The sequence below is a fragment of the Notolepis coatsorum genome, assembly GCF_963971535.1.
Source record: "Notolepis coatsorum genome assembly, chromosome: 3".
Lineage (NCBI taxonomy): Eukaryota > Metazoa > Chordata > Actinopteri > Aulopiformes > Paralepididae > Notolepis > Notolepis coatsorum.
Genome location: NC_140167.1, coordinates 160,007,638 through 160,151,816, shown reverse-complemented (window position 1 = coordinate 160,151,816; position 144,179 = coordinate 160,007,638). Strand labels below are relative to the sequence as shown.

Below are 144,179 nucleotides of genomic sequence, written 5' to 3'. Positions count from 1 at the left end.
CACAGATGAAGCCCTATTGCATTTACAGAAGAACCTTGTTTCAAGTCCAATTTAAAACTTTTTAAGACCTTGAATTTGAATATAATTAGATACCTATTTCACGGCTGTACTGCCTTCAGGAATAATAAGAATAAAGCCTTGTATTGTTGGTGAGTCTTGCTGTTGTTAAGCAAACTTACATTGAGAGCTGGTCAGACTGCATTGAAAAACTGATATTTAAATTGGGTGATTTGCTAACTCAAAAACATTCATCATCACAGACGCTCATGTATATGTCAGTTAAGTATAGTTTGCCAGCAGTAGAGACCCGTGGGCAACAGCACCTACTGTCAGAGCTGAGAGACCGCTGATAGGCTTCACTACAAGATGAGCCTCTTGACAATCTACTACCGTGAGCAATTTATTTGATAGTTATAAGGATAGTTATTTGCTAATGGACTAGATATGTTAATAAGATAGGTTGCTGCACTTGTGTTGTGAGAGTCTGTGTGTGTTTGTCTGTGCTTTGATCCCATCAAGATAATGTTAGATATATCGGATTTGCGGGTCAGAATCACCACTCTATAACACATTTTGCCACTTTACTGGTAGATCATAAGAGCTGGCTGTTCAATGAGAGGTAAACTCCCACAGTAAGCGTAACGTTTACTTACATTGGTCCTCATTCTCGAACGGACCTACATAAAAGTTACCAAGGAATTCCTTCGTAACTCGATTTACGTACATATTCTGCATTCTCGAACGGCTTCGTATTGTAATATATAATAAACACGACAATATTTGTATCATTAACTCATTCAGCGTCATCGCTTAATGAGCCAGGAGGCGCTAGAACGATTTGCGAGTGCTTAAAATATATCTTTTCTATTATAGCTATGGGTCTTAATACACCCGTCGATTGTCAGTGAGTTGCTTCCAGTCAACATGCACGAAACAGATTGTTTTTTCATCCGTACATTTCCGTTTTATACCGTTTTGAATATGTTGTGGAATATATTATCATGTCATTATAGACAGCTTCACTGTGACCAGCTATGTAATGTGTGTGTATGTCTCTTTAAGAGACTCCAAGATATCAACATCTCCCCAGCCATAGCAAGGTTATTGTATATATTATGATTTATATAAAACGGCTCATTGTTTTGTCCTTTAATATTTCCCATTACAGATGGCGACGAGAGATGTTTATGGGATTTTTTAACTAGCGGGCCATTCTGTTGGTGGGTGGGTTAGTTCGTCTCCCCCTTCTCTCCCCTGGACCTGTGGCAGTTTCACGGATGCCGAGTCACGACGGGCGGGGGTGAGGGAGATGAGGTGGCGTTCCCATAGCAGATGGCAACGAGAGATTTTTTTATTTTATTTTTTAACCTATGATGTAACACTTTCAACTGTTGAACAGTAATTCAGAAAATTTGTATTGCACTGTAAACACTATGAATGTGATTTGAATGAAAGGAATGTGATAACGGGCAACATTTTTTAAAGCGTGGCTGAGAAAGAAAAAAAGAAAAAAAAGAGAATGGATTGTGAGATATACAGATTTCTGTTTTCCAGCTGGCACTCACATCTCTCTCCTTTGTCACTTCTCTCCCACGTACACCTATGTACCCCTCTCTTTTGTAGTTTCTCAGGGGGGGGTCCTCCATCTCTGTGCCAAACCAATGCCCGCCGGCCCTACTAACCACTGCCCCAGTGAGAGGAAGCTGTGCCCGGCTGACCCCAGCTAACTCCACTGCTCCAGAGAAGCATATGCCTACCAGCCTGCTCTACTCTGCAGCTGGACACGACCTACGCAGCTATGAGCTACAGCTAGGACCATCAGACAATGCCCAACAGCTGACCACAGCTGGCCTACTGCTCGAACTAGGAGGCAGAGAGCTGTCCAGCTTGCTCCACTGTTACTACCAGCTAAACAGCTGGCCCGTCACTGGCCGAAGATAAAGAACTAAGAGACAGTTCAATCCTAACTGCGATTCACCAGCAGGCTTTTAACCGAACCTCATTCATCGGAGGAAAAGACAGTTAGCCTGTTTCAGTTGTGAAACGAACCAGGGACAATGCGAAAAAAGACAGAGGGAACCATCGGAATGTATCAGTCCGGGGGTGTTGGATGGCGGAGAGGGGAGGGCCTACCTGAGATTCTACAAATGAGGCAAGTTTGAAACACACGCTACAGATGTGCATTTCATTGTTTGTGTGAGATTATGTTTTTCATTATTTGTAAAGTGTTTTTTCATTATTTTCAGAGCTTTGGCTCTCAAAGTCAAGTGTTTCCTGTTTTGTTTTTTGTTTTATCTGCTCTACGCTTAGCAGCCCTGCAGCCAGGGCCGTAGCCAGGGTTTAGAAATTAGGGAGGTCCATTTATTTTTTTGGCCCAGACCGGCCCACTATAATCGGTCGGACACCACCCACCAGTACACCATCCTTACGGTCCCCTTAAATATGCGTACCTACTCTACTATTCCCCCCCCCCCAACCCATTACAAAGCTGGGTAGTAAGTGCCATGGACAAGTGGACCAGTGTACTCACTCGCTCTTGGCTGAATCTTGTTTTGGGTGGTGATGTAAAAACACCTGCATCATAGCAGGCTCAGGATGGGCAACGTAGTCTATAGCCTGTTCATCCCTGTCTCTCTCCTCCACAACCTGGCTTGACTAGACATAAGGAGATATATGATTACAATTACAGTTTTTCTCAATTGCTTTGGTGCATTTCTCTGATCAGAATTAAAGTTCTCATAACTGTTAGTGCATTTCTCAAAACAATTAGTACAAACTGCAAAACCTAGGTGATAACCTGCAGAAGCGTGTCACTTGCTCAAAATGGATAATGCATTCCTCAAAAGCAAGTATTCATGTCAATGAAAGTGTCACTGTCATCAAAATGAAAAGTCCTGACACCATTGTTTATGAACAAGATAGTCAAATGGCTTTGCCATGTTTTCGTTATGACAGTTCACTCTGTAAGTGTTTTCCAATGCAAAAAAAGTCAGATCTTGGTGACACTTTCTGAAAATGCTCAAGACAGCACTATACACTATTTGCACAGCCATTTGAAATCTACAGTTACACATTGCTGTATTTAGTGAGGTAAATGAGTACAAGACACGTATGTTTCACATTTTTACTGCATATGCTCTTTGCAATTTTAATTTGTTCACAGCATTGTGCAAAAGAAAAATACAAACTAATTTACAACAAACATAAGAAACACCCTTTGGCCTTTGGGTAGAGCTGTGCACAACTGTAAACAATATTGCAGTACATATTGGAACTGAATTGGAACATACAACATACACAGTACTGTAAATCATTCATTCACATCCAGACGTTCCTGTCTGTCTGGCTATTGGATTCAGGAATGGGGAGTAGGGAGGGAGATATTCCACCAGCATCCTTTCATGTGTTGCAAACCACTGTGTGACCAGAATTGCGTGGTGAAAACGCACATTATCCCATACAACAACGTACTTGGTCAGATGGTCGCCATTTAGACCCCTCTCATTCTCAGGGATTATGTCCCTGTAAAGAGTGTCTAAAAAAGTCAGCAGATGTTGTGTGTTGTATGGACCAATGCGGGGCATATGGGTGAGGATGCCGTTTTCTGAGATGGCTGCACACATTGTAATATTCCCTCCTCGTTGGCCTGGGACATCAGTGGTTGCTCTCTGTCCAATGCGATTCCTTCCACGCCTTCTACCTTTTGCCAGATTGAAACCCGCCTCATCAACATATATGAATGTGTGCAGCGATTCCCTGGCATCCAGCTCCATTCAGGGGAAAAATTATAAAGAAATGTATAAAATTTGCTTGACAGATTTTGACAACTAGTTCAACATATTTGTATGTAATGACTCAAGCAATGAAATGAGGACTATTCGTTTTATAGGGAATGACTATTCAGCAGTCATAAGTATAGTTCATTTTGACTGACATGACCTAAGCAAATGATAATGTTATAAAACAGCAGAGAATTGTATGAAAGCAATTGATGCATGTCCAAAAGCATTTGCAATTTGTTCGGAGGAATGAGAAACTGCTACTATGATGTGCACAAATTACAAAATGTTGTGGAGGTTGAACTAATATTTATGAGAACTTTAATTCTGATCAGAGAAATGCACCAAAGCAATTGAGAAAAACTGTAACTGGTACATTCAGGTCCAGAATTGTTGGAATCCCCTGACAAAGATGTGCAAAAAGCTGTACAATTTAAACAATACCATACTGGTAATGAGAAAATAGTTGTTTATTCAATGAATGCATGGAGCAGTTCCATCTTATTTCATTTGATACTAACTACTCAGTTCATACAGATTTCAAGTATTCAAATATCAATGATGAATATTGCATAAGGTTTACACAGTTAATAGATCACCTTCTTGTTTTATATTCATCTTATATGGCAATTAAATCAATGGTGTGTTTGTTTGGGGAGTTTGACCTATGTGCCTACCACGTGAAGGTGCATGATCAATGGACAGCACAAAAACAATTTGTGTAGGTGGAGACTAGAGCTACCACAGATAGTAATAAGTTATTAAGAGTAAGTAATCCACACCATATATATCCTAATAGTTACCTTATTACCATACTTGGCTGAAAACAAACTTTGCTGCCTGTTGTGAATGTGTTTTTCCCTGTATGCTAATACATAAGTAGGCATACATTTTTGCAGTTGAGGAAAAATTTGCAGTTGAGTAGGCTATAATGTGCTGTGTTTTTATGTCTTCCATCGAGGACCACCTTGGAAATAAGTGTTAATGCTTGTTAATTAATGCTTTTAGGTGATATCCTCAGGAATACAAATTGGTCAAGATCATTTGTTTTTATGGTGTGTTTTTAATTTCCAAATAAATCTAATCAAATAAAAAAAGCAGTTTTTGCAGTTGAGCTACTGGTGTTGTATATTATACAGCCTTTTCATGCATCTTTATCAAGGGAACCCTTATCCTAATGATTTAAAAAATAATATTATGATGATACGATATGGACCTAGTAGTTGGGTCATCTGTGGCACTTCGTTTCTCAATGGATTTTTTAAAAAGGCGGGGGAAATTTGTGAGAGACCAAAATCCAAAATGGCTGCCGTGGAAATTAACTTTTTAATGGTTTGACCTACAATGATGCACAATACATGGTACCAGCCCCCTCTCAGTCATGTACCAGCCCCTCTCAGTCATGTACCAGCCAGCCCCTCTCAGTCATGTACCAGCCCTCTCTCAGTCATGTATACCAGCCCCCTCTGTCATCTACCAGCCCCCTCTCAGTCATGTACCACAGCCCCATCTGAGTCATGTACCAGCCCCCTCTCAGTCATGTACCAGCCCCCTCTCAGTCATGTACCAGCCTCCTCTCAGTCATGTATACCAGCCCCATCTCAGTCATGTACCATAGCCCCATCTCAGTCATGTACCACAGCCCCCTCTCAGTCATGTATACCAGCCCCCCTCTCAGTCATGTATACCAGCCCCCTCTCAGTCATGTACCAGCCTTCTCTCAGTATGTACCAGCCCCCTCTCAGTCATGTACCAGCCAGCCCCCTCTCAGTCATGTACCACAGCCCCCTCTCAGTCATATACCACAGCCCCCTCTCAGTCATGTACCACAGCCCCCTCTCAGTCATGTACCAGCCCCTCTGTCATGTACCAGCCCCCTCTCAGTCATGTACCAGCCCCCTCTCAGTCATGTACCAGCCTCCTCTCAGTCATGTACCACAGCCCCATCTCAGTCATGTACCATAGCCCCATCTCAGTCATGTACCACAGCCCCCTCTCAGTCATGTATACCAGCCCCCCTCTCAGTCATGTACCAGCCCTCTCTCAGTCATGTACCAGCCCCCTCTCAGTCATGTACCAGCCAGCCCCCTCTCAGTCATGTACCACAGCCCCCTCTCAGTCATATACCACAGCCCCCTCTCAGTCATGTACCACAGCCCCCTCTCAGTCATGTACCAGCCCCTCTGTCATGTACCAGCCCCCTCTCAGTCATGTACCACAGCCCCATCTCAGTCATGTACCAGCCCCCCTCTCAGTCATATACCTGCACGACTGACGGGGGGGTGCTTAGTAAGAGATGTGATTGGGCCAGCCCAGTGTCAGTCAGTACCAATGGGCCGATGTCTCAGCCTAGTAGTGGGCCAGTCGTTGACCCAAAAAAAAAAAAAAAAAAAAATTATAAAAAAAAAATTATATAATTTTTTTTTTTTTTAATAGTTACAAATAGTTACCGAGGTCCGGACCTCGTGGACCTCATAGCTGGCTACGGCCATGCCTGCAGCTCAAACAAAATTTGGTTCAACCAGGAAACGTCCATGTACTATTGAGATGTGATTCCTGATATATGGTTTAATTGTTAAGCAAACCTTCAAAACCTTTTTAAAGGTGCAGTGGGTGATTTTTATTATCTTTTTCTCTTCTCACCCTGAAGTTTGTTTTGGGAACGCTGCATTCCAAACAATTCCAAACACTCATAGCAGAGAAAGTGTTTTCAGGGTTGTTTTGTTTTTGCCTTTGCATGGAGGAATTGTTATTGTCTCTGCAAGATACTCTCCTTGGTTTTTGTTGTGATTCTTTTCAGCCTGGTGATGGAGAAATCTATATTCTGCATCTCGACCACCCGAAGCCTGGACACTGTGTTCCCGACCACGTTTATGTGTGGACTAATGTCTCCCTCTAGGGGTTGGTTGATGTAATAAAGTTATTATTGTTTTTTTTCTTCCTCTGATCAATAAAGTTATGTTTTTTGCCGTTTGATGTTAGAGACAGTAGTCTACCCGTATTCTGCATGTTGAATTATAAGTTAAAGTCTTGTTTTTGGTATTTTTTAGGGTTAATAGCGTTAATGGTATGGTATGGAATGATAATATTTTTAGTTGTCATTATATTCTTTTTGATCCACTTTTTCTCCCATTTTCTATTTTTCTCCCATCCCAATTTCGTATCATCCAATTCAACCCTCCCCTGTCTCGAACGCTGTTTCTTGCCTCCCACAAGCCGGCTGCAATGTGGACTAAGTCATACATAGCACGAGTCCCCTCCGATACTGCGCGGCGCGATCTTTCAGCGTCAGGGGTCTGCGCTTTGGAGGGGCGCCGCCCCCATCGCTTCCTGATTCTACTGCGCAGGCGCACCAACCGACCTGTAGGAGTCGCTGTCCACAACGCCCGATCCCCACCCATCAGTTTCCCACCCCCTAATACTGCCAATGTGTATTAGTACCGACGACCAGCTAAACTGAAAGCAATGTGGAGCGCTGGGCTCGAACAGGCGAACCCAGCGTCTCCAGTATTCGTGGTGAGCGCCTTGCCCACTGCACCACGTAGCCGCTTTAGTTGTCATTATGAAGTGATAATGATTTGTGATTAATTATCAATGAGGGGAGTTGTCGTGGAATATATTATCATGTCATTATAGACACTGTGACCAGCTATGTAATGTGTGTGTGTCTCTTTAAGAGACTCCAAGATACCAACATCTCCCCAGCCATAGCAAGGTTATTGTTGCTTCCCGTGACTGGGAACCATTTTTATTTACTTTCGTCATCATATCTGATGTATGGTGTTACGTCTTGAAACTGTGTATTTAATGTACGTCTGACCAGAGCTCTTGGTCACTTTATGGCCAGATGCTACTGTGTGAACATGATGTATCTGTCTGTAAACTGTCCTTTCATTGTGGCCACGGTGAAATAAACGTTTCTATTATTAATAATGACTCAGAATGATTTATATAAAACGGCTCATCGTTTTGTCCTTTAATATTTCCCATTACAAATATGAGTATAGTTTTGGTGGTTCTTAGTAATCCCAGGAAAAGACGCGATAATAGCCCTTTAGTGGAATACACTAAACACGTCGTAATTTTTCGCCTGATTATCGAATCTTCCTGAAATCAACGCTAGATTATCATTATTATCCTTCCTCGTGCATACATGAAATGGCCCTCGTAGCGCGGCGCTCCCCCCGCCACCTCCTGCACTCAACGGTAAACAGCCACACACACACACACACAACTCGATCATGGTAGAAAGAAATATCAGATCAACGCAAGATTTTATATATAGAGTCCTTACCTGGTCTCTGATGTAATGCAAAAGAAATAATCCAATTATCTGATCGCCATTCCAAATACTGCTCGTGGAAGTCCATCCCACATTGCATATGAAGGGGGGGGGGGGGGGGGCAGCATCGCAGATGTAACGCAGGGCTGTACGCTATGCTTTTTCACTAGGGGCACACTTGCCCCTAAATGAGAAATTTAGGGGCAAAGAATATTTTTTAGGGGCAAATTTTTAAATAACTATTTTACCATTATAGTAGGGCTGGGCGATATGGCCTCTAAATGATATCGCGATATTTTGACATTTCCTCTAAAGCACTTAAAAATGCTTGATTGAACCCTTTGATGCATACAGTCACGCCAATATGATGATTATAATAAGTCCCTGCAACATATGTTTGCATTATTAAACCATGAAGATGCTTTAAAAAATAATTTAATGAAAATGTACTAAGAGTAGTCTACTGACACACTAATAAAAAAAATTATTTACATCTAAGACAATTTATATAAAAACTCTTGGGTGCCTTTTACACAGTACTGTGTTTTCTATCCACTTTAGCCAAACACACACACACACACACACACACACATATATACACACACTACTGTGAGAAAATAATAATCACACAGACTTAATGATTTTAGAATATTTCAGATAATGAAATTAAATGTTTATATCATCAACTATCCAGTTAGTATTTATACTGTGTGTAACATTTGGCTACTTTAAATCGTAGAGAGAGAGAGAGAGAGAGAGAGAGAGAGAGAGAGAGAGAGAGAGAGAGAGAGAGAGAGAGAGAGAGAGAGAGAGAGAGAGAGAGAGAGAGAGAGAGAGAGAGAGAGAGAGAGAGAGAGAGAGAGAGAGAGAGAGAGAGACCCCCTTCGGGTTTTGATCGTCTAAGCTGCCGTAGGTGATGACGTCACACTCGAATGTAAACAGGAAGAAATGGAGACACACGGAGATGGGAATTGAATGATATACAGAAACGAATAACCAATAAATATGAAGTTATGTTTAAACTTCTGTTGTCAAGCGTTGTAAATATAACCCACCCCCTTTCCTCACGAATGGAACTAGTCTTGTGGAGTCCGCTTTGACCGTTTTCCAGGGTTAGCAGAGATCGCTAGTTAGCTTAGCATAATCCTAATGGAGACCTTGGTTAGAAGCTACCGTTAGCTCATTGCTCGTGTCAATTAAATTGCATGTTATTAAAGGTCCGCGCTGGTCTGTCTAATGAAATTACAACCGCAACATTATATTGCACTGTACAGCCCTGGTTGTAGGCTAATGTTTTACTACAATTTGTATGGATTAATTTAGGAGTGAAATGCGAATGAAGGGTTGAAATCACCACTCGCAAGCTTGCCCCCAGATATTATTTTAAACTCGCACGGACCAAATTAGGGGGCAATTTGCGATCATTGCAGTGTACAGGCCTGTAACGTTGTAAATGCTAGACCTGCCGGAGTATTTAAACTAGGACTGACCTTCGAAGCTTTTTTTGGCAATCGAAGCTTCGGGGCCGAGCTTCTATTTTAATTCGAAGCTTCAAAAACAAAATAATAATAATAATAATAATAATAATAATAATAATAATAATAATAATAATAATAATAATAATAATAATAATAATAATAATAATAATAATAATAATAATAATAATAATAATAATAATAATAATAATAATAATAATAATAATACTAATAATAATTATAATTATAATTATAATATTTTTTTTTTTTGATCTTATCTTATGTTGTGGGACTTGTACAGCACTTTGGTAAACGTTGTTGTTTTTAAATGTGCTCTATAAATAAAGTGGATTGGATTAATTAATTAAGTAGCCCCTTTCGTGACTGACGCAGCCAACAAGGTTTCACTCGGCTGCGCTGCCTGGGTGCAGTGGGGCTGCTCTCACAGCCAACGACATGACATTACATAATTATGTTGCAACCTTCGTCTATCAAGCAAACAATTATATTATATTTAATTTATAATTTATAATTTATAATTATATCAGACAATGCACCTAAAAAAGCAGATGATTACAATTAAATTAGCCAACTTGGTAACACATTAGTCATAGCGGCATAGGCATAGCCTTATTAATGTTTTGTGTGGCGTCGCCGTCGTGTACAACGATACTTACGTTTTTTAGGTGATTTGACAAAGTTGCTGTAGAGTTGTGATATGCCATTTTCTTCTGGCATATCTGGCACTCTGCTTTTTGGGCATTGTCTTTGCATATTTTAAAGTGTAACCACACGTCTGATGACTTCTTTGTCTACATGTCTGCTGCACATGTCCTTGTTGTTTTCAACACAGATAATCTCCACATGCTTGTTGTAGAGAGGTGGAGTCGAGGCGCCACTTACTTTCGTTTCATTGGAATGGAGGCGCAAGATTTTGGAGGCAAAAAAAAATTATAAATTCTTTTTTTTAACTTTGATTTTTTTTTTATGTTCGAAGCTTGTGCCATCGAACGAAGCTTCGAAGCTTCGAAGTATTTAAGACAGCCCTAATTTAAACCCCACCCGCACGGCTCAGATTGGCCCAGAAAATAAACGACACCATTTCTAATAGAGTGCAATACCGGCTGGAAGGCATAGGCGGCGGTATTTGCCATTTTGCAAGCTCAGACCCATTCCCAATGATAACATCAGGCTGGATGGATGAAAAATTAATGGATATAGCTAATAAAAGAAATAACTATTAAAACGCGACTACACTCGTGATTGGCGCTGAGCGGTTGGCGAGTTAACCCGACTTTACTCGTGACTGGTGCTGAATGAGTTAACAATTACATTTAGCATTTATAGTCCTTACTCAATAAGGCATTATGAGCATTACACACACACTGCAAACTAAATAAATAAGAACTAAACCGATCGCCGTGGATATAGCTACTGTATAGTGGAATATACTGTATTAATATGCCATATACTGTCTTCTTCTCTATGATATTATTTATTGTTGGTTTGATCTATGCCTATTGTTAGAACTAAATAAATTAGTGGAGAAACGGCTTAGTGAGGCAGCCTCAGCGCACGAGCACACACACACACACACACACACACACACACACACACACACACACACACACACACACACTGTAAAATGAATCATTCCAGCAAAGTAGGCTTCTATTATTCTAATTACTTGTTTTATTAGGTATTATAGTAGTAAGTCCTACTGTAGAACATGACATATTAGCATAGGGCTGGGCAATATATCGAGTATACTCGATGTATCGTGGCTTGTTCTACGTGAGATGTAGTAAATTGCTATATCGTGAACATTGAGTATTAGCTGTCAGTTAGCCGCCGCGGCTAAAAACAAACTTATCAACACGGACGACTTGCTTTAGCGCAGCGTTTTCCTCTCATTTCATTATAGACACAGACCAATGCGGACCTTCAATGATGAGCAATTGTCATTTCATTAGACACAGACCAGCTCAGACCTTCAATTGAATTGAATTGAGCAACTGGCTAACGTTAGCCGCTGTTAGCTTCTCAGCTAACGCTAAACTATCTAACTAACGTGACTCCGCAATACCATTTCCATTAGTGAGGAAATGGGGGGGGGGGGGGGGTATATTGATGAGGCTTGACAACAGGTCCAAAGATAACTTCACATTTATTGGCAATTCGTTTCTTTATATCGCTTCCTCCAGCTTCCAACTGTATTGACAAAATGCAATCCTGGTGTGGTTAGCTATGGAGCATCAGAACACTCAATCTCTCTCTCTCTCTCTCTCTCTCTCTCTCTCTCTCTCTCTCTCTCTCTCTCTCTCTCTCTCTCTCTCTGGGGAAGGATTCCAGCTGAGTACCTGGGCACCGCATAGCTGTTCCTCCATCCATCCACCTCTATCTATTCTTCCCTACCTCCTTGTCAATAAAGAAATATAAACAAATAAACCCGTTCTGTCCTCTGAGCTTTTAAAATCGACAAACTGGTTTAGGCAACTTAGATTACAAGTCTGTTTTGGGAAAGTTATGTGAACACAGAAGAGCTCGTGATAACGGCTACTTTTGTGTTATATTGTTAAGATTATTGTGTGAGCAAATAAAAATAAAAATACATTTTTCACTTGATACATTGTATGATGGATTGTATGACGGTAGAGATCTGCATGGAAAAACAAAGAAACGTGATTGTCAGTTGTGTATACAGAGCTCCAGATTCCAGCATTGAAGCATTCAAGGACTGCATAGAGGTGTTATTTGCCCACACTGTAAAAAGTAACCAGCATTTCACAACATTTAACAGTATTATCTTACAGTAACATATTGTAATTAAGGCCTCCTGTAATATCCCAACAAATACATGTAAAAAAGACAGTATCTTTTGATTTCACATTATATTATTCTTATTTCACAATAAAATACCGCAATCAAAATCCTCTGTAATATCACATCAGATGTTGTAATCTCACAATAGCATACCAACATATCACATTATATTATTCTTATTTCACAATAAGATACCGCAATCAAAATCCTCTGTAATATCACATCAGATGTTGTAATATCACAGTAGCATATGAATATTTCACATAATTTATTTATTATTTCACAATAAAATATTGCAATCAAAATCCTCTGTAATATCACATCAGATGTTGTAATCTCACAGTAGCATATCAACATATCACATTATATTATTCTTATTTCACAATAAGATATTGCAATTTTATACAAAACAAGATGAAAGTGTTTCTCTGTAATATCACATCAGATGTTGTAATCTCACAATAGCATATCAATTTATCACATTATATTATTCTTATTTCACAATCAAATATTGTAATTTTATACAAAACAAGACGAAAGTCTTTCTCTGTAATATCACATCAGATGTTGTAATCTCACAATAGCATATCAACATATCACATTATATTATTCTTATTTCACAATAAGATACCGCAATCAAAATCCTCTGTAATATCACATCAGATGTTGTAATCTCACAGTAGCATATGAATATTTCACATAATTTATTTATTATTTCACAATAAAATATTGCAATCAAAATCCTCTGTAATATCACATCAGATGTTGTAATCTCACAGTAGCATATCAACATATCACATTATATTATTCTTATTTCACAATAAGATATTGTAATTTCATACAAAACAAGACGAAAGTGTTTCTCTGTAATATCACATCAGATGTTGTAATCTCACAATAGCATATCAATTTATCACATTATATTATTCTTATTTCACAATAAAATATTGTAATTTTATACAAAACAAGATGAAAGTCTTTCTCTGTAATATCACATCAGATGTTGTAATCTCACAATAGCATATCAATTTATCACATTATATTATTCTTATTTCACAATAAAATATTGTAATTTTATACAAAACAAGATGAAAGTGTTTCTCTGTAATATCACATCAGATGTTGTAATCTCACAATAGCATATCAATTTATCACATTATATTATTCTTATTTCACAATCAAATATTGTAATTTTATACAAAACAAGACAAAAGTCTTTCTCTGTAATATCACATCAGATGTTGTAATCTCACAATAGCATATCAACATATCACATTATATTATTCTTATTTCACAATAAGATACCGCAATCAAAATCCTCTGTAATATCACATCAGATGTTGTAATCTCACAGTAGCATATGAATATTTCACATAATTTATTTATTATTTCACAATAAAATATTGCAATCAAAATCCTCTGTAATATCACATCAGATGTTGTAATCTCACAGTAGCATATCAACATATCACATTATATTATTCTTATTTCACAATAAGATATTGTAATTTTATACAAAACAAGACGAAAGTGTTTCTCTGTAATATCACATCAGATGTTGTAATCTCACAATAGCATATCAATTTATCACATTATATTATTCTTATTTCACAATAAAATATTGTAATTTTATACAAAACAAGATGAAAGTCTTTCTCTGTAATATCACATCAGATGTTGTAATCTCACAATAGCTCAACATATCACATTATATTATTCTTATTTCACAATAAGATACCGCAATCAAAATCCTCTGTAATATCACATCAGATGTTGTAATCTCACAGTAGCATATGAATATTTCACATAATTTATTTATTATTTCACAATAAAATATTGCAATCAAAATCCTCTGTAATATCACATCAGATGTTGTAATCTCACAGTAGCATATCAACATATCACATTATATTATTCTTATTTCACAATAGAATATTGTAATTTTATACAAAACAAGACAAAAGTCTTTCTCTGTAATATCACATCAGATGTTGTAATCTCACAATAGCATATCAACATATCACATTATATTATTCTTATTTCACAATAAGATACCGCAATCAAAATCCTCTGTAATATCACATCAGATGTTGTAATCTCACAGTAGCATATGAATATTTCACATAATTTATTTATTATTTCACAATAAAATATTGCAATCAAAATCCTCTGTAATATCACATCACATTTTTTTATCTCACAGTAGCATATGAATATTTCACATAATTTATTTATTATTTCACAATAATATATTGTAATTTTATTAAAAAAAACAAGACAAAAGTCTTTCTCTGTCATATCACATCAGATGTTGTAATCTCACAATAGCATATCAACATATCACATTATATTATTCTTATTTCACAATAAGGTGTTATAAGTGGTTGCTAGGGTGTTTCTAGGTGGTTGCTGTTATGGGTGGTTGCTAGGGTGTTTCTAGGTGGTTGCTAGGGTGTTATAAGTGGTTGCTAGGGTGTTTCTAGGTGGTTGCTAGGGTGTTTCTAGGTGGTTGCTAGGGTGTTATGGGTGGTTGCTAGGGTGTTTCTAGGTGGTTGCTAGGGTGTTATAAGTGGTTGCTAGGGTGTTTCTAGGTGGTTGCTAGGGTGTTATAAGTGGTTGCTAGGGTGTTTCTAGGTGGTTGCTATGGTGTTATAAGTGGTTGCTAGGGTGTTTCTAGGTGGTTGCTAGGGTGTTATAAGTGGTTGCTAGGGTGTTTCTAGGTGGTTGCTAGGGTGTTATATATGGTTGCTAGGTTGTTTCTAGGTGGTTGCTAGGGTGTTATAAGTGGTTGCTAGGGTGTTTCTATGGTTGCTAGGGTGTTATAAGTGGTTGCTAGGGTGTTTCTAGGTGGTTGCTAGGGTGTTATGGGTGGTTGCTAGGGTGTTTCTAGGTGGTTGCTAGGATGTTATAAGTGGTTGCTAGGGTGTTTCTAGGTGGTTGCTAGGGTGTTTCTAGGTGGTTGCTAGGGTGTTATGGGTGGTTGCTAGGGTGTTTCTAGGTGGTTGCTAGGGTGTTATAAGTGGTTGCTAGGGTGTTTCTAGGTGGTTGCTAGGGTGTTATAAGTGGTTGCTAGGGTGTTTCTAGGTGGTTGCTATGGTGTTATAAGTGGTTGCTAGGGTGTTTCTAGGTGGTTGCTAGGGTGTTATAAGTGGTTGCTAGGGTGTTTCTAGGTGGTTGCTAGGGTGTTATATATGGTTGCTAGGTTGTTTCTAGGTGGTTGCTAGGGTGTTATAAGTGGTTGCTAGGGTGTTTCTAGGTGGTTGCTAGGGTGTTATATGTGGTTGCTAGGGTGTTTCTAGGTGGTTGCTAGGGTGTTATAAGTGGTTGCTAGGGTGTTTCTAGGTGGTTGCTAGGGTGTTATATGTGGTTGCTAGGGTGTTTCTAGGTGGTTGCTAGGGTGAAAAGCATGGTGAAGAGGTCGTGACCCGGGTGGGCGGGGTCTGCCATGATCTTCCTCGCCCTCCTCAAGGCCCTGGAGGAATGTAGGGACTTGAGGGAGGGAAGGGGGCAGCCGATCACACTCTCCGCTGATCGTATCACCCGCTGCAGCCTTGTCCCTGACCGTGGCTGCAGGGAACCAGGTGATGATGGAGAGGGTGAGGATGGACTGGATGATGGCAGTGTAGAACTGGACCATCATAGTCCTCTGCAGCCTAAACTTCCCTAACAGGGGAGCCTATATCATTGGGACAGGTCTCTGCTCATCAGCAAGGAAAGGTACTGCTTTGGGGAGAAAGTATATCATCTATCACTACTGCCACCAGGTGTGGGAGGGTGCGGGTAGTATTAGGAGAAGTGTGGGTGTGTGGGGAATTACTGCGAGTCGCCCTGGAGGGCAAGAAGGACCAGCTCACTACCCCTAGGTTAGTAAATCCTATAGGCCCCATCCACCACTCTGCTAAAGCTCCACTCTACTCCTGCACTAAAGTCAGGGATTCAGTTGGACTCAGATCTGCATGCTGCGTTCCCCCTACCTGGTGAACGTTCATAGGGATAATCCACCCTGCTACACAAACATCTCAAAACAAACTGGTCAGACTACATGCTTGACCTTACTCCTAGAACCCACCTCACCCCTGCCCACTTTGACAACCTAGGATGGCTTAGAGACGACAGAGTACATCAACATGCAATGGGCCTGGTACCCAGATTCGGCTCAATCAGGGACTAAACATGTTTCGCAATTATGCCAGATCAATGTGGAACGCCCTACCCAAAGCTGTAAAGGAATGTGAATCACTACCCACTTTCAAAACCACTCTCAAAGAACACCTATACGGGAGACTGCAATTCGAAACTGGCCCCTGTAAATGTCCTAACCCAACCCCCTCCAATGTACAGTAAATTACCAAACATGGTTTTGTCAATATTCCAATGTGCTTGTATACAGTTGTACAGTGTCCACCCACCCCTCCTATACCCAACCTACCCAACCCCCCCACCCCACCCACCCAACCATCTCCAATGTACAGCCCCCCCCCACCCCACCCCACCTAATGTACGGTTTCATAAATGTATAGATGTAGCAGTACTGTCTGTATGTCATGTATGTGTGTGTGTGTGTGTGTGTAAATGAATGAACCGAAATATGTAGTTTGCTGATAGATACACAAAATGGGTTTATTTATGTTGATTTAATTTGGTTGTGTTGATGTTTCCATTTTTGCAAAATGCATATTCTGTTTGTTTTACACAATAAGTCTATTGGTGTGTTGTGTGTGTGTAAGGGCAGGTGTAGAAGATTTTTTCTTCTTCCTGTTCCTTTCGGCCATGGTATTTGGTGAATTATATGTACTGTTGGACTGTGGTAATTCCATGTACGAATAAATAAATGATGATGACGATGTATGTCCTGATGAATTGAAAGGTTATGGGGGACCCTGATGTAAACAAGACGAAAGTCTTTCTCTGGTCTGCATCCCCTTAACAATTGTGTGTATTGAGCTGTACTGTATTGTACCCATTCTGCAATCTGTTAATAAAGTTTTCAATCAATCAATCAATCAATCAATCAATCAATCAATCAGTACCCGTTCTGCACCTGCGTATTGGGGGCCACTATATAATGCATGATTAGGAGACATGTTGAGACTTGTCTAGGCTGCCTGCACACACACCAGCTTCCTGGGCGGGCGCCTCCCAGAATGCACTACACCTGTACCTTGCCTCCCAGAATACCTGCACCTTCCTCCATTGTTGTATCAGCGTGTGCTGTATCTCTGCATCGTTAATCGACAATAAAACGTGAGTATATAGTGCATGATAAAGTCGATGGTGGATATTATTCTGTATCTATGATTTCGATTGCAAACGCCAGCGGAGTAGTGCTGTGTTCGTTTTTTACATGGTTATGCGTTTTTACACGTTATGTGTGCCTGCTGCTAATGTTAGCTGTTAGCTATGTCTGACCTCTGTTGGGTAATGCAACGTTGCTTACCAAACAACGGGACCACTGTGTTTTTTTTTTATATTGCTCCTGGCTGTTCAAACTAATTTTACCGTGTGAAAGAGGGGAAAGTTGGTTCATTTCCACAAACTACCAGTGAAAAAGTGTTGTTCTGAACTGGAGCTATAGTATAGCCAGCCATTTAGCTACCTGGCTACCTATATAGCTTCAGTTCAGCTAACTAGCTACATGCAGCATTTAGCCAGTGATGGGCAAGCTACTTGGAAAATGTAGTAAGCTACACTAGTTACTCTCGATTAAATATAGCTCAACTACAATGGAAGCTATCCCCAGATAAATGTAGCAAGCTACACTACAAAAATAGCACACTACTTTTTTTTTTTTTTTTTTTACTTTACTTTATGATCAGGTTTCCACCAAACAAATACAGTAGGCAGGCAAAAGAAAGTTCAGTTTGTTTATGAAACAAGCCCTCGGTCTGGCTTTTTGTGTCATCATTTTAACATGAACTTGTATTATGTACAAAATGTTAATAAAGTATGAGGAAATAACTGTGGAAACGTAATAAATAAAAGGCCAAATCAATCAAATAAACACTAAAATATATACTCTCTCTATTGGAATGGAGACTTTTCAGCACAGGATAAACTGCCCACTTTATCAACCAAAACTTCTTCAATATCAGAATTTTAACTAATAATAACTGTCTTACTGAATTTTACTATTATGCTACCATGTCTATACTACCACCAACTATGCTGTCTATACTACAGTATGTACTCGGAGTATAACACTCAAGCTCGACACTGCTAGACAAACAATACTAATTTATAGACTATTTGTTTCCTGTGCAGTACACCTGAGATTAATCACCTCATGCAGTACTGTTTGACATGAATTTATGCGTCGTTCCCTGTGTTTTTTTTCTTTCCTCTTGCCTCCCTCCCTTGTCCTAGGGCCTGCCTACTGATTGCCTATGCCTGAATCTTTCCGGCCGACAAGGCGTACAGGACAGTAATCTGCACTGACGTCTCCCCAGATCCATGCACGGATTGCTTCTTGGTTGTATAGGTAGGCCTATATGCAACACAGATCGTAGTTTATAGACTATATTTGTTTCCTGTGCAGTACACCTGAGATTAATCACCTCATGCAGTACTGTTTGACATGAATTTATGCGTCGTTCCCTGTGTTTTTTTTCTGTCCTAGGGCCTGCCTACTGATTGCCTATGCCTGAATCTTTCCGGCCGACAAGGCGTACAGGACAGTAATCTGCACTGACGTCTCCCCAGATCCATGCACGGATTGCTTCTTGGTTGTATAGGTAGGCCTATATGCAACACAGATCATAGTTTATAGACTATATTTGTTTCCTGTGCAGTACACCTGAGATTAATCACCTCATGCAGTACTGTTTGACATGAATTTATGCGTCGTTCCCTGTGTTTTTTTTCTGTCCTAGGGCCTGCCTACTGATTGCCTATGCCTGAATCTTTCCGGCCGACAAGGCGTACAGGACAGTAATCTGCACTGACGTCTCCCCAGATCCATGCACGGATTGCTTCTTGGTTGTATAGGTAGGCCTATATGCAACACAGATCGTAGTTTATAGACTATATTTGTTTCCTGTGCAGTACACCTGAGATTAATCACCTCATGCAGTACTGTTTGACATGAATTTATGCGTCGTTCCCTGTGTTTTTTTTCTGTCCTAGGGCCTGCCTACTGATTGCCTATGCCTGAATCTTTCCGGCCGACAAGGCGTACAGGACAGTAATCTGCACTGACGTCTCCCCAGATCCATGCACGGATTGCTTCTTGGTTGTATAGGTAGGCCTATATGCAACACAGATCATAGTTTATAGACTATATTTGTTTCCTGTGCAGTACACCTGAGATTAATCACCTCATGCAGTACTGTTTGACATGAATTTATGCGTTGTTCCCTGTGTTTTTTTTCTGTCCTAGGGCCTGCCTACTGATTGCCTATGCCTGAATCTTTCCGGCCGACAAGGCGTACAAGACAGTAATCTGCACTGACGTCTCCCCAGATCCATGCACGGATTGCTTCTTGGTTGTATAGGTAGGCCTATATGCAACACAGATCGTAGTTTATAGACTATATTTGTTTCCTGTGCAGTACACCTGAGATTAATCACCTCATGCAGTACTGTTTGACATGAATTTATGCGTCGTTCCCTGTGTTTTTTTTCTGTCCTAGGGCCTGCCTACTGATTGCCTATGCCTGAATCTTTCCGGCCGACAAGGCGTACAGGACAGTAATCTGCACTGACGTCTCCCCAGATCCATGCACGGATTGCTTCTTGGTTGTATAGGTAGGCCTATATGCAACACAGATCGTAGTTTATAGACTATATTTGTTTCCTGTGCAGTACACCTGAGATTAATCACCTCATGCAGTACTGTTTGACATGAATTTATGCGTCGTTCCCTGTGTTTTTTTTCTTTCCTCTTGCCTCCCTCCCTTGTCCTAGGGCCTGCCAACTGATTGCCTGCCTGAATCGTTCCGGCCGACAAGGCGTACAGGACAGTAATCTGCACTGACGTCTCCCCAGATCCATGCACGGATTGCTTCTTGGTTGTATAGGTAGGCCTATATGCAACACAGATCGTAGTTTATAGACTATTTGTTTCCTGTGCAGTACACCTGAGATTAGCCTATAGTATACGTTCATAATCTGCATGCAAACTGTAATCTCTCCTTTCTCTGGTTTCCTTTTTTCTAGGTCATCAGAGAGGTCTTTAACATACAGTATCCTGTTCAGTGGCATCTTGTTCAGTGAGGCAGCCAGGCTAACCAGTGTTCAGTGTGAGGCAGTTGTAATGATTGGGTAGGTAACTATAGCACGCACAACAATGTTCCACTGTAAATATATTCGATGTCAGCATGTGTCTGAGAGTGTGCATACCTTTGTCCAGCATGCGCAGCTCCACAGTAACGGCCCCAATTATCTTTATCAGTGCGGGATACCTGACTGCTCACAGAGGTTCAGAAAACATGCAGCACTGAGATCTCATATATATAGGCTGCATAGGTGCTACCTGCAAGCTGGTCAGCCGCCTAGACCTCCTAGATCAGCTCTACCACCTGACACATCCTTGAAATGTGTGCTTGAGGCTTGTGCATTTAAGTGTGACACTTTAGCCTCTCTTATCAAGCATTTGAAGACACACATAAAGGGAGGAATGGAATCGCCATGTCCATTTAGAGGTTGTGATTGCAGGTTCACAAACGTAATGACTTTTGCTTCACATATTTCCAGGAAACACAAGGATTCAGTTTTAGATGACTTGGTACTAGACAAGTCTACAGAGTCATTGCCAGAACCCAGTCAGACGTATTCAGAAGCTGCTGGTGAACATGATGAACCAGAAGTGCCATTAGCTGTGGACGAAACCCTTTTTTTACATAACCTTACACTTTTCTATTTGAAATTGCAATCTAAGCTACTCTTACCGGCAAGCACCATACAAACCATTATTGAGGACTTTCAAATTGCTCATGAACTTGGCCTGTCTCATACACTTAACGTTCTGAGTGAGAAATTGAAGAAACTTGGAATCCCTCAGGCCACTATAAGCAGCATGGTTGATGAAGTGAACAGAGATGATCTACTCACACTTTTTAACAAGGGAAGACTCAGTACAGATACAAATAGGAAGTCTGCTTTTAAAGAGTGTTTCAACCATGTTCATCCCGTGCCTTTGCTCTTGGGCAATGATGAAAATGACAAAGAATGCTTTGCTCAGTATGTACCTATACATGAGACATTGGTGACACTGTTCAAAAACGAGTCTCTACGAGAACAGTATAACATGACACGTTTGCAGCAATCTACTGATGCTGTCTATCAGGATGTCAAGGATGGAGAAGGATTTCAAAGTAATCCAATGTTGAAAGCTGACCCTTCCTCACTTGGTTTGATACTGTACCAAGATGCCTTCGAGGTTGTTAATCCACTGGGCTCAGGGAAGAAAAAGCACAAGGTCTTAGCTGTTTACCTAACCCTGACTGACATCTTGCCTCACAATAGATCTTCTATAGATCAAATGCAACTTGTTCTCTTATGTAGGGAGCAGGACTTTAAGTATTTTGGGCTAAAAAAGGTTTTTGCACATCTGATTGAGGACCTCAAAATCCTGGAGGAGAGAGGTGTAGTCATATCTGATGGCACTGTACTAAAGGGCTCTTTGGTTGCCATTGCAGGAGACAACTTAGGATCCCATTCTATTGGGGGATTTTTAGAAAACTTCAGTCGATCTAAATATTTTTGTCGCTACTGTCAGGTACAGAGAGAGGATTTTGTGAAGAATCCAGTGTTGTGTGGTGCCACAAGAACGGTCCAATCATACACAAGTAATTTGCAAGACCTGGAAACTAGTACCACAGACTCTGTATGCGGTATCAAGTTTGACTCTCCTTTCAACCAGCTTTCTCATTTCCATGTTTGCCAGCCTGGCCTCCCACCATGTCTAGGCCATGATTTATTTGAGGGAGTCATGGCTTATGACCTTCCTTTATATATTCGCCATTTAGTCCAGGAGAATCATTTTACTTACCTGCAGTTAAATCGGTGCAAAAACAAGTTCCGATATGAAGGGAACGATGGTAGGGACAAACCAGCAGACCTCTCTCCCAGCAGTGACAAACTAAGTGGGCATGCAGTTCAAAACTGGTGTTTCCTTAGATTACTCCCTCTCTTGGTGGGTGGCAGGATTAAAGATCCCTGTGACAATGAGGTGTGGCAGCTCATTTTGCAGCTGAGAGAGATGGTTGAGCTTATCTGTGCACCAGTCATTACAGAAGGCCAGGTAGCATATCTGAAAGTCATCACAGAGGAGTACATATGCAACAGGAAAAGGCTCTTCCCCAATGCCCCCCTGAGGCCAAAGCATCACTATATTGGCCATTATCCAGATCTAATCATCCACTTTGGCCCACTTATTCGCCTGTGGACTCTGCGGTTTGAAAGCAAACACACTTTTTTCAAACAGTGTGCCAGAAAATTGCACAATTTCAAAAATCTGTGCAAAACACTAGCAGAGAGACACCAACTCCTCCAGGCCTACCTGAGTGCGGGAAACTTGTTTCCTCCTGTTATACAGGTAGAGAAGGGGACTGCCTTTTATTTGGATGATTACAACAACAAGATCAGGGCATCTGTAGCCAGTTGTCAATTTGAGTCTCAGTCTGCAGTGGCTTGTAACAATGTTACAGTCAAAGGCACAGACTACAGAAAGGGGATGTTCATCTTGTTTGGGAACAGTGATGAAGGACTTCACATGGGGAAGATTATGCTGGTCATTGTTGCCCAAAACTCTGTCCACTTTGTCTCAGAGAAACACATTTGTGTGAAGTTGATTGACATGGGTGTGTACTGTGACTTAGGAGTGGCCCAAGAGGATTACGTGTGCATTAAGCACAAAGATTTACTGGACTACTATCCTCTTCCAGCATACAACGTGCACGATCAGATGCTTATTGCGCTCCACCATTCTTTTCCAGGAGCAGTTTAAACAGGAAAGGGAGGATATGACAGACGTGAGGACAGACGTAAGTGGAGCAGGATATCAAATAACCTTAAGATAGTTGATTTTGTATTGTTGATTGTATAGCGAGCACATGTTGGCAGTTAACCGCATATAGTGCACTGCAAACAGACAAGTAGGGAATATGCACAAACTGATTCATGATTGACCCTAATCAATGAGACTAGGTAATGGAAGATATAAAGGAAGCAGTTTGGTCATATTTACCGGGCCTCCCTGATGACTTACTGACCACCCTACTTGAGGATCTTGGAGTGGAGAGTGTCGAAGATCTGGCCTTAATGGAGAGGGTGGATCTGGTCCGACACCTCAAACCAATCCAGTGTCGAAAGCTGATGGATGGTCTTAAGAAAGGTAAATTCATATTTAGACTTGCGTGACACTTGGAACTATGCCCTTGGAACATTGGCATAACTGTTTTTGTCCCTTCTAGGGTTAGTAACCCTTAATATGGAGGTGCTCCCTCCCCATCCAATTGCTTCAAGTTCCCCAACACATCCAATTGCTTCAAGTTCCCCAACAACGAGCTCTGTGAACACTCTGTCCTCTCCGAACACCTCTATGCAATCTCTGTTGTGCAGCCCCCCAAGCACTCCAAACTCTTCACAGCCTGGCAGCGCATGGCATGTAGACTTTTGTGTCAACTGGAACCGGATGTCAACAGCCATTCAACGTGCAGTGGAAAAAGAACAGAGACCAAAGCCAGATGAGAGAAGGGCCTTTGTGAACGCTTTGGTGGATCAGATGATGGAGCACGAGCACAACCCAACCAGAACCACGTGCCTCAGTATCGTCCGAACAATTGTCAGGAGCCATCCTGACACCTTTGCTGACATTAGCAGGCGAGGTGAAATGGTTGGAGACGGATGCCACTCTCTTCTCCAACAAGTAAAAACAAGAGTGGAGTATAAAAGCAGGAACAACACTCTGGCTAGACGCCGCAGAGGCAGAGAGGAAAGACGGCCCACTGGCGTGGCAGGAGAGTCCAGGCTGACGAGAGGTCCTGTTGACCAATACGGGTAGGGGTGGCAAAACAAACGGCGCCAGTGTCCTCTCCATTCACGCTCGCAGCAATTAGGGGTTAAAGTGGCACTGCCAATGCTCGACTAACTTAGGTTATTTGGATTGAATGTTTAAATTATGTGTAGATTTTTTTTTAATATAATTTCTAGGGCTGTCCCTGACTAAGGATTTGGATAGTCGACTATGATTGGCCAAAATGTGCAGTTAGTCGACAAAAATAAAATAAAAAGTAGAATATATATATATATTTATATATATATTTTTTTTATCATTCCATTTGGGCTGTGGGGGGTGCTTAATGTCTGAAGGCTTCTTGTCCTCTGCAAAAGCATGCAATTGGTCCACTGATGGATACATCTTGATATTTGTCTAGTCTAGTGTGTTCATTAGATGGGTGAAATCCTCTTTCAGTGCTTCTGTGCCTGTTTTCGTAGGCAGTTAGCCTCTGGTATGCGTGCCATTAGCGTTAGAGGCCTTTTTTCTTTTGGAAAGAATGATAAAAAAATATATATATTATAATTTTTCTTTTTTTATGTATTCTACTAAGAGGTTGCCTATGATTCCTTCCTATCCCTAGGTGTGTGAGGTGGGGCCCAGCAAGCTTACCGGACGGGGAGACAGAGGAAACCATGGCGGCTTTGAAAAGGGATCTGCGGAACATCTACTCAGGCATGCAATCTACTTTACTTTTGGTGAATTGACACCATGAATAAATATCCCACATTAAGCAAAAAGGCCACTTTAATATTCAGAATGAGTAATACAATTAAAGGTTTGCCACTCAATTTCCCAGATGTGGCAACATCAAATCTAATTGTTGTTACTTGGTTTGTATGTCTGTACACAGAGGAAGGGATGGGTGGGACAGCGAGAGCAGAACTTCTGATGGAGAGGACCTACGTCATCCTGCGGCGTTACTTGAATAAAATGCCTCCACCAACGATGGTGGCGGTCAAAGAAGAATGGCCTTTTCTCTTCTCTCAGACGGGGCTTTTCTCCCACTTTGGCCTCCTGACAGACACCGATGTCCTTCAAAAGATCAAAGATGCCCTGTGTCATCGAGGACGGACCATCCTGCAGTTCTGCCAGAAACTGGACAACCCGAAGATCAGGGATGTTCTGGCCAGATATCATCCAGAGGTTTCGGAGATCAGTGCCTGCATCGTCCTGCTCCTTATGGTGTACTTCAAGGAGCCTACGGAGAAACTACTGCTCGAAGTTGATGTACGTTTATTTAAATATTAAAATATTTGAAATGCGAGTGATTACATTAGGGGCGACTGAAGCTCAGTTGGTAGAGATGGTCGTTCATCGACCGTAGGGTTGGTGGTTCGAATCCTGGCTCTGACTGTCCGCATGTCGGAAGTGTCCTTGAGCAAGTCACTTAACCCCCAAGTTGCTCCAAATGGGCCGAGCTGATGTGTGGTGAGCTGTAGTGCGTGGATTAGCTTATCTTCATCCTTTCATAATGTTAAATCTGCTATTGTGTGTTACTTTGTTGCAGACCTGTGCCACTGTTGCTGATGTGAATACTGCAGCACTCCCAAGCACCCCCTGTTTGATAATTCAAGGTAATAATGTTCAGGGATGAGCTTGTGTTCCTTTGCATCGAGGGGGAAAATCTGACCGAAGGCAGTTTGTGATACGGCACACATATGACGCTTATAAATAATATCCTGAGCTGGCATGTCTCATGTTCAACTTTGTCAGTGCTGTAAAGTTGAAACCTTTTTAAATCTTAGACAAACAAAACACTTTGCTTTCATGAAATATTGTAAGCCGTCATTTGAGGCTTTATAAAAGCAGCACAATGAACACAAATCTGTCAGTGCGACCTCATCTTAAATAAGAGACAGCATTGCTTGTTGTAAGAGAGGCAGAGTTGATTTGGCAAAAATATATATATATATATGCATTTTTCTTTTTCTTTTTAATAATCAAATTTTATTTTCATATTCAAATCCCATGCCCATCGAACGAAGCTTTGAAGTATTTAAGACAGCCTTAGTTCTGTGTCATGTCCTTGCAGGAATGTATACCTATCCACAACAACGCATGACGGGGTATCTGTTCATTTCAGGTGACGCAATGCAGCCTTCTGGATGGATGCTATCCATCAAGGGAGAAGTTGTGATGATTATTTTTGCATGGGGTAGCTGCTTTATTCACCAGCTACTATGTCTTCAACCTGGAGTATCCTTCCGTTGGATCATCCACACTTGAGTTCATCCAAAGGTATTTTAACACTCTGAACACATGATCAATGTCATCAGTAAGACTTATCATGCAAAGACTATCTGGCTATTAAGTCCATGCCTTTCTACAGAGGCCATAAAGTAGATTAAATGCTTTGAGTATGAAGCCTGGAACCAACTATGTGAATTGGGACCACACCATCACTTGATGTTGCTGCTATCTTGTTAAGAAATTGACATAATGGTTTAATTCACATTATAGTATGGCTTCAAAATTCGGATGAGTAAACATTATGTTAGAGGTACCATGAAAAAACACAGGTGAGCACCTTGATAAATGCTGAGTCTATTTAAAACTGAAACGTATCTTTGCTTATTAACAGGTTCTTCTTGGGCATCAACCCGGAGAAAGGCTCCAGGGCAAAGAAGCGAAGCGCCATCAACCCTCAAGTGACCACCCTTTTTCGTAAGCTCATAGACTTTGAATGGTCTGCATCTGCATAGACAATCGTCCTTCTCCTGTCGTCCCCTGACGTGAACACCCTTCTTCGTAAGTAAGCTCATAAACTTTGGTCTGCAAAGACAATTGTCCTTCTCCTGTCGTCCCCTGACGTGAACACCCTTCTTCGGAAGCTCATAGACTTTGAATGGTTTGCAAAGACAATTGTCCTTCTCCTGTCGTCCCCTGACGTGAACACCCTTCTTCGGAAGCTCATAGACTTTGAATGGTCTGCATCTGTATAGACAATCGTCCTTCTCCTGTCGTCCCCTGACGTGAACACCCTTCTTCGGAAGCTCATAGACTTTGAATGGTTTGCAAAGACAATTGTCATGCTCCTGTCGTCCCTGCGCCTCTTTTGTTATTTTGAGTGCCTCTTTTGTTCTTTTGAGTGAGTGCATAAAGTGTATTCATTAGTTCCATTTTCGGGTAAGACCTGGAAGTACTAGTTTCATGGCGACAGTGGCTCGGGAGGTAGAGCAGTCGTCTGGCAATCCGGAGATTCCCGCTCCTCCCCGGGCAGCGTGTCGATGTGTCCTTGAGCAAGACACTTAACCCCTACATGCTCCCGTCGGTGTGTGAATGGGTAAAATGTGCACAAATTGTAAAAAAAAGAAAAAAAACAGCCATTTACCATTTTACTTACGAATATTATTACTTTGTCTTAGTTTTGCCGTTTTGAGCAGTGTTGACCAGCAGTTTATAAAATAATATTTAAAATGTTTATTAGCAACGCCGAGCTTTCAAACCATTGCGTTTCTCTGTACGAAACTCTCGTGCAACTGTGTACCTTTGAATTTTCTCTGTGATACTTGTACAACGAGCGTTTCGCAGAGGACCAGTTCTTCAGAGTTAATATGGGATTTTCCTATGGGTCAAATGTGCACAAATTGTAAAAAAGAAAACAGCATTTACCATTTCAAGAATAAGAATATAATTCTTTGTAATATAATTCTTTGTAATAATTCTGTCTTTTGACAATAAAATCCCATAATTAACTCTGAAGAACTGGCGAAACGCTCGTCATACAAGGTGCATCAGTCAGCTAAAGCCGTTTTGAGCAGTGTTGACCAGAAGTTTATAAAATAATATTTAAAATGTTTATTAGCAATGCCGAGCTTTCAAACCATTGCGTTTCTCTGTCTGAAACCCTCATGCAACTGTGAGTACCTTTGAATTTTCTCTGCGATACTTGTACAACGAGCGGGATTTTCCTATGGGTAAAATGTGCACAAATTGTAAAAAAGAAAACAGCCATTTACCATTTCAAGAATAAGAATATAATTCTTTGTAATAATTCTGTCTTTTGACAATAAAATCCCATAATTAACTCTGAAGAACTGGCGAAACGCTCGTCGTACAAGGTGCATCAGTCAGCTAAAGCCGTTTTGAGCAGTGTTGACCAGAAGTTTATAAAATAATATTTAAAATGTTTATTAGCAATGCCGAGCTTTCAAACCATTGCGTTTCTCTGTCTGAAACCCTCATGCAACTGTGAGTACCTTTGAATTTTCTCTGCGATACTTGTACAACGAGCGGGATTTTCCTATGGGTAAAATGTGCACAAATTGTAAAAAAGAAAACAGCCATTTACCATTTCAAGAATAAGAATATAATTCTTTGTAATAATTCTGTCTTTTGACAATAAAATCCCATAATTAACTCTGAAGAACTGGCGAAACGCTCGTCGTACAAGGTGCATCAGTCAGCTAAAGCCGTTTTGAGCAGTGTTGACCAGAAGTTTATAAAATAATATTTAAAATGTTTATTAGCAATGCCGAGCTTTCAAACCATTGCGTTTCTCTGTCTGAAACCCTCATGCAACTGTGAGTACCTTTGAATTTTCTCTGCGATACTTGTACAACGAGCGGGATTTTCCTATGGGTAAAATGTGCACAAATTGTAAAAAAGAAAACAGCCATTTACCATTTCAAGAATAAGAATATAATTCTTTGTAATAATTCTGTCTTTTGACAATAAAATCCCATAATTAACTCTGAAGAACTGGCGAAATGCTCGTCGTACAAGGTGCATCAGTCAGCTAAAGCCGTTTTGAGCAGTGTTGACCAGAAGTTTATAAAATAATATTTAAAATGTTTATTAGCAATGCCGAGCTTTCAAACCATTGCGTTTCTCTGTCCGAAACCCTCATGCAACTGTGAGTACCTTTGAATTTTCTCTGCAATACTTGTACAACAAGCGTTTTGCAGAGGACCAGTTCTTCACAGTTAATATGGGATTTTCCTATGGGTAAAATGTGCACAAATATGTAAAAAAAGAAGAAAAAAAAGCAGCCATTTACCATTTTACTTACGAATATGATTACTTTGTCTTAGTTTTGCCGTTTTGAGCAGTGTTGACCAGCAGTTTATAAAATAATATTTAAAATGTTTATTAGCAACGCCGAGCTTTCAAACCATTGCATTTCTCTGTTCGAAACTCTCGTGCAACTGTGAGTACCTTTGAATTTTCTCTGCGATACTTGTACAACGAGCGTTTCGCAGAGGACCAGTTCTTCAGAGTTAATATGGGATTTTCCTATGGGTAAAATGTGCACAAATTGTATATAAAAGAAGAAAGAAAACAGCCATTTAACATTTCAAGAATAAGAATATAATTCTTTGTAATATAATTCTGTCTTTTGACAATAAAATCCCATAATTAACTCTGAAGAACTGGCGAAACGCTCGATGTGCAAGGCGCATCAGTCAGCTAAAGCCGTTTTGAGCAGTGTTGACCAACAGTTTATAAAATAATATTTAAAATGTTTATTAGCAACGCCGAGCTTTCAAACCATTGCGTTTCTCTGTCCGAAACTCTTGTGCAACTGAGTACCTTTGAATTTTCTCTGCGATCCTTGTACAACGAGCAGGATTTTCCTATGGGTAAAATGTGCACAAATTGTAAAAAAGAAAACAGCCATTTACCATTTCAAGAATAAGAATATAATTCTTTGTATATAATTACTTGTAATAATTCTGTCTTTTGACAATAAATGCCGGCTTACCTCGTGTAATTATTTGTAATAATTCTGTCTTTTGACAATAAATGCTGGCTTACCTCATGTAATTATTTGTAATAATTCTGTCTTTTGACAATAAATGCCGGCTTACCTCGTGTAATTATTTGTAATAATTCTATGTCTTTTGACAATAAATGCTGGCTTACCTCATTTGTGCGTTTGGACTGTTGTTTTTAATGTACAATAGCCTACGTGCATTTTTGAAGTCCAGCGCAGTATACTTCCTGGCAGAAGCTCACACTTTGGTTTTCTGTCATGATTAATCACGTCATCCAATAGTATTTGACAGGAAACTATTGTATGAGCTTCCTCCAGAAGTATACTGGAGCTGGGGACTATACAGTTATGCATACCATTGTAAATTGACTGTTATTTTGCCAAATTATATAATATAATAATTATTATTATTCAATTATTTTGTTGGCAAGTCTGAAAAGTAATGCAAAAGACTTGCCAACAAAATAATTGAAAAATAATAATTATTATATTATATAATTTGGCAAAATAACAGTCAATTTACAATGATAGACATGCATAACTCTATAGTCCCCAGCTCCAGTATACTTCTGGAGGAAGCTCATACAATAGTTTCATGTCAAGATACAATAGGATGACGTGATTAAACACAACAGGAAACCAAAGTGTGACCTTCAGGAAGTGTACTGGAGCTGGACTACAAAAATACATGTAGGCTATTGTAAATACACAATACATTGTTGTAATATATATACAACAAAATAATGTGATATTACAGTAATTTCTTACAATTTGATGTTGTGAAGTCACAATACATTGTTGTAATATATATACAACAAAATAATGTGATATTACAGTAATTTCTTACAATTTGATGTTGTGAAGTCACAATACATTGTTGTAATATATATACAACAAAATAATGTGATATTACAGTAATTTCTTACAATTTGATGTTGTGAAGTCACAATACATTGTTGTAATATATATACAACAAAATAATGTGATATTACAGTAATTTCTTACAATTTGATGTTGTGAAGTCACAATACATTGTTGTAATATATATACAACAGAATAATGTGATATCACAGTAATTTCTTACTGTTAGAAGTTGTGAAATTACAACAATGTATTGTACTACCATTACTGTGACATTACAACACATTGCTGTGAAGCCATTCACAGTAAATTATTGTGAATCTTACTGTAAAAGTCATGCAAAATATTGCCAGTAATTTATTGTAATATCACAGTAATTTCTTACAGTATGAAGTTGTGAAATTACAACAATGTATTGTACTACCATTACTGTGAAATTACAACACATTGCTGTGAAGCCATTCACAGTAAATTATTGTGAATCTTACTGTAAAAGTCATGCAAAATATTGCCAGTAATTTATTGTAATATCACAGTAATTTCTTACAGTATGAAGTTGTGAAATTACAACAATGTATTGTACTACCATTACTGTGAAAGTACAACACATTGCTGTGAAGCCATTCACAGTAAATTATTGTGAATCTTACTGTAAAAGTCATGCAAAATATTGCCAGTAATTTATTGTAACTTTAGGGTGAACATTTTTACAGTGCAGACTCAGAAGGTTACTTTCATCTGTGGGAATAAATCCCTGTACATTCTATATTGCTCACTAATACTACCATATCTGAACTACTGTGTGGAGATTTGGGTTAACACTACACTATGCACACTACAAAAAAGAGCAATTAGGAATCAATAAAGTAGGATATCTGGAACACACTGTTTTTAAGATCACATGCCATGAAACTCAGGGACCTGGCTGAATTTAAGACTGCACAAATCATGTTTAAAGCACGAAACAATTCACTCCCGGGTAACATCCAAAAAATGTGTGATAGAGACGGGGGGTTACAAATTAGAGGAGAGTCTAACTTCAAGAAACAGGCTGTTCATTCAACAATGAAGAGTATATGTATTTCAGTTTGTGGAGTGAATCTGTGGAATGGTTTGAGTGTGGAATTAAAACAAAGCACAAATAAAAATTACTTAAAAAAAAAACATAAAAGGATTATATCTCAAAGGTATATGGATGAGGATTGAGGAGGCGTTGTGTTGATCGCTTGATCCCTGGCGTCCCTGTCCAGGGCCCCGTTCCCCGTACCTGGATAACTGAGTTAGCCGGATAACTTTCGGTTAAGTCTGACTTAAGCCGGACTTTCCGGTTCCCCGTACCTGGATTGTCCAAATCACCATGACAACAGATCCAAAAGTTTGAGCCTGGTCGAAAGCAGAGTTTAAGTTCAAGTTAGCCGGATGAAGCACAGCCACGCCCCCGCAAAGAAAGTGACAGCTCGTTTCCTGAAATTATTCCCACAGTCTACGATCTGCATTATACCATTCTGAATTACGTTTTTGTGCTCCATTCTTCCAGAGGGGGCTTTTGAAATGTAAAATAGACCCAAAATGCTGATACTAAATTCACTTTGTCCTAAATAATGCACGTTATATATACCGTGGCGCTCGCTCGGTGCGATGTACACATTATGTGGTTATTTTAATTGTAACTGGGATTAAGATGTCTGATGAGATGCGCTGTTTGACGGATTTGAGAAATTGAATGAGCCATTGACGTCACATTAATGAATGAGGATAAAGAGAGAAAACTTCATTCAAAATAAAGAATATTCTAAACACGGGTCTCTCGTTCATTAATGTATAAACAATGAATTTATCCCATCTGGCACAGTGGCGCAGCGGTAGTGCTCAATCCTGGCAACCCAGCGACCGGTGTTCGAATCCCCGTCTTTCCAATATAATTTTTTGGAATATAATATTAATGATTATACGCCAAAGTAGCCTAGTTGTAAGTTAAAATATTATAAATCTACATGCATTGAGGATGTCATTCTTTATATAGCTCTCAACGTGCACCAAATTGAATTATTCCTACATCGCAAAAAGAACGAAAAGACTGGGTTTCGAACCCCGGTCGTCTGCGTGAAAGTCAAAAGAAGAACCCGTTAGACCACAGTGGAGATAAGTAAAAGATCGACCATACATCAATCAATGGGAAGAGAGCCGTATCGTTATTCTGTATAACAGTTCAACTAATTATTTTCGCTAGCAAGATCTCATTTGATTATTCAATCCAGCAGGCAAGTTTAAAGAAATATAATCTGATTGATTGAGGTAATGAGGGACTTAAAATTAGCCTATAGATAACGCATTTAACTTGTCGGCGAGGGGATTGAGCCGTACTGCAATATGTTAATAAAGTTCTAAATCAATTAATCAATCAATGCCGCTAGAGAATCAGGATCTCTGCCATCGATACGTGCTGGCTTTTCAACTGGAGCGGCCGCGCGCACTTATCCTGGGTCTCAAGTCTGGCTTGAGTTAACGAGACTGAATCCACCTTCGAGGAACAGGAAAATCCCGACTTCAAACATCGGGTTAACTGAATCTGGATAATGACATCTTGATCGACTTAGTTGAACCAGGTACGGGGAACAGGGCCCAGTGGCTAGTGCTCGGCAGGATTATCATTAGTATTATTACTGGTGACTGATTTTATTTTCATAGTTTGGGTTGTATGAAAATTTGCTAATATGAGTTGCATAAGATAATAGTGTCATCCTACTCCTTTTTGAACATTACTGTTTGCTTGTTTTTTTTTTATCTGTTTATTACTTCATTGTTTTATTTAATAATTTTTTTTATTTATTTCATTTGTTTTAAATTTATGTTCGAAATAAATAAACGCATTCATTCATTCAAGATATTGTGTGAGCAAAAAAGAAAAGAAAAATACATGTTATGAAGTATAGTTAATTTACTCATATATACATCCTCTGGCCTGTTTGTAGAACTTCCCTGTGTTGTTGACAAAGCTAAACCCTATTGATATGAAGTATAATGGGAACATGAGAGGATGCCATAATTTGCTGCTATGTTCATCACAGTCAGTTCACAGTTCATCACTGTACCCGCAAAAAGCTAAAACAAAAGGCCGGCTGTCACAAAACAGTCACATCTAGAGACCTCAAAACGTCAGGTTATTCTATAACCCTAGTTATATGAGTATAGCGAGCGATCTGCTCTATTGGAACTATCCCTTTATCCAATCTAATAATGAATAATTTTCTCCACATGCACACACCCATCCGCCTGACCACACCCACATCCGCTCCTCTACATAAGCGGGGTCGTGGCCACACCATCAGCTCCTTCCCAAGTCTTTCACCACCGAAGACGAAGACCACAGGGTCCTCAGTGAGTCAGAGCAGCGCGCTCGCTATACTCATATAACTAGGGTTATAGAATAACCTGACGTTATATTATCGTATAGCTTACGTTCTGCTCTATTGGAACACAGGAGCAGAGCAGAAGCTCGACAGATGTACCCGCTGAGGCCCCCCACAACCATCAGAACCGGGGAGGACCCGAGCCCCCTGGACCCCCCTAGAGGGGGATGGGAGGGAATCGGATCCGACTGTGCGAAGAGGGTTTAGCACCTCAAACGCACAGACTTACCGTCACACAGAATGACCCGCGACCACTCAGGCGCGCATCCCACATGCCACCAGGGAACGGACAGGAAGCAAAACACCCCAGTCACAGCCCCCAACATCACGGGGTCAAAGGTCAAGAACCCAAACCTGTGGCAAGGCCGTAGCAGCAGAGCGTGGAGGAGGACCCAGCCCCAGGAACAGCCTGAGGGCCAGGACCCCCCAAAAAAGGGGGCCTGGTGAGGCCAATGATGCCGTAGCATCGGGACCCCAGACGGTCACTGGTGACACCACCCCCCACATCGCCAGCGTAACGGACACGGCCCAATCCAAGAGTAGGCCCTTCCCCCCTACGGCACGCCGCCCTGAAGCACACCACAAAAGGCTACATCCCCACAACACTGTGGGGCCAGTGGGCGCACCGGGGAGACAACCCCCAAAGAGGTTGATCCCTCAATCCAGGCAACAGGCCCCAAGACTCCAAGAGCATAACTCAACCTGTGCCCGGAGCACTGCGGACTAGACAGGCGCCTAAGGGGTCTACTGTGAGAACAGCACCCCGGCGGATGGGGCGTTCAGTATGCTGTGCACCATGTCGCAACCTCCACAAACCCGACCCCTCCAGTGAGGTCGAGGTTCAAGAGAAGGCTGACACGATTACTGACACGACAGTAATCCAATGGCTGGTATTGATAATATACTACTAACTACTGCACGCTCGGAGCTAACCGGAGCTAATACTAAAGCTAATATAATGACTTCCTTTCTGGGGGTTTTCAAAATAAAAGAGCGACGTCTATAGCAGCGGAATACGTTTATTTTGTACATTATCTAACGTTACCATGAACCTAAACTAACTTTAGGTCAGTTGTAACGTTAGTTTAGGTTTGTGTTAACGTTAGATGTATTTGGTGACTGTAGGGCACTGTAGGGAACGTCAGGCTGTAAAACCCCCCCACTTCCAGTGATGAAGCTAAGCTACGCTAACGGAGCGACTGTTCCCTAAGCTAAATGCACGCACAGAGACAAAAAAGGTATGTATCTTCTTGTCTAACTCCAGGGAAGATGTTAAATAAGCTAATTTCCCAAAATGTTGGAGTTTTCCTTTTGTGTTAACGTTAGATGTATTTGGTGACTGTAGGGCACTGTAGGGAACGTCAGGCTGTAAAAACCCCCCACTTCCAGTGATGAAGCTAAGCTACGCTAACGGAGCGACTGTTCCCTAAGCTAAATGCACGCACAGAGACAAAAAAGGTATGTATCTTCTTGTCTAACGCCAGGGAAGATGTTAAATAAGCTAATTTTCCAAAATGTTGGAGTTTTCCTTTAACAGTTGCACGCCAGCCACAGACGATAAACTCGTTTGTGTAAAAAACGGGTTTTTATACAAGGCTTTAGGCTCATGTGCAAACTCGCCACCCTATTTTTATACCTTTACCAAGTAAAGAAAAAAACAACAGACGTTAAAGAGAGGGTCCAAAGACCTCGGTACAAGCTACATATGTGATTACTTCTGTAGGCTAACACTTACAAATGTGGTATAGAGAGATCTTCGGTGTGCTACCCCATGAAAGACACTGTGCAATGCATAGAGGCAACAACGCTTCCTTTCAGGATGTGTGGGCACCACTATTCGACTATTTTCCTGCTGAAATTTCTCAGATCCTTCTAAAGGCCCAGTGCCCCATTGTATGGACAGACCTAGGATAGGAAAAAATAAATATATGTATGTCTACATGTGAATGGGCTCGAGGCAAGTGCAATACTGTACAGTGCCTGTCTTGGTTTGCTTTCCTTTTAGCTTGTTTTTGTTTTGTTTTTGCTTGCTTATGGTGTGGATGATGGCATAGAGATGAACTGGAGGACCCCCCCCCCCCCCCCTTGTCCCAATGTGTGTTTTTGTAATGTAAGTAACTGTATGTGAAAAATCTATAAAAAAAATAAAAATAAAAAAAGAACTAAAAAGAACTAAATTAGTTCATTTTTGAAACCATGAACTTTAGTTCAACATTTTGAATTATGAACTATGAACTGAACTAGTTCATTTAAAAAATTGTGAACTGTGAACTGAACTAGTTCATGTAGAAAGTGAACTTTCCCAACACTGCCTACATAGGCGGAGTTTGAACTTGACGCCAGGGGGTGCGACTGCTTGGCGAACGATACCCGCGCGCAGGTATTCCGCGATTTTTTTTACCTTTATTTTATTATTTTAGCGTTTTTACAATGCCCTAACCCCTAATTTTTTATTTTATTTAGGTAGTACAGCAGCACACACACACACTCACACACACAGCACTACGGGGATCATTTTTAACTGACCTTCGGAGTTGGTGGATATTTTCAATGTTTTAGCTAATTTTGATTTAAATTGTATAATTCCCATTTTAAAATGTTTTACCATGGTATGTTTGGTATCCTTTTTTTCAGCACAGCCTCACATATATGACCTGACAGTTAGTTTTCATATTGTATAATACTGTATATACTGTATACTGCATAATGTACAACACAAAACACAAAATCAGATTGAGAAAATGTGTTATTTTTACTATGAACCAATGCAAACATATTCAATCAAGCATATAAAACTGTGGAAATGCACACTAGGTAGCATATTTACATAAACAAAAGAGAACAGAACAGAATTCAATTTACAAATCATTATTTTCTCCATACACAGGTAATAAACACAGACGAAAATTTGATTCTCAATCACCAGCATGCTTTTTTTTTTTACAAAAAGTCAGTAAAAGTAAGTTTTTTACAAAAAAAAGTTAAAAAATAAAGTTTTACAGTAAAAAAGTACAAAATAAGTAAAGTGGGATATTCAATATACATATATACAGTACACATATGACTAGAGTGCAGTCATATAGAGTGCAGGATGCCTGAGGTGTATCCAAAAGAAATATATACACTACACTCATGTGTACGTACGTACGTGTGTGTGTGTGTGTGTGTGTGTGTGTGTGTGTGTGTGTGTGTGTGTGTGTGTGTGTGTGTGTGAGAGACACTGCTCAATTGTGCCACACAGTAAAACAGTTTCTGTCTATGAACAGAGTTATAACTAAACAAAAGCACTAATAATAATAATAATAATAATAATAATAATAATAATAATAATAATAATAATAATAATAATAATAATAATAATAATAATAATAATAATAATAATAATAATAATAATAATAATAATAATAATAAGTCTCTCACCTGTCTTGGTTAGCCCTCCTTCCATGTCTCGCCTGCACTGAACTGGTTGAAGACAGGTAATCTGCTCCTTGCTCCTCACTGTAGAAAATAAAAAGCACATTATTTTCAACATTCAACAAGGAATCTCTTATCTTATACAGCACAGCACAGCACATATACACATATTTACAATCCAAAGAGTGTTCTTTGCAAACCCAACAAGTACAGTAAGAGTGTGACTGCAATAAATCTCCAAAATAAGTGCATTTACCTTGTGTTGTTGTCATCTACAAAAGATGAAGATTCTTCTACTTCTACTGCTACTACTACTTCTACTGCTACTACTACTACTACTACTACTACTACTACTACTACTACTACTACTACTACTACTACTACTACTACTACTACTACTACTACTACTACTACTACTACTACTACTACTACTACTACTACTACTACTACTACTTTATAAGTCGAACTACTAAAGCTAAAGTTTTGCTGGCTGGAAAAACGTGTGTTCTGCAGAAATGATTTTGTAAACAACGGATCGCTCACTTACATTCTTCTTCTACTGTTCTTTTCTGGCAGTCAACTTCCGCCTCCTTCAGCACTGGCTCTCACTTTTTTCGGCTTGATTCTAGCACAACAAATGGCCAAGATATTGATAAAAATGTAACGCCTGTCAAATTAAATCTGGCACATTTTACGCATGCGTAAAGGTTTATTTAGCATCGAATTGAAGCATCGAATTGAAATGATCCTGGTTCAGTTATTTATTGTTTTATCAACACCAAATAAAAAGTAGCGTGTAGTTTCAAGGTCACGTCATAATGCTACGTCGAAAAAACCCCGGAAATAGACTACATTTCCCAGGCAGATCACGTCAAACAACGACGTCATTCTATCGCGCCGGCGATATCAGAGTCGTCTAAGAGTTTCATTGACAAAGTGACAAAGATAAAGAAGGAAATACTAAAATAAAAAGACCACAACAAGTATATTGCTGCTCCACTAGACCACTTTACTGTACCAAACATGACATACAAAAATAACAAAATACTGTGCAACACTTTAAGTCTCTGCCAAGCGCACAGCCGCGCACACGTATGCATACAGTAGGTTGTCAAAGGCTGTACAAACAAAAGTTCACATTTTCTAATAACAGCATTATTAGACATGCCAATCCAACGAAAGATGTGCTGGTCGCGCTGGAGAAAAGAAAAGAAAAAGATGTTGCGTTTGTCTTTTAGTGTTATTTGTTATTCTAAGATGCTAATTCATCTGTATCTGGATAACCAATGAACGGATTCTGTCGGGGCAGGTAGCGTTATTTCGGGGAAATTGATATCTATAGTCTGGTATATTTTTCGTCCATGAAAAATGGAGGCTCTAATTATTATTATTCATAGAGACTCTCGAGCAATAATTATTATTACAGCCTCCATTTTTCGTGGACGAAAAATATACCAGACTATAGATATCAATTTTCCCGAAATAACGCTACCTGCCTCGACAAAATCCGTGCATTGGTTATCCAGATACATTAATTATCATCTCAGAATAAGTGGCTTTGTACAAGCGTTACATTACTATCTCGCGGGGCATTCTGCTGCTGCGAATGGTGGTGCTTGGCCCGCGTTAACCCTTTCACTGCCACACTACAGAAGGTTCGCCTTATAATATGACATGATTACTACTATAAAATGAATGTATTGTAAAACAAAACATAATAGAATTCAGATTTGTTTCTCACAATTATTATAATTTTATTAAAATAAAAATAATCTTGATTTTTTTTTCTTTTTTCTTTTTTTTTAAACGCAATTTCACCCCCGGCCACCAGGGGGTGCAATGCACCCCCTGCACCCCCATAAACTCCGCCCATGACTGCCTAGTAGGTTCCATCCTAGAGGCAAATCTTTCCTGTTACAAAATGGCAGTGTTCGAATTATGAGGGGGCCAATGGGGGCTCAGCCCCCATAGCTATAGTCTGAGCCCCCATAGTCGAGACCCCCTGTGGGGGTCTCTCAAAAAAATTATATAATATTTCTTTTTATTTTTTTTTGTACGAATTATTATTTATGTTACCTAAATAAATTGTTAATAGATCATATTTTTATTTTCAGTTTTTAAAAGAACAGAGTAATTAATGTTGTGGAATAGGCTACATTTCACCTCCAAGCCGCTATGCGTCGCCCATGAGCGTCGCCCATGAGTTTAACGCTACTCCAACCTAGTGAAGAAGAAGCAGACAATTTGTCCCTCGGAAATAGAGTAAATGTATGTATGTAACACAACAACTATACATATATAAATAAACAATAAACCTCAAATGTGCAGACAGACGGAACCGAAGAGAGAACGAGTGAAGAGGAAAAACTCAGCTGCAGGGAGCGGGCGTGATGGGTCTTCTGGATTCTGGACTGACATGAGACACTTTAGAGCTGTAGGAGGAAAAACTGAGGAAGTTGTTGTTACTGTTGTTTACTTGATGTAATGTTGCTGCTTATTTGGTAACATGCTGCTGGTATTTTGATCATTGTATAGTTTTTGCATTTTGACAGATTTGTGGGAGAAAGTGTTAAGAAAAACGTAATAATTGCCACTTGAGATGATGCAATCTATAGCTTGATGTAATGGCTTCTGATAATGCAGAGCTCTAATTGCAGATGTTGTTATTACTCTTGTGGTCTGAGATAGAAAAGGCATCAACCCCTGGCTGCCTGTGTGACACTTTAAGTCAGTGGTCACCAACCCGTCGATCTTGATCGACTGGTCGATCTTTGAGACTGTCCCTGTAGATCTTTCCATGAAAAAAAAAAATAATAATAATAATCTTACCCTGAGAGTCCACATTAAAGGTTCTACTTTTGTTTTGATGTGAAAAGTGATTCTGCACTTAGCACTGACTGAGAAAGTACACATGCAGTTCTACTTTTGTTTTGATGTGAAAATTATGCTGCACTTAGCACTGACTGCACTTAGCACTGACTGCACTTAGCACTGACTGAGAAAGTACACATTACAGTTCTACTTTTGTTTTGATGTGAAAAGTGATGCTGCACTTAGCACTGACTGAGAAAGTACACATTACAGTTCTACTTTATAAAATGCTAATTGTAAATATGTTTGTCAATGTTAATAATATGAGAAAGTCCACATTACAGTTCTACTTTTGTTCTGATGTGAAAAGTGATGCTGCACTTAGCACTGACTGCACTTAGCACTGACTGAGAAAGTACACATTACAGTTCTACTTTATAAAATGCTAATTGTAAATATGTTTGTCAATGTTAATAATATGAGAAAGTCCACATTACAGTTCTACTTTTGTTTTGATGTGAAAAGTGATGCTGCATAAGATGACTGCACTTAGCACTGACTGAGAAAGTCCACATTACAGTTCTACTTTTGTTTTGATGTGAAAAGTGATGCTGCATAAGATGACTGCACTTAGCACTGACTGAGAAAGTACATAATAGTTCTACTTTGACGTTTTAATGTTGGACCAAAGCATTGCATGTAATTAGAATACAGGCAAATAAAAGTAATTTAGTTTAAAGTACAATCTTGGCTGTCTTTTTCTCTCAACGCTTCAATAGGTAGATCTTGCCTTCACCAAAAAAAAAGTGATCTTGGGCTTAAAAAGGTTGGTGACCACTGCTTTAAGTCATCATGATGTGGCGGCTGTAGCTCAGGAGGTAGAGCTATAGTCGTCACTACTCACTTTGGATAAAAGAGGTCAGTGGCTCGAATCCCGGCTCTTCCGGTCTGCATGTCGGCGACGTGCTGCAGTAGTTACTTTTCTTCTCGTTGTTCTAAGAAGATGCTGCTACTTCTAATTTATTTTTCATTCAGTTCTCTTGATTACCTGTGCACATTTGTTTATAACATTATTTATTTTGATTTATACAAGTATTTATTTTATGTTCATTTTATTATCAGATGATAATGTTACTTACTGATTCCTGATAAATGCTGCTGTTGTGCCATACAACTATTTATTTTCCATTCGATTATTTTGTTAGTTTTTGATTTATAAGTGCAGAGACAAATACATGTTAATTCAAATTCATAAATTTGGTCTCATTTTTCAAATTAAATTGTTGTATTTTATAAGGTGCAAAATGCAAATAAGTAAATATGGCATTATATATCAGAGGTGAGTAAGAAAATGAACAAATATTGATTGTTAAGAATGAGACTGAATAATGACATCACACAATATCCTAATGAGATATTCCTCTAAATATGACTTCGAAAACAGCCACAATTTCAGGAAAAAAATTGTAAAAAAAAGAAAAAAAATTCAGGTGGCCCCCATAGCTCTCAGATGATAATTCGAACCCTGCAAAATGGCATCCAATGTAATCAAAAAAGTCAACCAACAAACTCGATTCTTGTACCGGATCTCCTCTCTGGTAAACAAGAATACCCTGAAGACTCTGGCAGGAGCACTCATTCAAGGGTACTACGACTATGCTTGCACCTCATAGTACCAAAGCACCTCAAAGGCGCTAAAATCTAAATTACAAACATCACAAAACAAACTGGTCAGAGTACTGCTTGACCTTACTCCTAGAACCCACCTCACCCCTGCCCACTTTGACAACCTAGGATGGCTTAGAGTAGACGACAGAGTACAGCAACTTGCAATGGGCCTGGTCTACAAGATACACTACATGACTAAGGTACCCATGTACATGTCAAAATACTTCCCAAAGGTCAGTGAATACCACGACCACAACACCAGAGGGAGCTCCACAAATCATGTTAAACCCAGATTCGTCTCAAACAAGGGACTAAACGCGTTTAGCAATTATGCCACATCAATGTGGAATGCCCTACCCACAGCTGTAAAGGAATGTGAATCACTACCCACTCTCAAAACCACTCTCAAAGAGCTCCTACTGGGAGACTGCCATTCGAAACTGGCCCCTGTATGTCCTAACCCAACCCCCTCCAATGTACAGTAAATGTCCTAACCCAACCCCCTCCAAATGTACAGTTACCCCCCCCCCCACCCCGCCTACCCAACCCCCCCCCCCCACCCACCCAACCACCTCCAATTTACAGTCCCCCCCCCCACCCCACCTACCCAACCTACCCCCCCACCCAACCTCCTCCAATGTACAGTTTATTCGTCAAATGTATATATCTCTTTTTTAGACTATTTTATGTATCACAAACAGTACTGTATTTGTAAATCTGGTATGTCATAAATGTCTAGATGTAGCAGTACTGTCTATCTGTATGTCATGTATGTCATATATGTTATGATGAATTGCAAATGAGGGACCCTGATGTAAACAAGACAAACGTTTTTCTCTGGTCTGCATCCCCTTAACAATTGTGTGTATTGAGCTGTACTGTATTGTACCCATTCTGCAATATGTTAATACAATTTTCAATCAATCAATCAATCAATCAATCAATCAATCAATCAATCAATCAGTCCAGTCGCAATACTCCAATTCAGCCATTGGGTGGGTGGCGCTGCTGAGCGGCCCTCACGGCGCATGCGCGGAGCTCATGCAGACCCCACAGCGCGGCCCTGTGATCGTTGCTCTCCGGCTGTGCAGGTAGATACTATTGGTCATTTCTGGAGTCTTGTCGTTCTGGTAAACAAAGGTACATTAGGTTCATGTAGACATCTCCGTTTTGTTACAGTAAAATCTGCTTTTATTCATCTACTGACCGCACATCTGATCTGTTTGGCGTTTCTGCCACTTTTCCATACAGACTGGGCCTTGGCCAGAGGTAGCTGGACCAGCTAGCTGCTATGCTAATGCTAAATCTACACTATGCTAATACCACGTTATGAGTGACGTTAGGTCAGAAACTGGTGCGACTCTATGTATAGAGAGAGAGAAATGTGCTTTTATTCAGCTCGTTACTAATAATGACCGAACATCTCAACTGTTGAGCATTTCAGCCACTGTTTCGGTTTACTTGAGAGGCTATGCTATGCTTATAGACCGCACATGATATGTTGGGCGTTTCTGCCACTTTTCCATACCGACTGGGCCTTGATTGATTGAAAATGTTATTAACAGAGTGCAGAATGGGTACAATACAGTACAGCTGTACAACACAGATTCGGCTCAAACAAGGTACTAAACACGTTTCGCAACTATGCCACAACAATGTGGAATGCCCTACCCACAGCCGTAAAAAATGTAAATCCCTACCCACCTTCAAAACCGCTCTCAAAGAGCACATGGAAGGCTGCAATTCGAAACTGGCCCCGGTAAATGTCCAAACGACCCCCCCCACCCCACTCAACCCCCTCCAATGTACAGTTTCTTCCCCCTCAAATGTATATATTCTCTTTTAGAAACTCTGTCTCTTAAACAGACAGTACTGTATATTTGTATATCTTGTATGTCATAAATGTCTGGATGTAACAGTACTGTATATCTATGTATATGTCGTGACTCGTGTATGTCATAAATGTTATGATGAATTGAAAATGGGCGACCCTGATGTAAACAAGACGAAAGTCTTTCTCTGGTCTGCATCCCCTTAACAATTGTGTGTATTGAGCCGTACTGTATTGTACCCATTCTGCAATCTGTTAATAAAGTTTTCAATCAATCAATCAATCAAGCTCAACAATTGTTAAGGGGATGCAGACCAGAGAAAGATTTTCGTCTTGTTTACATCAGGGTCCCCCATTTTCAATTCATCATAACATACACGACATACAGGTAGACAGTATACTGTTACATCTAGACATTTATGACATACCAGATCTACAAATATACAGTACTGTTTGTGATACAAAAAGAGTCTAAACAAGAGAGTATACATTTGAGGTGGAAGAAACTGTACATTGGAGGAGGTTGGGTATGTCAAGTCAAGAGTTTTATTTGTCACGGCATACAAGTATACAATGAAATGCGGGGGGTCTTGCCCGCAACGATTGTGCATAATACAATAGTAATATATAATAATATAATAAGAATCCAATAGAACGACATTGTGCAATAATACAAGTAAGGCATAACAAAAAATATTGCTGGTTTCCTGTTGGTTGTCAGTTTGGCCATGGGTAGGTAGGGAATTTATTTTATTTTATTATTTTATTTTATTCTTTCCCACGGCAACTGGATACTAAGGGAATTTTTTTTCTAGTATTAAAGTTCTGACATTCATGTACGTATTTAAAGCGCAGAACAATTGAAATGTCAGTTTATTTTTTTATATAAAAATGTCAGACTGTCATTCACACCTTTTGTGCCAATATTCTGATCATTCAATGGAGAGATTGAAAGATCTAGAAATTGCCACTGCCCATCAAATCAAAGAAGAAATATTTATGTATGTTATTAAAACAAGTCAGATCTAGGAATAGGATGAAATCCACAACCAGATATACCACACATCCGACTCCCAGCAAAAAGCTTTTATTATAGTAAATACCACACATGTACTAAAGGTTAAAATACAAAGACACTGTACTACAAAAGTACAATGTACAAAGGTAGTACAAAAAATGCCACCCCTAAATATACTCACTAAATATCCCGACGTCAGAGAGCTGTTCTCATTCTTGACATGGACTGCACTTTTTTACTATTTAATTAAACTTGATTGTAAAAAATATTATCTCAAATTCATACTATTACAGAAACAGTGCTTGCATGAAAATGAAACGTACTGTAATAATGTTGTGTGTGTCACTGTTAGCTGGGGGTGTGTTTCCGCCCGGGAGAGATGGGGGGTGGCACCGGAAGTTAGTTTGTTGTTGTGGAATACACGTGTAAAAGCAGCTGTGGTGTGATGACGAGTGAGGTATTCACCTGTATGTAACCGATATCAATGGAATTAAACAACCCCAAAGAAGCATAAACCCTGCCTCATTCTTCCTAACAATTAGTATGACAGAACGATACAGTACATACTAGGGATGCCCCGATCGATCGGCCACCGATCGTTATCGGCCGATAATCAGTATAAATATGCGATCGGGGAATTCCGATAATGAGTCATATTCGCCGATCGCGGAAACTGATCAAGTGGATATCTCACTCGCTTGTCTCAGACGCACAGGACCTGCAAACTGCTCCTCCTTCCTAGCCCCGCCCGCCCCCGTGTAGAGTTTGTAAACAAAGAGGTGCGGCTCCTCTGCTCGAGTCTGTAGTGCATTCGACCTGCGCTAACGTTAGCTACCTAGCTATCGTTACTGTTTAAACAAAATTACCCAGTCAACTATTCACGTTTAGTAGGCATTGTCTAACGGTATTTAGCCGGCTAGCTACCGATAGCTCCTGATATCAACAAATGATCCAGAAAATCTAGTAGTCCATGTTCATACCTCCGGTAGCTTGCGTTAGCTTGCGTTAGCTGACGTTAGTTTACTGTTCAAAACGAAATGTCCCATTGAACTAAAGTTCTGTCTTAACGTCATCTAGCCGGCTAGCAGTAGCTACAGATAGCTCTTGATATCAATGTCTTATAACATTGATTTAATGCGTATTCGAGCTGAGGGCTTGCTGAATGTGAAATGACCAAAGCATAACGTTACCAATAGGGTCCCGCTGCAGCGCCGGAGAATCCTTTTTGGAGCTGGGCTACTAGAGTACACACAGACAGTGGAGCTGTTTGCAGATAGCGAGCATTTTGACTTGTTGCGTGGTGGCGATGTCTCGCAGATAATACAAGTACAAGTCTAATTATATAATATATATATTTTATTAAAAAAAAAAGAAAAAAATTTTTTATATAAAATCATTTTTAATTTCTTTTTAATCAAAAACGATCGGTATCGGATCGGTATCGGCCGATATGGCTCACGACGATCGGTGATCGGTATCGGTGGCAAAAAACGTGATCGGGGCATCCCTAGTACATACAGACAGAGACTCGTTCCATTTTAGTAAAATAGTTAACTCACCGTCACCAATTCTGAGCCTTGGTTTGTGCTCGCCTGGACAGAAAACCCCACCGCCTGGTTTGGAGGTATCTTGATAATGGCATTCCTCAACTCGTCTTTTTTATTTTGTTCAGTTCTCAGCGGAGGCAAATGTATACGTTGCTGTGCACGAAACAGCAAGTCGAAGGCAGACTGGCTTGTGGAGGGTACAGGTTCTGGCGCTGGAGCCTTGCACTTCAGTGCTAAGTACTTGAATTGAAATAAGCTTAACACGGCGCCGGCATGCGACCCAAGCTGGGTGGTGGTTGCATAGACAATACATCGTTGGCAATGTCTGTCTATTTGTCCGCTCTATCCACTTTGCCAGCTGCTGATATAAAGCGACATGTGCACTGTTTTACTTCTAGGAGCACGTCTTCAAATGTTTTTGCACCCAGTCTGACTATTTCAGGAGGCACACCGCACAAACAAACAATGGTTACGGTGCACACATCCATGTTGACACTGTAGCTTGCGGCCATTTGCTGGAGTCTGGCGCTCTCTACTGGAACAAAGGGCGCTCTACAAAATGCGTATTCTTTTCCGCAAATAGAAACTCCCATAAAATAAATTGGGTCGCACATAAATCTGCAGGGTCGGTCGGCAACCGGAAACAAACCATTATTTTTGTTAGGCCTAATCAAAGTAGGGCATATCGTGTACATGAATTATTTACAGAACATGGTAGGACATGCTAGGTCCTGTGGTAGTGCAATACACTGTTAGCTACGGATGAGGCACTGGGTCTTTATGTACACTGCTATACAATGCTATATTATACAATCTCACGTTATACTATACTATTCTTAAAGTGACCTTTCCTTTTGTAAAGTGACCATAAGTGTGAGCGTGTGCAGCATGAGTGTGTGTGTGCTCATGTTAAAGTGGCTGCTAGTGTGTGAGCGTGTACAGTGTAGGGCTGTCTTAAATACTTCGAAGCTTCGAAGCTTCGTTCGATGGCACAAGCTTCGAACATTTAAAAAAAAATCGAAGTTTAAAAAAAAATATATATATATATTTTTTTTTCAAAAAAATGTGTTAAATTTTTTTTTTTTTTACTTCGATTTGTGTGTGTGTGTGTGTGTGTGTGTGTGTGTGTGTGTGTTAACTACCCATCCCAGTTAGGACAGCCGAATCCCGTCCAATCTTTCGCCGTCGACTAAAAAGACTCACTTCTTCAACCATTATCTGAAATGATAAAAAAAAATTAAAAATCTAACCGTGACTAACCTTACTGTCATGCACTTGTCCTAATAAACTAACCTACACTGTAACACGCAACACTTTGATGAACATTGTTACTCAGCTGATAGAGTTGTACCCTTCTTGCTGTCTTGTCGTACAGAACTTGTAAGTCGCTTTGGATAAAAGCGTCAGCTAAATGACTAAATGTAAGTGTGTGTGTGTGTGTGTGTGTGTGTGTGTGTGTGTGCGTGCGTGCGCGCGCCTTGTAGAATTCCACACATAGAAAGAAAGATACTGGGATGAATAAACAAAATAGGAAATAAAATGTAGAAATGCATGCAATACATAAATAAATATGAATCTCCATATATGAAATATAACATTTAGATAAGGTGCTACTGAGATGTTTTGGTGAGTTCTTTGTTTCTTTGTGGAAGTTGCCCTTCTTAAAAATGCATGAACATTCACTGATAATTGGTCTGTAGTGGAGTCTACAAGGTCTACATTGCCGGACCATGTAGAATCCGGACCTTGTAGATAGTGATGCACCGATGTGAAAATTATGGCCGATACCGATAACCGATATTAATATTGCTGTTCTGGCCGATACCGATATTTACCGATGTCGATATCTCTGTATAGAAAACACTTTTTTATGATAATCAAATAAAGAGCTATTTTCCAAAACGCATATTTTTTTTTACTTTTGTAACTTATTTTCAGAAATGACTGATATTTTGAAACTATTTAAGGCCAAAACATGTAAAAAGAAGAAAGAAAAAAAAAAAAAAAATTTGTTTTTTTTTAATATCGGTCCTATCTTGATATCGGACCGATACCGATGTGTAAAAAAACGGCCATATCGGCCGATATTATATCGGCGGCCGATATATCGTGCATCACTACTTGTAGACTGACATAATTCTGTGCATAGTTTAGTCTACACAGGCCATATTTCAAATAATCAAAATCTTACTTCATTCATCTTAAACATTCTTGATTTGGGGGATTGGTAGTTCCCATGAAATCTGAAGTTGTTCAAACGACAACAGCGATCCACCTTGAATTAAATCACACAGCCGAGTGAAACCTTGTTGGATGCGTCACAGTCACGAAAGGGGCTACTTAATTAATTAATCCAACCCACTTTATTTATAGAGCACATTTAAAAACAACAAAGTTTACGAAAGTGCTGTACAAGTCCCACAACATAAGATAAAAAAAAAACTAAAAAAGAAAAATCGAAGCTTCGAATTAAAATCTAAGCTCGACCCCGAAGCTTCGATTGCCAAAAAAAGCTTCGAAGGTCAGCCCTAGTACAGTGTGTGTGTTGTGTGTGTGCTCATGTGTGCTTGTGTGTGGAGAGTTCAGTGTTCAAGGCTCTGATGGCCTGGGGGAAGAAGCTGAGCCGAAGTCTCTCTGTCCTAGTTGCTGGTGTTCGCAGGTGTTTGCCTGACCGCAGCAGCTTGAACAGGCTGTTGTTGGGGTTGTGAGGGTCTTTCATTATTCTGCAGGCTCTGGATTTGCACCTCTTGTTGTATAGGACCTGCAGGGGTGGTAGTGCAATACCCGTGGTACGCTCGGCTGAGCGCACCACTCTCTGTAGGGCCTTCTTGTCCTGTGCCGTGCTGTTACCATACCAGGCAGTGATGTTCCAGTCAAGATGCTCTCTACAGCTCCGGAGTAGAAGGACTGTAGTATCTTCCCAGATACTCTGAACTTCCTTAACTGTCTCAGGTGGTAGAGGCGCTGCTTCGCCTTTAAAAAAAAAAAAAAAAAAAAGTTGGGAGCACCAGCAAAAATTTAGGAGCACCCACCAAAATGTAACGAGCACCAACAATATATGTAACATATATATTTTTAAACGACAATACAACAGCACTGTAATGCAGTAAAACAGTGAAAGTAGCCTTAAACTATAGTATTGTGGTGACCTATATTAAGAGACATTCACCAAGGTGGGCTTGTGCCTTTAAGAGTGTGGGTTGTACTGGTTAGGGAAAAGGTTAAATGCAACTTCCGGTTCCGGGTGACGGTTGTAAATGCTATGTGTTAGGGGTGGACGGTATGGTCTAAAATGTATATCACGGTATAATTTGAAGCATAGACGGTAACGGTATATATCACGGTATCAGTGTTTCTGTTAGAATAATTTTTTTTGCCTGATAGGCAGGCTATATAAAGAATGACATCCTCAAGGCATGTAGATTTATAATATTTTAACTTAAAACTAGGCTACTTTTGCGTATAAAGTCATTATATTCCAAATAAAATAAGTCCCGAGTCGAGACTCCTGCTCCCATTGCAAACAGCGGGGCTGGATTTTGCTAGAAGCATATGTAGCTGCAGAGCCGCAGAGCGAATTGAATTGAATAAGAATTGAGACAAAGGTGCCACTCATCCTCAGCTTTAAGAATTGACAATTGTGTCAACAAATTGACACATGTGTCAACAAATTGACACATGTGTCAACAAATTGACACACAAAATGCTTAGAGACGATGGGGGTCAGAACGGCGCAAGGGTGGGGGGGCGCTGTTTGACGGGCCTGTGACCAGACCTGAAAGAGCCACTGGCTCTGCGGCTCTGCAGCTGCATGCTATTCGCAAATCCACTGCTGCACGCCTTCCTCCCGGCTCCCGCTGCTGCCGTCGTTATCATAACACTACACACATATCGTAATGTTTACAGCAAACTGTAGTTGATCACCAGGTATGTTTTATTAACGTAGAATAATTCATATAAGAAAAACGATAGGGAAATATCTTACCTTTCTCCACTGGTTAAAAATGCCAGGAACTGAAATTGAAACTTGCTGTGCGCCGCAGTGATATGTGTTTATTATGAAATGACAATTGCGTGTTGACACGCCCACTGCGCGAAGCCTCCTAAATAACTTTTTCCAGTTTGCACATATCTATTATCTATGACTAATTCTATCTATTTTTAGGGGCAAATGCGATTGAAATAGTCGCGCTGTGGTTACATGACGTCATTGCTATTTTAGAGCTGCTCTACCGGTTAAACGGTATAGTCAAAATCCATACCGTAGAGCAAATTAATACCGTTTATACCGTTTATACCGTCCACCCCTACTATGTGTAAGGATAAGTAAAGTACTCAACTCGACCTACGTCTCTGGCTCACTACTTACTTATCGCCACATTGGTGACCCTGTGAAGAACATTTGTTAACGTTAACAACATTAGCATTATGTCTCAAGGCAACGGCGTCACGCAACCGCAAGCACCCGAGCCGAATGCTAACGACGCTAATATGTTACAAGCGAACATTTACGCTGCGACCGTCAAGTTGCCTGACTTTTGGCAGCATAATCCCCGGCCGTGGTTTCAACACATCAAAGCCCAATTCCAGCTGAGAGAAATAACGCAGGACATAACCAAATATAATAATGCAGGACCTCTTTAGGGGGGTCTTTATTCGGCATGCAACGAACTGGACATGCAATTGGAGCGGCACACACACACCGGGATACACACACACACACACACATGCATTGTCTTTCCTCAGTCGCCGATGCGATTGAGTCTCTGCGCTTGACCCATCCCGTCGTCCTTCCCCCCATCGGCAGCCGGGAGCAGATAGGGCGTCAACGTGAGCCGCGCCCCGGGGACCAATCCAAGTGCTCCTGTCCGTCTTCGTCAAGGACACCACAGCGTTAGCGATCTGTTGTTGTGCATGTTTTTCCATTGGGTTTATCTTATCGGGGGGGAAACCCTTGCGAGCACGGGGAGAACATGCAAACTCCACACAGAAAGGCCTGGGAGATACCCCACCTGGGTACCTGGCATCATGGAAACCTGGTCCCCAAGCGGGAATCGAACCCTGGACCTTCTTGCTGTGAGGCGACAGTGTTAACCACTACACCACCGTGCTGCATACTTCCATGTGGTGGCGGCGTTGGATGCTTCGACGACGGCACGGGCGATGATGCTGTTGGAGGATCTGCCGGCAGCTGACAAGTACAATGCGCTAAAGACATTCCTTCTGAAGCTGTATGAACTGTCAGAGTACCTCAACGGCCTCGTCGACGGCAAACCATCAGAGTTGATGGAGAAGACGCTGGCTGTGCTGGGATCAGCTGATCCCAACCTTTCTGTTCACGCACATTTTCCTACGGCAGCTTCCAGTGCCTGTGCGCATGGCACTGGCCAGTTCCCTCCTCTCCTCCACCAAAGACTATCGCGGCCTGGCTGCAGAAGCAGACAGGGTTTTCCTGGCCAACAGGCAGCAGCAGTTTGTCCATGCACTGCTGCCCCACCAGGGCACCTCAGCCCCACCACTGGATGCTTATACAGACACCGCGGCTGCGGTGACAGCCCGACGCCAACCCAACGACGGGCTCTGTTATTACCATGCCAGGTTTGGGGACAGGGCCAAGCAATGTCGCAAGCCATGCAGTTTCACGGGGCAGGGAAACGCCAGGGCCGGCGCTCATTAGTGGCTGTGGGTGCCGGCCATGACTGCAAGCTGTTGTTCATCACTGACTCCTTGTCTGGCCGGCGGCTGCTGGTGGACTCGGGCACACAACGCAGCATCCTGCCGGCACAGGGCGTGGACACCATGGACGGCAGACACGGGCCCCAGATGGACGCAGCGAACGGTACGCCCATACGTACTTATGGCACCAGGTATGTGGAGGTGTGTTTTGGGGGGCGCCGTTTCGGCTGGGGTTTTGTGATGGCTGCGGTGTCCACGCCGACTTCCTCTGTGCCTTCAGTCTGTTGGTAGATGTTAAAAACTGTCGCTTGATCGATGCCCTCTCTTTTTCCTCTTACCCCTGCACACTTGGGGCGGTTGGGGGGGGCGGAGCTCTCTGCCTGTTGAACACACTTGCCACCGGGGACCCGTATGAACGCCTGCTCGCCGGGTTCCCTGACCTCACCACACCCACGTTCTCATCTGCAGTGGCCAAACACGGGGTGGAACACCATATTACCACTGAAGGCCCTCCAGTCTATGCCCGGGCTCGGCGTCTCGACTCAGCCAAGCTGGCAATCGCCAGGGGGGAGTTTTCCACCATGGAGCGACTTGGCATTGTGCGCCGCTCGAACAGCCCGTGGGCTTCTCCATTACATATGGTTACAAAAGCTGGCGGGGGTTGGCGCCCCTGCGGCGATTTCCGTCGCCTTAATAACGCCACAACCCCCGACCGGTACCCTGTCCCGCACATACAGGACTTCTCTACCAACCTGGCGGGGGCTGTCATCTTCTCCACGGTGGACCTGGTGCGCGGGTACCACCAGGTGCCGGTCCATCCACGGGACGTGCCCAAAACAGCTGTCATTACTCCCTTTGGACTTTTTGAGTTCCTAAGAATGCCTTTCGGACTCATGGGGGCGGCGCAGACGTTTCAGCGGCTGATGGACTCTGTGCTCCAGAACATGCCGTTTTTGTTTGTGTATTTGGATGACATTCTTGTAGCCAGTGCGTCCATAGAGGAGCACATGACACACCTCCAGCAGCTGTTTGAGCGGCTCAGTAAACACGGCCTCATCGTCAACCCGACCAAGTGCCAGTTCGGGCAGTCCATCACCTTCCTCGGACACCACGTCGCTCCACAGGGAGCCACCCCACTCCCCGCCAGGGTGGAGGCCGTTGCCACTTTTCCTTGCCCCCGCACCGTACGGTCTCTACAGGAGTTCCTGGGCATGGTGAACTTTTACAACCGGTTCTTTCCCCATGCTGCCCACCTCATGCGCCCCTTGTACGAGGCCCTGCGGGGCAAGGTGCCCAAGGACGTGTTAGACAGGTCCTCTGGGATAAACAGCGCCTTTGGGGCTGCCAAGACCGCGCTAGCCAACGCTGCTCTGCTGGCGCACCCCTCTCCCACTGCCCCGGTCGCCCTCACAACAGACGCCTCTGACTATGCAGTGGGGGCAGTGTGCGAGCAGTGGGTGGGCGGGGCCTGGCAGCCACTGGCCTTTTTTAGCAAACAGCTCCGTGACAACGAGCATAAGTACAGTACTTTCGACAGGGAACTGCTGGGTCTGTTCCTCGCCACTAGGCACTTTAGATTCCTGTTGGAAGGCCGCCAGTTCACTGCCTTTGTGGACCACAAGCCGCTAACGTTCTCCATGGCCAAGACCTCGGAGCCATGGTCGGGACGTCAGCAGCGGCAGCTATCGGCGATCTCCGAGTTAACCACAGACATTCAGCACGTGGCGGGCAAGGACAACTTTGTCGCCGACTGCCTCTCTAGGGCGGTCATCGGGTCCGTCCACTTGGGACTCGATTATGCCACCATGGCATAAGACCAAGACCAAGCCACAGACTCAGACATTCAGGCCGGGCCCTACTGCACTGCAGCTGGAGGATGTGGTGTTCGACACAGCTAATGCCACTCTCCTCTGCGACATCTCCACTGGCCAACCACGCCCTATGGTGCCTACGGCCTGGCGGCGCCGGGTTTTTAACATGATCCACGGCCTTTCCCACCCAGGTATGAAGGCCTCGGCTAAGCTGGTGGGGGTCAAGTTTGTGTGGCCTGGCCTCCGGAAGGATGTTAGGACCTGGGCTGGCTCATGTGTGGCGTGCCAGCGCGCCAAGGTGCACCGCCATACCAAAGCCCCTTTGGCACCGTTTATAGTGCCGGAGAGGTGGTTCGATCACGTGAATGTGGACCTGGTGGGCCCCCTGCCCCCCTCCCGCCGATATACTCACCTCCTCACCATGGTGGACAGGACCACCAGGTGGCCGGAGGCTGTTCCACTGTCCTCCACTATGGCAGCGGAGGTGGCCCGGGCTTTCATCGGCTGCTGGGTGGCCCGTTTTGGCACACCGGGGGACATCACAAGCGACAGGGGCCCCCAGTTCACTTCGGAGCTCTGGACTGCAGTTGCAGAGCACCTGGGGGTGAAGATCCACCGCACTACGGCATACAACCCGCAGGGCAACAGGCTTTGCGAGCGGTTCCATAGGGACATGAAGGCCGCTCTTCGGGCTGCCCTTACAGATGGCAACTGGGTTGACCGCCTCCCGTGGGTTTTGCTTGGTCTTCGTTCTGCCCCCAAAGAGGACCTCCAGGCCTCGTCCGCCGAGCTGGTGTACGGCCAGCCGCTGCGCCCTGGGGAGTTTCTTCCGGAGACCACAGCTTCCTGGTCCGTCGCCTCCCATCAAACAGTGTCCCGGGATCTTGCCGATGCCCTTATTCCCATTCCAACATCCCGCCACTGCCTTCCCCAGTCCTACAGGGGCGGCTTTGGCTCAGGGGTAGAGCGGGTCATCCAATGATCGAAGGGTTGGTGGTTCGAATCCCGCTCAAGCCCATGTCCATCCCATTGCCGTTGTGTCCTTGGGCAAGACACTTAACCTACTTGCCTCGTATGAATGTGTATGCATGTGAATGAATGTTGGTGGTGGTCGGAGGGGCCGTAGGCGATGATTATTCGCCACGCTTCCGTGAGTCTGCCTCAGGGCAGCTCTGGCTGCAATTGTAGCTTACCACCACCGGTATGACTGTGTATGAACGAATAATGGACTCTGTGAAGCGCTCTGGGTGTCATGAAGAGCGCTATATAAATCCAAGTCATTATTATTATTATTATTACATCCCCAGGAACCTGCCATTGGCCAAATATGTGTTCATCCGGCACGACAGCCATCGGACCCCGCTGCAGCCCCCTTATGACGGGCCTTTCCGTGTCCTGGATGCAGGCACTAAAAACTTTGTTGTGGACATGGGGGGCAGGCCGGAGCGGGTCACTATAGACCGTCTTAAGCCTGCCCACTTGGACAAGGACGAACCAGTTCAGTTGGCCCTACCCCCGCGGCGGGGGCCCCCCCCGGTTTCGGCTCAGACCCCTGCCCCGTCCTCTGTTCTGGCCTTGGCCCCTTCCGTGGCCCGGCCGCTGGTCCCACTTCTCTCCCTTAATCCCCCTCTGGTTAAGTGCAGTCGGTTCGGCCGCTTGATCCGTCCCCCTCCACGTTGACTATTTCATGCTGTAATCTGTTCACTGATGGACTGATCACTGGCTATTAATTAGTTGCAGTTTTTGTTTTGGTGAATTCTGGGGGGGCCTGTGTGGTGACCTATATTAAGAGACATTCACCAAGGTGGGCTTGTGCCTTTAAGAGTGTGGGTTGTACTGGTTAGGGAAAAGGTTAAATGCCACTTCCCATTCCGGGTGACGGTTGTTGTTATTGTAAATGCTATGTGTAAGGATAAGTAAAGTACTCAACTCGACCTACGTCTCTGGCTCACTACTTTCTTATCGCCACAGTTTGGTGTAGACCTAGTAGTGTAGCCTATAGTGTAGACTAGGGCTGCAACTAATGATTATTTTGGTAGTCGACTAATCTGTCGATTATTTTTTCGATTAGTCGACTAATCGAAAAAAATATTTATTAAAAAAAAAAAGTATATATTTTTTATATATATATTTTTTTTTGCACTACCTACAGTATCTTTGTGAAAGTGGCTTCTCAGCTCTGGTCCAGCTGAAGACGGAGCAGAGGAACAGATTGGACATTGAGCATGACCTCAGAGTTGCTTTGTCTACCATCACCCCAGACTTTGAGACTCTTGTCAGGACCAAACAACAACATCATAACATGATGATCCCATAGCAAATTAAAATAATGACTCATGATTTGAATTTGGATCTTAAGCCACTTTAAATGAAAATGTATTTGAAGAACAATACAGCAATCACTCATAACAAGATAAATAAATTAAATAATACAAATTAAAGTGGAAGTGCAGGGCTGTACGCTAAGCTTTTTCACTAGGGGCACACTTGCCCCTAAATGAGAAATTTAGGGGCAAAAAAAATTTTTTAGGGGCAAATTTTTAAATAACAATTTTACCATTATTTATATCGATTGTTTTTGATTTAAAAAAAAATAATAATAATAATTTTATATAATTTTTTTTAATAAAATATATATATTATATAATCATACTTGTAGTTGTATTATCTGCGAGACATCGCCACCATGCAACAAGTCAAAATGCTCGCTATATGCAACCAGCTCCACTGTCTGTGTGTACTAGAGTTAGGGCTGGGCGATATGGCCTAAATATGATATCACGATATTTTCTGACCTTTCGGCGATACACGATACACATCACAATGTTTTTCTTTTTTACCCCAAACAATTCATTATGAGGCTTACCAAGACAGTATTTGAGTTTGCAAGCTAACATTAAAGACAAAATAAAATACCCATGCATTTAGCATTTTTATATTAGATTTAGATTATTAGATTATATATTGCATATGAGATATTATATGATTTAGATATGAAATATGATTAATTGAAAATGGGGGACCCTGATGTAAACAAGACTAAAGTCTTTCTCTGGTCTGCATCCCCTTAACAATTGTATGTATTGAGCTGTACTGTACCCATTCTGCAATATGTTAAAGTTTTAAATCAATCAATCAATAAATAGCATTTTAGCATTTTTATGAAACTACTGTATATATGTATGTCTCTAAATGTTTTGATGAATTGAAAATGGAGGACCCTTATGTAAAAAAGCCGAAAGTCTTTTTCTGGTCTTCATCCTCCTGTACTGTATTATACCCATTCTGCAACCTTTTAATACAGTTTTCATTCATTCATTCTGACGGAAACATAATCATTTTGATTGACAGTCGAGTCTGCCAATGACGTCACACCGCTTGCACCCGCCCTGCTGTTCTTAGCACCAATCGGCAAGCGTTATTAATTTTTGACTTCCTGAATGTCCCGTGTGCTGAAGTGAACACTGAACATCAACAGAGCTACTAACGTTAGCTCCCCGCGGCCGTCGAGTAGGAGACCAGTGCTTCACAGGATGACTAAATGAGGCATAATGATTTTACTACAACGAATGTTATAATAAAAGCCTTTCCATACATCTGTCTGATTGAAAACTTTATTAACAGACCGCGGAATGGGCATATCTCAGCACAGGCTGAGATATGAACGAGTAACGTGTGGACAGATTGACGCGACACAATCCTCTTGGGCAAAACATCACGATATCCACGATACGTTGAAAAAGTGTATCGTTAATGAACTGTACCCGATATTTATATAATATCGTCATATCGCCCAGCCCTAACTAGAGTAGCCTCCAGCATGCATACAAATCAGACAGTCAGCCAGTCTATCAGAGTGCTCAATCGATTTTCCCCACTCTCATACCTGAGTGCTCAGCTCGCGTGAGTGGCGTCATCACACGGCTTGGATAATTTAGGAGTGAAATGCGAATGCAAGGCTTGAAATCCCTACTCGCAAGCCCGCCCCCAAATATTATTTACCAATCGCAACGGCCAATTAAAGGGGCAATTTGCGACGAGCTCGTCGCACTGTACAGCCCTGAAGTGTACTTTAAATTACTAAAAAAATAATAATAAAAAAGAAAAATAACTAGCAGCATCTGCCCCCAGCACCGCGGCTGATGGGGCTGTAACTTGGTCCAGGACCAGGAGGGTGACATGGAACAGCTGTAAGGGGTAGGGATGGGAATCGAAAACCGGTTCCGGTTGGGAACCGGTTCCTAATTGGCCGATGCCTGGAACCGTGTGGCTCCCGTGACTTTCGATTCCCTTATCGCTGCCAGGTTTTTCCTAGTTGCGTAATAATGTTAGCGTTAGCATGTAGCCATGGCAGACTCTATTTGATTCATTAAGGGCTCGAAATTGCGTGGGTTTTGGTAATATGCTCCCGCTGTTTGGCTACTTCTATGTGCAGTGAAAACTACTTGAATGCTTTAGAACATAGTCATTGATTTAGTTTAGGGTGAGCTAAAATTTGCCGCGGAGCTATCGCTAGCTAACGTGAGCTAACGCTATTTAATCAAGCTCACAAAGAGAGATAAACAGCTGACAGCGGATAGTACAGGTACAAATACAATAAAACAGCGGGTGGGGACTGTTGTGTAAACCTTGTACTCTTTAGTTCACATATAATAAGAGCCGGATTGTTTATTTACTAAGTCTCTACTCTGAGTCCGTCAGACAGGAAGTACCATGGTGCAACATACAAATGTGTCCGTGTAGCAACACAAGCCAATACCTACAGGACAGGGGCCCGGGGAGGGAGCTCTGTGTGTCTGCGTGTGTGTGTGTGTGTGTGTGAGACAGAAGTCAGAGGAATAACGACTGTTATTCAATAGATTAAATTAGTTTAAGAATAAAAAAATAAATACATTTTAAGAGAATCTCAAATACATTATTTTATTTAAGTGTAGGCTATAGTTAATGTTTTATTTTTTACAGTTTTTGTATTTTTCTGACATGGTAAATGGCTGCTTTTTTATATAGCGCTTTTATCCAAAGCGCTTTACAATTTGTTCCTTACATTTTACCCAATCACTCACACATTCACACAACGACGGCGCAGGCAACCATGCAAGGTGCCAACCTGCTCATCGGGAGCAGTTAGGGGTTAAGTGTCTTGCTCAAGGACACATCGACACGCTGCCCGGGAGGAGCGGGAATCGAACCGGGAACCTCCGGATTGCCAGACGACTGCTCTACCTCCCGAGCCACTGTCGCCCCTGACATGGGGGCTCAACAATAAATGACAATCAGAAATGTCAAGTTGCATGTTGTTATTCTAACCAGCTTAGTTCTGTTGCATTTCCAATTTATTTATTTAAATTATAAATTGATCAGGTATCGATAAGAGAATCGATAAAGAATCGAATCGATAAGCAGAATTGATAATGGAATCGTATCGATAAAATCCTATCAATTCCCATCCCTAGTAAGGGGAGAGGGGGATGAGTCAGATCAGACAGACTTCTAGGTCTTTTGTTTGCTGTGTGTGAGAGGAGTCCATGTGTGTATGTGTGTGTGTATTACTCTGATCGCTGTGTGAGTGAGAGGAGTGTGTGTACTGTGTAATACTAATTTGTGTGTGTGTCTTACTCTGATCGCTGTGTGAGTGAGAGGTGTGTACTGTGTAATTTGTGTATGTGTGTGTGTCTTACTCTGATCGCTGTGTGTGAGTGAGAGGAGTGTGAATGTGTGTGTGTCTTACTCTGATTGCTGTGTGTGAGAGAGAGGAGTGTGAATGTGTGTGTGTCTTACTCTGATCGCTGTGTGTGAGTGAGAGGAGTGTGTATGTGTGTGTGTCTTACTCTGATCGCTGTGTGTGAGTGAGAGGAGTGTGTATGTGTGTGTCTTACTCTGATCGCTGTGTGTGAGTGAGAGGAGTGCGTGTGTAATGTATTGTGTGTCTAGTCTGATCATCATCTCCTGCAGGGGAACAATGTTTTCAATGTCCAACATTTGCTATGGGATCATCATGTTATGATGTTGTCTGGAACCCTGAGAAGCCACTCTCACAAAGATAGGTAGTGCACAAAAAAAAAAAAAAAAAAAAAATTAAATAACGTTTTTTTTTTATTTTTATTTTTTTTAAGTGACTAATCGACGCAACAATTTCTCGTCAACGATTTTTTATAATCGATGTCGTCGATTATGTCGACTAATTGTTGCAGCCCTAGTGGCCAAGTTCAGCTCCAACTCCATAGTGAAGTTTGCAGACGACACAGTGGTGGTGGGGCTGATCTCGGACAACGACGAGAAGGCCTACCGGGAGGAGGTTGAGGTACTTGAACGCTGGTGCCAGGACAACAGCCTGCTCCTGAACATTGGTAAAACCAAGGAGCTGATCGTGGATTATAGGAGAGGACAGCAGGAGACACACACACCACTGAGGATAAACGGGGCTACCGTGGACAGGGTGAGCAGCTTTAAGTACCTGGGGGTCCACATCTCAGAGGATCTGACATGGACAACACACATAGACTCAGTCGTAAAAAAAGGCGAAGCAGCGCCTCTACCACCTGAGACAGTTAAGGAAGTTCAGAGTATCTGGGAATCAGCGTTTCCGTTAGCCGGTAATTACCGGTATTTGACCGGCAAAATCTGTTGAAGTCCGACATATTTAATCTCTCCGGTCATAGTGTCCGGTGAAAATAGTTCCCTCTGGGCACAGTTTGATTATTTGAATTGTATTTGGATGGGCTGGAGTTGGGTGGCCTATGCGATGAACGAAACAATCATTGCGTTTGTTGTCGTTGCTTCGCTCAGCGAGAGCTTGCTGCTGGATTTGCGGAAGGCATGCAGCTGCAGACCCACAGAACCCACCAGCTTTGCTGGCACAGTGCGGTCCCCAGACCTGGAAAGCTGCTCTGCGGGTCTGCAGCTGGATGCTTCTTGCAAACTAACTGCGGCCGGCTCGCGCTGATAACAGCTTTCATTGTTGGACCGGCTGCTTGGTGGAGCAACGATGAAACGAATGTAATGAATCGTTCGTCGCATAGGCTATTTAATTTTGGCCTGTTTTGGTACGGTTCGGGTGGTCAAGTTGTGCTTGGAGGGAGTTGTTTTCACCGGACATTATGACCAGCACCAAGTCGTTGGGAGGTGGAGATATACATCACGCAAACCCGGCCACGATAATGTTGCCGTCTCTCTCTGCAAAATTTCTCAGTTCTTCGCTTGATATAATTAATACAAATGTCCAATATAACGGAATTCGTTAGCTCATAAAAATGTGATTATAACAGACTGCTGTTTAGTGTCGGACCGACTGCCCACATACGCGGTCTATTTTATTTCAAGTCAGCAGCAGCACGGAGTATCGAGGGACTTATTTTATTTGGAATATATTAATGACTGTATACGCAAAAGTAGCCTAGTTTTAAATAATAATATTATAAATCTACATGCCTTGAGGATGACATTCTTTATATAGTCTGCCTATAAATTGTTTTAAAGCTCAATAAACTATGACCGGAATTAATCTCATTTGTCCGGTAGATTGAAATCTTGCAGGTCACGGAGACCGGCAACAATTTTTTCTAACGGAAACCCTGCTGGGAATATACTCCAGTCCTTCTACTCCGGAGCTGCCTGGTATGGAAACAGCACGGCACAGGACAAGAAGGCCCTACAGAGAGTGGTGCGCTCAGCCGAGCGTACCACGGGTATTGCACTATAAGAATAATGCGAGCCTGCAGAATAATGAAAGACCCTCACCACCCCAACAACAGCCTGTTCCAGCTGCTGAGGTCAGGCAGACGCCTGCGAACCCCAGCTACTAGGACAGAGAGACTTCGGCTCAGCTTCTTCCCCCAGGCCATCAGAGCCTTGAACACTGAACTCTCCACACACAAGCACACATGAGCACACACACGACACGCACGCTGTACACGCTCGCACACTAAGCAGCCACTTTAACATGAGCAAGCACACACTCATGCTGCACACGCCCACACTTATGGCCACTAAGGAAAGGTCACTTTAAAAATAGTATAGTAACAGTAACAGTGTATTGCACTACCAAAGGACCTAGCATGTCCTCCATGCTCTGTAAATAAATATGTACAAATACCGATATGCCCTACTATGTTACCTGTTTATTGCACAATGTTGTTTTATTGGATTCTATTATATGTTGTTACTACTGTATTGCACATCGTTGCGGGCAAGACCACCCGCATTTCATTGTATACCTGTATGCCGTGACAAATAAAACTCTTGACTTGACTTGAAGCTAAGCATGCATAGCGCGACCCGTGTAACGTTAAGTAACTTGTGTTCCGCGGGGAAAGACCGGTCATCACTGCATACAACTTGGTTTAATCCAAATATCCATTCAGAAACTTTGTATTATGAAATAATTCTGGGATGTCTGACTATTTCCCTATGCCTTGTTTGGTGCGAGTTCAGCTGACACTGTTGACACGCCCACTACGCAAAGCGTGCGCTCTCAGGGGGCTTTCTCATTAGGAGCGGGTGCTCCGCTCCGTCCTTGGGTGCGAACTTCCCCCCTCTAGTTTGCGTACACACTGCAGTATTGGTGCGCTCCGGATTTTGTTTACGGTTTGCGTTTTGAGCGTGTAAGCTGCCGTAGGCGATGATGTCACACTCGAATGTCAACAACAGGAAGAGTTTAAGGTCGCTTTCACACAGGGGCTGTTTGGTCCGGACTTTCGGACCAGAATTCGATAGTCCGGTTTTTCGGGTTTGTGTGAATGCGCGTCGAACTCGGTTCGCGGACCAAACAGGCGAACTCTGGTCCGCCTGAAAACGTAGGTCTCGGTTCGGCTTCAGCGGACCAAATGCGAACCAAATATAGGAAGTGATTATTATTACCACTGCTCGCAGCACTCGCTGCAAAACAAGCACACTGCATCTAATCTATCTATCTCTCTATCTATCTCTCTATCTATCTCTATCTATCTATCTATCTATCTATCTATCTATCTATCTATCTATCTATCTATCTATCTATCTATCTATCTATCTATCTATCTATCTATCTATCTATCTATCTATCTATCTATCTATCTGACTGTGCATCTTGGGAAGAAGGAAGACAAAACGCGGCTTATTATTATTACCGAGGCGCACGGCATTGGATCAATGGATCAATGCCACGTCAATACTATTATTACCTTACCACTGCTCGCAGCATTCATTCACTGCAAAACAAGCACACTGCATCTATCTATCTATCTATCTATCTATCTATCTATCTATCTATCTATCTATCTATCTATCTATCTATCTATCTATCTATCTATCTATCTATCTATCTATCTATCTAGTATATATCTGTGCATCTTGGGAAGAAGGAAGAAAAAACGCGGCTTATTATATTATTAATAAAACACCGTGGTCTACAAGTTGTTTAGCGAGAGGATGGTGGTCAAAATTCGCCTCCGCTGATCTGGAGGGCTCGCAGACAGTCCACACACAGACACACACACGCGCGCGCGCACACACGGGCTCGCAGCCACACACATTTCCACTGTCCAATAGACAAGCGCCCTTTTCGACCGCGTGACATTGTTCAGAAGGTCTCGGTCCGCCTCACAGATTTCTATGTGAACGCAGGCGAACCAAATGAAGAATGCAACAATGTTGCAACTTCACCCCCAGAACCGCACCGAGTCCACCAAAACTATATGTGAAAGCGACCTAACACACGGTGATGGAAACTGGATGCTGATATAAAGAAACGAATAACCAATAAATATGAAGTTTTATTTGAACCTCTGTTCAAATAACAACCCCCTTTCTTCACGAATGGAACTTGTGTCGTGGAGTCCGCTTTGAGCGTTTCCTGTGTTAGCGGCTAATGCTAGTTAGCTTAGCCTATTATGGAATAACTTAGCAGCTAACGTTAGCCCATTGCTCGCGTCAATTATATTGCATGTCACTGGTCTATAGAAATAAATGCATTCGAACAAGAAACCAATGTATAAACATAGCAATGGCAAAAAAAATTGCCAGGCCTAATGCGAGCCAGGGAAGTCTTGTGCTTGTAACGTGGCTTCATCTCGAAGTTTTCATCCACTGAGCCGTGAGGCTCAACATGCTTGTTTGGTTGAGGTCTGAACTCGCCAAATTGCCCATAAATATCGTTTTTGTGGGTATTGTCTAGGGCAGGGGTCAGCAACCTTTACTATCAAAAGAGCCACTTTTCCCCCGTCCCACAAAATAAAATGCTCAGGGAGCCGCACAACCTATTTACCCTTAAAATGAAGATAACACAGTGTATAACGTTTTATATATCCCCATTCCCCAAGCATACCCCACATTTAGCATAAAACGCCTGACAATTGCATACCCAAAGTAATTTGCGATTTATTATACTTTATACTTATAGCACACAGTTTGTTGCATTAATGGGATTATAAAGCAACAAAAATAATTTTTTTGACTTTTTAATTGCTGTTTTTACCTGTTTTTACCAAAGGAAAACCTCAAACTCTTATGAAGAGGAGAAAAAATACTGGCTGTGTAGACCTGTTTTTTAATAAAACACAGAAGAGGAGACAACACTGGTGTCTGTAGACCGACTTTGAAATAAAACCCTGAACTATGTAAGGGATAATGTATAGCTACGAGGTCATTGTCGCAAAATAATTGACCGACACAGAGTTTAAAATACCGAGCCGCCTCAATTATTTTGCGACAAAGATCGAGTATAGCTATACATTATCCCGCTTATTACATGGCTAACTTACTAACAATATACCTAATTCATTTTACATCGACTCGCAACAGTAACACTGGTTCTGGCTCCGCTGAGTGCTCGTCGCTCCGCCCCCCAGCAGCTTCCCCGGCAGCCGGCAGTTTGCACTTGATTGCGAACAGCTGCGCACAGCGGTCATTATTGTGGGCTTGATTGCGAACAGCTGCGCACAGCGGTCATTATTGTCCCACAGCGGTCATTATTGTCTGATAACTGACCTCTGACGCGCGCTATTGACCAATCACAAGCAAGCATTTCGGCGAATGTGAAAACGCCATGTAATAATCAGGTATATTTGAGTCCTTCCCTTATTTGTGGAACATTTATAAAATAGAAAGTAGTCCACTTTGAATAAAGAATACCATGTGTAGACCTACTTTGAAATAAAACACAGAAAAGGAGAAAAAACACTGGTATCTGTAGACCTACTTTGAAATAAAACCCTGAACTATGCAGCTCTATTAGAGTCCTTTCCTTATTTGTGGAAAATCTATAAAATAAAAAGTAAATGTTTCATTGTTCGCAAATTTCGCACCACATATCAGGCATACAGGTAAGCCTTTTGTTGACTAAATATCTTAGTTGATGAAATATTTTTTAATTTCAGTGTCACAGTATGACATCGATCTCCAAAATAAGAAAAAAAAAAAAGTTTTTATTTTTATTTAATTTTTTTGGGCCAGGGAGCCGCAGCTGATTAGCTAAAGAGCCGCATGCGGCCTCGAGGCCGCAGGTTGCCGACCCCTGGTCTAGGGAATGGGATGCACCGAAATTTCGGCCACCGAAAGTTTTCGGCCGAAAATGGCAAAAAATGTCCTTTCGGCTTTCGGCCGAAAGAGTTTTTTCACCGAAAATATATCACAGAAACAGAAACAACCTGTAACCTAACGCGTGTTGTTGTGATGATGTCGCGCTGTCGGGAGTCGCGCTGTTTCTATGTAAACTCTGCGCGCAACGCGTCCAATAAATGCGTCTTTAACATCCTTATTTACTATATGCCTGTCGCGGTTTATCACTGAGTGATCTAATATGCATATTCTTCAGAACGAGAGGGGGGGGGGGGTAGTGTTTTTCACATTGACGCTGTCTGTCGTTGATAATATAATCTTTCTCGAGCATACACGTCGCGAGTCTACTGTGCCGAGTCAAGAGAGCACATTCATCTGGGGACTAGAAAGGTGCGCTCAGTAGAGCACAGATGTCCGCCGCGGCAGCCAGAGAAAATATGGAATTAATGTACTGTATGCATTCAGAAGTGCTGAATAAATGTTTTATGGACCCATAATAGTGATTATTTATTATTTAAGTTAAGTTTAGCCATAATCATATATTTGTCCATAATCATAATGTTCCACAACATTGGTAAAAAAAAATTGTATTCTATGAATAATTTTCGGCCTTTCGGCATTCGGTTTTCGGCCAACTGTTTTCTATTTTCGGTATCGGTTTCGGCCAAGAATTTCCCATTCGGTGCATCCCTAGTATTGTCCAGTTGTTGCTGTATGTTTTTATCTGCCCAAAATTCAAGCAAGCATGAAAGCATTACAGTAAGCTTGCACACCACGCCCCCCGCTCCCTCGTCGGGGACACTGGCGCGCACCCGAAACCACCTATTCCAGCGGTCCAGGTTTGGAGCGAATCAGCGCCCCCGGGGACGGGGGGGAGCGTTCTCATCAGGGACGATCACACCCTATTTTGGTGCGATCGTGCTCTGATTCGACCCCGAATGGCTAGTGTGAAAGCCCCCTCACACACACACCCTGCTCCGGTCATGCATCCACTCAACTCATGGAAAATATATCATCAGGCTATTGTTCTAAAAGTATCTCTACTAATAAAATGGAGTATTGAACCATTTTTAACAGCTGGGTATTGGGTGGGACATTCTGATTTAAGAACTTTCTAAATAAAATAGAAAGTCCCAAAATAGTTAATTTATCTGACTGCTTGTATTAATTGATCAAAAAGTAGCCATGTGCAGTAATATAGTTATATAAGAGAACAATAAAGCAATGTCGATTATGTTCTTAATAAAATAAAAAAAATCTTGCAAAATAATAAAAAATAACAGATAAGAGTAACGATAAAGTACCGAACCGTTAAGCAGTATCGAATCGATAAGAGTACGCACCAGAACAATCATTTTCACTCGCACAAATTCTCCCAATTATATTTTGAGGTCGCACTGATCAAATTTCGGGAGCATATGCGACCAGGGACCGAAACTAGAGAGCGCCACCCGCCATTTGCGCTCAGTTTTTACGTTTGGCGCCTCCCACTGAGACGTCTGAGCGCCGTGTGACGGGCAATCAAATAGTCATGTGAAAACCGAAAATCATGATCCAATTCTTTAGCGGAGTTCTCACTCGCTGTCTCAGCAGACATGAAGCGCGCACCGTGCACTGCTGCTGCATGTAAACAGAGGCTATTGCCTCCGAGTCACTGTGACGTTAGTTAGCACTGCTGCTGCTGCTAATGCCTGCATGTAAACAGAGGCTATTGCCTCACCGTGACGTTAGTCTAGTCAGTGTGGGACCTTCGTGAGATAACGTTAGCTACCGTTACAAAATGACCCAGTCAACTATTCACTTAGTTTAATACACAAGGCATTGTGTAACGTTATCCAGCCGGCTAGCTACGGATAGCTCCCGACATCAACAAATCCTCCAGCAATAGTCCAGTGCATAATACCTCCGTTGGCTAGGTAACTAGTCACTACGAAATGTCGCAGTAAACTAAATAGTTCACTGAGGCGTTGTCCCAACGCCATCCAGCAGTAGCTACAGATAGCTCTTGGCATCAATGTCCTACAACAACAACATGCGTATTCGAGTCCCTGGTTTACATCGCATGAGTGAGGGCTGCTGACTAGGGTCCAGGTGCAGCGCCGGAGAATTCTTTTGCATGCTGAATGTAGCGTTTAGGGTCCAGCTGCACCCCCGGAGAATCCTTGCTGGAGCTGGAGGCCACTCGAGTATACACACAGACAGTGGAGCTGTTTGCAGACGGCGAGGTGGCGATGTCTCGCAGATAACACAATCACAAGTATGATTATATAATATATATATTTTATTAAAAAAAAAATCTATATAAAATAATAATAAAAAAAAATGTTATCAAAAAAAAGTTGGCGGGTAAGAAATATGCTTGGCGGGTAGATTCTTCCCATCTACCCGCCACTGGCCGGTGAGTCAAAAAGTTAATTTCGCTCCCTGTATGCGACCAATACGGTCGCAATTTCGAGCCCTGGAGGGGGTTGGGTAGGTGGGGGGGGGGATTGGGTAGGTGGGGTCGGGGGGTTGAACTGTACATTGGAGGGGGTTGGGTTTGGACATTTACAGGGGCCAGTTTCGAATTGCAGTCTCCCGTAGGTGCTCTTTTAGAGAGGTTTTGAAGGTGGGTAGTGAATGATTCCTTTACAGCTGTGGGTAGGGCGTTCCACATTGTTGTTGCATAATTACTAGGAGTGGGAATCACCAGTTTCATCACGATACGATACGATATCGATTCTTTGGACAACGATATTATCCGATATCACACAGTCTGCCACGATACGATATGATACGATTCGATTCAGGTGCCTGCGATCGATATGAGACGATATTATATGCCCATTTAACACAATCAGTAACATTTAAATAAACAAAAAAAAGTCAATGGAAATATCATTTGACATTTTTATTTTTGAGCTCTTTCAGACATTTAAATGAAAAACAATCTATTGTTTTTAATACAAATAGACCTCCTGTTCACTGTTTTTGGTTTGTTTTTCTTTTTTTTCTCGATATTAATATCCTATTCACTGTCACAGAGCTGTATTTTGGCTGGAAAAGCCGGCCAGATCCTGTTAGTGGGGCTATCCCGAGAATGCACCCTCCTTCCCAGTCCCCACTTCTCTCTGCCTATGGCTCTGGGTTAGCTTGTTAGCTTACGCTAATGCAGGGGTGTACAGTGCGACATATATATCGCACGTGCTACAGCAACAGCTGTCTGTGCGATGGATGGATTTACTTCAGTAGCACTGGTGCGATAGGGATTCGGTTCATATAGATACTCTTATTTTGAAAATCCTGTAGCGGGTCTCATTTCTGCCCACGCGCAGCTCCAGCTAGGCTCCGAAAGCTAGCAACGTTCAGGTGCATATGATACTCTTATTTTGAAAAAACTCTTGTGACAACTCGACGAGTCGTATCCGCCCTATCCGTGCTTCTGCTAGCAGAGCAGCGCGTTGGTCGGTTGGTGCGCACTGCTGCGTTAACACAGCAGTGCGCCTACACGTCCCGAAATAAGTCTGTGGTGTTTTTTCTTTCTCGCAACGGGTCAAATGCATCTACATGCTTTGCACCGTCGCCATTCCTTTATGCGCACATCGCCCGAAATTAACGTTTATGTACCATTACAATCACTACAACGTTAGCAAGCTAACAAGCTAATCCTGATCAGAGGCACAGAGCCAGCAGACACAGTGTGGAAAGGGAAATGGGGGGGCACTCTCTCCCCTTCCCTGTGTGTGTGTGTGCGTGCGTGCGTTTGGAAAGACGATGAAGTCACTAGTCAGGACTCAGGACAGGAGTATATTATAGTAAACTGAGGATGGACAGATAATGATATTCAAATATAAACAAGTTTCGAGAGGAGTGGAAGTTTGAAGACAGACTAGACTACAATATGATGTGGGGGTGGTGAGTTGAAACAGTGTGTGTGAATGAATGAAAAACTTTATTTAACAGATTGCAGAATGGGTACAGTACGGCTCAATACACACAATTGTTAAGGGGATGCAGACCAGAGAAAGACGTTTGTCTTGTTTACATCAGGGTCCCCCATTGTGTGTGTGTGTGTGTGTCCCAACCGACCCCACTTCTATGTTTCAATAAATTATTTGCATTTAAAACTATTAACGCTGACTCATTCCTTCAGTCCACTCAAAATTATGCTAATATTCCTTATGTTGTTTATGATATTAATTGAAAATATATAAATATAAATATATAATATAGCATATGAGAGTATCATAGTAATAATAACACATGGCGATATACTAAATGACAGCCAAACATGGCACTGCAACTAAATAACACAAATACAATAGGCACATTTGTGACTGTTACAAATATAACACGTTTTATACTTGTGCTACAAGATTTTGGCCTGTGCTACAAAACTATCAACCTCTGTAGCACCAGTGCTATGTGCAAAAAAAGTTAACGTACAGCCCTGGCTAATGTAACGTTATCTTCGATCTTTAACGCGACGTGGGCATAATGGAGTGGCGAGGATTGCAAAGCAGGTTAGATGCATTGGACCCGTTGCGGAATAAAACAGCAGGGACATGTTTTGGGTCACAGAATAGGCACAATAGTCTTGCTCGGCTCTGGGTTAGCTTGTTAGCTTACGGCGCTAACGTAACGTTATCTTCGATCTTTAACGCGACATGGGCATAATGGAGTGGCGAGGATTGCAAAGCAGGTTAGATGCATTGGACCCGTTGCGGAATAAAACAGCAGGGACATGTTTTGGGTCACAGAATAGGCACAATAGTCTTGCTCGGCTCTGGGTTAGCTTGTTAGCTTACGGCGCTAACGTAATGTTATCTTTGATCTTTAATGCGACATGGGCATAATGGAGTGGCGAGGATTGCAAAGCAGGTTAGATGCCATGGACCCGTTGCGGAATAAAACAGCAGGGACATGTTTTGGGTCAAAGAATAGGCACAATAGTCTTGCTCTAGTGACGCTCTGTCAGGGTTCGAAATTAACGGGGGCTTGGGGCATAATGCCCTTGAAAATGGACAAAATGCCCTCGAAAATCAGTTAAGGGGGGCACAAAATGCCCCTGACAGTTTACTAATTATATATATATATTTATCCGGTAATGGCGCGTCTGTGTATCGTACGGTTCAGATGACGTGCAAAAAAAGAAAAAAATCATTTGGCGGAGGTGAGCACTGGCTGCTGCATCAGCAGCAGCACTGCAGCTGAGCCAGGTGCTAGTCAGTTTGTGTACAAATGGCAAGCACAATCTAAATCAATCTTCATTACGACTTTAAAAACATAGCCATTAACATTACATAGGCATACACACATCTTGCCATAGCGTTAGCAGTTTGTACAACACAACGCACGTTTTAACTATAGAATCAGCCCGCGAGGTAATACAGTCAACGAAATGTTACCGTAGCTACTAGCTAGCAGAGGAGGAAATGGGAGTCTGAGAGGTGGGGTGTTTAAAGACAATGATAGGCGTTTATTCAACATCCAAGAAGGCTAACATACTAACTTACTAACCAACCGGGACTATTGCCGCTTTCCCACTGCATGCCATCACCTCCTAACGTTACCGGAGCTACCGGAGCTGATAATAACATTGCCTGAGCTGAAGGTGCGTGACACTAAAATGTCCGTGGGGACCCGGCGCCAACCCATAGATAGTTCCAACTCACCGAATTACGTAATCCACCACAGTTGCACTCAATATTTAAATAATGTTTAGTCTAAATAAATGTAGACAGATACATAATAATTTCAAGCAGAACACGAATCTTTCCATTAAGAACTGACAATCAGGGAATTTAAACATGGTTGACATTGTTTTTTTGTGTTTATATTAAAGAAAGGAAAGTCTAGTGCTGGCTGAGCATATTGTTTGTTTGCACTAAGTTAATACTACAAATGTAGCCTATATTTTTCAGTCAGTTCGGTCTTTGTGTGCCAAACATTATTTAAGGCTGTAAACACTGTAACACTGTAACTTGTTTTTAATAAATGAGAAGCATGTTTAGATTTGAGTGTTACATTTTTTTTATAAAAATTTACGTATATAGAACCGAACTGAAAACCGTGACCCCAAAACCGTGATACGAACCGAACCGTCCATTTTGTGAACCGTCCCACCCCTACCGTTTATCATAAAAATTCAGTGCCCCCGAAATAAAAAAAAGCCCCCGAAAATCAATTAAGGGGGGCAAAAAAAAGCCCTTGAATTTTTTTTTTAATTTTTAACCCTGCTCTGTGTGCTGTTGATGTTAAACAGAGTTTCACAACAACACTGGGCGCGGGGCGATGACGTCGCCGTCGCCGGATTTTCAAAATAAGAGTATTGCAATATGAATCGATCTTTTTACGTGGCATCGATCCTATTTGATTATTGATAATAGATCGATATATCGATCTGGATCGATATATCGATCTGGATCGATGTATCGTCCCACCCCTAATAATTACGAAACGTGTTTAGTCCCTTGTTTGAGCCGAATCTGGGTTTAACATGATTTGTGGAGCTGCCTCTGGTGTTGTGGTCGAGGTATTCACTGACCTTTGGGAAGTATTTTGACATGTACATGGGTACCTTAGTGTATCTTGTAGACCAGGCCCATTGCAAGTTGCTGTACTCTGTCGTCTACTCTAAGCCATCCTAGGTTGTCAAAGTGGGCAGGGGTGAGGTAGGTTCTAGTAGTAAGGTCAAGCAGTAGTCTGACCAGTTTGTTTTGTGATGTTTGTAATTTTGTTTTTAGCGCCTTTGAGGTGCTTTGGTACCATGAGGTGCAAGCATAGTCGTAGTACCCTTGAATGAGTGCTCCTGCTAGAGTCTTCAGGGTATTCTTGTTTACCAGAGAGGAGATCCGGTACAAGAATCTTGTTCGTTGGTTGATTTTTTTGATTACATTGGATGCCATTTTGTCACAGGAAACATTTGCCTCTAGCAGGGCTGTACGTTAACTTTTCTTGCACATAGCACTGGTGCTACAGAGGTTGATAGTTTTGTAGCACAGGCCAAAATCTTGTAGCACAAGTATAAAACGTGTTATATTTAGGGATGGGTACCTTTCACATTTGAACCGATACCGGTACCGGTACCTGTGAATCGATACCGGTACCCAACGGTACCTTTTTTCTGTACTTTAGTCGCAAGAAATTTTATTTACCTACCTCAGTTGTAAAAAAAAAAATCCAAACTTCAAATAACTACAATTTCGACAGTTTTCGGCTTGTCATTGCTCCGACTGCTTTGTTGTTGAATCAAGTCAAATCCTAGGTAAGCATATATTGTGCGTGTGAACGTTGACATTAAAAGAAAAAAGTAAAAAAAAAAAAAAAAATTAATACATTTTTTTTTCCTTTTTTTCCTTTTTTTTGTTTCTCACTTGATTTGATACTCGGTAGTACCGACGTGTTTCGGTTCGGTACCTCAAAAGTACCGAATTCGGTACCCATCCCTAGTTATATTTGTAACAGTCACAAATGTGCCTATTGTATATGTTATTTAGTTGCAGTGCCATGTTTGGCTGTAATTTTCATCCTGACAAGTTGACGTCACACAGCCAGACACGTTACGTGTAAGTAGGCCTGTCACGATAACACATTTTGCTGGGCGATTAATTGTCCCAGAAAATATTGCGATAAGCGATATTATTGCTGTTTTTTGCAGGTACTACTATAACGTTAGCTCCCAGTCCCAGAACGGTAGCTAGTTAGCACGCACCATCCAGGTACTACTAACTAGGGCTGGGCGATATGACGATATTATATAAATATCGGGTACAGTTCATTAACGATACACTTTTTAAACGTATCGTGGATATCGTGATGTTTTGCCCAAGAGGATTGTGTCGCGTCAATCTGGTCCACACGTTCAAACTTTTGAAAAACGCCGCCCCACACACACACTACTGCATCAAAGTTACTACTTATGATTAACAAATGCATTTGTTTTGTGGCATTAACGTTATATAGTTACACGTTCAATAACATCAGCGTATTTACCCGAACATAGCAACCTAGATAGATAGCAAGCATTACTCGGTTCATATCTCAGCCTGTGCTGAGTAAGTTGTGCCCATTCTGCGGTCTGTTAATAAAGTTTTCAATCAGACAGATGTATGGAAAGGCTTTTATTATAACATTCGTTGCAGTAAAATCATTATGCCTCGTTTAGTCATCCTGCGGAGCTAAAAGCGAAACGTCGGCGGCGGGGAGCTAACGTTGTTGATGTTATTGAGCTCTCGTCAAAATCAATGGCGGACAAAAGCGGAAGTAAAACATGAATACGCGCTTGCCGATTGGTGCTAAGAACAGCAGGGCGGGTGCAAGCGGTGTGACGTAATTGGCAGACTCGACTGTCAATCGAAATTATTCTGTTTGCCGTCTGAATGAATGAATGAATGAAAACTTTAACAGATTGCAGAATGGGTACAATACAGTACAACTCAATACAACAACAGTGGACTGGGGGATGAAGACCAGAAAAAGACTTTCTGCTTTTTTACATAAGGGTCCTCCATTTTCAATTCATCAAAACATTTAGAGACATACAAATATACAGTAGTTTCATAAAAATGCTAAAATGCTATTGATTGATTGATTGATTGATTGATTTAAAACTTTATTAACATATTGCAGAATGGGTACAGTACAGCTCAATACATACAATTGTTAAGGGGATGCAGACCAGAGAAAGACTTTCGTCTTGTTTACATCAGGGTCCCCCATTTTCAATTCATTATATTTCATATCTAAATCATATAATATCTCATTGCTAAATATATGCAATATATAATCTAATAAACCAATAATCTAAATCTAATATATAATATAAAAATGCTAAATGAATGTATTTTATTTTGTCTTTAATGTTAGCTTGCAAACTCAAATACTGTCTTGGTAAGCCTCATAATGAATTGTTTGGGGGAAAAAAGAAAAACATTGTGATGTGTATCGCCGAAAGGTCAGAAAATATCGTGATATCATATTTAGGCCATATCGCCCAGCCCTACTACTAACGTTAGCTCCCAGTCCCAGAACGGTAGCCACGTAACCCCGCACCATCCAGATACTACTAACGATAGCTCCCAGTCCCAGAACGGTAGCCACATAACCCCGCACCATCCAGGTACTACTAACGATAGCTCCCAGTCCCAGAACGGTAGCTAGTTAGCACGCACCATCCAGGTACTACTATAACGTTAGCTCCCAGTCCCAGAACGGTAGCTAGTTAGCACGCACCATCCAGGTACTACTAACGATAGCTCCCAGTCCCAGAACGGTAGCCACGTAACCCTGCACCATCCAGGTACTACTACTAACGTTAGTTCCCAGTCCCAGAACGGTAGCCACGTAACCCTCTGCTGGCGCGTGCTGTGCAGTGCACTACAATCAACTCTGTGTCAGTGTAATAGCAGTCTGTGACGTCACGGTATTGAGAATCATACCGGCGGGATCTCCAAATACCCTGGTATACCGTCATACCGCCCAAGCCTACTAGCCTTGCTATGTTGCAATGTGCGTGTTCCAGACGCTACTGCTACTACTGAGACGAGTACTGTTGTGTGCTGTGGAGCCGAGCGGATACGACACCACAGGATTATCGATATGAACCGAATGCCTATCGCACCAGTGCTACTAAAGTAAATCCATTCATCGCACAGACCGATGTTGCTGTAGCACGTGCAACATATATCTCGCACTGTTCAGCCTCTAGGATGGAACCCAGGTATTTAATTTCATCTTTCCTTGTGACAATATTGTCACCCACTGTAACTGAGAAGCCGTCGGTCTTGCCGAGTTAGTTTTTTGAACCGAAGAGAATGGACTCTGTTTTACCCAGGTGTAATGATAGTTTGTTATCAGCGAGCCAGGTGCAGATTCTGCCGAGGGTTTTTTCAACCTGTAACTTGTTCCTGTCAGAGACCAGCAGGGCTGAGTCGTCCGTGAACAGGAACAAGTTTGCAGACCAGGGTTTCCGTTAGAATTTTTTTTTGCAGGTCTGAGTGTCCGGTAGATTTCAATCTACCGGACAAATGGGATAAATTCCGGTCAGAGTTTATTGAGCTTAAAAACAATTGATAGGCCTATACAGGGCTGTACGTTAACTTTTTTTGCACATAGCACTGGTGCTACAGAGGTTGATAGTTTTGTAGCACAGGCCAAAATCTTGTAGCACAAGTATAAAACGTGTTATATTTGTAACAGTCACAAATGTGCCTATTGTATTTGTGTTATTTAGTTGCAGTGCCATGTTTGGCTGTCATTTAGTATATCGCCATGTGTTATTATTACTATGATACTCTCATATGCTATTTTCAATTAATATCATAAACAACATAAGGAATATTAGCATAATTTTGAGTGGACTGAAGGAATGAGTCAGCGTTAATAGTTTTAAATGCAAATAATGTATTGAAACATAGAAGTGGGGTCGGTTGGGACACACACACACACACAATGGGGGACCCTGATGTAAACAAGACAAATGTCTTTCTCTGGTCTGCATCCCCTTAACAATTGTGTGTATTGAGCCGTACTGTACCCATTCTGCAATCTGTTAAATAAAGTTTTCATTCATTCATTCACACACACTGTTTCAACTCACCACCCCCGCATCATATTGTAGTCTAGTCTGTCTTCAAACTTCCACTCCTCTCGAAACTTGTTTATATTTGAATATCATCATTATCTGTCCATCCTCAGTTTACTATAATATACTCCTGTCCTGAGTCCTGACTAGTGACTTCATCGTCTTTCCAAACGCACGCACGCACACACACACACACACAGGGAAGGGGAGAGAGTGCCCCCCCATTTCCCTTTCCACACTGTGTCTGCTGGCTCTGCGCCTCTGATCAGGATTAGCTTGTTAGCTTGCTAACGTTGTAGTGATTGTAATGGTACATAAACGTTAATTTCGGGCGATGTGCGCATAAAGGAATGGCGACGGTGCAAAGCATGTAGATGCATTTGACCCGTTGCGAGAAAGAAAAAACACCACAGACTTATTTCGGGACGTGTAGGCGCACTGCTGTGTTAACGCAGCAGTGCGCACCAACCGACCAACGCGCTGCTCCTTGCAGAAGCACGGATAGGGCGGATACGACTCGTCGAGTTGTCACAAGAGTTTTTTCAAAATAAGAGTATCATATGCACCTGAACGTTGCTAGCTTTCGGAGCCTAGCTGGAGCTGCGCGTGGGCAGAAATGAGACCCGCTACAGGATTTTCAAAATAAGAGTATCTATATGAACCGAATCCCTATCGCACCAGTGCTACTGAAGTAAATCCATCCATCGCACAGACAGCTGTTGCTGTAGCACGTGCGATATATATGTCGCACTGTACACCCCTGCTATATAAAGAATGACATCATCAAGGCATTTATAATATTTTAACTTAAAACTAGGCTACTTTTGCGTATATACAGTCATTAATATATTCCAAACAGGGGAGGAAACTAACTTTTTGGCTTACCAGCCAACTGGCGAGTATCTGATTTTTTTTACCAGCCAAACAGATTTTTTACCAGACAAAAAAAATCGCTAATTGTGATAATTACTTCTTTGTATGTCAAGCCGCGTCAATGTTGTGTATGCATCTGGGTAGGCACACTGTGCCTTTAAGACAGCACGGTGGTCTTACGACAGTGCTGTGAAGTACCGTCAAGTGTTGTGGTAACGTCAGTTGGGTTGGTGTGCTGTTGTGCACAGTGCACTGGTTGAGCTAGCCCCTTTCGTGACTGCGATGTGCAAGCCAGGGGCTTTTTTTTTTTTTTTTTTTTTTTTGGATCTTTTTCCCCCTCCATTTTCCTCCGATTTTCTCCCATCCCAATGTTAGTCGTATGCCAATTCCCAGTCCCTTCCTGGTCGCTGCGCACTTACCCCCCACAGTCAGATCATCTGGGAGAGTGGAGGCTACCACGTGCTTCCTCCGACACACGTCCAGCCAATCACCGCTTCTTTTCACCTGGCAGCGCGGATTCTCACTGAGAGGGCGTAGCGTGTGGGAGGACCACACTATCCCCCTCAAGTCCTATCCGCGCTTAGCAGGCGCCCCGACCAAACTGTAGGAGTCGCTGTTTACAACGACCCGGACCCACCCCGCCAGCTTCTCCCACCCTCTAATACAGCCAATTGTATTAGTGCAGACGGCCAGCCAAGCTGGTGACAACCCCGGAGCTGTGAGCTGGATTCGAACAGGCGAATCCAGCTCACAGCTCCGGGGTTGGTGACGAACGCAATCTCCGCTCGGCCACCTAACCGCCCCAGCCAGGGGCTTTTGAGCATGAAATAAAATGTCTAACCTTACGTCGTAGGCCGGTGCTTTTTTGGAAACATTATAGTCATAACAGATACACCTAGCTGGCTGCTTTGAGCACACGGGGCTAACGTTAGCTAGCAAGCAGCTATAGCTAAAACGCTAACTAGAAGCTAACCACTGTATACAGTTCCAGTAGACTAACATTACACCTCTGTGATTTAAATGTGTCCTTAGTAACTTATACTCGAGGGTTGGATGCAGTTCCCCGTTGGTCAGTCGGTCTGTTTTCCATCTTCTGCTGTGTTTAACGTTATCTGTTTGCGAGTGCTCCTGATGGCTAGCCTAGTACCGCGGGACTTTTATTATTATTATTATTATTATTATTATATGTCCGCGGGTTGGCCAGTACTGCGCAAACGTTTATTAAACATTATATATGTCCGCAGGTGGTCTTGTGCAGTGCTCTCGTGGCACTGTCAACTAAAGCGAACACTCAGAAGACGCGCACCGTTTGCCAGTGCAGTGATTGCAGAATGTTTTATTTTTTTGTATACTCGCCAGCAGGGGAGGAAACTAACTTTTTGGCTTACCAGCCAACTGGCGGGTATCTGATTTTTTTTACCAGCCAAACGTAAAAAATACTAGCATTTGGCCAGTAAAGTGGCCTAATTTCCTCCCCTGATTCCAAATAAAATAAGTCCCTCGAGACTTCGTGCTGCTGCCGACTTGAGGTGTCGGTGGGCAGTCTGCCCGACCTTAATAAACAGCAGTCTGTTATAATCACATTTTTATGAGCTAACGAATTCCGTTATATTGGACATTTGTATTAATTATATCAAGCGAAGAACTGAGAAATTTGGCAGAGAGAGACGGCAACATTATCGTGGGTTTGCGTGATGTATATCTCCACCTCCCAACGACTTGGTGCTGGTCATAATGTCCTGTGAAAATAATTCCCTCTAAACACAATTTGATTATTTGAATTGTATTAAAATAGGCTAAAATTAAATAGCCTATGCGATGAACGAAACAATCATTTGTTTCATCGTTGCTTCACCAAGCAGCCGGTCTAATAATGACATCCTGTTGTCAGTGCGAGCTGGCTGCTGATATATTTACGTGAAGCATGGAGCAGCAGTGTTTTTAGGTCCGGTCTGGAAACCGCTCAGCAGCGCCCCCACCCAACAGCTGAATTGCCAATGGCTGAATTGGAGTTCTGCACCCTGCCGGCCGGCAGATGGATGCTTCTTGCAAATATATCAGCAGCCAGCTCGCGCTGACAACAGGATGTCATTATTAGACCGGCTGCTTGGTGAAGCAACGATGAAACAATTGTAATGATTGTTTGTTTCGTTCATCGCATAGGCTATTTAATTTTAGCCTATTTTAATACAATTCAAATAATCTAATTGTGTTTAGAGGGAATTATTTTCACCGGACATTATGACCTGAGAGATTAAATATGTCGGACTTCAACAGATTTTGCCGGTCAAATACCGGTAATTACCGGCTAACGGAAACGCTGTTGCAGACGACTCAAACACTCTCAAAGAGCACCTACGGGAGACCGCAATTCGAAACTGGCCCCTGTAAATGTCCAAACCCAACCCCCTCTAATGTACAGTTAACCCCCCCCACCCTGCCTACCCAACCCCCCCCCCCCCCACCCCACCCACCCAATCACTTCCAATGTACAGTTCCCCCCACCTACCCAACGCCCCCCTCCCACCCCACCGACCCAACCTCCTCCAATGTACAGTTTCTTCCCCCTCAAATGTATATACTCTCTTTTTAGACTATTTTTGTACTCATAAACAGTACTGTATATTATTTGTAGATCTGGTATGTCATAAATGTCTAGATGTAACAGTACTGTCTACCCGTATGTCATGTATGTCATATGTTATGATGAATTGAAAATGGGGGACCCTGATGTAAACAAGATGAAAGTCTTTCTCTGGTCTGCATCCCCTTAACAATTGTCAATTCAAACATGTACTTGAGAGGCTATGCTATGCTTCTAGGATGAGGTTGGGATGGAGGAGATGGCAGCAAATCGGTCTCGCCCACGCAGAGGGGAAAACATTATATCCTCTGGACTGGACAGGATATTCCTTTATTGATCCCCTTGAGGAGATTCAGTCGTCATAGCAGCAGGGTGGGGTGGGGGGTACAGGTATGGTCAGGGTAATTACTTACTTACGCCTTTTACCCCGTTTGGGGCATAGGCCGTCAACAAGGGTTCTCCAAGCATCCCGATGGGACACACCTGCGGCCAGCTGGAGAGGTTGGCTCAGGATCGGGATGGTCAGGGTAATAGGAGAGCAATAAATATAGGCAATAAACAAATGTAATCTGAATATACAATTTTAATAAATTAAACCGTATACACAGAGGTGCAGATGAGAGTATGTATACCCTGTTGCTCATTATTTAAGTTACAATAAATATAGGCAATATAAAATATGACTAAAAATAAACAGTATACACAAAGGTGCAGATGATGGTCTGTACCTATCGGTCGGTCATAATATGCGTTATAGTCCATGCAGGGTTTAGTGGTTAAGAGTCAGACATTCCTAATAGTTCTCAAGTTCTGCAGCCGTTAGTTCTCCAGCTGCTGGCAGCAGTCCATGCCCCCGGTTGTGGAGCCTGATAGCCATGAAGAACTGGCAGACAGGCACACAGACACACATGTTGTAACAGTAATAATGTTAGTGCCAGCTTGCTTGCTGTTGCTGTGGCCTGGTGTTTTGAAAGCGCTCCAGTCCTTACCGAGCGGTGTGGAGGTTGTAGGATCTGACGGTGATCCGGGCTTGTTCAGTGGTGGTAAAAATCTGTTATCCAACTGATATTTGATTATCTGTGGTGACCATCCATGGCTATTCTTTTGTATTATTATTGTTATTATTAGCCATGGCAGCCTCAGATATTAGCCCTTTATTAGCTAAATCCACAACTAACGTTAGCTTAGCAGTGTTTCTCATCTGTTTATCTGACATACATTATCCTAGTTTAGCTTGACTTAGGAGTCCATGGTAAAGTTGTATTATTTACAGTTTACCAAACAATCATTTTTCAATCTTCTGTAGATGTCCACGATATAGCATTTAGTTGTATTTTCATTTAATTTAGTGTACTTTCTGACCAGGACGTGGTCTTCGTTTTTCTAATGCAACCCTGGAAACACCACCTGGAAGACAAAATAATCTGATTGGCCAAAAACAATAGCTGCCTAGGGCTGGGCGATATGGCCTAAATATGATATCACGATATTTTCTGACCTTTCGGCGATACACGATACACATCACAATTTTTTTCTTTTTTTCCCCAAACAATTCATTATGAGGCTTACCAAGACAGTATTTGAGTTTGCAAGCTAACATTAACCCTTTCCCCGCCAATAACCCCCGCCTGATTCTCCTAGATCTATCTGCAGCCTTCGACACAGTCAACCACCAGATCCTCCTTGCGGCCCTCGCAGGAATGGGAGTGGCTGGCTCTGCGCTGACATGGCTGTCATCATACCTCAATGACCGCTCCTACCAAGTGTCATGGAGAGGGACCCTGTCGGCCACCCGCCCCCTGCGGACGGGTGTCCCCCAGGGCTCGGTTTTAGGACCCCTTCTCTTCTCCCTCTACACTAAATCACTGGGTAACATTATCACGTCTCATGGCTTCTCCTACCATTGTTATGCCGACGATACTCAACTCTTCCTCTCCTTCCCTCCCTCAGATATCCACGTCTCTGTGCGGATCTCGGCCTGTCTGTCCGACATCTCAGCCTGGATGACGTCCAACCACCTCAAACTGAACCTAAGCAAAACAGAATTGCTCCACCTGCCGGCCAAATCCTCCCCCCTAACCGACCTTTCAATCACAGTCGAGAATGCAGCTGTGACTGCGTCCCCGACCGCCAAGAACCTTGGTGTTGTCCTCGACGACCAGTTGAACTTCTCTGCTCACATCGCAGCAACGACCAGAACCTGCCGATTCCTCCTGAGCAACGTCAGAAGGATACGCCCCTTCCTGACAAAAGAAGCCACCCAACTCCTCGTCCAATCAACAGTCATCTCCCGCCTCGACTACTGCAATGCACTGCTCGCTGGCCTCCCGGCCACTGCCACTAAGCCTCTTCAACTCATTCAGAATGCAGCGGCCCGCCTGATCTCAAACCTACCGAAGTCGGCCCATGTCACCCCACTTCTTAGGGACCTGCACTGGCTCCCCATTGCTGCACGAATCCGCTTCAAGGCCCTCGACCTAGCATACCGTGCGGCAAAGGGAACCGCTCCCGCCTACCTCCGGTCAATGGTCTCTAACTACACACCCTCAAGACCCCTACGCTCTGCATCTTCTGGCCGCCTCAGACCTACTCCTATCCAAGCTCCGGGAGGGTCATCAAAGAGAAGTCGCCTATTCTCAGTCCTTGCCCCACAATGGTGGAATGAACTACCCACCCCAGTTAGGACAGCCGAATCACGTCCAATCTTTCGCCGTCGACTAAAGACGCACTTCTTCAACCATTATCTGAATTAAAAAAAAAAAAAAAAAAAAAAAAAAAAAAAAAAAAAAAAAAAAAAAAAAAATCTAACCCTAACTAACCGTACTGTCATGCACTTGTCCTAATAAACTAACCTACACTGTAGCACTCAACACTTTGATGAACATTGTTGCTCAGCTGATAGAGTTGTGCCCTTCCTGATGGCTTGTCGTACAGAACTTGTAAGTCGCTTTGGATAAAAGCGTCAGCTAAATGACTAAATGTAAATGTAAATGTATAACGTCGTACAACGGGTTTCAAGTTCATGCAAATTCTGCCAATAACGGCGTACGACGTGATTCTGATCATAATTTCATATTTTCGCCATGGTATTCATATTTCACTCACGGAGCCTTGTCGGATGCTGTGTGAGCCAGCACAACTCTGCAACGCTTCAATACTGCCACCTGGTGGCTGATCGGCGAGTTGCAACCGGAAGTGGATCTTTTGTGATCCCGGTGTGTCTCCCTATTCCGTCCGGCCACTCGTTTATCGTCGCGGGACTCAATACACACCATGGATATGGATCTTTGCCATAATAACTCAATAATCTACATGATTTGGGCGTGTATTAGTAATATACAAACCGGAAATGGATCGCCTCGATCCCCACCACATAACTGGGATCTGTTTGCTCCACTCTCATCGCCCAACGGTACGAGGAGACTGACGTGAGTTTCAGCGTTTTTGTTTATCATTTTTGATACAAACTGCTCTGATCAATATATCACCCATACTACATGAAGCATCTAATATCACCCATACTACATGAAGCATCTAACGACTATCACGGAATTATAAACGACCCCCCCCCCCCCACCCTGCCTACCCAACCCCCCCCCCCCCCCACCCCACCCACCCAATCACTTCCAATGTACAGTTCCCCCCACCTACCCAACGCCCCCCTCCCACCCCACCGACCCAACCTCCTCCAATGTACAGTTTCTTCCCCCTCAAATGTATATACTCTCTTTTTAGACTATTTTTGTACTCATAAACAGTACTGTATATTATTTGTAGATCTGGTATGTCATAAATGTCTAGATGTAACAGTACTGTCTACCCGTATGTCATGTATGTCATATGTTATGATGAATTGAAAATGGGGGACCCTGATGTAAACAAGATGAAAGTCTTTCTCTGGTCTGCATCCCCTTAACAATTGTCAATTCAAACATGTACTTGAGAGGCTATGCTATGCTTCTAGGATGAGGTTGGGATGGAGGAGATGGCAGCAAATCGGTCTCGCCCACGCAGAGGGGAAAACATTATATCCTCTGGACTGGACAGGATATTCCTTTATTGATCCCCTTGAGGAGATTCAGTCGTCATAGCAGCAGGGTGGGGTGGGGGGTACAGGTATGGTCAGGGTAATTACTTACTTACGCCTTTTACCCCGTTTGGGGCATAGGCCGTCAACAAGGGTTCTCCAAGCATCCCGATGGGACACACCTGCGGCCAGCTGGAGAGGTTGGCTCAGGATCGGGATGGTCAGGGTAATAGGAGAGCAATAAATATAGGCAATAAACAAATGTAATCTGAATATACAATTTTAATAAATTAAACCGTATACACAGAGGTGCAGATGAGAGTATGTATACCCTGTTGCTCATTATTTAAGTTACAATAAATATAGGCAATATAAAATATGACTAAAAATAAACAGTATACACAAAGGTGCAGATGATGGTCTGTACCTATCGGTCGGTCATAATATGCGTTATAGTCCATGCAGGGTTTAGTGGTTAAGAGTCAGACATTCCTAATAGTTCTCAAGTTCTGCAGCCGTTAGTTCTCCAGCTGCTGGCAGCAGTCCATGCCCCCGGTTGTGGAGCCTGATAGCCATGAAGAACTGGCAGACAGGCACACAGACACACATGTTGTAACAGTAATGTTAGTGCCAGCTTGCTTGCTGTTGCTGTGGCCTGGTGTTTTGAAAGCGCTCCAGTCCTTACCGAGCGGTGTGGAGGTTGTAGGATCTGACGGTGATCCGGGCTTGTTCAGTGGTGGTAAAAATCTGTTATCCAACTGATATTTGATTATCTGTGGTGACCATCCATGGCTATTCTTTTGTATTATTATTGTTATTATTAGCCATGGCAGCCTCAGATATTAGCCCTTTATTAGCTAAATCCACAACTAACGTTAGCTTAGCAGTGTTTCTCATCTGTTTATCTGACATACATTATCCTAGTTTAGCTTGACTTAGGAGTCCATGGTAAAGTTGTATTATTTACAGTTTACCAAACAATCATTTTTCAATCTTCTGTAGATGTCCACGATATAGCATTTAGTTGTATTTTCATTTAATTTAGTGTACTTTCTGACCAGGACGTGGTCTTCGTTTTTCTAATGCAACCCTGGAAACACCACCTGGAAGACAAAATAATCTGATTGGCCAAAAACAATAGCTGCCTAGGGCTGGGCGATATGGCCTAAATATGATATCACGATATTTTCTGACCTTTCGGCGATACACGATACACATCACAATTTTTTTCTTTTTTTCCCCAAACAATTCATTATGAGGCTTACCAAGACAGTATTTGAGTTTGCAAGCTAACATTAACCCTTTCCCCGCCAATAACGTCGTACAACGGGTTTCAAGTTCATGCAAATTCTGCCAATAACGGCGTACGACGTGATTCTGATCATAATTTCATATTTTCGCCATGGTATTCATATTTCACTCACGGAGCCTTGTCGGATGCTGTGTGAGCCAGCACAACTCTGCAACGCTTCAATACTGCCACCTGGTGGCTGATCGGCGAGTTGCAACCGGAAGTGGATCTTTTGTGATCCCGGTGTGTCTCCCTATTCCGTCCGGCCACTCGTTTATCGTCGCGGGACTCAATACACACCATGGATATGGATCTTTGCCATAATAACTCAATAATCTACATGATTTGGGCGTGTATTAGTAATATACAAACCGGAAATGGATCGCCTCGATCCCCACCACATAACTGGGATCTGTTTGCTCCACTCTCATCGCCCAACGGTACGAGGAGACTGACGTGAGTTTCAGCGTTTTTGTTTATCATTTTTGATACAAACTGCTCTGATCAATATATCACCCATACTACATGAAGCATCTAATATCACCCATACTACATGAAGCATCTAACGACTATCACGGAATTATAAACGACCCCCCCCCCCCCCTCCCCTCCGTTCACCCGCGCATGAACAGTCATAACGTTTAGGACCATGTACAGTTGAAATTTTTTATATAGCGTCGATCGGTATCAAACTGCATTTGATGATCTAATATATGCATTTGTGCCTATATCTCACGTTCTGGGAAATACTGCAGAAAAAGATAAAAACATATTATACTCTAGACGGTATTTTCGTATGAATGTGTGAATGAAAAAGTAAAACGTTCCTACGTTTTACTTTGAATAACTTTCAATTGTTATTACATTCACCCTGAGAAATGTGCTTCATGAGAAATATTAAAAGTTTCAATATATGTTTGCACATTAGTATACATTCAGTGTTCGACTTACGGTCTGAAACGCCGATGATAATCCTTAGTCACAGCAAATAAATGACGTTATCCAGGTGAAAAGTTAGTCTGAAAAGTCCGCCTCCAGGCTCCAGTCTGCTGCTTCATGAGTTGTTCCTCCACACGGAATGTCGTCCTTGCAAACATTGCAATTGCTGGACTGGCTTGACTTTCTATTTTAAAATGCTTAGTTCCAACTTCCAAACCTCTAGCTGCTTTTAGTCACAGCAAATAATTGACGTTATCCAGGTGAAAAGTTAGTCTGAAAAGTCCGCCTCCAGGCTCCAGCCTGCTGAGTTTTTCCTCCACACGGAATGTCGTCCTTGCAAACATTGCAATTGCTGTTGGACTGGCTTCACTTTCTATTTTAAAATGCTTAGTTCCAACTTCCAAACCTCTAGCTGCTCAAGTGAGTGGATAACAGTGTTTCGGGAGCGACGTGTTGTACTGTTGTTGTGATGTGAGCGTGTAGCCAGAACACCGGTCTAAATGAAAGGGAAAGTGTTTGTTGCAACGGTGTAAATTAAAGGGAATGTGTTTGTTGTGGACAATTATTCTGCTCTGTGTGACAATAAATACATTAATGATATATTATATGTAATTTAAAACCAAGACTAAGGCCTCCGTATGAGTTTAAGACGTGAACATGGTCATGTTTGTTAAAAAAAAAAAAAAAAAAAACTTTTATTGACTGCCGATTTTTATTTAATTTCCTTTCCCGATCCCGATCCTCTGAAAAGCACGTGATCGGCGCCGATCACGTGATCGGATCGGGACATCCCTAATAGTAATGTCAATTTAGCAATACAATTTAAAAAGTTATAGCTCTGCAAAGAAGGTGAACATCTCCATAGACTTACAGTGCTGGCAGAGATCAAACAGCGATGGATATAAGCGTGGCAGAGAATGGGTTAAAGACAAAATAAAATACCCATGCATTTAGCATTTTTATATTATATATTAGATTTAGATTATTGGATTATTAGATTATATATTGCATATATTTAGCAATGAGATATTATATGATTTAGATATGAAATATGATGAATTGAAAATGGGGGACCCTGATGTAAACAAGACGAAAGTCTTTCTCTGGTCTGCATCCCCTTAACAATTGTATGTATTGAGCTGTACTGTACCCATTCTGCAATATGTTAATAAAGTTTTAAATCAATCAATCAATAGCATTTTAGCATTTTTATGAAACTACTGTATATTTGTATGTCTCTAAATGTTTTGATGAATTGAAAATGGAGGACCCTTATGTAAAAAAGCTGAAAGTCTTCTGGTCTTCATCCTCCAGTCCACTGTTGTTGTATTGAGCTGTACTGTATTGTACCCATTCTGCAATCTGTTAACACTTTGATTGCCAGCCGTGTTTTCCTTTTTACCCCCTTGAATGCCACAATCCGCTCTAATGTTAACGTTAATATCGCCTAATCTATGTTTTAAATTATGGCTATGTGTCTAATCTGCCCGTCGCTTATCAAAGACTCATTTTCCAGTGAACATTGTCAAAGCAGATTATTTTTATCGCTTCATTTCTGTTTGATAGCATTTTGAAAATCACTCGTTTTCGCGGAAAAAACAACACATTCTATGATAATCGTCTTTTACTGGAATATTCCAGAACGTTGTCATTTGTCGGCCTATTTATGAATCGTTTTCAAATAAACGCTAGATGATCGATAGTATGTGTGCGCACGCACGCTCGTGCCGCGCGCTGATAATCGCTGCTCTTATTTCCTGATGGCTTTTACAGTCAAAACAGCTATATCACATATAGGAGAAACGAGTCTGATTATCCTAAGACTGATAACATAGATTCCTTACCTGAGGTCCGATGGTATCCAAATGGTTTATTCCAATTTCCGATCGCCATTCGAAAAAATCGATAATTGTATTGATCCACCGTAGGGCTGGGCGATAAAACGATAACGATAACTATCACGATAAATTATTTCCTCGAAATAAACATGAAACGTGGTCGCAAAGTTTCGATATATCGATTTTCCAAGCTTGGATATGAGCACACGCACTAACAACCAATCAGTGAAGGAGATGGCCGACAGTGGAAGGAGACCCGGAAGGAGACCCGGAGGTAGGACTCAAGTAGTAAATAAGGCTGGCTAGGATAATTAGCTTGCACAGCGCTATTTTATAATTTACGTGCCGAGTGGGTGTGTGGCGTGAATTCTGAGGCCACGTTTATACTAGTGGGGTATACAGTGGACGTCGTTGCAATGTATTGGGGCGGAACGGAGTATTTTAGGGTCATATTTAGTACATTGTCATGGAATACACCGCTTGGAAACAACAGGCTGGCTAGGATAATTAGCTTGCACGGCGCTATTTTATAATTTACGTGCCGAGTGGGTGTGTGGCGTGAATTCTGAGGGTAACGGTTAGAGTAGTGTGGGGTATACGGTGGACGTCTTTGCAATGTATTGGGGCGGAACGGAGTATTTTAGGGTCATATTTAGTACATTGTCATGGAATACACCGCTTGCTCTGGCTAACTGCTAACGTGCGCGGACTGATGACGACACTGTTATGTTTGTTAACTCATTCCCCGCCAATGACGATACTATGTTTGTTTCTGAAGTGTGTGTGTGTGTGTGTGTGTGTGTGTGTGTGTGTGTGTGTGTGTGTGTGTGTGTGTGTGTGTGTGTGTGTGTGTGTGTGTGTGTGTGTGTGTGTGTGTGTGTGTGTGTGTGTGTGTGTGTGTGTGTGTGTGTGTGTGTGTGTGTGTGTGTGTGTGTGAGATATAGAGAGAGAGGGGGGTGAGAGAGATGAGGAAGGGGCAAAAGAGAAAAAGAGCTGGGAGAGTGTGTGTGAGGGAGAGAGGGGGGGGGTGTGATTAATCAGCCCTTGTGTGTGTGAATGTAACAAGTTCCTAATGTTTTCTTTCCCCTATTATTTCATGCACACTTTATTCATTGTTTTAAATTATTCTTTTCTTTTTAAGTTATTTTGTGCATCACTCTGTTTTGAATTTGATGCAAATTTGCAATGCATGAGGGTCATCCTTTTGTGTTAAATGGCTGCACAAAGCAAGCATTTGTTGACTTGCATGTTGATAAGAGTATTAAAACTTGGAACTTGAAAAAGATCTGAACAGTTAGACCTTTGTTTGTTAGGATGAATGTAAAATGTACTGATATTTCTTTTCTTACTTTCCCCCAAGATTGGTCTGAATATGACCACCCCTCATAGCCTCTCACACCTTGGTTCGAGAGAACTGTCTGTCTGTTTGGTGGACTGCATGAAACCGTCACAGCTGGACCAGGAGAAGAGCTGTTTGGACTGCATGGAAACAAGTATGGCAATTTTGACTTTAATCTGTAAATATTATGACTTTATAAGTGTTTACTTTAACCTCTTAACTCATTCCCCGCCAATGACGAGTATACTCGTTATTGGCCGCCAATCGTTGGACGCCAACAACGAGTATATTCGTTATTTGATCGTTATTTATTTTATTTGCTATTTCCAATCGTTATCCATCCAGGGAGCCTGTGTAACCATAGGGAATGAGTCTGAGATCGCAAAAGTCCAATACTGCCGCCTGGTCAGGGCTCTACAGTGCGACCATATTGCTAGCATATGCCCCTAAAAATATGTGTGTGCGAACCTGAAAAATCAATTACTCGCACGGTGTGCGAGTGCAGATTACAGCCTCAGTCGTTCTTTTTTTTCTCCACTGAGAATCGTTAAAAAACTACAAGTCCCACATTGCACTCAAGCCAACGGTCCAATCACAGTAGAGTGACGTGACTGGTTTTATGGGAAAGAAAGCAAATGACCAATCGGAAGCTCTCATTTTGCGTTTACTTCCTGCAAGTCGGCCATTGCGATCAGGGCTCTGATTGCGATATGCGAGCGTTTTCCGAGACACTAATTTATTATAGTCTTTACCAATATCAATAGATTTTAGAACACCTAGATTTAGCGATAGCAATAGTAATATAACGTTAATGCAACAAAACGAATGCCTTGCTTTGTTAATCATAACGTTGATGCAGTAGCGTATGTCGTTGTGTTGACTGTAACGGACATGATAACAACATAACACTGTACACATTCAAATTGCGATAATCAATTCTAACATTTTCAAATCGATGCAGTTGAATTTTCCCCTTAGGGTCGATGCATTGTTACACCCCCCCTACACCAAAGTAACTGGCCAACTGTGTATGTGTGTACAGCTAACTTGGCTAGCGTTATCAACAGCAGAGGTGGGCAATAGGGTCCAGCTGCAGCGCCGGATGGCCGGAGTGCAAGCAGTGTGACGTAATTGGCAGAATCGACTGTCAATCAATGGTCTACCTGACACGCAAACTCATAAACAATGTTTCTGTACTGGAGGTGTACAGTATTTCAATAGGCAACCCTGAAAGGATTATTTGTCTAGAAGAGCAACACTAGCCAAAACATAGGCATTGTATGCATAAAAGGGGCAAAAGCTAAAATTAAGTGACTTACTTTTGTAGCAGTAGTTTGATTTGATAGTTTATTTGATAGGGACAGCACATGTTAATGAACATCAAGTACAAAATACAAAATGTAAACATGCAGGGTTGTAGCAAGAGCTAATTTACACCAGGAGACAGCAAAACTCTTTCAATAAATAAATAGCCTGCTTAGGGTAAAAGCATGGTGACAATCAATGATAAAAACAAGAAACAAGTTACATAAACTAAATCAGATTAAAAATTATCACAGTTCTGGTTTGGATGCAGTTTAAGATGGGTCTTGAACATGGAGTATGTGGGGCACTCTCTAATCACAACTGGTAGGCTATTCCAGTAGTTACCACCTTTAACAGAGAACACAGTTTTAGCAAGGGTAGTATACCGAAAGGGCACCTTACAGTCCCCTCTACTGATGGCCCTGGTGGTAATGCCAGTGTCTCCTTTTTGTTCAATGTCACTGCCTTTCTTATTAGGCCTAGTTGTTGGCTACAACTTTGCCACAGTAGGCATTAATCACTTAATAGTTCAAATGTCTGTCCCATTCCCGTTTGCACACGCAGATACACACACATGCACACAGTGGGCCAGTGACTTTGGTGGTATGTGCTATTGCACAGATGTGTGTCCCGTTCCCGTTTGCACATGCACGCAGAGTACAAATATGCATTTATTTAAAAAAAATTATAAAAAACTCTGTTACTTGAAATATTTTCACTGTGCTCCTAAATATTTTTGGGTGCTCCTAAATTTCTTTGTGTGTTCCTAAATTTGTTCATTTAGGAGCACATGTGCTCCTTGGGAAAAAGGTTAGCGTAGAGCCCTGCTGGTGGTATGCGGCCGATGTTGCACTCCCTTTGAGACTCTGTGTATGTGGCTGTGTGTCGATGAAATTCCTCCGGGCGGACTTTTCTAGTAGCCTGGACCGAGGGCTTTACCCGATCGCATTGAATAGTTTTCGGGACCCCAGATTCATTATTCTGTGGTGGGTTATGTCGTGGCCCAAATGGACATACAATCTAGCAGATGGCAATCAAATAATTGGAATATTCTTTTTGGAATCTCACCAGCCACAGGTAAGAGCAATTTAACGTAAATTTTAGCTTGATTGTGCTTTGTTTTCATAGCCATCTCCCTGATCAGCGTATGCTGTTGTACTAACGAATGCCGTTATTGACAATCAATTAATCAGAAACGACCCCCCCCCCCCTTTCATGCATTCATGATGGAACATAATATACCGATCATATGCATTTGAATTTTTAATTGTAGCGTGTATAGGGACGAAATGCCAATGGATTAAGTATAATATGCGTCACGGCCTATTACTAGCCTCCCAGGAATTACCATAAACCGCTCTAAAACCATACTTATATTCACCACGGTAATATAAAAATTATTCCTTTTTCACATCTTGAACGATAGATACTCGATGTCAAATGGGCCATAGTATTGCATCTAGGGGTGCACCGATGTATCGGTCGGGTATCGGTATCGGCCGATAAGTGCCTTGTTGACTGCAATCGGCCTATCGGCCGATAAGCTCGGATGTGCCGATGGCAGTAGCCGATAAATTCAGTCGCGTCCTGCCAACGGCGCCGCCCCCAGTCCCCCACACACACACACACAAGCTACTGCATCAAAGTTACTACTAAATATTCAACATTCTCTTTTGAGACTCCGCTTCAGACTCTTATCATTTGGCACTAAAAGCTAAACATTGTCACCGATATGGCTGTCCGCAACATGTCATTAATTGTGTACGCGAGGTGGTCGCTCAGTGACGACGCTAACATGAGCTAGGTTAGCTAGCATGAGCTACCGGGAGATAGAAGACTAACGTTACTGGTGAAAATGTGATTTACGTTGGAATACTCCTTTGCCAACTTGCTGTACTTTGCTTGCAGGTCTGCAGCCATTATTGCTGGATTATGAATAGCCCCAACTTTAGCCAACGTAACGTTATGGCTAAACCTTTAACGTTAGTTAACGCTAGCTTTCGGTTAGCTGTTCAATGCTATTAATAACACAACCAAGCGAACCCATCACAGCTCCCTGTCAACACCCCTCTCTCGGGAAGATGGCATTTAAGAAAGTATCTGCTGTTGAAATGACACAAACATTCGTTTTGTGGCATTAACGTTATATAGTTAGTGTTACATGTTCAATAACATCAGCATATTATTTACCCGAAGATAGCAAGCAAGCAAGCAAGGCATTACTCCGTTCATAGCTCAGTTCCATTCCGTTGCTCATTCCGTACCCAACTACCCATTCTGCAATCTGTTAATAAAGTTTTCAACCAGACAAATGTATAGAAAGGCTTTGTTTTATTATAACATTTGTTGCAGTAAAATCATTGTGTCTCGTTTGGTCATCCTGTGGAGCGATGGTCGGCGGGCAGCTAACGTATTAGCTACGTTAAGTTTGTTGTGCTCTCGCAAGCAGATCAATGACGGCATGCCCGGAAGTAGAAAATGAATAAACGCTTGCCGATTGGTGGTAAGAACAGCAGGAGGTGGGTGCTAGCGGTGTGGCGTAATTGGCCGAATCGACTGTCAATCAAAATGGTTCTATTGCATTGGTTGAAAGCTCTGGTTGAGAGAATAGTATCCATCTGCAGGCCGCCAGACGATACTGGGAGAGGGATAGTGATACATGGCATGGTGAAATTAATACCATAAACATATTTCTTGATGTTTCCTTTTTTTAAGTAAGTAAAGAGGCCTACAAATACAAACATACACATACAAATATACAGTAGTTTCATTAAAAAAAAATGAAATTAAAAAAAAATAATATAAAAAAAAAAAATATATTAAAGAAAATTACAAATACTTATTTTTTGCCACAAGTATCGGTATCGGCCAATTGTGTTAGTTGAACTATCGGTATCGGTGGCCAATTTTCATATCGGTGCATCCCTAATTGCATCCATAGCTATAATATATATATATAGTTATAGCCCTGCAAACAAGGTGACTAACTCCCATCGTTTACAGCGGTGGCAGTAGCTACTACAGGATAAGGCTAATAGCTGGCAGCCAATGAGTTAAGCCAGCCTCTCTAAATTCATCTAAAAGTACATACCCAAGTAAAAGGAAGATTGCTTCACTTCTACAAGGCTATTTGCATGTTCTTGGTATCTAGGGGCATATATGGACCTCAGTGAATGTATTCCCAGTGTCACAAATATTGTGTCTATTACTATGCTCGAGTAAATTGTAATTAACCAAAGAAGAATATACATAATTTTTATATTTTTTATACAAATTTTGAATTCACTTTGAAGGTGAATAACACCATGCTAACATTGACCAGACGTGAAAAATTGCCGCTGAGCTCATTCAGCACCTTCCTGCGATCAAGTGTACAACAAGTCAAGTCAAGTCAAGAGTTTTATTTGTCACGGCATACAAGTATACAATGAAATGCGGGTGGTCTTGCCCGCAACGATGTGCAATACAGTGGTACAACCAGCGTTTCCGTTAGCCGGTAATTACCGGTATTTGACCGGCAAAATCTGTTGAAGTCCGACATATTTAATCTCTCCGGTCATAGTGTCCGGTGAAAATTGTTCCCTCTGGGCACAGTTTGATTATTTGAATTGTATTTGGATGGGCTGGAGTTGGGTGGCCTATGCGATGAACGAAACAATCATTGCGTTTGTTGTCGTTGCTTCGCTCAGCGAGAGCTTGCTGCTGGATTTGCGGAAGGCATGCAGATGCAGACCCACAGAACCCACCAGCTTTGCTGGCACAGTGCGGTCCCCAGACCTGGAAAGCTGCTCTGCGGGTCTGCAGCTGGATGCTTCTTGCAAACTAACTGCGGCCGGCTCGCGCTGATAACAGCTTTCATTGTTGGACCGGCTGCTTGGTGGAGCAACGATGAAACGAATGTAATGAATCGTTCGTCGCATGGGCTATTTAATTTTGGCCTGTTTTGGTACGGTTCGGGTGGTCAAGTTGTGCTTGGAGGGAGTTGTTTTCACCGGACATTATGACCAGCACCAAGTCGTTGGGAGGTGGAGATATACATCACGCAAACCCACGATAATGTTGCCGTCTCTCTCTGCAAAATTTCTCAGTTCTTCGCTTGATATAATTAATACAAATGTCCAATATAACGGAATTCGTTAGCTCATAAAAATGTGATTATAACAGACTGCTGTTTAGTGTCGGACCGACTGCCCACATACGCGGTCTATTTTATTTCAAGTCAGCAGCAGCACGGAGTATCGAGGGACTTATTTTATTTGGAATATATTAATGACTGTATACGCAAAAGTAGCCTAGTTTTAAGTAATAATATTATAAATATACATGCCTTGAGGATGACATTCTTTATATAGCCTGCCTATCAATTGTTTTAAAGCTCAATAAACTATGACCGGAATTAATCTCATTTGTCCGGTAGATTGAAATCTTGCAGGTCACGGAGACCGGCAACAATTTTTTCTAACGGAAACCCTGGGTACAACATATAATAGAATCCAATAAAACAACATTGTGCAATAAACAGGTAACATAGTGGGGCATCTCGGTATTTGTACATAGTTATTTACAGGGCATGGAGGACATGCTAGGTCCCTTGGTAGTGCAATACACTGTTACCGTTGCTATACTATTTTTAAAGTGACCCTTCCTTTGTGGCCATAAGTGTGGGCGTGTGCATCATGAGTGTGTGCTTGCTCATGTTAAAGTGGCTGCTAGTGTGCGAGCGTGTACAGCGTGCGTGTCGTGTGTGTGCTCATGTGCGCTTGTGTGTGGAGAGTTCAGTGTTCTGTGTCACTCAGTGTTCAGTGTTCAAGGCTCTGATGGCCTGGGGGAAGAAGCTGAGCCGAAGCCTCTCTGTCCTAGTAGCTGGGGTTCGCAGGGGTCTGCCTGACCTCAGCAGCTGGAACAGGCTGTTATTGGGGTGGTGAGGGTCTTTCATTATTCTGCAGGCTCTGGATTTGCACCTCTTGTTGTATAGAACCTGCAGGGGAGGTAGTGCAATACCTGTGGTACGCTCGGCTGAGCGCACCACTCTCTGTAGGGCCTTCTTGTCCTGTGCCGTGCTGTTTCCATACCAGGCAGTGATGTTTCCAGTCAAGATGCTCTCTACAGCTCCGGAGTAGAAGGACTGGAGTATCTTCCCAGATACTCTGAATTTCCTTAACTGTCTCAGGTGGTAGAGGCGCTGCTTCGCCTTTTTTACGACTGTGTCTATGTGTGTTGACCATGTCAGATCCTCTGAGATGTGGACCCCCAGGTACTTAAAGCTGCTCACCCTGTCCACGGTAGCCCCGTTTATCCTCAGTGGTGTGTGTCTCCTGCTGTCCTCTCCTATAATCCACGATCAGCTCCTTGGTTTTACTAGGGGTGCACCGATATGAAAATTGGCCACCGATACCGATTGTTCAACTAACACAATCGGCCGATACCGATACCGATACTTGTGGCAAAAAATAAGTATTTGTAATTTTTTTTAATATTTTTTTTAATATCTTTATTTTTTTAATGAAACTACTGTATATTTGTATGTTTGTATTTGTAGGCCTCTTTACTTACTTAAAAAAAGGAAACATCAAGAAATATGTTTATGGTATCACTATCTCCCAGTATCGTTTGGCGGCCTGCAGAGGGATACTATTTTCTCAACCAGAGCTTTCAACCAATGCAATGGAACCATTCTGGCGGCCTGCAGCGGGATACTATTCTCTCAACCAGAGCTTTCAACCAATGCAATGGAACCATTTTGATTGACAGTCGATTCGGCCAATTACGCCACACCGCTAGCACCCACCTCCTGCTGTTCTTACCACCAATCGGCAAGCGTTTATTCATTTTCTACTTCGGGGGCATGCCGCCATTGATCTGCTTGCGAGAATGCGAGTCAAACTCAGAACCACAACAAGCTAATACGTTAGCTGCCCGGCAGTGCCCGCCGACCAGCGCGCTCCACAGGATGGCCAAACGAGACACAATGATTTTACTGCAACAAATGTTATAATAAAACAAAGCCTTTCTATACATTTGTCTGGTTGAAAACTTTATTAACAGATTGCAGAATGGGTAGTTGGGTACGGAATGGACGGCTTGCTTGCTATCTTCGGGTAAATACTATGCTGATGTAATTGAACGTGTAACTAACTATATAACGTTAATGCCACAAAACGAATGTTTGTGTCATTTTAACGGCAGATACTTTCTTAAATGCCATCCTCCCGACAGAGCGGTGTTGATGGGGAGCTCTGATGGGTTCGCTTGGTTGTGTTATTAGCATTGAACAGCTAACCGAAAGCTAGCGTTAACTAATGTTAAAGGTTTAGCCATAACGTTACGTTGGCTAAAGTTGGGGCTATTCATAATCCAGCAATAATGGCTGCAGACCTGCAAACAAAGTACAGCAAGTTGGCAAAGGAGTATTCCAACGTAAATCACATTTTCACCAGTAACGTTAGTCTTCTGCCTCCCGGTAGCTCATGCTGCAACGGAATGGAACTGAGCTATGAACGGACTCGGAGTAATGCCTTGCTGCTATGGGTAATAATAATATGCTGATGTTATTGTCCGTGTAACACTAACTATATAACGTTAATGCCACAAAACGAATGCCTTGTTAATCATAAGTAGTAACTGATGCAGTAGCTTGTGTGTGTGTGTGGGGGACGGCGGGCGTTGTGCAGGTAGGTCGCGAGTGAACTTTTTTTTTTTTTTTGCCTTTTGACGCTACACAAATTGATGGTTATTTATCGCGACTGCTATCGGCACATTTGAGCTTATCGGCCGATAGGCCGATAGCAGTCAACAAGGCACTTATCGGCCGATACCGATACCCGACCGATATATCGGTGCACCCCTAGGTTTTACCAATGTTCAGGAGCAGGCTGTTGTCCTGGCACCAGCGTTCCAGTACCTCAACCTCCTCCCGGTAGGCATTCTCGTCGTTGTCCGAGATCAGCCCCACCACCACCGTGTCGTCTGCAAACTTCACTATGGAGTTGGAGCTGAACTTGGCCACACAGTCGTGTGTGTAGAGTGAGTACAGCAGGGGGCTCAGAACACAGCCCTGGGGGGACCCGATGCTCAGGGTGATGGTGTTGGAGGTCTGACCCCCCACACTGACCGCCTGGGGTCTTTCGCTCAGAAAGTCCAGTACCCAGGCGCTCAGAGCGGAGCTCAGACCCAGCTCAATCAGCTTGTCCACCAGTCTGGTGGGGACTATGGTGTTGAACGCTGAGCTGTAGTCAATGAACAACAGTCTCACATAGCCCCCCTTCTGGCGGTCAAGGTGAGAGAGGGTGCTGTGCAGTACCTGGAAGACAAATCAATCTAAGCAAATGAATAAAGGGCAGATGATTTACAGGGGGTAGATACAGTACTGGATTTTGCCATCCGGACACATGCATTTTGAAATATGAATATAGAATACCAGGTCTCTGAACGTCTTGAAAATCTCATGAAAAATGGAGGAGCATTTTTCATTACAAAAAAGTTACTGTAGTTACAGTAGATTTCATTCATGGTCTTTGCTGCCTTGTAAAGTGCGCCTGGTGGTACTAAATCCAGATTGAACTCTGCCATTGGAAAGAGGAGATTTGGCCTGATCCATAGATGTTTGACTTGGCCATAATAAGGTAATTTATAGCCCTAATATTCTATATTCATATTCCAAATTGCATGTGTCCGGATGGAAAAATTCAGTACTGTATTTACAAAACCTCCTGTAATTCATCTGCCCTTTATTCATTTGCTTAGATCGATGTTTTGTACACATGAACAAGAAGGTGCAGAATGAGCTCAGTGGCAATTTCTCATGTCTGGTAATGTTAGCATGGTGTTATTCAATCGGGTCCATGCCGTGGAACAGTACTTTTTAACGAGAGGGAACTAGGTAGCGGGGCTCTATTACTGTGCTTAAACCCAGTGTTCTCGACAACGGAGTATGGTCGCAGATCTGCTGCTATAAAAACACCTATGGGCCCGCGTCCACTTGGCGCATATTTCTGACCGCACGCATCTGTTTTCAATGTATTCCAATGGGGAGGGAGCGCATGCGGCCGCCTCTAGGAAGTGCGCTGCCGTCGGCTTCTTTTCTCAGCTTTTTTGTGCGGCCGAAAGTTGAAACTTTCTGAACTTTCAGAGCGATGCGCTGGAGCTAATTTTCAGACAACCAATCACAGCCATTCATCTACCACTCTGTTTGTAACCTGACACCGGAGCTGCCTGCCTGTCTGGCTGTCTCCCACAGACCATTGAGATTCGCGACAAAACTAATAATAATAACTACACGAATACACTACTAAAAAGCTAATAAAAAGCAAAGGGCGAACTGTGGTGTCAGGCAATAACTATATATATAATTAATATACAATAAAGTTATTCAAATATGCTATAATATGTGCAAAACCGCGGCATGGCTGTAGATTTCTTTCTGTCATCTACAAGATGCGCTTCAAGCCAGCTCTGCCGGCGCACTCCCAGCATGTTTCACGGAGAAATATGCGCTAGGTGGACGCGGGCCCTATGGCGTTTGTTATTGCTTTGGCCCGGTCTGAATTAATAGCGAGATACTGCTTGAATGCCACGGGGAGCTGGGTTTGCACTAGGGTCTGTTTCTTCCTCGTACCAGTGATATTCACATTCGGGTGATGCCGTTTCAAATGCGTGATAAAGTTCGCAATAAAGTTGAACAATGCCGGCACTAGGGATGGGTACCGAATTCGGTACTTTTGAGGCACCGAACCGAAACACGCCGGTACTACCGAGTATCGAATCAAGTGAGAAACCAAAAAAAAAAAAAAAAAAAAAAAAAAAAATCTTTTTTATTTTATTTTTTTTACTTTTTTTTTTTAATTTTTTTTTACTTTTTTCTTTTCATGTCAACGTTCACACGCACAATATATGCTTACCTAGGATTTGACTTGATTCAACAACAAAGCAGTCGGAGCAATGACAAGCCGAAAACTGTCGAAATTGTAGTTATTTGAAGTTTGGATTTTTTTTTTACGACTGAGGTAGGTAAATAAAATTTCTTGAGACTAAAGTACCGAAAAAAAGGTACCGTTGGGTACCGGTATCGATTCACAGGTACCGGTACCGGTATCGGTTCAAATGTGAAAGGTACCCATCCCTAGCCGGCACGTAGCCCCTTTCGTGACTGTGATGCAAGGCTTGCATCACAAGTGTGCATCACAGTCACAAAAGGGGCTAGCTGGCACGTAGCTTTAGTGCGATCCACCTGTCTTTGTCCATTACTAGGCCTGCCGCGATAAGCAATAAATCGATTAATTGCCGCGATAATTAAAATTAATGCAATGATTTTGACGGGCGCGATTAATTGCTATTTGCGCGTTTGTTTTAATGAGGCGGAACCAGTGCCCCTTGTCAGTCACTGTCCGTGTTGGGAGGCGGGCCGCTGGCTTTACTACAGAGCAGAGAGCACAGCACAGGAGCTCCGTGGGGCAACACCACATAGCTTAACTACATTTCTCAATAGTGTTGCTCCTTTTAACCAAGTAGCGTTATTTGTAGTGTAACGTTAGCATTTTAACGTTAGTAGCTAACGTTAAAACTAACTTAAAGTTAGTTGTTCACCAACAATCTCAACATTTGTTTTATCATTAGCTCATGTCGATCTACTAGTAGCATCAGCAAGCTAACGTTAGCTGGCCCCAGTCCACTAGCAGCATGTCGATCTACCAGCAGCATCAGCAAGCTAACGTTAGCTGGCCCCAGCCCATTAGCAGCATGTCGAAGTAGTAGTAGCATCAGCAAGCTAACGTTAGCTGGCCCCAGTCCACCAGCAGCATGTCGATCTACCAGCAGCATCAGCAAGCTAGGATAATCACAACAATACTTCCGGTCCGGTCGGTGGGCTTCAAAATAAAAGTCTAAAACACCGGAAAAGACGGAGCGGTGGGCTTCAAAATAAAAGTTTGGGGAAATAAATTTCCCAAAAAAAATTCTCTAACCGGTCGCAATAATATCGCTTATCGCGATATTTTCGGGGGCAATTAATCGCCCAGCAAAATTTGTTATCGTGGCAGGCCTATCCATTACTGTGGTTAACTGGGAATCCGAAATGATCCCAAACGGGAGACTTGAATGTTGTGGGAGCATCTTCTTGTACCTGCCATACTAAGGCTAATATGCTATGCTGAATTACATCTCTCATTCAGTGTAGCTGCGTTGCTGCGTGGGATGAACAAACAACATCCGGTTAGTTGTGCACGTTATATTAGGGCCGGGGGGATTTAAGTTCAGCAAAAAAAGGTTCCGTACCGTTGCAATCGTTCGGTGCACAGCGCGTACTGTACCGGAGGACCACATTGAGGCGGTAGAGTACGTATTCGAGTACCGTTACACCCCTAATGGTGTATTGTACTTGTGCTGTATCATAACAAAATACATTTGAATCTGATCTTGTTTTGAGATCAGTCGCAAATCGCTTCCTGTTGAATGGATCGGTTGAGTGCAATGCAGACTCTCTACTTTCCCCCATTTACTCGTCTTCACAGCCTAGAATATGACACGCCCACTGATGATGTCACGGTTCGCGAGGAAAAACCAACTATTTTCCGGTGCCAGCTGAGCACCGATTTGTCACGTTCTGAACCAATTAATCCCGGTGTGAACATGCCGGCCGGTGCGAGATTACGTTCGGGAACCGGCTCCAGCACGGAGCCTGTGAAAGGCCTATCTGTGGGGGAGGAGCTCTTCCAAAGCAATCGCTAGCAGATCTGATCACCTCAAAACCTATAGTGTCCCGTAATCGCGATTGCCGATGGGATCATTGGAATTATTCTTTTTTGATTAACTTCTGGCTAAGGTAAGGACCCCCTATGTCTATTTTACCGAACGTGAAACATGTTTATGTAACAATCACTGTGGCTTACTTTACTGGTCATAAACAAGGCTTTTTCTAACGATCGAATTTTTGGGGTAAAAATTTGCAGAACACACACACAGCTCTGCAAACATTGTGAAACACAGCGGAAATTTTAAGATGGCCTTCTACCGGCAGAGATGAGGATTAAGCGTGGCGCTGAAAGTGTTAAGAAGTAGGCTAAAACGACGTGCGAAGCCGTTCTAAAATCTCTGCACTTGAACATTCCTATTACGATTTGTTCTATTAATTTCTCAGTTCTTGAATAAACCTATATTCTACAACCTTTTTTTCTTTGTTGCAATGCTAAATATATAGGCTATATATCTGTGCTGTGCTTGATTGAGAAGTGATGCACTATTATTCTGAAATTCCACACTCGGTTCAAAATGGCCGTGCTGTAGCGAAGCCACTCTAAAATGTTGTATGCACTTAAAACTTTCACGTGCCAATATGCTGTGCATATTTCTCAATTCTTGAAGACGTAGTGTAGTCCGAACACTAGAAATGCGCCTCTGAAGGTTTCAGCACCACAGAGAGCACCATAGTGCACTACAGGCTGTTATACAGGAATCTATTTTATTACTGGACCGTGCAGCTTCAAGTAGAGCCTTAAGTAAGTTCTGACCAAGAGCATATTTATAAAAGATTAAAATAATTTACTTTCACTCTTCACATGTCATGAGGGAGATCAACCTCTCGACAAACAGCTTGAGCGACAACATAAACCAGCGCAATGTAACATACCGCTGCTGGCGGGACAACACCTCGTAACTCAATTTTTATTTGTATTTTTTTTTTATCAACTCGGATCATCCTCCATGTGTGTGTGGTTTTACAAAGTCTACACAATGGGAAAGCATTAAACCAATCATCTGTCTAAACCTCGTAACTCTATTCACCCTCAAATCTGTGTTCGTTTTTTTCATCTGCTGAAAAGTTGGGTTTTTGGAGTTACAAGGTTTTGTCCCGCCAGCAGCGATACAGTACTTGCGGTGCATTAGTGCATGGTTGGGGATTAATGAGACGACAAAAACAATAGCGTTCAGCGCTGTGTTTTTTATAAAATAGAATGTTCAGCACTAGGCCTATTATGTTCTTGAGCACTGAATCTTGTGTTACAGAATATTCATGTTATGGAATACCATAAGCATGTTTCTTGATGTTTACTTTTTTTTAAGAAAAAGTAAAGAGGCCTATGTTCATATCAGTGAGCACAATTTGTAACACAAAAATAGAGACGTGTAGCCTATTTAATATTTTATTTATTCATTTGATTATTATTATTATTTTATTTGTTGTGCCATGCCTAAAATAATAGTCAAGCATACGGCTAAAACATTTTCTTAAACAATAATATATAATTTTTTGTTATATGAAAGTGTTACAATAAAAGCTTTTCTATACATTTGTCTTATTGATTGATTGAAAACTTTATTAACCGATTGCAGAATGGGTACAATACAGTACAGCTCAATACAACAACAACTGCTAAGAGGATGAAGACCAGGCCCTGTTCCTCGTACCTGGTTCAACTAAGCCGATCAAAAGTCCTATTAGCCAGTGTTAGATTCTGATCAATCGGCCAGTATCACGTCTTCTTGTGTTATCACCTCTCCATGGTCCCTCTGCGTTGTGTACTTTTAATGATCCCGACGTCTCATATACTGGCTGTACAATCCTTATCTCTCCCCGTTAGTGCGATCCGCCACCATAATAATTCTCCACCTTCGTAAGAATTCGACACTCGACAGCATACCTTTCTTGAAAGAGCGTTGTTTATTGATATAAACAGAAGCCTCAGCCCAGATGTTATCATATTGTATTTTCATTGCTATCGTCTCTGCTGTTATTCAGTCCAATGGTGGCTCAGGCCTTGTCTAGCCAGAACCCTTCTCCCGTTAGCCGAAACTAATGATGATGTGTCATTCCCCCCCCCCCCCCACCGGCGAGGGTGAGAGGGATGAGAGTCTCTGATGATTTCCTCCCTCCTGTGGGATTCGTTCCTTTGGTCTGATTGTAGTCTGCCCCTACCCGGAACCACTGTCAGCTTTATAGGATCTTCGTCATAGCAACGACGGCCCGCCCCTCTCCTGGTTGTCATGCGACGCGCTGTCATGACAACTGCTAATAACCTTTCACACATTTCAAAACGTTTCATTACTGTTTCATTAAGGATGTCACCCCTCTCCCTCGCTCTGTGCTGCTGTTATCAATGTGTTCTAGATCGGAATGTCAACATTCGCTCGCTGGCAGTGTGCTGCCAGCCACCAGACCGCTATTCTACCACCGTCTGCTAAGGCAAACACATTTCGACCCTCTCTGACCTGGCACCGTTTAGATGCTACCATCTCCCCCCAATCTATACATCACATACATTGAAAAAGGTCCCCAAAACACCCGTTTTCTCTCACCAGCTTAAATTAACTCGATGATTGAAGTCAGGCTATCTCGGTTTCTCAAAGGCTCATTCGGGCTCAAACAATCTTGTTAATTCGAACCAGACTTAATTAATCAGGATAATTGCGCGTGGCTGCCTTAGTTCAAAAGGGGGAGGTGTCGATCGCCGAAACCATGATTTTCTAACGGGAAAATATCTCCAAGTTAAATGCATATCTATAGGCTAATTTGAAGTGCCTCATTACCCCAATAAATCAGATTATATTTCTTTAAATGTGCCTGGCTTAATAGAATAGAATAGAAATCCTTGAATGATCCCGAGGGAAATTCGGCACAACAATAAACATTTAGGTAGTCAATAGGACTAAAATAAGAATAAGAATATAATAATTTTAAAAATAAGAATAAAATAGAATAAAGAATCAAATAAAATACGGTCCGGTATATACATTCTAAAATCTTAAATATACAACTATCCAGCCAAAAATATACAGAGATATACAGTAATGTACAGTAATAAGTGTGAAAATATAAAGTGAAAAGTGTCGAGGAGAATGAATCATCATCATGCCACTGGCCATACCTTGGCTTCTAGCCAAATTTGACATTTGAAATTAAAAAAGATATTGGTGTTTTTGCGCAAGCTCCCACTCACACGCCCGTATTCTGATCAGCACAATAATATTCACGGGGGTAGGTCTCGTTGGATACAAGTTCCCAATGCATTGTCCCGTGGGTTGACGCCCCCCCCCCCCCCCCCCCCCCCCCCTGCGGCGGTATTAATTGAGGGGTTGATTTGCGGTGATGGAGAAATTAATCAGAATCAGAAAGGTCTTTATTGCCAAGTAGTTTTCACATACAAGGAATGTGCTTTGGTTGTTTTCGGTGCGACATTAGCGGACGGACATTAACAGACAGATAATACAATAAAGAGGTGGAATAAAATGAAATATGAACTAAGTTAAGCACAATATAATATAATATAACGATGAAATCAAATATACCGTAGGTCAGGGCTGGACAACTGTAAATAAAGAGGCATAATCAAATGTAATGGGATATAAACTAAATTAAATATAGCACAATAGAATATAGTACAATCATAAGTAACATTTTGTATTGGAATAGGACATGACAAATGCCGCCCCCCCCCCCCTTCACCCACCCCCTCCCTTGCCATACCTTGGCTTTTACTGAAATGACGCCACTGTTAGGTATCATAAATCAAATAAAATCACATTTATTTGTAAGGCTCGACAACACATGTTAATGTCCCCATGGGCCAGACACATCTTCTTTAAACAAGTCAAGAAGAAACATCACAATAAATCAAGAACAAAACAAAAACACCATGAAGTCCAAAAAAATTAAATGGGAACTATCTTATAAATTGCCTTTTCCAGTGTTTAGCATTGTTTTCTAGCAATGTGGGGTTGTATCAACACTATCAATGTCACAAATAAAAAAAAATGCGCATTCCTCCAGTTCAGATAAGACAAGGTCCTCCCCCACTGAACCAAGCCACTCTGATTTGATGGGTTCGCTGACGTGAATTAGGCACTGATCTGCATATCTCAGCCCCTGGTTGTAGCCACCGCCCACAATCAACAATTCGCCCAACAATGGAGCTAGTGGAAAATAAACAATGCAAAAGCCTTTCTGAGTGGAATTTCCGGCGTCAAATGGAAAAAAAATTATAATAAATAGATACCAATGATGTAAACTACCCATAATTGAAGAGTAGGGTTTAACCTGCAAGTTGGCCTTTAAGAATAAAAAAAAAAAAAAAATGTTTAAGAGAATCTCAAATACATTATTTTATAGAAGTGTATAGTTAATTTTTTTTTTTTACAGTTTTTGTATTTTTCTGACATGGGGGCCCAACAATAAATGACAATCAGAAATGTCAAGTTGCCTGTTGTTATTCTAACCAGCTTAGTTCTGTTGCATTTCCAATTTATTTATGTAAATTATAAATGATCAGGAATCGATAAGGGAATCGATAAAGAATCGTATCGATAAGCAGAATCGATAATGGAATCGTATCGATAAAATCTTATCAATTCCCATCCCTACATGCATGCTCTTGGAGCATCTCCTCTCTCTCTCTATCTGTCTCTCCATCTCTCTCCCTCTCTATCGCTCTCTCTCGCTCTCTCTCTATCAGCACTCGCGTCACATCAACCTGTTGCAAAATATCATAGCCCACACGCACACTCCCATGCGTATTCCGATCCGTGCAATAATTACTGCTCTAGAGGACTTGATTAGAAATACAAAACCTTACAGATGTGTTCCATAGACTCACAGGAATTGTCTAAAAGTAATTAGATTCAAGATTGTTTATTGTCATTTTAGGTCTATTTTACATTTCAAAAGCATTTCTTTTACCAGTTTAATGTATTTTAATTGTTTTTAATTATAGGACTATTTCACACATTGTATGAAATCAATACATTCTGGAAACCATCTTGCGACCCCCCCCCCTCCGCGGCTGTTCGCGACCCCTCTAGAAAAACTAAGCAGAAAAACATTATTCAGAATGGTATAATGGGATCTCTGAGGATGGGAGCTGCCATTTTTTCCCGAGGGTTTGGCAAGCTTATCCAGCTAACTTAAGTAATCCTGCCCCGGAAATTTAAAAATATTTAAATTAAAAGTTTCTAAAAATCTAAAAGAGTAGTCTACTGACACACTAATACAGAAAAAAAGACAATTTATATTTTGCACAGTACTGTGTTTCCTATCCACTACTTTTTTGGAAGCAGTTCGTCCGCCTTGGCGCCTCCATATTCCATTGCCGTTTCTGAATAAAACACGTAGGGCTAACGTTTAAACTCGCTAAACTCTCTTCACTTCTCTCACGCTCTATCCTCTTTCCGTGTTTCTTCAAAACAACAAACACGCCTCTCTGTGTGTGTGTGTGCGTGTGTGTGCATGCGTGCGTGTACGTGACGTAAAATTGGGCAAGTGTGTGACTGAGAGGGAGAGAGGAAAGCGCTGCCGGTAAAGCAAGTCTCATCTCAGCCGTGGCGGCTTAGAAACTGACATGAGGGTTTGTGCAAAACATCACGATGTCCACGATACGTTTAAAAATTGTATCGTTAATGAACTGTACCCGATATTTAGTCTAGAACTGTAGACGACTCTGGACTACACTGTGTTCTTAAACTATACAACCCAGCTACATACCATTATAAACCTCTTACATGAAAATTAAGCTGAATAAAATCACCAAATCTCTCCTTCCTCTGACACTCTTCTCCATCACTATCTCCATCCAGATAGCTGTCCTGTCAGGCCTGGGAAGAAACCAAGAGGCTTGGATGGAAGAAAAGGTCTCTGCTGTGACCAGTGTGGAAAAAGCTTCAGTTCAAAGAGTAATCTTGATAAACACCAGTGCATTCACACAAGAAAGAAACTCTATTCCTGTGACCAGTGTGGGAAGAGCTTTAGTCAACTGTCTCGTCTAAAAAGACACCAGAGAATTCACACAGGAGAGAAGCCCTACTCCTGTCACCAGTGTGGGAAGAGCTTTAGTCGTTTGACTAGTCTTAAATCACACCAGAGAATTCACACAGGAGAGAAGCCCTACTGCTGTGACCAGTGTGGGAAGAGCTTTAGTCGACTGTTTAGTCTGAAATCACACCAGAGAATTCACACAGGAGAGAAGCCCTACTGCTGTGACCAGTGTGGGAAGAGCTTTAGTCATTTCACTAGTCTTAAAATACACCAGATAATTCACACAGGAGAGAAGCCCTACTCCTGTGACCAGTGTAGGAAGAGCTTTAGTCAGCTAAATGATCTGAAAACGCACCAGAGAATTCACACAGGAGAGAAGCCCTACTCCTGTGACCAATGTGGAAAGAGCTTTAGTCTACTGTCTAATCTGAAAAAACACCAGAGAATTCACACAGGAGAGAAGCCCTACTGCTGTTACCAGTGTGAGAAGAGCTTTAGTCTACTGTCTAATCTGAAAATACACCAGAGAATTCACACAGGAGAGAAGCCCTACTGCTGTGATCAGTGTGGGAAGAGCTTTAGTTATTTCACTAGTCTTAAATCACACCAGATAATTCACACAGGAGAGAAGCCCTACTGCTGTGACCAGTGTGGAACGAGTTTTAGTCAAATGTCTCATCTGAAATCACACCAGATAATTCACACAGGAGAGAAGCCCTACTTCTGTGACCAGTGTGGGGAGAGCTTTAGTCGACTGTCTAATCTGCAATCACACCAGAGAATTCACACAGGAGAGAATCCCTACTTCTGTCACCAGTGTGAGAAGAGCTTTAATGTACTGTCTATTCTGATAGCACACCAGAGAATTCACACAGGAGAGAAGCCCTACTGCTGTGACCAGTGTGAGAAGAGCTTTAGTCAACAGAGTGGTCTGCGAAGACACCAGAGAATTCACACAGGAGAGAAGCCCTACTTCTGTCACCAGTGTGAGAAGAGCTTTAGTCGTTTGAATAGTCTTAAAAGACACCAGAGAATTCACACAGGAGAGAAGCCCTACTGCTGTGACCAGTGTGGGAAGAGCTTTAGTCGTTTGACTAGTCTTAAATCACACCAGAGAATTCACACAGGAGAGAAGCCACATCATTGTGGTTTGTGTGATAAGAGATTCAGAACATTAGCATATTTGAGTAAACATGAGGAAATTCACTTGGGAGAAAAGATTCAGGGAAATGTCTCTTCAGTACGTCTGAGTTGAAAACTGTTCAGTACGTCATTACAGCTATCAGTCCATCAACAATCATAACAATAATAGTGGTAGTAATATTTGGCCGTTCTTTTGAAATGAAAAACTATTACCAAGAGCTTTTGACCTGCACAGAAGCCTCTGAGAGAGAAGCAGTACTAGCATAGACACTGTTTTCATTGACAACAACAGTTGTGTTTCTGTCGCTCTGAGGAGTGAGACAGACGGTATGGATGTTCCTGGGACAATATGTCATGGTATAAGAGTGAACACACATTGTTCTAGTGTCTTAAATACTGGGATCATAGGAACCTTCTGACCTCAGTATGGGGTGACCAGCCAAAAGCCAAGATGGTTAACAAACACACTTTGTACACATTGGAGGGGAAAACTGCTTCTGGTATGGATTTTTATATTTTAACTCATTCCCCACCAACAATGAGTATACTCGTTATTGCACACCATCATTTGAACGTCAACAACAAGTATACTCGTTATTTGATCGGTTTTCCTTTTTTCGATTTGAATATTCTATTCAATGTCACGGACCTGTATTTGGCCGTTATCCCTTTCACTGCCACGCTTATATCCATCCTTATACCATCCTCTGCCAGCTCTATTTGTCTATGGAGATGTTCCCCTTCTTTGCAGGGCTATAACTTTTTAAATTGTATTGCTAAATTGACATTACTATGGCCCATTCAACGTCAAGTATCTATCGTTTCGGATGTAGCAACGTTCTACTTTTTCATTCACATATTCATACTAAAATACGGTCTAAAGCAGTGGTCACCAACCTTTTTAAGCCCAAGATCACTTTTTTTTTTTTTTGGTGAAGGCAAGATCTACCTATTGAAGCGTTGAAAGAAAAAGACAGCCAAGATTGTACTTTAAACTAAATTACTTTTATTTGCCTGTATTCTAATTACATGCAATGCTTTGGTCCAACATTAAAACGTCAAAGTAGAACTATTATGTACTTTCTCAGTCAGTGCTAAGTGCAGTCATCTTATGCAGCATCACTTTTCACATCAAAAGTAGAACTGTAATGTGGACTTTCTCATATTATTAACATTGACAAACATATTTACAATTAGCATTTTATAAAGTAGAACTGTAATGTGTACTTTCTCAGTCAGTGCTAAGTGCAGTCAGTGCTAAGTGCAGCATCAGTTTTCACATCAGAACAAAAGTATAACTGTAATGTGGACTTTCTCATATTATTAACATTGACAAACATATTTACAATTAGCATTTTATAAAGTAGAACTGTAATGTGTACTTTCTCAGTCAGTGCTAAGTGCAGCATCACTTTTCACATCAAAACAAAAGTAGAACTGTAATGTTTACTTTCTCAGTCAGTGCTAAGTGCAGTCAGTGCTAAGTGAAGCATCATTTTCACATCAAAACAAAAGTAGAACTGTATGTGTACTTTCTCAGTCAGTGCTAAGTGCAGCATCACTTTTCACATCAAAACAAAAGTAGAACTGTAATGTGGACTCTCAGGGTAAGATTTTTTTTTTTTTTTTTTCATGGAAAGATCTACAGGGACAGTCTCAAAGATCGACCAGTCGATCAAGATCGACGGGTTGGTGACCACTGGTCTAAAGTATAAATATGTTTTTATCGTTTTCTGCAGCATTCTGCAGAACGTGAGTTATAGCCCTAAATACATATATTAGATCATCAAATGTAGTTTGATACCGATTGACGTCAGATTAAAAATTTCAATTGTACAAGGTCCTACACGTCATGCCTCATCATCTGCTTGTGACCGGAGGGGGGGGGGGGTTATAAGTCTGTGGCCGACGTTAAATCATTTATTTAGTATGGGTGATATGTTGATCGGAGCAGTGTGTATGTATAATAATAATCAAACACGCTGAAACTCACCGCAGCTTCCTCGTAGCATTGGGCGATCAGCGTGGAGCAGAAAGTTCGCTATTATGGGATGTCGATCTAGTTGGTCCAGTTCCAGGTTGTATAATACTATATACGTCCAAATCATGTTGTTTATCGAGTTATTGGCAACGGATCGCTATCCAGTGTATCAAGCTGGAGTCCCGCTAGCGTTAGCGAGTGGCCGGACGAAAGATGGTTGAGCACCACTTCCGGCGCGTCACTTCCGGTTTAGGCGATTCGCCAATCGGCCACCAGATGGCGGTCTTGAACCGTTGGAGAGTTGAGAGGAGATAAACAGCAAGTCTCAAGTCTCCGTGGGTGAAATATGATTGCCATGACAGATTTTTTAAATATTGATCTCAAAGACGCTGTACGACGTCATTGGCAGATTAAGCATGGCGAGCAATGACGTCTAAAGTCGTCCTTGGCGATTAAAGGGTTAAAATGGAAATTGGGACCAAGAGGGTGCAGTACCCGCCAGATCCTGCCAGGTGGCAGTATCGAGAGTGCAGTAAACCCTGTTCCAGACCGGGTGATACGTTTAAACCGCTCTGGGCGCAGTTTTTTTAGTACAGGGAAGCCTAGAGGTTCACTCGGTCGCATTGAAACGGGTCCGGGACACTCGATGCGATGCGTGTGTTGTGCCGTATTATGTCGTGGACCAGATGGACATCAGATGGACCAGATGGCGATCAAACAATTGGAATATTCTTTTTGGAATAGCCCCGATCAGAGGTAAGGGCTATCTGACGTAAATTCCAGCTTGATCCTGCAATGATTCCGTACCGATCCGGCTTATCAGCGTGTGTAGTATTCATAACGAATGCCGTTAATGGCAATCAAAGCATCAGAAATGACCCCCCCCTTTCATGCATTCATGATGAAACATAATACCTATTATATACAGTTGATTTGGAAATAGTAACGTGTCCAGGGATGAAACACCAATGCTTTTAGTAGAATTCACGTAGCGCCCTATAACTTAGCCTTCCAGGAATTAGCCCGGATCACAACCCGGAAACTATACTTATATTCACCACGGGATAACGCACAAACGTATGCATGAATAAAATTTTATTTTTTTGCATCTTGGACAGAAGATAGTTACTGTCAAATGACCATAGTATTGTATCAATAGCTATAATATAGAATATAGATATAGCTCTACAAACAAGGTGATGCACCCCTATCTTTAACACTTTGATTACCAGCCATGCGGTGCGCCTTACCCCTGTTGAATGCCACCACCCACTTCAATGATAGCGTTGTGAACGCATAAACTATGTCTTAAATTATGGCTATGTGTCTAATCTGGCCGTCGCTTATCAATGACTTGTTTGCAGTCAACATTGTCGAAACGGATTGTTTTTTACTCGGTTCATTTCCGTTTTATACCATTTTGAAAAACCCTCGTTTTCTTGAAAGTTTCAGGAAAATATAAAGATTCTGTGATAAACGTCCTTTACTGGAATATTCTGGAATAGCCAAAAAACGTTGTAATTTTTTGGGCCTATTTATGAATCGTTTTCAAATAAACGCTAGATTATCGATAGTATATGTGTACTTATGCACGCTAGAGAAGCAAGCTGAAAAATCGATTCTCTGATTTCCTGATCAGCGCACACACACACACACATACCGCACACGCTGATATCTCTGTGAAAACAGCTCTGATTATCCTAAGACTGGTACAATAGATTCCTTACCTCAGATCAGATGTTCTCCAAAAAGATTATTTCTAATTCCTGATCGCCATTCCAAATATCGATTGTGTTTATTGATTCAGCGCTGGGTACTGGAAATATGTATTCCACGCTGTTTTGGATGGCTTGCCGGAGAAGTAAAATGAGGAAACTGGATTTCCCCCCCCCCCCCCATGTGTTTCATTCAGTCTAATCCAATGGGGTGCAGTACAACAGGGAGAGACGATAGGGGGCGGTATTTTCCCAATGGAGCTCAGAGAGAGAGTTTGAAATATGAATTCAAATCGCTAATAAATAAATTTAAAAAAAAAACGCTATTTGTCGTCGCTGGCACTCAACGGTCGGCATGAACTAACGACATATAGCGTCGTTGGCACTCAAAGTGTTAAAGCATGGCGCAGTTTGAACAGGATAAGGCTAATCCCTGGCGCTGAATGAGTTAATGTGGCCACTAGTGATTTAATTTTATCTAATGACACACATATTGTCAACATTCCTAGTACTACACAAGAAGAAGTGTTTATTTTAGAGTAATTTTCCATGTATTGTCTTCATTGGTATGCTATTAAAGGAATGGATGTTCCTTTATATGAATTGATCATCTTTAATCGTTTTTCTACCATCTAACTGCTTGTGAGTTTATGGGAATTGCATGATGATGAACCTGTTGCACAAGTAACTAACTATTTTGTCACTGTGTGTATATTGACAGAGTAATGGCTGTACTATTGATGAAACTATCAAACCGTTATATGATTGGAATCAATTAACTTTCAATTCAATCAATTAAAAATCTAAACAAATTGTTGTTTACTTTATGATGATAGAACATCCATTCACATGTACTTGTCATTAGGTTGGATAGTAAAACCTTTTCATGACTTGTACAATATTTTAAATAAAATCTACATCTTGAATTAAAAAGTGAATTGATCCAAACTTTGAAACATTCTCATTAGAATGTATGATATGCTAATAATATGGATGAATTGTAAGCGTCACGATAAATGGGAAGGTGTGAATTGATCTCTTAGAAGTAACTGTAATTCAGAAGTATGAAAATGAAATATTACATTTGAACCTACTTTGTATGAAAGGCTTAATCTAAGTGCAACAATGATACTTTTTTGAAAATCTTCTGTTGACTAGAAACACCTTCAAACAATATCTTTGTTTATAATTATAAAATTATATAGTATATAGAAGTACAATATAGAATAATACATTATGTATAGATACGTGTGTGTGTATAAATGAATTAACCTAAATATGTAGTTTGACTGATAGATACACAAAATGGGTTTATTTTTGTTGATTTAATTTAGTTGTGTTGATGTTTCCATTTTTGCAAAATGGGGCAGGTATATATAATTATTTTTCTTCTTCCTGTTCCTTTCGGCCATGGAATTTGGTGGATTATATTAATATGTACTGTTGGACTGTGGTAATTCCATGTACGAATAAATAAATGATGATGATGATGATGATGATGATATCTGAAATAATAAAGAAATAAAAAAAGACTACCTATCTTGCTAATATGTCTACTACTATGCACTCCGAGTGTAACACTCAAGCTTGATATTTGACGAACAATGCCACTGACCCTTAGCTGCCACCCCCTGGTGACATGCTGTTCACAATCTGTAAGTCGCTTTGGATAAAAGCCTCAGCTAAATGACTACATTTTCAAATGTGAGAATTCAAAACTTCATAGTCATTGTTTACTTATCCTGATGACGAGTCACTGAGAAATTAATAAAATGTCTGCTTTTTATTTTCATAAACAAGCCCTTACAAGGTCAAACATGTGCATTCAGTTGAAAAGATTCAGAAAAGATTGTTCCAGGTAAAAAGTCGAGACCAAAAATACATGAAGCAAAGGTAGAATACAAAATCGGGTAATTTGAGGAAAATTGTGTTAAAACGGTTCAACCTTGAATTCTGGTCACAAGGGTCGTCTTCGAGTGAGAAATTACATTGAATCAACATTTAATAACAGCCAAAGTTTAAAAAAAAGTTTATTGAACGGCATGTTTTCAGAACTGAAATGTCAAGATATTTTATTGGAAATATCTAAAGTATCAAACATTTTCCAAAAGGTACAGCTTTTCCTTTTTTCCCTCAGTTTTTTTTAACAAACTGTTAAACAATTAAATAAAATAAGATAACAAATGGACAGATAAACCTATTTACCAATGATTCCAGGATTCTTACTAGACAGGACAGTTTGGTCCATAGTTATTTAGGTCTACTGTATCTCCACCTTCATGTAATGGAGATACATGAGCATACATTTATCAAATGACTTCATGAACCTTTACTCTGAAACTAGAGATATGGGGCATTAAGAGAGTTTATGGTGTATCTATGTACATTGATGATAAAGGGGGATTTCTGAGACATTTACACAAATAAAAGCTGGGACCAAGTTTTGCAGGATGTACCGATTTTTTTTTATTATATTGTTTTGTCAATCTGAAGTAGCAATTAAAAAAACTAAAAAAGTGGCGTTTGATCTAGTCTGTTAACTTATTCACGGCCAATCACGTAATATTACGTGTTTGCTCGCCAACCGTTGGGCGCCAAACACGTAATATGTGTTACCATTGGAGCAACTTGGAACGCTTGGAACACACTTGATGCATATTTTGCATGTCAGGGACCCGATGGACATCAATACTGGAAATTGCGATCAGACAACTGGAATATTCATTGTGGGATACCTCCTAGTAAAGGTAAGGACTATATGACATCAATTCTACCTTGATTCAACAATGATTTCACATTGATTGATTGAAAACTTTAATTAACAGATTGCAGAATGGGCACAGTACAGATCAATACACACAATTGTTAAGGGGATGCAGACCAGATAAAGACTTTCGTTTTGTTTACATCAGGGTCCCCCATTTTCAATTCATAATGACATTTATGACATACACAACATACAGATATAAAAATCTAATCATCTTATCATGACATTTATGACATACAGATATACAGTACTGTTACGTTTGTGACATACAAGATATGCAAATATACAGTACTGTTAAACAGAGATCCTAACAGTATATACATACGAGGGGGAGGGAACTGTACATTAGCAGGGGGTGGGAGGGGGGTTCAGACATTTACGGGGGCCAGTTTCTAATTGCAGCCTCCCGTAGGTGCTCTTTTGAAGGTGGGTAGGGATTCACAAGGATCATATGTAACGTACAAAACGTATGCCGTTGCTGATGATCAGAGCATCAAAAAACGCCCCCCCCCCCCCCCCCCCCCCCCCCTTTGATGCATTCATGATGAAACATAATACCTATTATATATATACCCCAAAAACAAACGGCCCCATAACTGTTGGAAAGAAAAATGCTAACTTCACACAGAAAATAGACTGCATACTGATTGGAGATTCCACAACAAGGTATGTGGAGATGGCAAACACAGAAAATATCTGTCTAGACAATACATCTGTGAAAGCTGGCCGAAATACTTCCAACACTAATCAGACCGGGCATAACAAAAATTGTCATTCACTCTGGATCGTTTGACATCCTGCGAAAGAAGACTGGCACAGAGACTTTGAAAGACGATTTCACACGTTTAATGAACACACTAGACAAACATCAGTCTGTGTACATAGCAGCGTTTCCGTTAGCCGGTAATTACCGGTATTTGTCCGGCAAAATCTCTTGAAGTCCGACATATTTAATTTCTCCGGTCTTAATGTCCGGTGAAAATAATTCCCTGAGTCTAAGCACAATTTGATTATTTGAATTGTATTAAAATAGGCTAAAATTAAATAGCCTATGCGATGAACGAAACGATCATTACATTTGTTTCCTCGTTGCTTCTAATAATGACAACGACGTTGTCAGCGAGAGCTTTAAAAACGTAGGTCTCGGTTCGCTTCATCGGACCAAACGCGAACCAAATATAGGAAGTGATTATTATTACCACTGCTCGCAGCACTCACTGCAAAACAAGCACACTGCATCTAATCTCTCTATCTATCTATCTATCTCTCTATCTATCTATCTATCTATCTATGTCTGTGCATCTTGGGAAGAAGGAAGAAAAAACGCGGCTTATTATTATTACCGAGGCGCGCGGCTTATTATATTATTAAAACGGCTACTTGTGGGCACTCATAAAAACACCGTGGTCTACAAGTTGTTTAGCGAGAGGATGGTGGTAAAGTAATGTGCTTCAATAGAACAATGGATCAATGCCATGTCAAAACTCGGCTCCGCTGATCTGGGCTCCGCAGTACACACACAGACACACACACACGCGCGCGCGCACACACAGGATCGCAGCCACACACACATTTCCACTGTCCAATAGACAAGCGCCCTTTTCGACCGCGTGACATTGAGGTGGAGAGAGTAGTCACGCAAACCACGATAATGTTGCCGGCTCTCTGCTTTCTCAGTTCTTCGCTTGATATAATTAATACAAATGTCCAATATAACGGAATTCGTTAGCTCATAAAAATGTGATTATAACAGACTGCTGTTTAGTATCGGACCGACTGCCACATACGCGGTCTATTTTATTTCAAGTCAGCAGCAGCACGGAGACGGAGTATCGAGGGACTTATTTTATTTGGAATATATTAATGACTGTATACGCAAAAGTAGCCTAGTTTTAAGTAATAATATTATAAATCTACATGCCTTGAGGATGACATTCTTTATATAGCCTGCCTATCTCAATTGTTTTAAAGCTCAATAAACTATGACCGGAATTAATCTCATTTGTCCGGTAGTTGAAATCTTGCAGGTCACGGAGACCGGCAACAATTTTTTCTAACGGAAACCCTGGTACATAGACACTGATGTGTCCATCAGTGGACCAATTGCATGCTTTCGCAGATGACAAGAAGCCTTCAGTCGACTCCTAAATTTTAATTCATGGTTAGGGGCTGCATGTCTTGTACACGGCCTGAAATTCATTGACAACTTCAATGTTTTCTGGAATAACCCAGAATGTTTTCAAAGAAATGGCTTCTTCCCAAATGGCTTAGGTTCAAAGCTCCTAGCAGCAAACATGCATCATGCCTTAATGGCCTCCAAGAATATTAAACTCATACCAGCACGAGAGATAATCACGAAGGACACAATCTCACCACGAAGTGCAGCAGCAGCACAAGGCGTCCCCCCCCCCCCCCCCCCCCCCATATCACACAAGGCCATCTCGTCTGATCAAATGTCCCCGAAAGCACAGTACAGTCAGTACGGTGCAGTATAGCACAATTGCCATGCCATCTCTCAAAACATACCGGTAATCATAACCAGCCAATGGCATGGTGAAAAATATACGCCATCAATGCGTTTACCTGCTATTAACCTCAGGGCCATCAAGGTCAAGCCAAAGCAGACCTCCTCTAAAGAAGTCCAACAAATAAAATTAGCTTTCCTAAATGTCAGATCACTGAATAATAAAACATTCTTAGTAAATTATCTGATTAAAGAAAATAACTTAGATTGCATCTGCCTAGTAGAGACATGGCTAAATAATGACACAGCTACATCAATAATGATAGAAGCTTGTCCACCAGACTATAACTTTTTTCAAATACCCAGAAAAAATAAAAGGGGCGGAGGAGTTGCAGCAATCTTCTCCTCAAAACTCTTGTTTAGAATCACAGAACTAGGCGAGTTCATGTCAATGGAATATCTTGCTATTGAACTAAAAACAGAATAAACTATTATTGTCACAATATACCGCCCGCCTAGACACTCACCAATATTTATACAGGAGCTCTCTGAACTGATCTCACTATGTGTTACCGGATATGATAAGGTGATCCTAAATGGAGACTTGAACATCCATTTTAATAAGAAAACAGACTCCAAAACTATAGAACAAACAAATCTACTGGATAGCTTTGACCTAATACAGCATATAACAAATGCAACTCACAGGCTTGGGAATACACTAGACTTAGTTATAACAACAACTGGGCTAAGCATAACAAATATCTCAATAACTGAATTACCTCTCTCCGACCATCACTGTATATTTTTTGATACTCAAATAACCCTTACTAAAACAAAAAAAGAAATCATAGTTAAAAAGAGGCTCCTAAACGACAAAGCTGAATCAAAGTTCATTGATCTTATCAGACTACACGAACCACACACTCATGACAGCTCTCTAAATGAAATGGTAGAAAATCTCAATGATGCAATGTCATCTATATTAAATTCTGTCGCCCCATTAAAAACGAAAAAGAAGAAAACTAGAGCCTCGCCCTGGTTGAACTATAATGCTGTCAACAAAGAAAAAAGGAAATGTCGTGCAGCGGAGCGAAAATGGAGAAAAACAAAAACCACCATATGCTGTGATATATACAAAGATGCTTTAACTGTTTATAATAAAACCATCCGCTTAGCAAGGAAAGATTACTTCTCTAAAATCATTACAGAAAATGCTGGAAACTCCAGAATCCTTTTTTCCACTATTAATGTACTACTCAACACTGCCCCTACACCTCCTCAGTCATCAACGGTTAAGTGTGAAGAACTTGCGCTATTCTTTAACAACAAAATAACCTTGATCAGGGCCAGCATTACTCATGATGGAAATAAAGCTGATTGCAGCAAACCGTGCAATGTAACCATGAGAAGTTTCACATGCATCACATTAGATGTACTCTGCAAAACTGTCTCAGAATGTAACTCCTCCACCTCAGACATTGACCCTATACCTACAGCTTTCTTCAAACGGGTATTTAATAGTGTTTCAAGCCCTGTGCTAGATATCATAAACACTTCCCTTAGGACTGGTATTTTCCCAGATGCCTTTAAAACAGCAGTTGTAAAGCCATTACTAAAAAAACATAACTTGGATAGTAATGAAATGGCAAATTATCGTCCAATATCCAACCTACCATTCATTAGTAAAGTACTTGAAAAGATAGTTTCAGTTCAAATAAATTCCTTTCTTGAAGAAAACAACATCTTAGAAGAATTTCAGTCAGGATTCAGAAAATATCATAGCACTGAAACTGCCCTCACCAAAATAATCAGTGACCTCAGACTAAACTCTGATGAGAATAAGATCTCCATCCTTATCCTGTTAGATCTCAGTGCAGCATTTGATACAATCGATCACGATATTCTAATCGATCGTCTTGAAAACCATGTCGGTTTCTCAGAACATGTGCTGGGCTGGTTTAAAACATACATCAGAGGGAGGAAATTCTATGTTAATCTAGGAGATCACATGTCTGATATATACGACAACAACTATGGAGGTCCTTTACTCTTCTCCCTTTACATGTTACCGCTGGGTGATATCATCAGAGAACATAATGTAGATTTCCATAGCTATGCGGATGATACACAACTGTACATATCTGCTGAACCAAATTATACAGCGATTAGCTCCATTACAGACTGCTTACTGGCAATAAATAAATGGATGAGTAAGAACTTCCTGAAACTAAACGAGAACAAAACTGAAATTCTAATTATCGGCTCCAAAACTAAAAAAGAAACATTAATAAATAACCTGGGGGGACTAACCCCTTGGATCAAATCTGAGGTCACTAGTCTTGGGGTTATCATAGATTCAGAACTGAACTTCAATTCTCATATTAGCAAAGTGACGAAAACATCGTTCTTCCATCTCAGAAATATAGCAAAAGTACGACCATTTATTAATCAGAACGATGCTGAGAAGCTAATTCATGCATTCATATCTAGCCGGTTAGACTACTGTAATGCACTTTTCACAGGTCTCCCTAAGAAAACCACAGAGAGGCTTCAGCTAATCCAAAACTCTGCAGCCCGACTGCTAACTAGAACCAAAAGGAGAGAGCACATTAGTCCAGTCTTAGCTGCTTTACACTGGCTTCCTGTAACATTTAGAATTGACTTTAAGGTCCTTCTCCTTACATACAAAGCTCTAAATGGACAGGGACCTAGCTACATCGCCAACACTCTAATAAATTACACACCAGCAAGAACACTGCGATCATCAGCTGCTGGACTACTAGAGGCTCCCAGAAGCAGTCAAAAGAGGATCGGTAATGCAGCCTTTATCAACTATGCCCCAAAACATCAGGGAAGCCAACTCGCTAGACATCTTTAAAAGACAGCTTAAAACCTCTCTTTGATCAGGCATTTCACTGATAGATATCTGCTACCACCTAGTGGCAAGAGGAAACATCAGGGATATCCTGACACAACTTGTATTTACCTGCACTATTCTTACCCTGCCTACTCTTGTACACTGCCTATCAAATTCATGTGTCGGTTATTGCACTTTTTACTTCTTACTGATGACTATTTTTAAACTGAATAATTTTAAACAATTTTTATTATTTGCTAGATCCAAATGTGAAACACTGTGATTATTTGTATTACTGAATAGAGAGCCTATTAGGATGCTAGATCCTAATGTGAAACACTGTGATTTGCCATACCTTGCTATGCTCGCTCATGCCTGTATTTTTTATGTCCGTTCTATTTTATAATTTTTTGACTATTTTTAAACTGAATCATTTTAAACTATTTTTACTATTTGTGTTACTGAAAATTGTAAGCGGAGAGCCTATTGGGATGCTAGATCCTAATGTGAAACACTGTGATTTGCCATACCTTGCTACCTGTCTATCTTTTTATGCTCGCTTATGCCTGTATTTTTTACTGTTGTGAAGCACTTTGAACTGCAACCTCTGTATGAAAAGTGCTATACAAATAAAGTTATTATTATTATATACCTTTGATTTTGAAATAGTAAAAAAAAAAAAAAACTCCCTTTTACATGTTGGACGAGAGATAGTTACTGTCAAATGAGCCATAGCATTGTCTCCATAGCTATAACATAGAATATAGATATAGCTCTGCAAATATAGTGACACATCGTGAAAATAGGCAATAGAAAGCTGGCCCATTGACTACAGGATGAGGATAATAGCTGGCGCTCAATCAGTTAATAATTCTAGATTGGTCTGCGACCCCCATGCCAAGCCTAAAGGCCTTCCAGGGGGACACCTAAACACATGCAGTATCACCGCTAAAAGTTAACAGATTAAACAACTACTCTTAGCATCAAATTTAGATTATACATTTTTCTCTGAAACCTGGCTTCATGATAACTCCCTAGCTGCTGCTCTGACTGTACCTGGCTATAATATATTTAGAGTGACCTGAAGGGAGATGGGGAGGTGTGATGTTTTATGTTAAAGATAACATCCACTGTACCCAGATCCACTTTTCAGATAAGGAATTAGAGTGTCTCCCCAAATGTCCTTTACCCTCCTAGGGCTGTACCGACCACGTGTATCACTTCCGCAACGGATTTAGTTGGATTTCGGTTTACGGGGTTTGCCTGATTGGCCGCGACGGCCACGTGACTTGACCGCGAGGCTGGAGTTCACTTCCCCTTTCACATCGCGCCACGCTGCTGTGCAGACGCGCTGCTTTAATAATATTGTCGCGTTGTGGAAAGCAGGATGAGAGAGCGTAGATTTCAGTGTGTATCATTTAATCATTTATCATTTAACATTTGAAAGGCATACATTGTTGTCATACAGAAGTACAGAATACTTTCATCCAAAATGCTTCTTACTGTTACTGTTAGAGACTGTGCTAGACAAGATAAGTATGAAATAAAATAGTATAGCATGTAAAATAGAAGTAAAAATAGAGGTCACGCTGTTCAGTATAGACATTATGTACAATGTTCGATGCAGAATAGAAGTAACTGAGTTACCATACAATATACAATATACTATGCAATGTACTAATATACAATACGGCTCACTTTTCCCACTTCAATGACAGAGCTGCTGTTTAATAATATTGTCGCGTTGTGGAAAGCAGGATGAGAGAGCGTAGATTTCAGTGTGTATCATTTAATCATTTAACATTTGAAAGGCATACATTGTTGTCATACAGAAGTACAGAATACTTTTATCCAAAATGCTTCTTATTGTTGCACTCCGCAGACTTTTACCATACAATATACTATGCAATGTACTAATATACAATACGCTATAGTGCAAAGCAGAAATGGGATGAGGTACAATTTTGGTAACTCAGTTACTTCTATTCTGCATCGAACATTGTACATATGTCTATACTGAACAGCGTGACCTCTATTTTTACTTCTATTTTACATGCTATACTATTTTATTTCATACATATCTTGTCTAGCACAGTCTCTTAACAGTAACAGTAAGAAGCATTTTGGATAAAAGTATTCTGTACTTCTGTATGACAACAATGTATACCTTTCAAATGTTAAATGATTAAATGATACACACTGAAATCTACGCTCTCTCATCCTGCTTTCCACAACGCGACAATATTATTAAAGCAGCGCGTCTGCACAGCAGCGTGGCGCGATGTGAAAGGAGAAGTGAACTCCAGCCTCGCGGTCAAGTCCACGCCGTCGCGGCCAATCAGGCGAACCCGGAAACCGAAATCCGACTAAATCCGTTGCGGAAGTGATACACGCGTACCGACCACCAGACTCCAAAGCTATATATTTCTGACCAGCTAAACATCATACTTAGAGAGTGCCACTTTGAAAGAAATACTTTTGATGGGGGATTTCAACATAAACTGGGAAGATGAACATGGTAGAAAAGCCCTCAAACAACTTTGATTTTGTTCAGATGATTAAAGGGCAAGACCCAAATCGACCTAGTGTTTAGTAACAAGCCAGAGGATTACTAAATCATTACATTTAGTCACTGGCCTATCTGACCTTAACTTTCATTCATAGTCCATCACTGACTAACCAGTTAATTTCTACATATTGTAGTTTGTGCACTATTACACGCTAAACATCGGCCCTTTCCAAAATAATCCAGTCTTTTTTCATAGATCACGAGATATGACGCGTGATATGCAATATGCCCAAATCGTTCGGGTTGCTCGCCTGAAACCCCAAATACTTCCAAATCAAAGGTATATCCCATGTACATATGTGTCTTCACAAAATCATCAAGGGGGGGGGGGGGGGGGGGGGGGGGGGGGGTGATTAGTCTTACCCCAAAAATTCGATTGTTAGAAAAAGTGTGAGGATTCGCCTGTCCCTGGACCTTTTTCCTGTGTTTTCCCTGTCTACTCTCCTCAACAGCCCCCACCCTTGCGATGTTTTACTCTCCTCTACTCTTCACCAGCCCCCACCCTTGGACATCCTTGATCCTCTACCTTCACGCACCTGTTGGGAGATTGCAATCACCTCGGGAGAGTACATAGGTTGCAGACTCCCCTCCAGTCCTTGTCGGGTCGTTCTGTGTTCTGGACTCTGTGTTCGTTCTGTATCTGTATCTGTGTACACTCTGTGTTCATGGAGTTCTGTACGTTACCATCCTGTACGTTACCATCACCTGCCACGTCTCCGGCGTGAGACGACGTGCCAGCCATCACCACCTGTCGCCGTTTGCCTGGAGTGGGACACCGTCTTCGCTCTCTAATTCTCTACGGGAGGTTTTCCAGTGTTCCCACTCCAGACGCCAAGCCGGCTCGTCATCGCTCCCGATTCCACGGGAGGAAGGCGTCTCTTCGTGATCCTCGTTCCTGGGGGTGAGGCTCGTCGTCGCTCCCTAGTATTCCACGGGAGGACGGCGTGTGCCCATCCCGTTCCCCTTGGACCCAGGCTCGTCGTCGCTCCCTAGTATTCCACGGGAGGACGGCGTGTTCCCATCCCGGTCCCCTGGGACCCCCTTTGTTCTGCGCTGCCCGTCTGCAGCATCCGAAGAGGAGGAGGAGGATCTCCGTGCCAGGCCCCGCTGTCGGGACCCTGTTCCCGTGCCAGGCCCCCGCCGTCGGGCCCCTGTCCCCGTGCCAGGCCTCCGCCGTCGGGCCCCTGTTCCCATGCCAGGCCTCCGCCGTCGGGCCCCTGTCCCCGTGCCAGGCCTCCGCCGTCGGAACCCTGTCCTCATCCCTGTAAGCAGCTCTGGCCCTCGCTCTGTCCAAGGCCTTAACCCTGTTCTCTGTCCCTGTCTCCAGCCCGCCTCTCCGGGCCTCTGTCCCTGTCCCCCTCTCCAGTGCCCCTGTTCCTGGCCCTGACACTTAGCCCTGGTCCTTAGCCCTGGCCCTTAGCCTTAGTCCTTAGCCTTAGTCCCTTAGCCTGTTCGCCTCTTAAAGGCACAGTGCCGCATTTTCCAGATTTCCTTGACTCTAGTGTTTTTGTGTTTTCCCTTAAAGGGACTGTGCCGCTTTTTGTTCTATAATAAATATTTGCCCTGTTTTGGCTTACTCTCATACCTGTCTTGTGTTGTACGATTGGGGTCGGTTACAAACCATAACAGTACGACCCGACCAGTCGATGACCCCAGCCAGCACAGACAGTGTATGTGAGTTAGCCCCTGTTAGTTCCCTCTAGTTCCCTCTAACCCACTCTAGCTCCCTCTAGTTCCCTCTAGTTCCCCTGTTAGTTCCCCTGTTAGTTTCCCCAGTTTGACTCCCCTGTTAGCCTCGTTAGCTCCCCTGTTAGCTACCCTGTTCCCCACAGCTAGGACTGTCCTTCCAGCTAGCTTGTTCTCCTTTGCTAGTCCAGCCCTGTCTGCTAGCCTAGCTCCGGCAGCTAGCGCAGCCTCTATGCTATTGTAGCAGTACAGCTAGCATAGGCCCTGTAGCTAGCAATGCTCTGGCAGCTACCCAGTCCCTCTGCTAGCCCCACTTTAGGTGTAGCTTCCCCTGCTAGCATGGCCCAGTTTTTTGTTTGTTTGTTGCTTTGTCATGTCCCCTGCCCCGCTGTCTGATTTTTTGGGTCGCCCGGTGGCTCCCGTGGAGGGGGAGGTACTGTGAGGATTCGCCTGTCCCTGGACCTTTTTCCTGTGTTTTCCCTGTCTACTCTCCTCAACAGCCCCCACCCTTGCGATGTTTTACTCTCCTCTACTCTTCACCAGCCCCCACCCTTGGACATCCTTGATCCTCTACCTTCACGCACCTGTTGGGAGTTTGCAATCACCTCGGGAGAGTACATAGGTTGCAGACTCCCCTCCAGTCCTTGTCGGGTCGTTCTGATACATGAGCATACATTTATCAAATGACTTCATGAACCTTTACTCTGAAACTAGAGATATGGGGCATTAAGAGAGTTTATGGTGTATCTATGTACATTGATGATAAAGGGGGATTTCTGAGACATTTACACAAATAAAAGCTGGGACCAAGTTTTGCAGGATGTACCGATTTTTTTTTATTATATTGTTTTGTCAATCTGAAGTAGCAATTAAAAAAACTAAAAAAGTGGCGTTTGATCTAGTCTGTTAACTTATTCACGGCCAATCACGTAATATTACGTGTTTGCTCGCCAACCGTTGGGCGCCAAACACGTAATATGTGTTACCATTGGAGCAACTTGGAACGCTTGGAACACACTTGATGCATATTTTGCATGTCAGGGACCCGATGGACATCAATACTGGAAATCGCGATCAGACAACTGGAATATTCATTGTGGGATACCTCCTAGTAAAGGTAAGGACTATATGACATCAATTCTACCTTGATGCAACAATGATTTCACATTGATTGATTGAAAACTTTAATTAACAGATTGCAGAATGGGCACAGTACAGATCAATACACACAATTGTTAAGGGGATGCAGACCAGATAAAGACTTTCGTTTTGTTTACATCAGGGTCCCCCATTTTCAATTCATAATGACATTTATGACATACACAACATACAGATATAAAAATCTAATCATCTTATCATGACATTTATGACATACAGATATACAGTACTGTTACATTTGTGACATACAAGATATGCAAATATACAGTACTGTTAAACAGAGATCCTAACAGTATATACATACGAGGGGGAGGGAACTGTACATTAGCAGGGGGTGGGAGGGGGGTTCAGACATTTACGGGGGCCAGTTTCTAATTGCAGCCTCCCGTAGGTGCTCTTTTGAAGGTGGGTAGGGATTCACAAGGATCATATGTAACGTACAAAACGTATGCCGTTGCTGATGATCAGAGCATCAAAAAACGCCCCCCCCCCCCCCCCCCCTTTGATGCATTCATGATGAAACATAATACCTATTATATATATACCCCAAAAACAAACGGCCCCATAACTGTTGGAAAGAAAAATGCTAACTTCACACAGAAAATAGACTGCATACTGATTGGAGATTCCACAACAAGGTATGTGGAGATGGCAAACACAGAAAATATCTGTCTAGACAATACATCTGTGAAAGAGCTGGCCGAAATACTTCCAACACTAATCAGACCGGGCATAACAAAAATTGTCATTCACTCTGGATCGTTTGACATCCTGCGAAAGAAGACTGGCACAGAGACTTTGAAAGACGATTTCACACGTTTAATGAACACACTAGACAAACATCAGTCTGTGTACATAGACACTGATGTGTCCATCAGTGGACCAATTGCATGCTTTCGCAGATGACAAGAAGCCTTCAGTCGACTCCTAAATTTTAATTCATGGTTAGGGGCTGCATGTCTTGTACACGGCCTGAAATTCATTGACAACTTCAATGTTTTCTGGAATAACCCAGAACGTTTTCAAAGAAATGGCTTCTTCCCAAATGGCTTAGGTTCAAAGCTCCTAGCAGCAAACATGCGTCATGCCTTAATGGCCTCCAAGAATATTAAACTCATACCAGCACGAGAGATAATCACGAAGGACACAATCTCACCACGAAGTGCAGCAGCAGCACAAGGCGTCCCCCCCCCCCCCCCCCCCCATATCACACAAGGCCATCTCGTCTGATCAAATGTCCCCGAAAGCACAGTACAGTCAGTACGGTGCAGTATAGCACAATTGCCATGCCATCTCTCAAAACATACCGGTAATCATAACCAGCCAATGGCATGGTGAAAAATATACGCCATCAATGCGTTTACCTGCTATTAACCTCAGGGCCATCAAGGTCAAGCCAAAGCAGACCTCCTCTAAAGAAGTCCAACAAATAAAATTAGCTTTCCTAAATGTCAGATCACTGAATAATAAAACGTTCTTAGTAAATTATCTGATTAAAGAAAATAACTTAGATTGCATCTGCCTAGTAGAGACATGGCTAAATAATGACACAGCTACATCAATAATGATAGAAGCTTGTCCACCAGACTATAACTTTTTTCAAATACCCAGAAAAAATAAAAGGTGCGGAGGAGTTGCAGCAATCTTCTCCTCAAAACTCTTGTTTAGAATCACAGAACTAGGCGAGTTCATGTCAATGGAATATCTTGCTATTGAACTAAAAACAGAATAAACTATTATTGTCACAATATACCGCCCGCCTAGACACTCACCAATATTCTCTGAACTGATCTCACTATGTGTTACCGGATATGATAAGGTGATCCTAAATGGAGACTTGAACATCCATTTTAATAAGAAAACAGACTCCAAAACTATAGAACAAACAAATCTACTGGATAGCTTTGACCTAATACAGCATATAACAAATGCAACTCACAGGCTTGGGAATACACTAGACTTAGTTATAACAACAACTGGGCTAAGCATAACAAATATCTCAATAACTGAATTACCTCTCTCCGACCATCACTGTATATTTTTTGATACTCAAATAACCCTTACTAAAACAAAAAAATAAATCATAGTTAAAAAGAGGCTCCTAAACGACAAAGCTGAATCAAAGTTCATTGATCTTATCAGACTACACGAACCACACAATCATGACAGCTCTCTAAATGAAATGGTAGAAAATCTCAATGATGCAATGTCATCTATATTAAATTCTGTCGCCCCATTAAAAACGAAAAAGAAGAAAACTAGAGCCTCGCCCTGGTTGAACTATAATGCTGTCAACAAAGAAAAAAGGAAATGTCGTGCAGCGGAGCGAAAATGGAGAAAAACAAAAACCACCATATGCTGTGATATATACAAAGATGCTTTAACTGTTTATAATAAAACCATCCGCTTAGCAAGGAAAGATTACTTCTCTAAAATCATTACAGAAAATGCTGGAAACTCCAGAATCCTTTTTTCCACTATTAATGTACTACTCAACACTGCCCCTACACCTCCTCAGTCATCAACGGTTAAGTGTGAAGAACTTGCGCTATTCTTTAACAACAAAATAACCTTGATCAGGGCCAGCATTACTCATGATGGAAATAAAGCTGATTGCAGCAAACCGTGCAATGTAACCATGAGAAGTTTCACATGCATCACATTAGATGTACTATGCAAAACTGTCTCAGAATGTAACTCCTCCACCTCAGACATTGACCCTATACCTACAGCTTTCTTCAAACGGGTATTTAATAGTGTTTCAAGCCCTGTGCTAGATATCATAAACACTATCCTTAGGACTGGTATTTTCCCAGATGCCTTTAAAACAGCAGTTGTAAAGCCATTACTAAAAAAACCTAACTTGGATAGTAATGAAATGGCAAATTATCGTCCAATATCCAACCTACCATTCATTAGTAAAGTACTTGAAAAGATAGTTTCAGTTCAAATAAATTCCTTTCTTGAAGAAAACAACATCTTAGAAGAATTTCAGTCAGGATTCAGAAAATATCATAGCACTGAAACTGCCCTCACCAAAATAATCAGTGACCTCAGACTAAACTCTGATGAGAATAAGATCTCCATCCTTATCCTGTTAGATCTCAGTGCAGCATTTGATACAATTGATCACGATATTCTAATCGATCGTCTTGAAAACCATGTCGGTTTCTCAGAACATGTGCTGGGCTGGTTTAAAACATACATCAGAGGGAGGAAATTCTATGTTAATCTAGGAGATCACATGTCTGATATATACGACAACAACTATGGAGGTCCTTTACTCTTCTCCCTTTACATGTTACCGCTGGGTGATATCATCAGAGAACATAATGTAGATTTCCATAGCTATGCGGATGATACACAACTGTACATATCTGCTGAACCAAATTATACAGCGATTAGCTCCATTACAGACTGCTTACTGGCAATAAATAAATGGATGAGTAAGAACTTCCTGAAACTAAACGAGAACAAAACTGAAATTCTAATTATCGGCTCCAAAACTAAAAAAGAAACATTAATAAATAACCTGGGGGGACTAACCCCTTGGATCAAATCTGAGGTCACTAGTCTTGGGGTTATCATAGATTCAGAACTGAACTTCAATTCTCATATTAGCAAAGTGACGAAAACATCGTTCTTCCATCTCAGAAATATAGCAAAAGTACGACCATTTATTAATCAGAACGATGCTGAGAAGCTAATTCATGCATTCATATCTAGCCGGTTAGACTACTGTAATGCACTTTTCACAGGTCTCCCTAAGAAAACCACAGAGAGGCTTCAGCTAATCCAAAACTCTGCAGCCCGACTGCTAACTAGAACCAAAAGGAGAGAGCACATTAGTCCAGTCTTAGCTGCTTTACACTGGCTTCCTGTAACATTTAGAATTGACTTTAAGGTCCTTCTCCTTACATACAAAGCTCTAAATGGACAGGGACCTAGCTACATCGCCAACACTCTAATAAATTACACACCAGCAAGAACACTGCGATCATCAGCTGCTGGACTACTAGAGGCTCCCAGAAGCAGTCAAAAGAGGATCGGTAATGCAGCCTTTATCAACTATGCCCCAAAACATCAGGGAAGCCAACTCGCTAGACATCTTTAAAAGACAGCTTAAAACCTCTCTTTGATCAGGCATTTCACTGATAGATATCTGCTACCACCTAGTGGCAAGAGGAAACATCAGGGATATCCTGACACAACTTGTATTTACCTGCACTATTCTTACCCTGCCTACTCTTGTACACTGCCTATCAAATTCATGTGTCGGTTATTGCACTTTTTACTTCTTACTGATGACTATTTTTAAACTGAATAATTTTAAACAATTTTTATTATTTGCTAGATCCAAATGTGAAACACTGTGATTGTTTGTATTACTGAATAGAGAGCCTATTAGGATGCTAGATCCTAATGTGAAACACTGTGATTTGCCATACCTTGCTATGCTCGCTCATGCCTGTATTTTTTATGTCCGTTCTATTTTATAATTTTTTGACTATTTTTAAACTGAATCATTTTAAACAATTTTTACTATTTGTGTTACTGAAAATTGTAAGCGGAGAGCCTATTGGGATGCTAGATCCTAATGTGAAACACTGTGATTTGCCATACCTTGCTACCTGTCTATCTTTTTATGCTCGCTTATGCCTGTATTTTTTACTGTTGTGAAGCACTTTGAACTGCAACCTCTGTATGAAAAGTGCTATACAAATAAAGTTATTATTATTATATACCTTTGATTTTGAAATAGTAAAAAAAAACGAACTCCCTTTTACATGTTGGACGAGAGATAGTTACTGTCAAATGAGCCATAGCATTGTCTCCATAGCTATAACATAGAATATAGATATAGCTCTGCAAATATAGTGACACATCGTGAAAATAGGCAATAGAAAGCTGGCCCATTGACTACAGGATGAGGATAATAGCTGGCGCTCAATCAGTTAATAATTCTAGATTGGTCTGCGACCCCCATGCCAAGCCTAAAGGCCTTCCAGGGGGACACCTAAACACATGCAGTATCACCGCTAAAAGTTAACAGATTAAACAACTACTCTTAGAATCAAATTTAGATTATAAAAATTTTTCTCTGAAACCTGGCTTCATGATAACTCCCTAGCTGCTGCTCTGACTGTACCTGGCTATAATATATTTAGAGTGACCTGAAGGGAGATGGGGAGGTGTGATGTTTTATGTTAAAGATAACATCCACTGTACCCAGATCCACTTTTCAGATAAGGAATTAGAGTGTCTCCCCAAATGTCCTTTACCTCCTAGGGCTGTACCGACCGCGTGTATCACTTCCGCAACGGATTTAGTTGGATTTCGGTTTACGGGTTTGCCTGATTGGCCGCGACGGCCACGTGACTTGACCGCGAGGCTGGAGTTCACTTCCCCTTTCACATCGCGCCACGCTGCTGTGCAGACACGCTGCTTTAATAATATTGTCGCGTTGTGGAAAGCAGGATGAGAGAGCGTAGATTTCAGTGTGTATCATTTAATCATTTATCATTTAACATTTGAAAGGCATACATTGTTGTCATACAGAAGTACAGAATACTTTCATCCAAAATGCTTCTTACTGTTACTGTTAGAGACTGTGCTAGACAAGATAAGTATGAAATAAAATAGTATAGCATGTAAAATAGAAGTAAAAATAGAGGTCACGCTGTTCAGTATAGACATTATGTACAATGTTCGATGCAGAATAGAAGTAACTGAGTTACCATACAATATACAATATACTATGCAATGTACTAATATACAATACGGCTCACTTTTCCCACTTCAATGACAGAGCTGCTGTTTAATAATATTGTCGCGTTGTGGAAAGCAGGATGAGAGAGCGTAGATTTCAGTGTGTATCATTTAATCATTTATCATTTAACATTTGAAAGGCATACATTGTTGTCATACAGAAGTACAGAATACTTTTATCCAAAATGCTTCTTATTGTTGCGCTCCGCAGACTTTTACCATACAATATACTATGCAATGTACTAATATACAATACGCTATAGTGCAAAGCAGAAATGGGATGAGGTACAATTTTGGTAACTCAGTTACTTCTATTCTGCATCGAACATTGTACATATGTCTATACTGAACAGCGTGACCTCTATTTTTACTTCTATTTTACATGCTATACTATTTTATTTCATACATATCTTGTCTAGCACAGTCTCTTAACAGTAACAGTAAGAAGCATTTTGGATAAAAGTATTCTGTACTTCTGTATGACAACAATGTATACCTTTCAAATGTTAAATGATTAAATGATACACACTGAAATCTACGCTCTCTCATCCTGCTTTCCACAACGCGACAATATTATTAAAGCAGCGCGTCTGCACAGCAGCGTGGCGCGATGTGAAAGGAGAAGTGAACTCCAGCCTCGCGGTCAAGTCCACGCCGTCGCGGCCAATCAGGCGAACCCGGAAACCGAAATCCGACTAAATCCGTTGCGGAAGTGATACACGCGTACCGACCACCAGACTCCAAAGCTATATATTTCTGACCAGCTAAACATCATACTTAGAGAGTGCCACTTTGAAAGAAATACTTTTGATGGGGGATTTCAACATAAACTGGGAAGATGAACATGGTAGAAAAGCCCTCAAACAACTTTGATTTTGTTCAGATGATTAAAGGGCAAGACCCAAATCGACCTAGTGTTTAGTAACAAGCCAGAGGATTACTAAATCATTAAATTTAGTCACTGGCCTATCTGACCTTAACTTTCATTCATAGTCCATCACTGACTAACCAGTTAATTTCTACATACTGTAGTTTGTGCACTATTACACGCTAAACATCGCCCCTTTCCAAAATAATCCAGTCTTTTTTCATAGATCACGAGATATGACGCGTGATATGCAATATGCCCAAATCGTTCGGGTTGCTCGCCTGAAACCCCAAATACTTCCAAATCAAAGGTATATCCCATGTACATATGTCTTCACAAAATCATCAAGGGGGGGGGGGGGGGGGGGGGGGGGTGATTAGTCTTACCCCAAAAATTCGATTGTTAGAAAAAGTGTGAGGATTCGCCTGTCCCTGGACCTTTTTCCTGTGTTTTCCCTGTCTACTCTCCTCAACAGCCCCCACCCTTGCGATGTTTTACTCTCCTCTACTCTTCACCAGCCCCCACCCTTGGACATCCTTGATCCTCTACCTTCACGCACCTGTTGGGAGATTGCAATCACCTCGGGAGAGTACATAGGTTGCAGACTCCCCTCCAGTCCTTGTCGGGTCGTTCTGTGTTCTGGACTCTGTGTTCGTTCTGTATCTGTATCTGTGTACACTCTGTGTTCATGGAGTTCTGTACGTTACCATCCTGTACGTTACCATCACCTGCCACGTCTCCGGCGTGAGACGACGTGCCAGCCATCACCACCTGTCGCCGTTTGCCTGGAGTGGGACACCGTCTTCGCTCTCTAATTCTCTACGGGAGGTTTTCCAGTGTTCCCACTCCAGACGCCAAGCCGGCTCGTCATCGCTCCCGATTCCACGGGAGGAAGGCGTCTCTTCGTGATCCTCGTTCCTGGGGGTGAGGCTCGTCGTCGCTCCCTAGTATTCCACGGGAGGACGGCGCGTGCCCATCCCGTTCCCCTTGGACCCAGGCTCGTCGTCGCTCCCTAGTATTCCACGGGAGGACGGCGTGTTCCCATCCCGGTCCCCTGGGACCCCCTTTGTTCTGCGCTGCCCGTCTGCAGCATCCGAAGAGGAGGAGGAGGATCTCCGTGCCAGGCCCCGCTGTCGGGACCCTGTTCCCGTGCCAGGCCCCCGCCGTCGGGCCCCTGTCCCCGTGCCAGGCCTCCGCCGTCGGGCCCCTGTTCCCATGCCAGGCCTCCGCCGTCGGGCCCCTGTCCCCGTGCCAGGCCTCCGCCGTCGGAACCCTGTCCTCATCCCTGTAAGCAGCTCTGGCCCTCGCTCTGTCCAAGGCCTTAACCCTGTTCTCTGTCCCTGTCTCCAGCCCGCCTCTCCGGGCCTCTGTCCCTGTCCCCCTCTCCAGTGCCCCTGTTCCTGGCCCTGACACTTAGCCCTGGTCCTTAGCCCTGGCCCTTAGCCTTAGTCCCTTAGCCTGTTCGCCTCTTAAAGGCACAGTGCCGCATTTTCCAGATTTCCTTGACTCTAGTGTTTTTGTGTTTTCCCTTAAAGGGACTGTGCCGCTTTTTGTTCTATAATAAATATTTGCCCTGTTTTGGCTTACTCTCATACCTGTCTTGTGTTGTGCGATTGGGGTCGGTTACAAACCATAACAGTACGACCCGACCAGTCGATGACCCCAGCCAGCACAGACAGTGTATGTGAGTTAGCCCCTGTTAGTTCCCTCTAGTTCCCTCTAACCCACTCTAGCTCCCTCTAGTTCCCTCTAGTTCCCCTGTTAGTTCCCCTGTTAGTTTCCCCAGTTTGACTCCCCTGTTAGCCTCGTTAGCTCCCCTGTTAGCTACCCTGTTCCCCACAGCTAGGACTGTCCTTCCAGCTAGCTTGTTCTCCTTTGCTAGTCCAGCCCTGTCTGCTAGCCTAGCTCCGGCAGCTAGCGCAGCCTCTATGCTATTGTAGCAGTACAGCTAGCATAGGCCCTGTAGCTAGCAATGCTCTGGCAGCTACCCAGTCCCTCTGCTAGCCCCACTTTAGGTGTAGCTTCCCCTGCTAGCATGGCCCAGTTTTTTGTTTGTTTGTTGCTTTGTCATGTCCCCTGCCCCGCTGTCTGATTTTTTGGGTCGCCCGGTGGCTCCCGTGGAGGGGGAGGTACTGTGAGGATTCGCCTGTCCCTGGACCTTTTTCCTGTGTTTTCCCTGTCTACTCTCCTCAACAGCCCCCACCCTTGCGATGTTTTACTCTCCTCTACTCTTCACCAGCCCCCACCCTTGGACATCCTTGATCCTCTACCTTCACGCACCTGTTGGGAGTTTGCAATCACCTCGGGAGAGTACATAGGTTGCAGACTCCCCTCCAGTCCTTGTCGGGTCGTTCTGTGTTCTGGACTCTGTGTTCGTTCTGTATCTGTATCTGTGTACATTCTGTGTTCATGGAGTCCTGTACGTTACCATCCTGTACATTACCATCACCTGCCGCGTCTCCGGCGTGAGACGACGTGCCAGCCATCACCACCTGTCGCCGTTTGCCTGGAGTGGACACCGTCTTCGCTCTCTAATTCTCTACGGGAGGTTTTCCAGTGTTCCCACTCCAGACGTCAAGCCGGCTCGTCATCGCTCCCGATTCCACGGGAGGAAGGCGTCTCTTCGTGATCCTCGTTCCTGGGGGTGAGGCTCGTCGTCGCTCCCTAGTATTCCACGGGAGGACGGCGTGTGCCCATCCCGTTCCCCTTGGACCCAGGCTCGTCATCGCTCCCTAGTATTCCACGGGAGGACGGCGTGTTCCCATCCCGGTCCCCTGGGACCCCCTTTGTTCTGCGCTGCCCGTCTGCAGCATCCGAAGAGGAGGAGGAGGATCTCCGTGCCAGGCCCCGCTGTCGGGCCCCTGTTCCCGTGCCAGGCCCCCGCCGTCGGGCCCCTGTCCCCGTGCCAGGCCTCCGCCGTCGGGCCCCTGTTCCCGTGCCAGGCCTCCGCCGTCGGGCCCCTGTCCCCGTGCCAGGCCTCCGCCGTCGGAACCCTGTCCTCATCCCTGTAAGCAGCTCTGGCCCTCGCCCTGTCCAAGGCCTTAACCCTGTTCTCTGTCCCTGTCTCCAGCCCGCCTCTCCGGGCCTCTGTCCCTGTCCCCCTCTCCAGTGCCCCTGTTCCTGGCCCTGACACTTAGCCCTGGTCCTTAGCCCTGGCCCTTAGCCTTAGTCCCTTAGCCTGTTCGCCTCTTAAAGGCACAGTGCCGCATTTTCCAGATTTCCTTGACTCTAGTGTTTTTGTGTTTTCCCTTAAAGGGACTGTGCCGCTTTTTGTTCTATAATAAATATTTGCCCTGTTTTGGCTTACTCTCATACCTGTCTTGTGTTGTGCGATTGGGGTCGGTTACAAACCATAACAAAAAGCCTCTTTTTCTCTTGTGGGTCGGCAATATCGCCGGTGCGATAAGCCGCAGTGTTGCCATGCAGTCAGGTCCCTTTTGGGCAGTTTTCGGCAGAAGGACACTATATTTGGACACCATATTTGGAAGACCCATCACCACCATCACAGCAAGTATTAGTCCGCAGGTCTTAGAGGAACTATATAAATGGCTCCCGAAGCGGCGCTAGAGTTTTTTGGTAGATTTTCCCAGACCTTGCGGTCATAGGATTGATTTCTCCGGGGAATCCGCGCTTGTTCGCGCATTTCGAAATGACCGCGTAAGTACTGTTTATACTCATTTGCTGGACTTATAGCATTCGTTAACGCTTATGACCGTCTATAGTGTTTGTGAGATGTTTTTCCAGAGATTCTGGTCATATTTTCCACTCAAAAAGCTTGTTTCAAAAGTACCGATGTGAAGTAAAAAATCACTCAGGATGCCATGCTTTGTGTTGCGGTAACTTTGGAGCTAGCTGCGAGCTATCGTTTGACTAGGGTGAACACAATTGACGTATTTATTTCGCAAATGCAGTGTTTTCAAATAGCCACATTGCTGTATTTAGTGTATTCATTAGTGGGTCATATTCGTATATATAAAATATTTCATTTTATCAACCTAGAATTGACGATGAGTGTCTCCAAGGCCTAGCTGCTGGATGCTAGCTCCCATGCTAGCGTTGGCTAACAACATCAAGCTGAGAGCCATGGTCTTCACGCTACCACCCTACCCAGGAAAGATGGTTCTAGAGCGGCAGAGAGTATGGAGGAAGACAAGGCTCTAGGAAGAGAATGGGGTAATTTTTTTTTTTTTTTTTTGTCTCTTTTTCTCCGCCTGATTTTCTATTTTTCTCCCCATCCCAATTTAGTCGTTAGGCCAATTCCCCCCCTCCCCTACCTGGTTGTTCTGTGCATGTTCCTCCTACTGGTCGGTACAAGGGAACCCTGAAGTCTACCACACGCTTCCTCCGACACATGTGGAGACTTGAGTGGCTCTTTGGCTCTTTTTCCACCAGTGGCTCTTTTTCCACCTGGCAGCGAGGACTCTCATTGGTGAAGCGTAACGCGTGGGAGGTCACGCTGCCTTCACCATTTCCTGCCTTTCGCTGAGCAGGCGCCCAGACCTGACCTGTACCTGAATCTGTCCACAACCCCAGATTACCACCCTCGACTTCCCTCCCGCTAACTCAGCCAAACGAGTTAGTATGATGACCAGCCCAAGCCGCAGGCAATGCTGACTCCGGGAGTCGAGACCGCAGCCTCTTGCATTGGTGACGAGCGGAATCCCCGCTACGCCATCCGACCGCGAGAATGGGGTAAGTTTGAAGAAAAATTAAATATATTAAATATTTTTAAAAAGAATTATCGAATCTAGTTTCATTAATTAATTCATAACTTTTTAACAATAGATGCTATTTCTAACCTGTCAGCTGTTCTATATTGCCAACAAGATTGTCTACATTCCATTCATTACACATACATCTCAAATAAGCAAGGAAAGTGCTTGAAAATTAATTTGTATCTTCCAAGTTTAATTTCAACAAGTTCAAGTGCAACTACATATGAACCATAATAATAAAAATTATGATGATAATCATACACTTATTTTATATCATTGGAAAGCCCTAGTTGTTAGCTTCAAAATGATACCAAATATGAGGTACTTTGAAATACCCAGTAACTAATAATCTATCACACACTGATGCAAATTCATGTTCAGGGATTTCCTAAATAGGCCAGGAAACTTGTGCGTTTTAACTCAAAACTGTGATCGTTACCAAAAGCATGATTTAGGTCCGGTAAAATACGACACTGTGATTGGTACAAAAACATGTTCGGTAAATAGACATAGAATAGACCTTACCTTAGCCAGAAGGTACTCCAAAAAGAATAATCCCCAGTGATCCCATCGCCATCGCGATTACTCGTGTATATGTCAGGGAGGGTCATCAAGGAGAACCTTCCTTTTCTCAGTCCTTGCCCCACAATGTTTTGAATGAACTACCCACCCCAGTTAGGACAGCCGAAACCTATCCAATCTTTCGGCGTCGACTAAAGACGCATTTCTTCAACCACTATCAGAAATCATTTAAAAAAAAATTATAAAAAGAAATCTAACCCTAACTAACATTACTGTCATTCACTTGTCCTAATAAATGAACCTACACTGTAGCACTCAACACTTTGATGAACATTGTTACTCAGCTGATAGAGTTGTGCCCTTCCTGATGAGTTGTCGTACAGAACTTGTAAGTCGCTTTGGATAAAAGTGTCAGCTAAATGACTAAATGTGTATACTCGTGTATACAGGAAATAGGTTTGAGGTGATAAAATCTCTGAGCGATCGCTCTGTCCTCTGAGGGGGAGGAGTTCTTGCAGACAAAAAAAAGTGTCACCACACTAAACTATCCCAGTTCAAAAGGTAGGTGATACTGCCACCTGGCAGGATTCAATCGTCATTGCAATTTTAACATAGGCAGCGGTGCAAGGGAGATACAGGGAGGTCCGCGCAAGTGGTTGGAATGGGGATCGGAGTATACTCAGGTTTTGGCGCTCAGCGGTTGGTGACGAAACCCGACTATACTCGGGTTTGGTGCAGAAAGAGTTAAAGAAATCAAATCCAAATGTGTCAAAGAGCACCCTCCCTTGGATAAACGAAAATATAAGAAAGTCAATGAAAGAAAGAGATCATGCCCTAAAAGTAGCCATATAATCTTTGAGTGCCGGAAACGTAGATCGGTATTTCTTTTATTCGCTATTGCCATTAATAAAAAAAAAAAAATGTCATCCCAATGTTAGTCGTTATGCCAATTCCCAATCCCCTTCCTGGTCGCTGCGCACCTACCCCCTACAGTCGGTCTGGGAGAGTGGAGGCTATCACATGCTTCCTCCGACACACGTGTAGCCAATCAACCGCTTGTTTTCACCTGGCAGCACGGACTCTCACTGAGAGGGTGTAACGTGTGGAAGGATCACACTACCTTTCCTCGCTGAGCAGGCGCCCTGACCGAACTGTAGGAGTCGCTGTTTACAACGACCAGGACCCACCCACCAGCTTTCCCACCCTCTAACACTGCCAATTGTGTTAGTACGACGGCCGGCCAAGCCGGAAGCAACGCCGAGAGCTGGGCTCGATACCAGTATATCCTGCGTTGGTGGCGAGCGCCTTGCCCACTGCTCCACCCAGCTGCTCCGCTATTGCCATTCATAATTTATTGAGGCACCTTGTGCATACTGTTCTGAGTGTGTCTGAGATTGCAGACGGTCAATACTGCCGCCTACCGCCCTGTGGCAGCTATTGCAACCATTACAAACGATGTGGTTTGTTGCGGGCGGGGTTTAAATACTCCGGCCGCTCTAAACCACATTTCATGGGTGCATGAGGAAGGATAATACCAATAATCTAGCGTTGATTTCAGGAAGATTCGATAATCAGGCGAAAAATGGCAACGTGATAAGTGGATTCCACTAAACCGCTATTATCGTGTCTTTTTCCTGGGATTACTAAGAAGCACCCAAACCTATATTCATATTCAAAACGGTATAAAACGGAAATGTACGGATGAAAAAATTATCTGTTTTTTGCATGTTAACCAGAAGCAACTCACTGACAATTGACAGTGTTATTAGCTATAATATAAAATATAGGTTTAGCTCTAGAAACAATGTGAGCACTTACATGGGGTTAATGGGTGGCAAGGCCAGATGCACTTCCCGGAAAGGGGCGTGGCATCCAATGTGTTAAGTCCAACATGGAACACAACAAACGTAGGTTTACAACCCTAAGAAATAAGGTGACCAAAGAACTGAGACAGGCAAAAGCATCTGTTTTTATTGGAATAATCAATAAAGCAAATGGAAACAGCTGATTTTGGATAATATTGTAATAAAAAGTGGGTTACACCACAAGCAGGAGAAACTGCTAGTTAGCATGGGAAGCTGCTGTTTGTCAAAGCCCTTAAATAATCAAATACACAACCGGGGTACAAAAGGTAACAATCTTTATTCGATGGTTAGCATAAATAATGAGAGCAAAGTTAATTTTCCTACCAGGGAGAACAGGGTTAAAGATCAAAGTAAGCCAGTGTAAAGTAAAGAAAATATATTGAGCTTAAAATTGTAAAATGTGCAACCCTGGTTTCACCTAGTGTCATATGAGACGTATTCATCGTATGGCTGGATGTACCGAACCGTGACGTCCGTACCGTGAAGTCGCGGGACGAATACACGTACCGTTACACCCCTACTCATCACTATATTTATGCACCACATACCATACACCAGTGTTGTAGTCGAGTCACTAAATCTCGAGTCCGAGTCGAGTCTCGAGTCCCCAGTGTTCGAGTCTGAGTCGAGTCCCCATTACTCTAGTCCGAGTCCAAGTCATCAAGGTTGAGTCCACTCCACTCAAAAGAGCTGACATACAAATAAAAAAAGGTCTACATTAAACATAAATGACACAGCGGTCCCCCCCGAGATGAAATAATGTTACGGTATTAATATAGCCATCAATATCTTGTGCCAGATGTTTAGTGTCTATTAAAAAAATTATAATAATAATTTATCAATTAACAAGTCTGAGTCCTCGTCTTCACCTTCTGAGTGTGAATGCAGTCAATGCTCGAGTCCAAGTCCAAGTCCGAACCATCAGTACTCAAGTCCAAGTCGAGTCACGAGTCCTGAAAATCAGTCCTGGACTCGGACTGGAGTACTACAACACTACCATACACATTTAAACACCACCAGTTACAAAATAAATATATATAAATTGCATTACAGCCGGGAGTTTGTGATACATGCTGTGGGACAGTGATCACTGATTCCACAAGCAGACATTTGATCACCTATTGGAGAAAATGTAATCAATTAAGGTGGATTGAGTCACATTTTTCAAGTTTGGCCTGGTTTGTTCAGTGACCAGTTGGAACAAATTTAAGTTACAACAAAATAAAATAAAATCTGGAAAAAAAAGTGATGTCAGTAGCCTAACGCAGGGGTTCTGAACCGGGGGTTAGGGAGGAATCCATGATTTCTGGGGGACCTGTAAATATAAATACACAATCATGTTTGTAATATTTGCTAGAGATGTATTTTGTGAAATATTTTGAAGTTGACGCCCTCCTCCAATCATTAACCAACTCAAATAGCCTGAAATGTGGAAATAAACATCATTATTATTAGTTTAGTAGAATAGGGACAGTGCACATTATTCAACAGTAATGAGACAGAGTACCACCAATAACGCTAGGCTATAAAATACATAAGTTGCTACTGGCAAAGCAAATGTGTCAGAGTTCATCCTTCCGCCTGGGCTTGGCGATGAAGGGGGTCGTGAACAGATGCTGTTTTTGGCCTAATGCATAATGGGGTTCCAGCATATGAAAGGTTTGAGACTGTATAGAGTTCGTGGGACAGACGGATGCTGGAACACTGTACCATAAGGTAGAGAAGACGATGTACTGTACATAAGACATAGACTAGTTAGCCTGCCCTACAGCATTGGAAGAAAGGCATATATTTAACAACCAATAGACAAGAGCCCTGTATTAAAAAATTAACTCTTTGGAGTGTATTCTGAAAAGGTTGACATTTCCCCCTGAAAAATTGCTAACTTTGTTGGTTTAATTTACATTTTGTCATTTAGCTGAACGCTTTTATCCAAAGTGACTTACAAGTTCTGTACGACAAGTCAGCAGGAAGGGGACACAAGTGCAGTGCAATAAAATAGTAGAATAGAATAGACACTCAGGGCAAACCTCCCTCTCAGGGCGCAGTTCTCTCAGGGCGCGGTTTTAGGCCTGGGTCCTACACAGTTTTAAAGCCTGACAGTCTTTCCCACACAATTTAATACCTGACAGTTTTGAACCTGTAATAGACAGAGTAAAATAATACAGTGCAATAGAATAGATAGTAAAATGATGCAACAGTGCAGTGCAATACAATAGAATGGACAGAGTAAAATAGTGCTACAGTACAATCAACAGCGGAGTGATTAGAAGGATATGGTGAAGAGGTAGGTTTTTAGCTTCTTTTTTTTTATATTAAGAGATCTAGCTTCCCTAATGTCCATAGGTAGTGTGTTCCATAACTTTGGTGCATAGTTTGCAAAGGCTGCACATGTTCGTTCATATTTGATGACATTGATGGGACGGGAGTGGAACTTTGTACAAGCCCTTTGGGCTTCGTTCCCTCCTAGCACTGTTTTTAAATAATGTGCTAAATCAAAATAAAAAATAAAAAATAAACATGTTATATGGATGGTCTTCTTCCTGTAGCTACTGCATATTCAAATATTAAAAATGAAATGATGCTCTAGAACCTCATTGAAGATTTAGTTTAAATGACTGCCTATAATGTCCCTTCAGACATCTTTAGTTCATGGAATTCATTTTTGCTGGGATGCTAGCTTGGACCCCTCTCTGGTTTTTATTGATATTTCTTAAGGAATTCAGAATAAACTATGCTTTTGCAATGGGCGCCTGCTGCGCTGTCTGCAGTTCAGGCTTTCTCCACTCGATGACAGCAAACTCCTCGTCTTCAGACTCTCCTCCCTTTGACTCTCTTACCTTAGTTTGAGGTGGAGAGAATAATGATAATGTATCATTATGGTGAATTAATTAAATGATCATGCCAGTTGGTATACTGACCCTCACCTGCACCTTGTCTATACCGTATATTCTTCTTATATTCAGAGTAAATTATTTACATATATAATACATATTTATGTATTTCTACCATTACCCTGCCCATACCTGTACCTCCCCTCCCACCATGCTGCTATGACCCCGAATTTCCCCAAGGGATCAATAAAGGAAAATCGAATTGTATCTGCATCTTAAACTGCATGTTATGGGAATTTCAATATTAACAAAAAGATTTCTTGACTAATTTCCATTGCTTTAAAATGGCACTATGCGTGTATGAAACACTGATGTGTGGGACATTATATCGTATATTTTATATACATGATATGTTATACTTTATATAAATGATGTGGTATATTTTGTATAAATTAAATGGTATATTTTATATAAATTATATGGTATATTTTATATAAATTATATGGTATATCTTCATAACTGAATAAACTTAAGTCCTCAGGAAAGCTGTTTCCCTGGAACACTGAAGCAAAAAGCTTCCTGCAATGTTACTGTTGTTGTTATTGTTTACATGGGATTGATTGATTGAAAACTTTATTAACAGATTTCAGAATGGGTACAATACAGTACGGCTCAATGCAAACATCTGCTAAGAGGATGCAGACCAGAAAACGTTCGTCTTGTTTACATAAGGGTCCTCCTTTTTCAATTAATCAAGAAACAATATGTAGTTGTGATGACATGAGATGGATTAATCCTAATAATTACACGTGTCATAAATTCTGTAAACTGGCAGTGGCACTGCACATCTAAATAATATAATAATAATAAGTATCCGCCCATGCCTGATACTATCTATGTAAAACATAATCAAATAAAACACTGAACACTAGCCAGCTGAATAGTTCAGTTAAACAATGATTCAAATAAAGCATATCGTTATGCTAAGTATTTTCAAGAATCAGAAAATGAAGGGATTCTGAGTCAGAATTTCTGACTCCATTGTCCCAAAACGGTACGGTCACACGTCATGCCGTCAGTTTGTCTCACGAGCCAAAAGGGGGAGACATTACATCAGGGATGCAGACAAATACAACACCCCTTTTTGAGAGAGAGAGAGAGAGAGAGAGAGAGAGAGAGAGAGAGAGAGAGAGAGAGAGAGAGAGAGAGAGAGAGAGTCCGCCTCACATATTCCCCACTCTCTCACCAAATCAAGCTCTATAAACCTTGAACGTTTAAAGTCGGATGGGTGAATTTAGACTATTATAAATATTTCTCTCTCTCCGAAGGCCGCGGTGCGACCGAAAGCTCCCCGGCGGGCGACACACTCCTCCTTGTCCGGCGCTTTGCTTTGCTTTGCTTTGGCGTTAACCCTTTCACTGCCGCACTACCAAACAGTTAACCCTTTCACCGCGACAATACACAGAAGGTTAACCCTTTCACTGCGACACGACAGCAGGGTAACCTTTTCACTGCCACACGACCAGTGGTGCAGTCGTAATATGGGAACTGGTAACACGCGCACAGAACTGATTTATACACACACGCACACACAGTGCACACACACACACGCACACACACACACACACAAGCGCATATACGCAAGTGCAATCTTTCTATCATACAAGCTCTTCTTGTCTCTATTTGTGTGAATGTGCGCGTGGAAAGCTGGCGCGCAGCACAGACGCTTGATTCAATATCATAAGCAGGTAGACCCCCATCACGAATTCCGAGCCACATTAGTATTCACCTCCACTGCTTGTGTCACACAGAATGAAGGGGGAGATGCATTCAGATAGCCAACACCCAGACACTTAGTCTACCTGCGCTTTTTGTTATGTAAAACGGTGGCCGGGTACTTAGTCACAACGAATGGATACAGCGCATTTTTGTGGGCGCGTACATGCGCGTACACATCCGTGCGCGATCGCGCGTACTTCTGCCTCAGTGATCTGGTAACACGGCGTGTAACCGCGTGTGACCACGACTGCACCACTGCACACGACAGAAGGTTAACCCTTTACTACAGGGGTGCAGTGGCCATGCCACGCGGTACCACGCTGTCCCAGCACTTTTC

The 144,179-nt window shown here is 42.1% G+C and overlaps 1 protein-coding gene across 1 annotated transcript; it reads left to right on the top strand.

Annotated features, from left to right (window-relative positions):
- Positions 1-43,300: 43,300 nt before the first annotated feature.
- Positions 43,301-110,137, top strand: LOC311225241 (uncharacterized protein). Its single transcript, XM_084310458.1, has 3 exons — positions 43,301-43,328; positions 89,129-89,261; positions 106,970-110,137. The coding sequence occupies exons 2-3, from the start codon at positions 89,141-89,143 to the stop codon at positions 108,400-108,402; spliced, it is 1,554 nt and encodes a 517-aa protein (XP_084166584.1). The 5' UTR covers positions 43,301-43,328; positions 89,129-89,140; the 3' UTR covers positions 108,403-110,137.
- Positions 110,138-144,179: the final 34,042 nt, after the last annotated feature.

Bases quoted from the DNA above. Each gene is read 5' to 3' on its own strand.
- LOC311225241 (XM_084310458.1), top strand. From the start codon at position 89,141: ATGACCACCCCTCATAGCCTCTCACACCTTGGTTCGAGAGAACTGTCT. The intron at 89,262-106,969 runs GTATGGCAATTT...ATCTCCATCCAG, and splicing joins TTTGGACTGCATGGAAACAA to ATAGCTGTCCTGTCAGGCCT.